The sequence below is a fragment of the Rattus norvegicus genome, chromosome 14 (genome assembly GCF_036323735.1).
Source record: "Rattus norvegicus strain BN/NHsdMcwi chromosome 14, GRCr8, whole genome shotgun sequence".
NCBI classification, from domain to species: domain Eukaryota; kingdom Metazoa; phylum Chordata; class Mammalia; order Rodentia; family Muridae; genus Rattus; species Rattus norvegicus.
This window is the reverse complement of record NC_086032.1, coordinates 31,320,975-31,464,051: the sequence shown is the minus strand read 5'-3', so window position 1 is coordinate 31,464,051 and position 143,077 is coordinate 31,320,975. Positions and strand designations below refer to the sequence as shown.

The following is a 143,077-nucleotide window of genomic DNA, read 5'->3' as shown; positions in this document are numbered from 1 at the left end:
CAAACATTGAGTGGGACTAACTGATTGCACAGTGAACAGCCAGGGATTCCATAGAGTGGACATGTGTGTTTCAGAGATGCATTTGATTTCCTGGCCATCCTGCCATGCTTTGCTTCCCTTTGGAGAGCATCTCCCATTTTCTTTCAATGACTTACCTTCATGTCACTCAAGCTTTACGTGGGTGGATAACACATAGCTTGGGGCCGGGGGCAGCACTTGTCTCACATTTGTGAGGCCCTGAGTGCAAACCCCATTACACCTCAGGGAATGCATGCAGTGGAATGGTTCCCTATGTTACTGGCAAAGCACCCACATGTTTGAAATCAAAGTAAATCTTCAAAACAAAAACATACAAACAAACAAAACAACAAAGTTTGGGGGGGGGGACTAGGTGAGCTAGCCTTTAATTCCACCACTTGGGCGGTAGAAGCAAAAAGATCTCTCTGAGTTGGAGGCCCACCTGGTATAAATAAGTCCTAGTTTACCAGGGCTATACAAGAGACTGTTCCAAAAATGAAAACAAACAGAAACAACAAACAAAAAAGTGACTTTTTTTTTCAAGGTGGCCTAGTAAAAGGATGAGTATGTAACTAAGCTGTCTGGGCTAGTGGCCGTTGTCTGAAACTTTGGGTCTTGAGTAGAAGGGTGTAAGGGTAGGACTCCCTTTCTAGGTACTCTGATGTGTTTCCCACCTGTCATGATAGAGCGTCCCTTAGTCTCCTGGCCTTCAACTATTCCTCTGATTCAGGAACTCCTCATAACATTCTAGTAAATCCTTCATAGCAGATGGGAGAGCTGAAAAGAGTCCACGTGGCTCTAACCTTCATAGAGGAAGTGGGAGGGGGGATGGGATAGGGGGTTTATAGACAGGAAACCAGGAAAGGGGATAACATTTAAAATGTAAATTTAAAAAATCCATTAAGAAAAAGAACAAGGAACTGGAGAGATGGCTCAGAGGTTAAGAGCACTGACTGCTCTTCCAGAGGTCCTGAGTTCAATTCCCAGCAACCACATGGTGGCTCACAACCATCTGTAATGAGATCTGGTGCCCTCTTCTGGTGTGTCTGACAGCTACAGTGCACTCATATTAAATAAATAAATCTTAAAAAGAAAAAGAAAAAACAAAGTAACTGAAATTGAAAGAACAAGGAGTCCCCATGTACTCCATGCGCAGGCAGTTATAGTTAATAATTTACATTTTGTTGAAAATTGTATGAGAAAAAAACAAGTTATTTTGACATTATTACATGAAATATGCATAAGTGGGACCAAAGAAAAAGCAAATATCTAACAACATCTGGGGAAAAAAAGAACAAGAGAAAGGTCTGTAGGATGCCAGAGGAAGTTGGGGGACAAAGCCAAGCACTTGGAGCACCAGAGGTCAGGTTCACTATTTTAGTCTCCATCATAAAGGCAATGGAAAGCTACTGAGTTAATTAAAGAAGGGGACAGAACATCTTTGTCCTTTTAAGGCATTTCCTGGACTGTGGACAGAGTACCAAACTTTCTTGCATTGTTTATTAGTTTCCGCTCAACCAGTTATAAAAGTAACATCCTATTGTCCTTGCGTGGTACATTCCAAGGCTGGGAACATTTGAAACTAAGGAGAGTTCCAAACCATTTATGTTTTTTCTATACATGAATAGATATTGTCCGGGTCCAGCCTCGACAGGATCAGAGTTCTTAACTGGAAACAGGGATATCTGGAAGGCACATAATAAATATACACAGACTACTTTTCAGGTACAAACTGGCAGGCAACTTTTTAAGCCTTAAAGTTACTGTCTCTGTCTCTCTCTGCTCTCTTTCCTGCTCGCTCACTCGCAGCCTGAGGCTGCACACACACTGCATTCTCTTGGGAACTCTGCTTTTCTCTTGTGCACTTTTCTCAAACTCCCACAGTCCTACACCTCTGTGGGGTCCCCTTTCACTCTCACACACACTCTTCATACACACCTCACACATATCTCACACACACCACATGCACTCTCACTCACACTCACACACTCTCCATACACACCTCACATTCTCTTTTCACTCACTCTTCACATGCTCTTCTCTCTCTCTCTCTCTCTCTCTCACACACACACACACACACACACACACACACACATATGCATATGCACACAATCTCATGTGTGCCTCACTCTCCACTTGTTCTCCACTTGCTCTTCATGTGCTTATACATGCTCTCACATGCTCACACATGCTCTCACATGCTCACACATGCTTTCACATGCTCACACATGCTCTTACATGCTCACACATGCTCTCACATGCTCACACATGCTCACACATGCTCTCACATGCTCACACATGCTCTCACATGCTCACACATGCTCACACATGCTCACACATGCTCTCACATGCTCTCACACGCTCACACATGCTTTCACATGCTCACACATGCTCACATATGCTCTCACATACTCACACATGCTCTCACATGCTCACACATGCTCTCACATGCTCACACATGCTTTCACATGCTCACACATGCTTTTACATGCTCACACATGCTCTCACATGCTCTCACATGCTCACACATGCTTTCACATGCTCACACATGCTCACATATGCTCTCACATACTCACACATGCTCTCACATGCTCACACATGCTCTCACATGCTCACACATGCTCACACATGCTTTCTAGCCTTTCTCTTGCCCCAGTCTTTTATTGATACTCCAGAAGCAGGTAGGAAAAAAAGACATTGTTTAATCATTGCCACATCAAATTCAAAAGAATAACCACATCCCGCAAAGAAGTAAGAATTACAATTGTTTCCCAAAGTTTCAAGCTTCCCCTAATCCCAGGTCTGTAGCCAAAATAATAATTGCAAACTTACCATTATTTAAACTTTAACTTTTGACTTATTATACTTCAGAGCTCAGAGCTCTGAGGTCAGCTACTTGCATTTCCCCGTGAAGCTCTAGTGATAAATGACATGGGCAAAACTGCCAGGCAGTGGCCAGAAAGAATCAAGTTAACCCTTAACGCAACAGTTCTGCTAGCTTTCTGCTTCTGCACATTGCATACAATGACTCTCCTCAGAGTCCCAGTGTTTTGAGTAAGTTTTACTAGTATATATTTTTATGTATTCTATATTTATCCAGAAACCACTCTCAACTGTTGTGCAAAACTTATTTCATAACTTCAATAACTTTTTCCTTTCTTGGAATTCCAATGTTGGCTAATAATCTCTTTAAACTTTCTTTGCAAGTCAAGCATTAATCTGGAACTACCTTTGTTCAGTTATTACATTGTTTCCAAGGTGAGAACACACAGCATGCACCTGGGCCATTAGGGCTGTGCTGTGCTGAGCCCCTATGCCTCAATTTTTAATTGTTTAAAAATTGTTACATCAAGGAACATCTAGTTTCACAGAATTCACCAGAGTAGAAGGAGAAAGAAATAGGAAAGTCAGATACAATAGAATAATTATGCACACCGAAGCCAACTTTTCAGTCACACACAAATGAAATCTATATAGCCATCGTTCAGGGCTAAGGTTAGGAGAAATGGGAACCACTGGTTTTTACAAAGTGCTGTTCTCACCTACTGCAGTCAGCCTCTTATTTCAGATGGTGGGTCCCCTGGAGGGATGGGTCTCTTGTGTCTCAGAATTCCAGATGCCATCATTTTTTTTAAAAAGGAGCTGCTGCAGGCTTCTGAGATGTCTTCATCCTGGCCTACTGCTGGCAGTCCCTGTCATGGTATGTTGTCCCCAGCAAGATATAAAATAGTTTAATTTATGATCATTATTGTTTTTATTTTTGTGTTGACAGGTTGTCCTGGAACTCACTATGTAGATAAAACTGACCTCATATGCACAATAGCTATCATTGCCACAGAACATTACATCACAAACTGTTAGTGTGACTCCAATATCTTCATGTAGAGTCAGTCATTCTTCTTGTGATGATGTGAGACAGCCCACTGCCTGCATGACAAGATGGAGCTATAATAATGATAGGCATGTGGCAAAGCATTTGCTGTGTCAAAAAAGGCATAAACTTAGATCATCCTGCATGGGTAGTGACAATTTGGTTTCTTCTAAAAAAAAAACTACAGAAATATAAGAATATGTCATCATTTTAATCCCAGGTGTGGCATATGGGCTGCTTCACATTGTCCATAGCACCTGACTGTGATTTGCTTCATGCTCTAGCAGGGGCGTGATTTACCAGCGGTAGATAGTTTCTGCGATTGTGTGACATTTAGAATTCTGAGGACTTTTTCAGAGGGGATGTGTGTGTGTGTGTGTGTGTGTGTGTGTGTGTGTGTGTGTATACATATATACATATGCATGCATGCTAGGGTCCTAAAAGGCAGTGTGGGTTGGTGGTTGGTTGCTATGGGTCAAGGTTTGTTAAGTAGTCATGCACAAAGAAGAAAGAAGAAGAAATCAGTATATTGATGGCAAAGATCAAACTTGTCCCAAGGAACTCAGTATCCCTACTGATCAGGAAATAATCTATAATGCGCCCCCCTCCATTTCTCCTTATCCTTTTTTTCTCTCCTATCTACTGTTAGGGGCTTGAGAGGGTGGGAAAAGAAAGGAAGAAGAACCCACCGGCTACATGCATGGGTTTTCTTATTAAGTTAAAGATGTTTATCTTTTTGTTTAGAGGGAGCATATCCCATATTCTCCTTAGCACCTTTAAATCACCTACATCACTCTTGTATGTTGGGGAAATGATTAAATAAGATAAGAGTTTTCTGAAGACAAATACTCTGATACCACAAAGATATTGTTAACCAACATCCTATCAGTGACTTACAGCTGTGTAGCTTATGTGATTTACAAAAGTAAATCCTGTTCCAGGTTGGAGGAGAGGGGGATTAGGAGAGGTTATTTCCATACTCAGAACAGAAGACAATAGACTGCAGACTGGTTACCTCAGGGACACCCTATTTGATAGCTTCAAAATATGCCTGAATGCAGGCAACTGAAACTTTGCAAAATGAAATCACAGATTACGGAGCTAGAATAAGCTAATGGAAAGGAAGCAGACTGGCTTTGGCTCATGAAATAGGGAAACTGTCGTGGTTTGCCAGCGGTTGGCTGCTTTCCATGGGCTTGTGGACAGGTTTTTTACTTTGGTAAAAAGAGCAGGTAACAGTTCTTCATCCAGCCCCCTCTCGGTTTACATATACCCACTCACAGTAAGAACCTGCGTGGTTTGAGTAGGGAAGCATGTGGGTCACGGCAGGTCCAACTCCCCCACCTCTGCTAGCTCTTCTTTCCTCCTTCAGAAGGCTGTGAATTCTAAAGGGCCCATCTGAGGAGGTCCTGGCCCCTGGCAGTCCTGGCAACAGCTATCCCAGAGGCTGTAAGGAGAAGGCCTAGAGACACCCACTCTTTCAGACTTTGTGAGACTTTTCCCTTTCCATGTGGGAGGTATTCCCAAAGGAAAGAATGTTTCTACTCAACAGTAGCTTGTGTCTGCCTGCCTATCTGGTTCCTATGGCCAAGGTGTGTCCTGCTAGGACTTCCAGATGATGGGTATCCCGAGAGGGATTGCAAGATAGGGTAGGCATGCAGCCAGGGGGAGAGAAAGCTGGCTGTAGGGAGTAGAGATCAGGGAGAAAGAGCCTTCAGGGTTAGAGGGCAGTGAGACACACCCAGATGCCAAGAACACCATGCAAAGGGTAGGCAGCTTTGTGGAATGAACTGTAACATGTAAGCTTGCAGACATTCGGTGTTACCTGAAGGCTTTGGCAGACTTAAAACATGGTCAATGCCAGGGAGCCATTTTAAGGCTTCTCTGGGATGATTACCGTGTAGTTGGTTGGTTGTAGGTTAAAATATAAATGACTATATCACGTAACTTCAAATGTTAGGGGGAAGCAACATAGATAGATGACTAGAACTGTACATTTTGGGCACTGTGTCTTTAACTTCTCTGAGGTAGGGTAGTACTGTTATCAAGTTCGGCTCCCAGAGACCATCAGGTAGCTTTGGAACGAAGCTGAGCTAATAGGTGGGTGAGCGAAGTGCATCAAAGCTGCATTAAAGAACACAAAGATTTTCCCTCCTGGAGCAGTTTAGACCAAAAGGAAGCCCAAATTTGAATTCTCCTTTTATTGTCTCTTTTGTATGTTCCCTGTGGTTTATGCATTATCTGTCTGTTGTATGTGTCTGGTGTCCGTGTTGTTTACTTGTCTCAAACAGCAGGTTTTGCTCTGTATGCATTGAACAACACAGAAAACATAATATGGGAAAGAAATAAAGGTTACTTTATTGTCTTAGAATTCTACTGCTGTGAACAAACAGCATGACCAAGGCAACTTCTGTAAACAAAAACGTTTAATTGGGGCCGGCTTACGGGTTCAGAGGTTCAGTCCATTATCATCATGGCAGGAAGCACGGTGTTACACAGGCAAACATGGTGCTGGAGAAGCAACTGAGAGTTCTACACCTGACTCTGGCAGGCAGCAGGCAGAGAAAGTGACACTGTGCCTTGCTTAAGCTTCTGAAACAAAGCCCACCCCTGATGACACCCTTCTTCTAATAAGACTACACCTCCAATAATGCCTCACCCTGAGACTATGGGGGCCATTTTCATTCAAACCATTCAAATTCAAACCACTCAATTAAAAGATTTTGCTGATTATTAGTATTAATATTATTATTGCCATTATTTATCATCATCATCATCATCATCATCATCATCATCATCATCATCATCATTTTGGATCCTGGGTGTCTCTATGTAGTCCTGTCTGACTGGAATTCACCATGTAGACCAGGCTGGCTTTCAACTTATTGATCTCTCTTCTTCTGCCTCCTGAGTAGTGGAATTAAAAATGTGCACAAGCTCAGAAAGATACTTTTTAACAGAACTCTTAACAGAGTTTTACAAGGAAAGAGACTGATTTACTGGTTACCCAGAATAACACAGTTTCTTTAACAGCTGAGTAGTTTAACAGATTGAGTAGTTTTAAATGGTCTTAAAGAATATTATCAATATCCAGAGGTTGGGCAAAGGTACATGTTTCTGAAAGCAGGACATTTTCAGGAAAAGTTAATCCCAAAATACGGCAGCTTGCTTTTGTAGCATCTACCAAGGGGAGGGCAGAATGTGATATTTAAGAGATTCGAGGGGTCTGGTCTAAAGCACATCTTTCAGGAGGAAGAGCTAATGTTAGACAGAGGGCGAGATGCTGCAAGGCGGCACCAGGGGAGCCTTCAAGAGCTTTTTTTTTTTTTTTTTTTTTTTTTGTTCTTTTTTTCGGAGCTGGGGACTGAACCCAGGGCCTTGCGCTTCCTAGGTAAGCACTCTAACCACTGAGCTAAATCCCCAGCCCCAAGAGCTTTTGTTACTCTCCTATATTTTAGGAGAGTAACAAAAAAAGGTTATCGACAGGGTCATCTTTGTGGGCAAGCTTCCTGGAGTCATTTTCCTGAAGGGAAAAGTGGAAACCACGCTCACGGAGACAGTAAGCTGTGGATGTAGGTGGTTTGAGCTCACATTCTCTCTCCATCTACCCTCAGCACTCCTGAGAAGATGAAGCAAGACAATGAGGATGCGGTAGGTCCAGGGATTGTGCACGGTAAAGCCTCATGTTTATTCATACTGCTACGGTCCTATCCAAATTCCATCTCTCTTACCAACTTCCTAACGTGTGAAGCTCCACCTCCAGGGCTACTTTCCCATGACCTAAGGATTTACCTCTTTCAAGAATGCAAACACATTCAGAAAAAGGTGCCTTATTACGTGTTAAAAACATTTGCACCTCAATAGGGTCTACAAAACCCCAAGTGGAGAGTCTAGAAGTGTAGGATATAAGCCTGCCTAAGCCAGTAGGAAAGACAGCACCAACAGTCCTTAAACCATCCTGGAGGATACTTGTCCACGCCCACTCCCAGGCAAGACAAAAGGACAATAGCACCAGATCCAGATCCTCTGACTCTTACTTCTTAACATTTATTTTTACTGGGGCTGGAGGTTTGGCTAAACAGAGGACTCACGTTCAGTTCCCAGCACCCGCATGACAGCTTACAACCTCTGTAACTTGGGTTCTAGCAGCTCCAACATCCTCTTCTGGCTTCCACAGGCACTGCACACATGTAGTGCACAAAAACACATGAAGACAAAATACCCATAAACATAAAATAAAAATAAACAAATCTTTAAAGCTAAGATTTATTCTCCTTACTTTCTGTATATGTATGGACCTATGGTGGTTTGAATGAGTGGCCCCCATTGAGAAGGATTAGAAGGATTAGGAGGTGTGGCCTTGATGGAGTAGGTGTGGCCTTGTTGGAGTAGGTGTGGCCTTGTTGGAGTAGGGTGCATCATTAGGGGCGGTCTTTGAGGTTCCAAAGCCAATGGCACCATGTTCCCTGCCCTGATGAGAATGGACTTAGCCTCCGAAACTGTAAGGCAACCCCCAGTTAAATACTTTCATTTTTAAGAGTTGCCACGGTCATGGTGTCTCCTTGAAGTAATAGAACACTAAGGTGTATGACTCATGTATGCAGTTACCCACAGAGAAAGTGGACATCAGAACCCCTGACAAGTATGAATGGTTTTATACCATGTCATTTAGTTCTTCAGGAAACACACTTTTATTTTTCCTCAAAAACATTTTCAAACTGTGGTTGACTGAATGCATGAATAGGGGATCCAGGATCCAGGGGACTGACTGTATTTGCAAACCATGTAAGGTGACCTCTTAAACTACGTGAGAGACTGCTTGCTATAACTGGCTTGTTAAAAAACGAAACGGCTCATGTCATAGCCTTGGTATCTAGGAAGCGGCTGCTGCAGGCTTCTCATGAGGGAAACTGTTTGCAGTGCTAGTGGGCTCTGCAGAGCCACAGCTCAGACTGCATAACTAGCTTTCCGCAGCCTCTATAAGTTTCCCTCCAGCCTGGAGGCTCTAAGTCCTACATGGGAAGTGGCTGGACAGGGCCTCAGCATTGCCAGTCATGTAGGCAAAGGAAAATCTCCCAAATAAGGGCATAGACCCTGAGAACCAGGCTGATTCTCTCACGGCTCAGAGGGAACCCCGTTTAATTGCTGCTGCCCAACCCCTTGGGCCTTTCCATAAAGGGCGGGGGAGAGAAAACATCAAGCTTACTTACATTCCAAAGGAGATTTTTTTAAAATTATCATTATTATCTTTAAGATAAGGTCATAACTTAAAGGAGCAAAGCATTCTCACGGTGTTTTTTTAGATATTTGCATTTCGGGTGGGCTGGCTGGGGACTACTGTCTGCTATGGACAGACATTCTAAGTAGATATAACCTGCTCATTTAAAGTGATATAAAACTGCCCTGCAGTGCAAGCTCCTACCCATTCCTGCTGGCATCCAAGAGGCCCCCCTTAGCTTGTAAACTGTGATAGTCTTCTTCACGCTCCAGGTCAGGGCTCTGGTATTTGAAAATGACTGAAATTTTCTTAGTTTAGTGTTCACTCTGCTGTTTGTTCTATTTGCTCTTACTCCGTTGGAAAGATCATATAAATCCTAAAAAGGTAGCATTCCAATGATGATGTGGACAAAACTTTTGATGAAAAGTGGGATTGTGAAGGGGAAAAATTCCAGAGTAAAAGTCTGATGTCATCAAATGTTTTGCACAACGGGAACTAAGACTGAGCTCCTGGCTGAATGGAGGGTGGTTTAGTCCCAGCACTCAGGATGCAAAGGCAGACAAATCTCTGAGTCTGAGGACAGCCTGCTCTACAGAGGAAGTTCCAAGACAGCTAGGGCTACACAGAGAAACACTGTCTCAAAAGCAACACTGAACACGTTTAGTTCACAAGAGGGAAAAATAAATCGAGTGTTGATTGCTTCTGTTGAAGAGCTAGGTCATTTCATGCTGTCAGAATTCATCCTTACACATCGTGGGAGAATGCGTGTGTGGACTCTGCTCTGACCTAGAAACAGGGCTAAGATGGGCCCAAGCCACTAGACAGCAAAATAACACACATGGTCGGGGAAGTGCATCCCCTGGGCTGCTGGTAAGGACCAGAGCGTGAGGGGCTGCAGAGATGGCTCACAAGTTAAGAGGTCCTGAGTTCAATTCCCAGCAACCACATGGTGGCTCACATCCATCTGTAATAGAGTACTCATACACATAAAATGAATAAATCTTTAAAAATAAAACTGAGCATGACTGAAAGTGATCCAATGAAAGACTGGGGGTGTGGCTCAGGAGTGGAGCCTGGCTTCCCAGTGCCACTAAATGATGTAATCCACAAAGGATGCCGGGAGTCATTGGATTCCTATGATCTCTGGAGTAGTGTGATTAATAAAACCAAGTTGGTTTTCAGGCTGGAGGGATGAGGGGAAGTGGGACGAGGGAAGGAGGCATGAGTAGGGGGACCCCAATGACCGCTCACCGTGATTCTGATAGACACTTGGCTACAAAATGTACAACACTGAGAATGAAAACCACAACTATGAACTTTAAGAATAATCTAGCCATTTTGGCACATCAATTCCTTACCAATTGTATCCTGCTAATGTAAGATGTGGTAAGTTTCGCCCAGTTCTTTTTTTTTTTTTCCTCTGTTAACTTAAAACTCCTAAAACAAAAACAAAACAAACACAAAAACTTAAAACTTCTTCAAAAAAACAATTTTTTTTAAGTAAATGGGTGGCAGAGAACACTGGCTACATTATTGCATTTCTGGGGAAATCCTGAATCATCCAATCAGGCTGAAACAGGCCTATTTGCAAGGCGTGAAGATTAAGAACCAGATGAGAAAGAGACTTTGTATCTGTTGCCAAAAACCAGCGCACTCCTTTAAGTGACTCCCATGAGTATCCATGCATAGGCAGATGAATCAGTTTTACCTTTTAGAAAAAGTTCCAACCTCTCTCAGCTTGTTTGTTAAATAAACACCGTGTCTTAGCAATGCTCACTGTAGGATCCATCCCATTAACAAACATATGTGAAGCTACTTAGGGAGCTGCTTTAAGTGATGGCAACTGTAAGGTGATTCATGCTTTTGAAGGCAGCGGCAAGATTAGCAGCGAGAAGCAGGCATCCTTTTGATCTGAAGCAACTCGTTTTGCACATGTACCTGACCTTGCTTAGACAGAGAAATGGCTAAGTCTACAGGTCCTTCTCTGTGGTGCTAGTTTGGTCAATCCAGGAGACTTCAGACTGGCTCTCCACTATCAGATCCCAACCCCCTGCAGCCCTGGGCCACCTGCATCCTGTTCCCTCAGGCCGCTAGACAATTTCTGGGTAGTGAAACCTGGGCACAAACTCAAACCTATGAAAAACAGGACTTTAGAATTCTCCATGCTTTCTGACTTTGAGCGTTTCTCCATCCAGCTAGTGGGAAAACAGTTTTCTAGGGTTCCAGAAGTTTCCTCAATGCCAAGATAACGTGTGATGGGAACCGGGGCGCGGGGTGGGGAGAAGGGGGGAAGGCCTATGGAATTAGGAAGACCTTTAGTCAGGGTCCACACTGGTTACTGTGGTGACATGCTGTCCCCTTCCTGTGTTCTTGTCACGTCCTCTAGCTTTCTCGAATTCTCTGCCCTGCCTGATAAATGGGATGTGTGCCAGGCTGCCGCCAACCCTACCAGCTTACACACAACTGCTTCTCTCTGGGGCTTTCTGCCCTTCTTGGTGACTGGGTTGCCAAGCCAGACTCATCCTTCCTGTTCTTAGAACCCACAGCCTCTCAGCTCCCCCTTTTACTCCTGCTGTGGATGTCTCTTCCCAGTCTGGAAACGCTTCTTTTGGTCTCCTTCACAACACCTCAACCCCAGAATACTCTGAATATTTCAATTTTTGGAGTCAGGAGCAAAACTAAGCTGCACCCATTCTCTCTTGCCTCGTTCTTTCCCTGAGAGTTGAAGCTGAGCTTGGTGGGCATAGAAGGGATGGAAAAGTGAGAAAAAGGAAGAAACTCATATTTCAAAGGATCACTTAGCCACATATTTATTTTTTTTATTTTTTATTTTTTATTTTTTGGTTCTTTTTTTTTCGGAGCTGGGAACCGAACCCAGGGCCTTGCGCTTCCTAGGCAAGCGCTCTGCCACTGAGCCAAATCCCCAACCCCTAGCCACATATTTATAATTGGTCCCTCTGTATCCATAGATTCTGTAACTACAAATTCAACCAAAACAGGTAAACCCATGTGGTAAAGCCAGGAGTCTGCATGCATAGCCAGTATCTGCTGGACACACACAGACCCCTTTTTGTGATTATTTCCTAGACAACTAAGTATCACATTCACATTGTATCAAGAGTTGTAAGTAACCTAGAGGAGGTTTCAAGAATATGGGAGGATGTATACTGGTTATATGCAAATATCTCAGCATCCATTGGCTCAAATATCCACATGGGTCTTTGAAACCTAGCCCTGTGGATGCTAAGAGGCAATAATGTCATCGGTAGTTCTTTTTCTTTTTCCTTGCTTGATATATTTAAGCCGTCTAATAGTCGTTGTTGTTGTTATTGTTGTTGTTGTTGGTGGTGGTGATGGTGGTGGTGATGGTGGTGATGGTGGTGGTGGTGGTGGTGGTGATGGTGGTGGTGATGGTGGTGATGGTGGTGGTGGTGGTGGTGGTGATGGTGGTGGTGGTGGTGGTGATGGTGGTGATGGTGGTGATGGTGGTGGTGGTGGTGGTGGTGGTTTTCACAGCAGGGTAGAGTTTGAGGCATGTCCTCTGACAGTCTTGGTGTGTCCCTCCCCGAAGCCTTGGTCCGTTCAGAAGGAAGTGTGGGGTCACCCCATGGGTCCTAACAGTCACACACCTGCTGCTCAATCCTAAGAGTTTCCATCCCTGTCTCTGCCAACTGCTGCATTCCTGGTCACCTCTGGAGACACTGGGTACCTCGGAACAAAAGTTCACCAGACCGGATGGAATTTTAAAATTGTTTTTCATGAAACGGAAAGATTCTAGTCCAAGTCATTAAAAAGGGTGGCAGATATTAAAGCTCACAGGACCACAAGGCGGGAATTCCAAAGTTCGCATAGCATGTACCTCTGAGCACAGGCACCAGATGCTCCTCTTAAAGTCCAAGTGCTCTGCTTGCTGATGTCCTTGTGTGAACTTGGGGACTGCTAAACAAGTGAAAACCCCTTAAGGGATGGGATGTGGGGCAGGTAAGTTTCGATGGGAGGAAATGAGAACGGAGGGAGGAAAGGCAGCAGGACTCCCAATGGATGGGGGATGGGATATGATTCTTAGGAACTCATCCTGAAGCTCAACTTTGCCCAGTTCAGCTCTGCTTCTGCAGAAAGGCAATACTCTGGAAACTACCGCAATCTTTTTTGAGGGCATTAGTCATTCCTTGCTCGATTGGGCATGGGGCCCAAGGCTGCATATTTATACTGGCATGCAGTTCCCTGGGGTTTCTGCTCACTCCGTGGGACAGAATCTCATAGCCCAGGCTGTGGCCCATGACTGGGAGGAAAGACCATCTGCTCTTTGCCCAGTCTTTTTGCCCCTGCCCACCCGGGGCTGCCGGTGTTCTCCAGCCCTTCAGCACCAAGCCTTTGAAGGGCATTAATGCTTTCCTTCTAAAGCGTCTAGCACCTTCCAAGGGAAGCACGATATGTAATCTTAACTTCACCTAGACAAACTTGCACTGCCTGCTGGAAATGAAAACCAGTTGTGCCATAGCCACGGCCCCTGCACCGTCTAGTTGAGAGGCTCTGGGATATACGGTGAGACCTGCTTAGGAGACTCAGCACACGTGAGATAATGCTCTTCTGTTCTTGTACCTTTCAGAGAAAAAGGCTGAGGCCCTAACTCAAGAGTTCTGCATTACACTTTGTTCCATTCTGACGCCGAGTGCACACCAGAGGAGCAATTGTACTGTTCAAGGCACGGAATACGGGCCTTACATATTCAACTTCAATACAAAGGCCAGACACATGAGTGTGTGCAGTCCTACATCTCAGTGTCCAGCTCTGAGTCTGCCACATTGAAGCTATTCCGTCAATGCTTGCAGGAATGAAAAGGAACTACATTCAATCTGTTTGTGGCCTTTGGGTATCACTTACAATGACCCCAAATAAGTCTCAGGCTCCAAAGAGATAAACTAGCGTTATTAAACTGCAGTCCCTGGTGTTCTGCAGTTGGATCTCTCCTGTTCTTTCTTCTCCAAGGGCACAATAAGAGTGCAGAAGGCAGATTAGACGTTAGAGGGAGAAGTCCTTAATGTCAGATGCTCCTGTGCCTTTTAAGGGATAACTATTTCACACCAGGCCTGACAGTGCAGTAGATGGCTCGAGAGAGAGGATGAAGGGACGAGCAGGAACGGCTCGATTCCACAGACAGCTGCTCCAGTGCTGGCAGAGAGTCAGCTCCATCTGGGGCTGTGTTAGAGCCATCCCTGCTGGGGCTTTTCCTCTAGCAGTGCAAGTCAAAAGAGCTCTGAATCAGTTTCCGGACTAGAGTTCGCCACACCCAGCTGCGGGAGCTCATAGGTTGCTTCTAGTGTTTTCGAACTCCCTTCAGGGATGATCTATGACTTCTTTGACCAATGGCAGAGTCTCCGATTATAAATAGAGTTTCCATTCATTAATGCTGGTGCTCCCAATTATTGATGTATGACAAAAGTCAGGCTGACGGCAAGTTTAATTTAAAGATTTATTTTGGTGGTTGCTGTGCATTGTATTATCATTCTGCAAACAGAAACACGCATCTGTGGTCATCAAGCATCAACCTGAGTCAGCACAGTAGGGAAATTCCCTCTTCTTTCAGTTTTGTTAAGAGAAGCCAGGGCTTGGGGGTGGGGCTGAGGCTCAGGGAAGAGGGGAATGGAGACAACAAAGAAAAACACATAAATTGGATTTAAAGACTTTTGTGCTTCTAAGGGCAGTAGCAAAAAAGTGGTTTGAGGCTGGAGCGATGGCTCAGCAGTTAGGGGTACTCACTGATCTTCCAGAGGACCTGGGCTTGACTGCCAGAACCCACATGGTGGCTCACAACCACCCCCAACTCCAGTTCCAAAGAATCCAATGCCTTCTTTTGGCCTCCACAAGCACCAGGCATGTACACGATGTACAAAAATACATATAGGTAAAACCTCATATACATAAAATTAATAATTTTTAAAACGGTGGTTGGGCCGAGAGTGGGGGAACGTAGTTTGCCAATGATACATGGGATGAGGAAAACTAGCCAAAATATAGAAAGCATTCTTACAACTCAGCAAGCAGACAAATGATTGAATTTTAAAATGAGCAAAGAAAACTCATGGCTTGGTCAGAGCCCATTTTGGATTCCAGAGCTTGGTGTAGGATAGGAGGAGAGTTAGTGAATTCAAGGCCAACCTGGGCTACTCTAATGAAACCCCATCTCAAAATTAGAAGAAGAAAAAAAAAAGGTAAAGAATTTAAGTTGGTTTTTCTCCAAAGAAAGTAGGCAAATGGTCAACCAGCACATGAAGCAATACCCCTCAGCGTTCGTCATTAGAGAAACGCCAGTCCGTGAGTGCCACACTGCGGCTGCCAGAATGGCTTTGTTGCATTTTTTTAAACAGAGAAGACCGACCCTCTCCAGGTACAGAAGGATGCGGCTGAACGTACCTGGCCAGCTCCCCAGAAAGCTACACGAAATTACCAGGGTCTCCAACAAGGCCACTCATTGTTATGTATCGGAGAGTGGGAAATAAAACACTCGGGTGTGGACCTTGGATGCGGAAGTTCACCACAGTGCAAGTCATAGCCATGGAAGCAACACGGATGGCTTTCAGAGGCCGAGCAGGTAAAACACTACAAATGCCACACACCACACAGTGAAAGAAAACTGTACAAAGAAATCACTTTTAATTTTTGTTGCTTTGTTATTTTATTGTGGCATTTAGGATTTCGTCCTGGGGTTTTTGTTTGGGACATGGGGTTTTACTATGCAAGACTAGCTGGCCCCAAACTCACACTCCTTCTGCCTCGGCCTCTCACGTGCTGTGACTACAGGTGTATACCATCCTGCCCAGCCCCGGAATAAGACACTGATCTATGTACAACATAAAGGATATACCTTGAAAACATATACCAGGAAGGGAAAAAGACCTCCTACCACGTCTCTAAGATGTTCAGACTAGGCTGGGCACAGTGGCTCACACATCCACCTAGAACTCCAGACAGTCGAAGCAGGAAATCCTCGTGAGCTCAGGAGGCCAACTGGGCTGCAGATTAAGATCCTGGCTCAAGGGCTGGGGATTTAGCTCAGTGGTAGAGCGCTTACCTAGGAAGCGCAAGGCCCTGGGTTCGGTCCCCAGCTCCGGAAAAAAAAGAACCAAAAAAAAAAAAAAAAACAAAAGATCCTGGCTCAAGGGGCTGGGGATTTAGCTCAGTGGTAGAGCGCTTACCTAGGAAGTGCAAGGCCCTGGGTTCGGTCCCCAGCTCCGAAAAAAAAGAACCAAAAAAAAAGATCCTGGCTCAAGAAAGAAAGAAGCAGAAGGGAAGGTGGAGGAGGAAGGGAGAATGGAATGTAGACGCAACGTTCCTGATGGGCAGTTCAACAGAGCTTGGCAGTTTCCAGGAGCTGAAGGATCGATAACAAGAATGGAGACCGACTACCACGGCCCTTGATTTCTCTGGGAGGGTCTGTTAGCTGAGGTGTGTGGTGGATTATTATAAACAAGATGGCTTCTGTAGGTGATTGTTCCTCAGCTCTGGAGGGGAGGAAGCCTGTAGTCAAGGTACTAACAGGTCCCATGGCTCCAGAGACCACTCTTTGTTTTCAGATAGCTGTCTTCATTTTAGCATGGTGCAGAGCAGGGAGCTTTCATGGCACTAATTCTCTTCTGTTCTAGTTGCAAAGGCTCTAACTACTGTCATGACCTAGGTCACCTTTAGGACACCACCTCCATCCCCCCACAATGAAGACTGGGGTTTGAACATATAAGGATCAGGAGGATGAAGTAGAAGCTTCTGGTTGTGTCATGTGATGCAGACTCACGTGGTGCTTTGCTAAGGCGAGACCTGTAAGAGGACACGTGAAGTTTGGAGGGAATATAAATAGGACTCAGGGGCCAGTGACTGGGCGCTTGCATAGCTAGCCTTGCAATGTTTCGTTGGCCTTGTGTCTTCACTGATCTTCACTTGGTTGAGAGAGGCACAGCAGAGAACTTCTCCTGGAGTCCTGGCTGGTTCTGGTTGCTCCCACTGACTCTTGTCCATTTGGCAGAGGCTTGGAGGTTTCTGCTGGATTGTGCCACAGCTGCCGATTTCATGTTTGGTATTCTGACACTATTGAACTGAACTGCTGGTATCCTGCTAAGTGGAGATTGTAATTGCTCCAAAGAACTCCTTCTAAACAGGTCCACATCCCCTTGTCCTATTTATCATCCTTTCTCCCCTACCTTTGGACCGTGGGCTAGAAGTGGTGTTGAAGTGTTTGAAACCCCTTATTAAAGTAGGTTTTGAAAAATCTAAGCCCACAAGAGGACACAAATATTCAGTCCTTCCCTGGTGCCCTGGAAGTAGAAAACATTGATCGAAATTGATGATTAATAGAAGAGAAGCCACTAACTTATGCCTTTAAATGGTGAATTTTATGTGAGTTACATCTTAGCTAGAATATTAAATTACCATTACATGTGCAAGAGATAACTTGTTGCATACTTAGTAACTTGCTGAATACACTTCTGGATCTAGCTTCTAGAAGTGAGAGCCCTAGTTCTTAACTTCCTTTACACATTAACAATCACAAGCCAGCTTTAAAAAAGAAAAGAAATCCTGATCCCGACCCCAGTGGAACTTGAATCGCTACAGTGGGGTCCAGACCAAGAGTGGCTTTGAACGCATCCTTGTGGTTCTGTTCTGCAGCAAAGTTGCACGTCACAGACCTGGAGCATCACAGCCTGCAGGTTGTAACCATTATGGAAGTGACTTCTCGGTTTTGTTTATTTCACTGTGGTCGTTATTTTAGACAGGGTCTCATTATGTAGCCCGAGCTGGTCCTAACCCTCCTACATAGCCCAGACAGGCCTGGAATGTGTGAGCCTTCTGACCAAACTCTGAGTGCTGCTACTACAGATGTGTGCCACTTCATCTGATGAAATGACCACTTCTGCTTCCTGTCTACTACTTCCTGTCCTCTCCCAGCAGTGCAGCACTCACAGCTCAGAGTCAGAATGGGTCCCTTCAGTCCTGCTCATTCGAGTTCTAACTTTTGTGGGGACCTGGGGATTTTCAATTATTTTGGAGGAGCTGAATTTTAGGCTTTCCCTTGCCTCTTTGGATTCAGTTACTGTGATCCAACTGTGGGCCAACATTCATTTGTTCCACCTTAGAGCAAAAGTCGGAGTCCGTCCAAGTGGTCTGGAACCCTCTGCTCTGCAAACCCCGGATTTTATAGTTTGTGAAATTCTAGGCAGAAACTCAAGATCTAAAGAGCCAGGAACATGCTAGTGCAAACGCATGCCTGCCTGTGCGTCCTCTTTAATGCTCTGACTCAGACACCCTGGTGTGTTTAATAAGACCTAACCTTGGCCTCTGTGGTCTTGGCCTCCCGTGTGCTACATCCTCCCTTGCTAGCTTCTTGACAAGCCTGTTGGCTGCCATGTCTATAGTTTGGCAAATGTGGCTAGGCTACTCTTCCAAACCACAGGGTCCTAACCAAATCCACCCACTAAACAAGGAACTTTTCTTATTCATTGTTCCCCAGAAGCCAAAGCCAATTGGTGGGAAAGATTTGACGGAATAAAAAAAAAAAAAAAAGAAATCAGGAGGTCAAGGAACAACATGGAGAACAGAATAGGGGCGGCTTCCACTATGAGGAGGTTTAGGGAGCTGTGCTTACAGATGTTGGGGAACCTTTGTAACAAAACACCTCATTCTCAGCAGCTTAAAAAACATACTCTTGCATTTCATCTCGGTTGGGTTTGGACTGGTGGGAGGACAGATGCTCTGTTCATGTGATCATCCCAGGGTGCCTTGGCAGTCCTCTAGATCCACGGCATTCTCCATTTTGCTGGCAGACTAAAGACAGACAGGAGATTGGTCTTTGTATGCAGGAGTAGGAACTAGGGTTTGTTAAGCCTTCTATCATTTGAGGAAATAAACAAGGGTTTATAAGCCAGCATGGTAAATATTGTAGTACTCAGAGGAAGGGCTCAAAACACACAGGAATGATGTCTACTGTATGTTGACTACCAATCCAGAAGAGATGGATATCTAAGGTGGGGTTCCAAAGCATCCTTGTATCTCTCTTTTTTTTTTTTTTTTTTTTTTTGCTAATGGGATAATCTTGCATGAATAGCTTCTCCAGACTTCCATTATTTTAGGTTTATTTTATTATTTTATGCGTTGGACTGTGTACCTCCCTTGTGGGATAGGAATTGGACCTCTGTCTCTGGAGAACAGCCAATGATCTTAACCACTGAGCCATTTCTGCATGACTTCCTTTAATCTTAAGCATTTTATTAACCTTTAGGAAACAGTAACCTTTTTCCCTGAGTCACTCCCTGCTTTAAGAAACAACAATGTTGCAAATGACTGTAGTCTCATTCTTTTATTCCTCCTTGGGAAGAAAAAGCCAGTTTTCTCCAGTTATCAAGCAATTGAATATCTTAGGAAGATGGGCCCCAGGAACATGCTGTCTAAGCCAACCATGTGATCCCACGTGCTTTTTGTCTATTTATTAAATATTTAATAAGTTCCTGCTATTAATACCAATATTCTGATTTGCCAGTGTAAGCATGGAGAGCGGCACGTAGCCTGGTGCCTAACAATGAGACAGAAGGAGGAGACTGCTAGGGAGATGCTGGGAAAGGCTCGCCTTCTCTAGTAAGATAAGTGAAGAGACATCTACGGAGAAAGCTGGGCTTTTCCTTCAGTGTTTGGACACTAACTCTGGGATTTGGGATGCCATGCTTGGAATGAAAGTTGTTATTTTGTGACCATGAGGAGAAAAGAAGAGTCTCAGGAACATGAGTTGAGGGGCCTGCTCTAGTCGCCTAACTAAATCTGGAGTCACCTGCCTCTGCTGTAAAGGAAGTAGGCGTGGGATTTGCCATTCTCAGCTAGACATCCAGCCACTTGTAGTCAACAGCAGGTCTGACAGACATGTACTGTTTGTCTTCATTATCTATTTTGGGTAAGAATGAGTAAATCTGTAAAGGAAAAGAAAAGTTGACATTTGATTCCATCTCCTTCCTAGCTTTACTGTTTGATCATGTAGGGATTTCTGTTCCAAGATCAATTTGTGGACAAATCATATCTGAGCCCTACTCTTTGTGGCTATGGTGACTGGTTGACTGTCCGTTTTATACAATGTAGAATAGACTTGGAATGGAGTCTCAGTGAGGAATTATCTGGACGACGTTGGCCTGTAGGGCATATCTTTGAGGGAATGTATTGGTCACATTAATTGAGGTAAGATGACACCCCTCATTCTGGGCGGCACCATTCTCTAGTTAGAGGTTCCTGGGTGGCATAAGAATTGAGTGAGAGCTGAACACCAGATTGCATGAATTCATTCTGTTTCTGCTCTTGACTGTAGCTGTGATCAGCTGCTTCAAGTTCCTGCCTTAACTTTCCTGAAATGAATTGCAACTTGGAATTGTGATCCAGTAAACCTTTCTCCCTAAAGTTGCTTTGATGAGATTCAAGCACAAATGTATGTTGGCCCTGAATGGTTAACCCAGAAGATTTTTATCTCTTCCCATTTCTCATATAACTGGTTGTTTTTACTAATACTGAGATATGGCTGTTTGCCTCACTTTGGCCAATGAGATGTTGAGCCCAACATGTATGTCATGGAAATGACTGGTTGCTGATCCAGGCCACTCACTTTTTCCCATCCAGGAAACTTTGTGAAAGTTAGAGGAAGATATACTAAAAGTTACTAAAGAGGGCAAAGGGTTTGTGGGAGCAGGGAATATAGTGCATAAGCCACTAAGAACTGAGGTTGGGGGTTAATGCAGCTAACACTGGTGTTTCCTGAATACAGAGCCTGGGTTCTTTATGCATGGTTATCCTCCAACCCTGAAATGTCACTGTCATCCACGTGCTCTCAGATGACTCATTTTGACTTAATATGACTGTATTCTAGCTTAGGACATAGGAACGAAAAAGAAGAATCCATTCTAGACTAAGTGTGGGAGCAGAGCTCCTGTAAGCCCAGTACTTGAGGAGTTGAGGTTCCCTTATTAGAGGCTGTCATGGTTTGTATAATCTTAGCCCAGGGAGTGGCACCATTAGGAGGTGTGGCCCTGTTGGAGTGGGTGTGGCACTGTAAGTGTGGGATTTAAGACCCTCATCCTAGCTGCCTAGAAGCCAGTATTCTGCTAGCAGACTTCAGATGAAGATGTAGAACTCTCAGCTCCTCCTGCACCATGCCTGCATGGATGCTGCCATGTTCCTGCCTTGATGATAATGGACTGAACCTTTGAACCCATAAGCTAGCCCCAATTAACCGTCCTATTTTGCTTCTCTGTTTTTGTAATAAAATTCTGACCCAAACCAACATGGCGAATAAAAGGCTTGTCTTACAGTGTAAATCATTAAACTAAGGCAAGAACTCAAGCCAGAAACCTGGAGCTGGGAACTGAAGCAAAGACAGGCCATGAAGCTGCATACAGGGCGGCTCAGCCTGCTTTCGTATTCAATCCAGGACCACATGCCCAGGAGTGACACTGCCCCCACAGTGCCTTCCCACATTAATCATTAATCAATACAATGGCTCCACAGGACAGTCTGATGATGGCAACTCCTCAACCAAGGTTTCCTCTTCCCAGATGACTCTAGTTTGTGTCAAGTCATTATGAAACTAACCAGTACAGCCTAGTACAAGTTGAGAGGCAACTCTGCCAAAGTGTGACTAGGAAGTAGATGTCATTAGAAGCATCTTGGGGCTGCTAGAACCTCTAATGGAATAGAGTGTGAGCATGTAGTCTCCAGATGGGTGGCCAACTCCTAGGCAAAGATCAAGGTGGGAGAAGGGCCAGGGACCAACCAGAATTCTCAGCCTCCACTCTCTCTACTGGACACATAAATACTTCTCATATATTGTGTATTCTGATTTTTGGATCATAGTACCTATACCTGCCCCTAAAGATTTAAGAGCATAGTACCTATAATCCCAAGTATTCTAGATCATTGTACCTGTATATCCCCAAGGGTTCTTCCTCTTAGGGGAAGTGTCAAATTCCCATACAGAAAGATTAAAGGAAAAAAAGGAAAGGAAGGGAGGGAGGGAGGAAGGGAAGAAGGAAGGAAGACAGGAAGGAAAGGGAAGAAGAAGAAGGAGAAGGAGAAGGAGAAGGAGGAGAAGGAGAAGGAGAAGGAGAAGGAGAAGGAGAAGGAGAAGAAGAAGAAGAAGAAGAAGAAGAAGAAGAAGAAGAAGAAGAAGAAGAAGAAGAAGAAAGAGAAGAGAAGAAGAAGGAGGAGGAGGAAGAGGAAGAGGAAGAAAAGGAGGAGGAGGAGGAAGAAGAAGAGGAAGAAAAGGAGGAAGAGGAGGAGGAGGAGGAGGAGGAGGAGGAGGAGGAGGAGAATCTTCTCTGTCGCTGCTCTGAACTCTACGGATGACTCATGAAGTAGAGCCAGCTCATGGCTGCTTGGCGTACTTCTGAGAAGTGCTAGCTAAGTCGAGATTCAAATCTATGCTTCTTATGTTTTTCCAAGCTTAGGCAGCGGACTCTGACCAGAAGCACGGGTGACCTGAGACTAAAGGAGCAGTCTCTTCAGTCAGGGCCTCTGTGTTTGGTGCAACCCAGATGATGAGAGGAAGGAAGCGGGTCTTAGGAACTGGTGTCTTCGTTCGAATGCTTGTTTATAGAGAGCAACACATCACAGCTCCAGGCATCGTAACATCTGTCTGGCCAATATAAGCAGCGGTTACTCTCCTAAAATCCTGGTCCGACGTGTTCCCAGGCCAATTCCTCTTACCACTCCCATCCCAGGAAGAAAACGCAAAGCTTCCCTGTATTTCTGTTACTCTCAGGGTTATGCATCGTTTGGCACTGAGTTTAGGCAGGGGTGATGTGAAACAGTTGGTGTAAGGGTTGTTTCTTGTTGTTGGGATTGGTTCTAATGCTTGGTCTTAATGTATGGGAATCTGCGTGTCCAGACACTGAGGGTCCCTGCCCCCAATTGGGTTTTGATTGATCAATAAAGCTACTAACAGCCAACGGTTGGGCAGGGGGATAGAGGCGGAACTTTTAGGATTCCTGGGCAAGAAACACAGAGGAGGAGGTAGGAGTAGGATCACCATGATGGGGGAGAAGAAAGATCAGACTTAAAGACTGGCTGACATGTAAGAATTCGGGAAAGTGGCCCCAGGGGCCACTCCCCCAATTGGGTCTGGGGTAGCAGAGATGAAATATAGATTTAGCAAAGTATTAATTCAAGAATACTAGAGGGGAGTGTGTGCTAGCCACAGGGGGGTTTAGAAGTATCTAGCCATTGAGCTAGTCAAGGCATATCCAAATATAAAGGTTGTATGTGTGCACAAGTGTTTACAACACTTTTTAAAGATTTATTTATTTTATTGTATATGAGTACACTGTAGCTGTCTCCAGACACACCAGAAGAGGGCATCAGATCCCATTATAGATGGTTGTGAACCACCATGTGGTTGCTGGGAATTGAACTCAGGACCTCTGGAAGAGCAGTCAGTGCTCTTAATCATCTCTCCAGTCAACTACAACATTTTTAAATTCATTTTTATCTATGTGCATGTGTGTGCCTGTATAAATTTGTGTAGGCCACATGCATGCAGGTGCTCTTGGAGGGCACTGGATTTCCTGAAATGGGAGGGAATTGAACCCTGGTCCTCTGGAGGGATATATATATATATATATATATATATATATATATATATATAGAGAGAGAGAGAGAGAGAGAGAGAGATGTATACAAACACACACACACATTCCTAAATATATAAATACCACCTGTTCAGTCCATGTAATGCTACTTGTATGTGTATTTTGTATGTGTATGATGGGTATGTATGACCACCTAACATTGAGTAATCAATTTGGGGTGTGGCTCTTCCTTGGGGAAGACCATTTCTCCAGCTCTCAGTATCCTTAGTTGCATGTAATTCTTTGTCAAGGGTTGAGGCCTTGTGAGCTTTTCTCCTTCCCCCTGGCTCAGGTCTCATTTAGGCGACCATGTTGATGAGACTCCATGGGTCTTAGGTTCCCTAATATTTCTCAGAGACAAAATATCACAGCAGGTTCCCTATTCCTCTGGCTCTTATAATCTTTCTGCACCCATTTCCTTGACTTTATGTTCCCTGAACCTGGGTGCAGTTGTGGGTCAGTAGGAGCTCTAACCAGGAACTCTTGAGGTACAAGAGTTCCTAAAGTCTAGTGGATGCTGAAGCCAAAGAGAGCCAAGAGAAAGGCAGTGTGAAGTCCCTGGATTCTCTCTGGTTCCCTTTGGTGGGGGGTTGGGGGGTGGGGTGGGGAGAGAAGTTGCTGAGTCAGCATTCCTTCTTTTCCGACTCTCACCTTTCTTAAACCGTTCAAGTAGCCTAAAGTTCCCAGGACCAACACTATAGCCATTCAGCATCTTCCTCCTCTCTGCCTCCCTCTCCTCACTCCTTCCTCCTCCCCACAGTTCCCCCACTACATCGAACTGTTTCCTCTAAACAAGAGCCAATCCCCCACACCCCCAATTAGGAAGAATCTTTTCAGTCTCTCAGGACAAAGGAAGGGTTTGAACTGCATAGCTTCTAGTACAGCTCCATGTATGTTATCAGCTCATGCCCCATGCCCCATACATGGTACTAAAACACTAAGGTTAATAAGAGGTTCCCTCTGGATGGTGAGATCCTGGGTTGTATTGCTGCTTTTCCGGTTTTGTGGGTGTTTTTTTTTTTTTTTTGTTTTTTTTTGTTTTTTTTTTGTTTTTTTTTTTTTTGTTTTTTTTTTTTTTTTTTTTTTTTTTTGCTCTCTTTGTTTCTGAAGTCAATGTTATAAGGCAAAGGACAGGGCGGTCCCCATGTGACTCTTTTAATCAAGAAACGTGAAGTTGTTCTTCCAACACCCCCAATACCCCCCACCCCCACCCCCACTGCCCCACACACTGGCTTCCACACTCTGACTTCTCATCAAACCTCATGTAGCAAAACAAGCCATCCCCAGTCTTCTCTAGGATGATAATTGTTGCTTATTCACACAACGTTTTTAAAAATGCATATTGTTTTTACATTTTGCAGTTGAAAGGGGGGATAAAAAGACAACTCAAGTTGAATGGAACTTGCAACAAATTTACTTCTGAGAGGATCTTGTTACCTGCCAGCATATACTGTTCAGGGACTCTGCCTGCTTGGGTCCCAGAAGCCGTGGTCCTTCCACCTAGCAAGACATACTCTGATTAACATTTCTGGTCCTGAATTGTTATTGTTTGCAGTGAGGCTCAGGCGTACTTGAAAGATTTCTGACCTTCCACTGGGCACTGCTTGGAAGGTAAAGGTGACTGCATTCAAACCAGTGACCTGAGTTCATTCTATGGTGGAAGAAGAAAGCCTGAAAGTTTCCTTGTGAGGGTCCCAAGAGCATGGTGACCACCCTACCCACCCCCACCCCTGCCCGGAATACATAAACACAAACTGGTTTCTGGCCTGAATCTTAGACCTTACTGAAGTCCTTCTCACAGCCCACGGGCAGATCTGAGCAATGTCTGCTCCCCCGCTGTCCTCGGGGCAGTCTGACTCCTCCCTTCGTGCACAGACAGCATCTAGGAGAATGCTTTGAAAAAGGAAACTTGTTCTCAGACGCTCTCTGTCATGTGTCTGCTCCTGCTTTGTCCCCGCTTTTGCCCTTCTTGTTTTCCAATAAGATGTCAGAATTTAGCCTGGGTGCTTGCTGATGGCTGTTCAGAGCATAGGTTACAGGGCGGTGCGCCAGATGCCAGGCCGTTCTGCTCAGGCTCATGGTGTATTTGGGGCTCGCGGTGTGTTTGTTTACAGAGGGACTGTTTTAAGGTAGAGGAAGAGGAAGCTGGCTGAGGATGTTTAATGGGATGTTGTAAACATTTGTGTTAGCAATGAGTCTTGGTGTTCTACTCATGGGCTCTGTTTTAAAGAAATGGAAAGGCAGAGCCGGCACGGTAGGTAAGAGTTCAGAAGCGTGCCCAGCGTCACTCTTGGATGGTCTAGCATGAATTTCAGAGGACCTTACGAATCTCCATCCTTTCTTATTTTCTTACCTTTACCTTCACAACCCTGATTCTGCTGGCCATGTGACCCACTTCAGCCAATGAGGTATAGGAGGAAGTTGCCGGAAAGTCTAGCTCTTGGGGGTGGAGGCCAGGAGGACCTTAGTTCAAGGCCAACCTTGGCTATATAGTGAGCCTCTGTCTCAAAACCAATCAATCAATCAACCAACCATAGCAAAGTATGTAGACAGAATGAACTTATATTCCCAGTGACTCCAAGGAGCTACTCTAACAGCCCAGAATTTCCAACCAGCTGGTGAGCCGATGCCTTCGTTTGTTTTGTTTTTTTCAAGACAAGGTTTCTGCGTAGCCCTGGCTGTCATGGGCCTCACCTCGAACTCAGAGCTCCACCTGCCTCTGCCTCCCGGAGGGCTGGGATTAAAGGTGCAGTGTGCATCGCCGCACTGGGCTCAGTGCGGCACCTTCGTCCCCTATGTGTCTAATCCACGGCAACCAACTTACTCTTCTTACTCTTACACGATCGCTGCGAAGGCATTCATATGCTGAGACCGTAAGCAGACAGTAAGGGGGGCGGGGCTCGAAACTGTGTGGCTCATGGGGGAGAGAGGACCTTGTGAGAAATGCAGACTCTTGAGTCTGCAGGTCAGGCCTGTGACCTGAGATCCTGCGTGTCTCAGAACACGCCCTATCCTGGACCACACTTGGAGATTTGGAAAATGGAGGCGCTTTCAGCCCTCATTTCTTCATAAACAGCCTATTCAGCTACAGAAAGAAAAAAATAAAGACTCCATGGATTCTCAAAGTTTTTTATTTAGAATATAATTTTTGAGACAAAAAAAAGCGGTTCATGTTATTCAGCAAAATAAATGTAACAAGTTCATTTAAATAAGGTAGATTCTAGACTCTGTAACTTTTTTTCCCTAGCTACCTGCTTTTCTGCCCCTTGGAATCTGTCGCTGCTAAACGAGGGTGTTTTCCAAGGTAACGCAGCTGTAAGAGAAGGAACTGTTTTATATATCTATATTTCAAATATATAAAAATTGAATGACTCAAATACACCCGTGTTCTCATCCAACCACCAGAGTGTTAAGTGAAGCGGAGGAAAGAGGCACAGGAAGGTGGACTGAGGTGTCTCCCCTGCCTGCCCGTTCCTTTAACTTCTCAACAGAAGCCAGGCAGCTCTGGAATGCTCTGAAACGGATGGTGGTACATACGGATTGGAAAGTGGCGGTCAAGGGCAAACAAAAACTGCTCCCACATCATCTTTCATTAAAATCCAAAGAGAAACGTAAGCCACACCCCTCTCCCGGCCAAGCCATCGCTTTACACAGAACTGCATTTAGCTTCCTGTTATTTTGTTTCTTTAGTTATATACATTCAAAAAACACATTGTGTTAAACAGCAGGACAGCAAACAATGAGACATTCAACACTGCACTGAAACATCAAAACAGCCTGGGTAAACTGAGGCACGGAAGTTCCGGGAGCAAGCTCAAGGGCCTGGCTCCCTAGTCCGTGACCGATCTGCATTCCGAAGGCAGGCCTTCTGACCGCCGCCACTCCGCCAGGCGCTGCTTAAACCATTTCTGAAAGAGAGATGCGAACAATTATCTGTCGCATACCGAAAAGCCAAAATGTCTATTTCATCCCGGGGTGGGGGAGTCTGTGTGGCCCAACTGAGGAGAGACGCAAAGGATGCTGGGATGGTTCTCGCACCTTTACGCCAACCTTCCTTCCCCCGGGAACTCTGTGCATGCCGTATATTCATTTGATCCCCTCTCCTTTCGGTCTCAGCTTAAATGGCACCACTCTATTAGAAGCAGGCTCACCTTATTCTCTGTTCTAGTACTTTGCCAAGTTCACACGACTTTCTCTATCACTGCTTTAATTGCACACATGCTCGAACTTATGGAATGGAAGGTCCAAAGAACACCCAGGCTGTCCTCATCTCACCGCCATTGCATCTTACTCCTTGACAGAGCATCTCACAATCATTAATCAATGTTTGTTGACTGAATAAAAGAAGCCGAAGTAACTCTTTGATACCCCTGATGATTTCTAGTCTCTGGGTTTGATATTTTATGACCGGTGCTGATGTCGGCGTGGGCTTTGCTCATTAGCAATATCCTGGTAAAACATTGTTCAATAAAGGACTCAATAAAGCTCAATAAACGGACTCAATAAAACGTTGTTCAATAAAGCTAAGCACTAAGTGACTTTGGACCACGACTCCTTAGGAATCCACAGGGTGAAGTGTTGAGCAGAAACAGAAGGTGGGCAGTGGGTTTTACCCGTGAGTCAGATTCTCTAGCTCAGTATCAATATTTACCCACTCACCAATGTCAACACCGATTTTGGGGAGACCTCATTGAGACGTTTCAATGAGATGCTCCTAGAATGGTGCTAAGGGAGGTACCAGACATTTCTATAAACTGCAAAGCAGGGTGGCACACACGATACAACCAGGCTGCCCTTACAAGATTACTTCTGGTTGAGGGCCTCGGGGTGATAAGATTAGGAGAACTATGCTAGGGGACTAGACTAACTCTGAACCAGGTCAGAAGGAAACTGGGGTTTGAAGAAACCAGCTTGGAAGAGGCACTGTTGTAGAAACAGAAGCAGCAGGCTTCTGTTCTCCTGGAGAATGGGATGGACAGTTTCCCCTGGAGCTGGCACCTCACATGTCGTGGAGTACACCCATAACAGTGAGGCTTTTGTAGCCATGGTCTAACTGACCAAGCTGCTAGGAGAGGTGAGCAGTCTAGGCACAGGCAACAGTCAGTCACCTCTATTGTCACTGACTAGCTACAAGAAGCCCCTAAGAATAAATCAGTCACTCAGCTCATCTGTAGAAGAAGAAATAAGCTTTGGCAGTCTCTGTTGTCCTTTGTGTGTGTCCTAAGGTTTGCCTAGTCTAGGGATAAGGGGGCGGAAGGTCTGGCAGAGAGGAACAAGAGACAGTAGTGCTGTGACCGCCACTCTGGGGGTGTGCTGTACTACTTGGGGGTGTAGTACAGATGGAGGTGGTCCAGTGGGAAAAGCTATTCAACATTCACTTTCAGCCTCACAACAGCAGGCTGGGCCCTGCTGGAGGAGAGCTTGGTCTCTCCTGAGAGCTAAGGAGCTGGAGGGGAGTTGAGAATATGCCCAAGAAAGTATGTGAACCACAGGACAGAGAGCCTCTAAAAAGCAAGCGCTGGCTGTCACTCAGGAAAGGGACTGAGGTCCTGGGACTGAGAAAGTCTCCCATCAATGCCTAGTGGGCTGAGCGTGGGCAGTGTGAGGACACCCTCCCCACTGCAGACCGGCATGCTGAGCCTCACCCTGGCCAGGAGCAGCTGTCTTTCCACCCTTATCCTGGGGGTGGCAGCAAAGCAAAACAAGCCCAGCAAAACACAGAAAACCAAGGGGTCTGCCCACCAGAGGAAAACCGGTGGGACTTGATCCCTAGATCACGTCCCATTTCACTCTTGGAATCATCGTCATCGTCATCGTCATCGTCATCGTCATCGTCATCGTCATCATCATCATCATCATCATCATCATCATCATCATCATCATCATCATTTATGTCTCCTCTCTTTTCCTGTTATTGCTTTTTAAAACAGACCCAAGTAGCACAGGCTAGTCTTGAATTCTTTATGCATCTGGAAGAGCTTGAACCTCTGGTCCTCCTGTTTCTACCTCCCAGACACTGGTGTTACAGCTGCTCACAGTGTCTGGGTTATGCAGGGCTGAATCCATATGGGCATCACTCATTTTAAGGAGAAGGAAGAGAAGGCTTATGTTATGGTGACCTCAACTAGACTCTGATTGTGAAGACCGGGCACATTTTCTTCTTTTCTTCTGTATGTGTGGGTTCAGTCAAGCCTGGGTCTGGCTTGAGAGCACGGCGCCAACTTCATTAATGAGGTAACTGTAGGGGTTTTGAAGCTGCAAGTGCTGATTAAGTAGGATTTCCAGGGACCAGAGCAGAATAAATGGCAGCATTTAAAGACTAATTAAAACCTCGAAGAGGGAAAAAAACCTTCACTTTCTATTAGGACTCATGTAGGACAAAGTGGTTAAAGTTGGCCTCATTCAGAAGAGCCACCTGCATCTTCACATGCAGAATATTCACGGGTCATTACCCAAAATAGCTTCGACCTAGGCCACATTTGTGAATTTGTGAGGTACAATCTAAATGCTTAATAAATTGAGTCCTGGCACTGGGGGTTGGGAAGAGGTGTGAGAACAGCTCAGCTGTTTTCTGGGAGAATAAAATGTACATCTGTATATATAGATATAGATATAGATATAGATATATGTCTATCTATCTATATATCTATATATATCTACATATATGATATATATAATTCATAATTCATCAGACTAGGTAGCTGCTGGTGACAAAATGCACACTTGCTAGCTTCTTTCCCTGGATCCTGTAGCTCCTGGCTCACTAATTTTCCACCTGGCTTTGTCTCTCCCTTCGTGGCAGCCGTCCCCCGGGAAAGGTATTCATCCTTCCTTGCTGATGGATCAGCGCTCTCATTACTCCTGCTCACTGACAGACACGCATTTACTCTGAGTGAACACATAATAATTGGACACTGGGGTTGGGAGGGGTTGGGGCAAAACAACATTGTTCCTGTCCCCCTTTCTCTTAACAACTAGCACTTCATTCTTTTCATGGGGAGAACTTTAGAGGTCTTATCCCACTGATAAAACATCCAACAGCTGAAAACATTGGACTCTGGGAACAAGTCCAGAACACCAAAAAGAGATAAAAATACTGGGAACTTCTTCAAGAACCAATGCCAGCTACACTGTGTGTGTGTGTGTGTGTGTGTGTGTGTGTGTGTGTGTGTGTGTGTGTTCCTGAGGGTATATGAAGAATACTGTATTATCCCAGACTCTCAGGATGAAAAGGAGGGAGTGTTTCCAGCCCCCTTTACCACTTACAATGATTTCCAGACAGTAAAAGTCACAGGCAGTGGGATTTTGTAGAATTTCATCTAAAACTGATGTAGGAGACAGACTGAATACTAGTAATGAGGGAAAATCCTTTGGGGATCAAATAAATGCAAGTCAAGTTCTCTGCCTGAGAGGCTCTCGCTGCACTGAGTTGCCGCAGGCGCCTCCCCTCCCCCTAGCAGAGACATTAGTTGAACAGTAAGACAGTTACAAGGAGCTCTACGGATTCACCCGTGACTCATAAACAGGGTGACTGGCTTTTCACACCAGTCTGAGATGCGCCTCCCTCAAACCTTATTAGGATGTTGGTGTATCAGCTATTTCGTGGACAGTGACAGTGCAGAACACTTCTGCCTCCAGTGTTTCTCAGCTTTGCGCCAGTGTCAACGGTGTGAATTAGTAACGGTCTCTCAAGAGTGAATCGTGAATGTCTCTTTTAGCAACATGATACCTGTTTTAGGGAAAGAATGTGATGCCATGTGTTCAGTTATCATCTGCCTGTAATCTCAACAGTAGGCAGGCTGAGGCAGAAGGATTGTGAGCTTGGACTACATAGGAAGACCCTGTCTGTCTCATGTCTAAGAAAGGGGAGGGGGTGTGGTTCTATCCCTGGAGGTGGCTGGTGGTCAGGATGGGAAGGGGATTCTGGCGTATGTGATAAATATCATTTTGGCTGGAAAAGGGCCACACTAGTAAGGAAGAGAGACAGGGGGCTGTGATGACGGTAGACATCACAGATAGGTAAGAACTCAGCCTCCACAGAGTTCTAATTAAACATCCTTAAAGACCTACTTCTACAGATGAAAGCAATTGTCTCATGATCTCGTTACTGGACTTTGTATCTGCAGGCCTTTCTGTTTGTGGAAGACATCTTTAAAAATGTGAGTGTTAAGTGTAGATTACGAATCACTTTCATATACCAGTGCACATGAAGGTAGCACATGGGGTTAGAAAGGATGGGGAGATGGGACCCGGTCCACCAAGAAATGACGGGGCAAGCAGAAGCCTCGTTCCTGAAACTTGCTCTGCTGAGACTTTGCGCTCTGGGTTCCAGGTACTTTCCTACAGGTCTGGACAGGAAGGTGAGGGTACTGAGCTGCAGCAGGCCTCTGGAGGAAGAAGGTGTGGGCCTATGGCAGGAAGAGGAAGCCAGGCCCTCCCAGGAGGCTGACTCACCCATACCCACTCTTGTCAGGCTTGCTACCTCACTTGTTCATTTGAGGATGGCGGATAGCCCTGTCACACAGATTTCTGCACCCATTGATCCTGACCACTAAAAGGTAGATGTCCTTTCTTCCAGCTGTGCTAAAGTGACATTTCAATTCTCTGATAGAGGGTAAATTCAGAGGAAAGATTTGCAACAGCCTGAAATGACTATTGATTAATGCTTGGGTAAACTGCTCTTTCTGCCCTTCCTTCCCCTATCTCCCCATACAGTCGTTTCCACCTTCCTCTGTGGGGGAACAGCTAGAGGATAGGCTAGAGACTAGGATAGAGGCCCAGAGTCGAAAATACAGAGGCAGGCTGTGCCCCTGCTGCAGACTTAGTAATTCGAGCTCTCTGGTCCTTTGTTGAACTGACGGTGCTTTCTCTCTAAGAGAGTGACAAAATGAGCAAAGATTCGGCAAGTATCTGAAACAATAAATGGCATTTATCTCTCCCTCCAGAGGTCAGCATGGAGCCGGTGGCACAGCTCAGTGGCACTGTGTGCTTAGCACGCTCAAGACGCTAGCTTTGATCTCCAACACCACAGGACAGAGACAAGCGCGACTACTCTGCTTTACAGGTAGAAGAGTCTTGGAGGCTGCATTACGGTTAGATTCCCTAGCTGGTACGCCATCCATGATATCCAATAGCCTCGTTCTCAAAACATGACACATCTCTACATCATTAAATATAGCATGGGTTTTAAAATGCTAATACTCCAACAGCTTGCCTTTTGATGAGTTGCAAGACTTGGGTTACCATAAATCGTCTTCTACTGGGTTCTGGTTCTGGTTAGATGGCCTTTCTATTTGATCTGGGACCGGGAGGATTATCTGTGGTAATTTCTCCAAGTTGTCCTGGCTTAGCAAGGATCATCTAGGACTTAGGGCTCAGGATTTTGGTTGCAGGATCCCAGGGAGCACTCGTTACAAGGTTTTAAGCTTTAACTGAGCAGGGTGAAGAGAGGACAAAGCCCCTCCTCCTCCTCCTCCTCCAGGCTCTTAATTGGAGGGATAAGAATACCCCAGCTTGGGGCTGGGGATTTAGCTCTGGGTTCCGTCCCCAGCTCCGAAAAAAAGAACCAAAAAAAAAAAAAAAAAAAAAAAGAATATCCCAGCTTCAGAATAGAATCGAAAGGTGTGAAATGCTCTGGGAGAAGCAGGATGAGCTCTCAAATAGTTTAGCATGCATGCAGAGCAAATCATCTTTCCACGACACTGAAGGGAACAAGAAAGAAGTCAGAGGTTAGGCTGGACTAGAGGAAGAGTTGGCTAAAAGCGCAAACCCTGCACCAGGCGGCACTGCGATCTAAGCAAATTTTCGGGATAATGGGATAGGGAGGGAACCTTTTACGAACAGACAAATTATCATCGTACTAGGGGGACTCGTGCTTCGGCCATAGTGACAGAGGGCTGGCTACTTTCTTGGAAAACTCCAGAGAACGACTCTAAGGCAGCTCAGAATCAGGGGTTAATCATAAAAACAGCAACAAGACCTGAATCACCAAAACATGGCAACGCGGGGAGGTTAGGTGCAGCACCGAGATGTGGTGATGTGGAGGGAAGAGCAATTTAACGTCCCTGTCAGATCCAGTCCCGGACCCCCATCCCCACGCCTGTACAGCACTAGCCCTGCCTTAGTTTCGCCTTTTCAGGAACTCGAGGATCGAATGTATAGCTGATCGCTAACGTCCCTTTAAGCCGTGACAACCCTGATGAGAATAATAAACCTTCCTGAAACTCTCCAGCACAGCGGCGAGAGTTAATGAGCTCGGAAACCGAAAGGAAAGCAGATGCTCCCACCACAGGAGGAGAAAGCAAGGGGCCAGCTCTGGGGAGTGGTGGAAACTCAGAAAGAGGGTGGTGGTGGGATAGGGTAGGGTGGAGACGGACTGGGCGCCCAGGGAGCTGCGGGGTGATTTAGGGACTGGGATACCTGTGACGGAGGCCCGCGGGAGGCATGGGGACCTGCCAGTCCCGGAGGATGCTATAGGCTTGGGTTCTCACCTGCGTCTGCTCCTCCGTGAGGCCCGCCTCGGCTGCGATGAGGCACAGCGTGGTGGGGTCGGGGTGCTTGTTGACCTTGTTGAAGTTGTACTCCAGGATCTCCACCTGGTCCTCCGTGGGGCCGCTCGCAGTCTGCGCCGACATGGTCCGTGAGCGTCTGTAGGGGAAGCAGATGCACAGGGTGAGCGAGGCCCGCCTGTGCCCTTCCACCGTCCCACCGAGGCGCCCCGAGCTGCAGGCTGCGGGAGTTTGGGGGCCCCCTTCTCCGGGACTGTCCCCAACCTGGCTAAGGATGGAGAGCCTCTCGCCTGCCTCTCTGAGGGGACAGTGGAGGAAGCTCCTCAAGAGCTGCCTCCGGAGGTCCGGAGCTGCCCTAAGGACTGAGGACACACGCAGGGCTGGACTCCGGACGCCGTGGACACGCCTCCCGGGTCGCCACACCCCGCCTCCGCCACGGGCTAGCACGTGGGGGACCTTGTCAGGGAGCACTGGGTGCCGCACACTTTGGGGAAAGTCGCCTACTGCCCAAGTTGGGGAAATGGAAACCCATTGTTGTTAAAAACAACAACGATACCACCAGTAGATATTTACTCCCCACCCCCATTACAAAATAGCACGTACTGTAGAAAATCTGAAGTACATTAAAATCACAGAGGTAAAAATTAAATTGTCCGCTTAGTCACAAATAACGGCTATACATTTTTAGGTGGTATTTTAAAGATCTTTCCAATGTACATGTACAGAGATGGAAATGTAAACACAGCGATAACGATTTACAGCCGGGAGGTGGAGTGGAGGAGGCTGAGCCACCAGCATGCGGAAGGCGGCTGAACCCCAGATTCCAGACCTCCACCCCAAGAGCCCACCTACCTCTCACTGTGTTCTCCTGTGTGGGGGTGATACCTTTCTTTTTTTTTTTTTTTTTTTTTTTTTTTTTGGTTCTTTTTTTCCGGAGCTGGGGATCGAACCCAGGGCCTTGCGCTTCCTAGGCAAGCGCTCTACCACTGAGCTAAATCCCCAACCCCAATACCTTTCAAAACCTACCCAATTAAGTAGGGTCAACATCAACTGTCGTTTAAAACCTCAGACTTCAGCAAAGAAAACTAGGTCCACCTCCAGTTTCAAGTTCCCTAGCACGCCTTCACTTTAAAGACAAATGGTGTTGGCCTATTGAAGCAACGGCCTTCCGCCGGGTCTGATCGTGCCACACCTATGCAGCTTCAGACTGGGGCTAAGAAAACTAGCGGGTGTGTTCCCCTTCTCCTGTGCTCCCTGTTGAAAACTGGGAGGTAAAGAAAGTTGGTCTTGGGCTGGAGAGATGGCTTAGTGGTTAAGAGCACTGACTGCTCTTCCAGAGGTTCTGAGTTCAAATCCCAGCAACCACATGGTGGCTCACAGCCATCTGTAATGAGATCTGATGCCCTCTTCTGGTGTGTCTGAAGACAGCTACAGTGTACTTATATATAAGAAATAAATCTTTAAAAAAAAAAAAAAAAGAAGGTTGGTCTTCAAGATATTCTTGGCTGTAGACTTCCTGCAGGTTTAGCCTTTGCTGAGGGTAAGAGCCAAGCAGAAGTGTGGGAATCACCCTGGCTTGTTGCATTAATAAACAATTGCAGAAAGTCTGGAGCAGGTTTTGATGTGGTTTGTGCCTGGGGGGTGAACTATTTGCTCTGCACTTACAACATTTTCACCTGTGACTTACACCTCCTACTTCCTAAAGATTTTACCTCTCCTCTAGTTCCCTTGAAGAGATTTCAGACAGGAGGAGCTTTTTGACTACATGGGACTGAGGTTCAAAGCATCTGCCAAGTCACCAGCAAATCATTTTCAGGGAACTAGATGTCCCTCTAGTTAAATTTGTACCAAAGGATCCTTGTCTCTGTACCAAGATGGTAGTGGTGGGAGTGTGGGGTCCATCAGGTCAGAAATACCTTTCTGTTAGCACTTATCCCCCATGCCCTCTATGACAAGCACTCTCTTGAAAGTCATCTCACAGCCAGGGACATTGAGACAGAGGACCCAAAGATTTGCTGATTTCCAACAATGGCCAGAACTCTAGAGTGGAAACACTGAGTATTGGTTCCAGGCCAGTGGTCTGCTAGCCCCCTTACAGTAAGGCAGTCTGTTTTCAGTTTAGTGGGAGAAACTTAGGAGGGTAAAAGCGTGAGTGCAGGGAGGGACTTGTTGCCATTTTCAAAGGGTGTGGTGTCTCTAGTTAGACCCTAATCCCAGCCTAAACTGTTCACCAAGGCCACCACCGTTCAAGCTGTCAACAGAAAGAACATAGCAGGAGTGACAGCTGCCTCTGGTTTCACTTCTTGCCCGGGGAAATGTTGCTACCCATTCCATTTTATATCGTCCTGCTGGTTCTCCCACCAGAACCTTTGTTGATGCCTTGTGGAATCATCAGGCCTTCAGAAATATTACACTGTAGGAATGTGACCCAGACGTGTGCACTAAGCTTTCCCATTTTTGTTTGTTTCTTTTGTTTGTTTTTGTTTTTGTTTTGTTTTTTGTAAGTGCAGGTATACAACTTATGGGTTGCTAATGTTGCCATGTGGAATCAAATGCATTTTATTTTATTAGATTTCTGTGGCTTTCTGTTACCAGAGTGAGTGGGGATTATATAGAGGAGGTCCTGGTTGATTTTAAAGGACTGGTGAAGTGAGTTGGCAGAGGACCATTGGCCTTGGTTGGCTGCTAAGGAGACTGTGGGAGTGTCCTCTAACAGCGCCTAGCTTTTCAAGGTACACTAAACAAGTACATTTGGCTTCTAGTATGGGGATGCAAGAGCTCTACCATCGTTTTTTTCATTACTGCTTTGCAGAATTCAGGCACTATTATTTCAACCTTTCCTGGTAGGCCAATGTTTGCTGTTGGTTTGTTTCTTTCTCTCTTGCTGTATGAATCAAACGGCCCTGGTTACAGTTGACCTTGTAAAGGTCCTTAACTGTTTCCAGTAAGGAAATAAAGTCGCCACTGGGAAGTTTCTCTGAAGGTAGTTTAAACAATTTCAGATACAAAGAACTAAGAACTATTTTGAAGCCTTGTAAACTTTAATCTTAACACCAGTGTTAACTGCTGCGGTTGTTCACATCTTGTGAAACACCTCGAAGACAATGTGTCCTGTCATTGCCTTCTTCTTTTGTGGTTGGGGAAGTCATTGCACAAGCCCTTTTGAGAGGTTAAATGAAAACAGCTTGCTTTTCTTCTAAATCAGTTCCAAAGCCTGGTCTGCCCGTTGTGTGGCTCAAACAGCTTTCTGCCCATGAATGAGCCCATGGTCCTTTGCTTTGAACAGATCTACCTATATTAACTAGCTCATACAAAGGGCTATGAACTCTGTAAGCTTTGGCTATCTTTTAAAACATCTTCTCCCTCTCCCAGAATTATGACTTCTCTGTAATGCCACCAACATCCAATCAAGAAAAATATTCCACTCCATTCCACCCCAATAGACCTACTCCAGTACTTTGGAGTTGGCCAGAGGGGTAAAGCAGATGGACTTTTTTTTCCCTGAGACCAGGTCTCAAACTTGCTATATAGTTGGTTAAGATTTTGAACTTCTGAGCCTACTTCCCTCTCCCTCTCCCCCATCTCTCTCTCTCTCTCTCTCTCTCTCTCTCTCTCTCTCTCTCTCTCTCTCTCTCCCCCTTCCTCCCTCCCTCCCTCCCTCGTGTGTGTGTGTGTGTGTGTGTGTGTGTGTGTGTGTGTGTGTGTCTGCACCTGCGCCCATGTGTGCATCCTGGGAGTGTACCCAGGGTTGCATGCATTTTTGGACAAGCATGCTACCTTTCCTTTTTCTTTTTCTTTTTCTTTTTCTTTTTTTTTTTTTTTTTCGGAGCTGGGGACCGAACCCAGGGCCTTGCGCTTGCTAGGCAAGCGCTCTACCACTGAGCTAAATCCCCAACCCCGCATGCTACCAACTGTGAACCCTGTGAACCGCATTGACAATCCAGGTGAGTCATTGCTTAGAAACATCTCCCAGTTTTCTTTGCCTGTATTTTTCTTGTGTTCACCGAGAGCTGCCTGCAAGCAATTGACTCTGTAAACATTTTGTATTTTCCCAAGTGAGAAAATGGTGTGTGGCATTTTCCAAGAGAAGTGATGGGTTGGAAGATGGGGATCTTCCTCTTCACAGACTTTACAGAAGATGAAGGGACTCACCCAAACTTGCAGTGTCTCTTAGACACTAACAAAAAGGAGGACTGTGCTGGTTTGAATGAGAATGCCCCACTATGGGCTCATACAAATGCATACTTGGTTCCCCATTGGTGGGTGGCTTAGGAAGTGTGGCCTTATCAGAGAAAATATAGCACTGTGCAGTGGTTTTTGAGGATTCAAAAGCTCACACCAGGCCCAGTCTGTCTCTGTCTCCCTCCCTTTTCCTCTCCATCCCTCGCTGCCTTCTGCCTGCTGCCAGGATTTAAGCTCTCAGCTGCTGCTCCAGTGCCACGCCTACTGCCACATTCCCAACTAGGATGTTCATGGGAAAACCCTCTGAAACTGTAAGCAAGTCATCAATTAAATGCTTTCTTCTATAAGTTAGGTCGTGGTGTCTCCTCACAGCAATAGAACAATAACTAAAATATTTGGGGTATAGCTCAGTGGGTAGGACACTTACCTAGCATGCACAAGGTCCTAGGTTCTATCCCTAACCCTAAATGGAACAATTGAAAAGAAGAGCCAGGGGGTTGGAGAGATGGCTCAGAGGTTAAGAGCACTGACTACTCTTCCAGGGGTCCTGAGTTCAAATCCCAGCAACCACATGGTGGCTCACAACCATCTGTAATGGGATCTGATGCCCTCTTCTGGTGTGTCTAAAGACAGCAGCAGTGTTCTTATGTATAATAAGTTTTTTTTAAGGCAGACTATTTACCTGCCTCTATATTCTAGTACCCATGATAGAAATGCCAGAAGAGCCTTGTTATTACTGCCCTTAAGAGAAGGACAGTCATTGTCAAGCCTTGCAAAGTCTCAGGATCATCTGTGGCTATGTCTAGGACTATTCCACATCTCCTGAATGAGAGCCACACTTTACGGACCCAGTGTGGGAGATTCAAGGGTAGCGTTCCAACTACGGTCATACCTTGCAACTTAATTACCAAAATCTACTGTGAGCGTTTAGAAGCTCTTACTGCTTATCTACCTGTTCTTGGCTGTGTATCCTCTCAACATCTGAGTAGGTGGTCAGCTGAGATAATTTTAAGAAGAGGTGAGTTTCAACTTTTTTAAATAATTTTATTTCTTTGGCGGTGCCAGGGGTTCTGAAACCCCACTAAGGGAGTTCTCTAGCGTACTTATGAGGGCTGGACCTGTTGGCCTACAGGATGCACGGTCGTTTCTCGTTACAGGGCATTTGCAGCAACACTTTCCTCCAAAGTTCTCTAGTAAAACTCGCCTGTGAGCAGCAGCGTCCTGCCCCCCGCCTCCTCGTCAGCACTTGTACTGTCGACCTTAATTCTTGCCAGCGTTGTGTGCTCTTGTCGTCCTCGTGTACTATCTAAACATCTCTAGGCTATTCTTATCCACAGCCTCTGTGACCCCGTCGGGTTAAAGGCTCCATCTGATGGCTATTTACTGTGCTAAGGCACATCCTGTTCCAGCCCAGCAGGGGATTTGAAGTATTTTCCTTTCCAGAGTTTGGACTTCGTCTCCAGGCTCTGTCACTTCCATCAGTCCCCAGAACAAGGATGAACAGTGGCTGGAAAGCTAATTACCAGGAACTGTCATCCCTGGCATGCTACGTGTGACTATCGTGTTTCTCCGGAGCTCTTGGAAGTCAGACCCCGATTCTGCGATTTAAAATGGGTTGGCGAATTATGCAAGCATGCGAGCCACAGATGTGCATTCATGTGAGCCGGAGTCGTGCATGCATTCGAGCACACCCACACACTCCACCACAACGAGCAAATATCAGTCCCCAGATGGACGCTCCAAGTCGGATGGAAAGAGTCAGGACAGGAAGTGGGCAAGGTTATCAGACCATGGAATATGCAGTGGTGATCACGGTGTCCTGAGATCTGGTTTTCCTTTGTTGTTATAGTTTCTCTCAAAGCCCTCTTTTTGAAACCATAGTGGAACTGATCTTGTTTTGCAGACAAGAAACGTTAACTAACTTGTCTGTGGGGTCAGGGGAGGGCCGAACACTCTGCCTCTTATTCTAGCTACAGGAAGGAGTAGGGGCATCAGGGTCAGTCTATGCCTCTAAGTATATTCTCCGTATACTGTGTGGACATCACACGTTACAGGCCATCACTGGATCATCCATTTGAGTGTTTGACTCCAACGTAATCATCCATCTCCTTTGGTGAATTAGTGTAGGGAGAACTGAAGGTCCTTGTTTAAGTGACCGGGGTCATTGCTGACCTCCTCTGGCCTCATTCCCTTGGCTTCTGGGATGACGTTCACACAGACTTCTATGCCTTTCTTTTTAAAACCCTTGTGTTTACTTGACATTAATCAACGGAGGTAAAGGAATGTAGCCATTTAAAGCTTTGTTCAGACACCATTTGACTAAAGCTAAAGTTCTTACCCAACTATATTCTGTAAGACAGGAGATCCTCTTCACCCTTGACCAGTATGACAGCTACAACACAGGCAGAACCACTAGTTCACAATGACAGGAATGCATGCACACTATTCTAAAACATGCATTAGATGACTCAAGGCAGAAAGACTGAGACCTAGGGACCAGATCAAGAGCCTCATGCCTGCAAGGGCAGAGATGACATCGTGCTGGGACTCTGATATATTGGACTTGCCACAGAATTGGGCATATCATTGAGTAAGCCAAGTCTTAAAAAATATGTGAGGTGCTGCCTTTTTCTTTGTTAGTTCTCCATTTTCTGGGCCTTCATAAAGGTCCTGGGCTGTTCTGGATTCAGTTTGCTGCTTCTCAATATTTTCCCCTTAGGTTTGCTTTCTTCTGCCTTAGAAATCCCACTGCTCTCAGAAACGTAGCAGAATTAAGAACAAAATGGGGAGATGACTCTGTTGGAAATGTGCTTGCTGCAGGTTTGAGGATCTGGGTTCGAATCCCCAGAACCCATGTAGAAAGCTGGATGTTGTGGCTAACACTTGTGATCCTGGTAATGTCAAGGAGGGAAGAGGAGACAAGGAAATCGCTCGATGCTTGCTGTGAGCTACTCTTGTCTACTTGGTGAGGTTCCAGGCCTGTGAGCAACACTGTTGCAAACAGGAGATGCGAAGTTCCTGAAGAATGTAACCTGAGATTGTTCTCCAACCTCCACATGTACACACAGGCACACTCGTGCACAGACACACACACAGAGAACATGTACATACACATGCGTGCAAATGCACAAGCACACCTAATTTCAAAATGAAACTTGAGTTAAAATAGTAAAAAACAAAAAAAACAAAAAAAACAAATACTATGAAATCTCAAGTGCTACTCAGTGGAAATTACTCTGTCCACTCCCAGAAAGAGGAGACGCAGCAGCGCACAGCTTACCCAAGTCAGTGTTGGGCTAACCTCCCATGCCATGTTCAAAGGCATTGCTCACAACTGTAAAGCGTTTCCTGTGTGGTGTGCAGCTGCTTTTTAAAAGGACGGGAACTAAGGAGTCAGCAAGCATCTCCTGATTGGACACCTGGAAAGAATCATTTATAGTTTTCACTCTCTCTGGGCTACAATCTCTCTTTGTCAGTGTCTCGGGAATGGTAAGGCCCAATGCCTTTCCTCAAAACTCAGATGCTGTGGCTGTAGCTTCTGTGTGAGAAGATGGTGATGGAAGGTGGCTGCCTTCAGGTTACCTCCTGCCCCTTACACATCGGTTGTTTGCTGGACAGCTGTTCTAGTCTACTTAGTGAAGAATAAAGAACGGATTTCCACTCATTCCTCCCCACCATTTCTCTTTTTCCCTATTACTAACGAGGCTCCATTCATAGGATAGAGAAGAAGTCGGGGGAGGGGAGATGGATGAAAGTGCTGTCTGACCTAAATTCTATCCCCACTCCCCACTTTTTACCCCAAAGGTTGATGTGGCGACATACATCTGTAATTGCAACAATTCTACGGCAAGATAGGAAACAGAGATGGGGAAATTACTTGGGTGCTTCAAATCTCAAGTCTTTTAACTGACAGAGTGGAGCCTCAAACCCACTTACACCCATAACTACCACACCATCTTTCCTCCATGCTGAGTAGCGGAGTGAACAGATGACCATTGCTGGGAAATTGTGGAAAAGGCAAAGTAGGGCTGTGAGATGCCCACAGGATCACGTGCGAGGCCGCGCCCTGTCTGCCTGTGACATGTTTCTTAGCGAGCAGACACAGCTTTGACCCAGCCTGTTGGACGAGCCAGGAAAATCAGCTCACACCATCAGGTTCTCCTACCTCACATGCTCTTCTCTCATTGGTGAAGAGACAGCTGAAAGATGCCATTGGTGAAGAACATGACGTACAAATGAGAACACGTTGCAGAGTGGAACGTACCCTCGGCAAGAGCAGCTGGGTGTGTTTGTCACCGCCATGTCATAGATTGGGCATTTGGGCGGAATCAACTGCAGACGCTCCTGCAACTTATGTTGCAAGGGTTTAGATTTTTCTATATTCTCTTCAGAAAACAGGAAGAGGTTATGAAAAAACTACCAGAGGGTGTCTGGGAACGACTTCCAGCCGTGAGCTGATCATTAGTTGACCCTTAACATACAATCCTTCTCACAGACACCAAGTTCTTTTCACTGAGAGCCTGCTGCCTGCCTGGCTGTTTCAGTCTCCTGTGTGGAGCATGGGGTCCTGTGAAAGATCATAGGAAAGCTTTAGGCTCCCCTGAGCCTGCTGGGAAGCAAGTGATGAGTTCAGCCAATCTTTTTTGGAAATAAGTGGGCAAAAGAGGGTGGTGTGCGTGTGTAAGCAGTCTGCTTTTTATAGTGATGTTCATGAATTCAGAAACGTTTTTCTCCAGAAAGAATATGAACTGTGGATAGACGCCCCCAAGGCTGACTCACAACAGGAGAACAGCTAAAATTCAACTCTAGCTATCCTTACAGCTAGCAAAGAAAAGGATCCTGCTAAAATAACACCCAGGGAAGCCGTTTACTTATTTGGAAAGCAAATGTTTTTCTAAAAGACCACTTTAATTAGAACTGGCTTGGGAAAGGAGGCTTTGGTTCAGATTATCAGTGGGACTTGCAAGAAACTTCTGAAGACTTGGGGGTTTAGCGCACAGTTCTGATTACGCCGATGTCTAGACTAGTCCCTGACACGTTGTCAGGTGTTTTGTGAATTCTTGCTGGGATTTATTTGCACTTTGAGAAGTATGACGTTCCTTCATTCTGACATGGAGGCATAATTGTTAAGGCTATGTTGCATCGCCAGTGGAATAGAGGGGCAGAGGAGGAGGAGAGTAGACACAGGCTGCCTGGGACCAGATTAATGATGCTGTTAATAACAGGTGATAATGAAAAGGCCAGCAGGTATGCCAGGTCCAGAATGGCCTGGTAGGAACAGAAGGACATGGTTCCTGCCTCTGGGACAGGGCCAGCAGAGATGGGCCTCCACGAGTGTCCATGGCTGCTATAGGCATAAGGCTTGTTTATATAATAATGTGCGTATATTTTATGTTCCTCCTTCAAAGAATGTCCTCCCTGTTAATATTAATGACTCCACAATGATCAAAGACAGCAGGAGTCAGGGAGGCGCAGTTGTGGCAATGTCTCAGCAAAATGGTAAATGCTGGGACCTTCAGGACAGCTCTTAAGGCTGTGGAGAAGAACTCTAAAAACATGAGTTCAAAAATATATAATTTCTCAACTATGCAAAATATAAGGATGCAATATGGATTGTAAGGGGCTTCACAGAGCTAAAGGACCAGAGGCAGAGGATGAGACGTTTTGTCTTTTAGGCTGGCAAGGGAGAGCTGTGTGGGAGAACTTGCTGCTTTAAACTGCAAGTAGCAAGAGAGAGCTGCAGAGAGAGCTGTTTGGAGACCTCCAGAGAAAGCAGGAGAGAGAGGAGGCAGTCCAGAAAGCTATCTCCAGCAGAACATGGGCCGCCGGTTTGGACCCACAATTTGTCATTTGTTTTCACCTTTCCCAGACACCCCTTCTCCCAGAACCCCTCTCCAATCCTTCGCAAGGAATTTTCATATTTTTCCTTTCCTTTTCATCCTACCCAAGACATCCAGAAGAAAGGCACACACTACCATTTTGTGTCACATCCTCTTAGCAAGCGGCCAAGTGGCACTATCAGATTAGGACAGTTTAGTTTCCGTGTGGGTTCGAGGCAACTAGAGCAAAGCAGAAATTAGGGGCTTTTGATCCGTAGCATGCGTTACAGAGAGAATGTTTAAGGATTTGGACTGGATACACTGTAGAGGATACATTTAAATCCTCCTTGCTAAATGAAAGAGTAGCTACTGTGGAGTAGTGGGCAGGATGCTGACAGGGATCCAGAGATCGAGTCCATTTTAAACTCTCCTTCCGGTCCCCACAGGACCTTGCCTGGGTCCCTTCACTTATTTGGAACTTGGTTCTCTTCGCAGTAAAGTGTGTCTAAAAACTCCTTGAGGGTATGCTCCAGCGACCAATGGTGATCAGCTGCCCATGAAACCATTCAGAATAGTGTACACACATTTCCACGGGATTGGAATTATGTCCTCATCCACAAAGGCAAGGTTTGGGGCCAGAGGATTCTGGGATGATCTCTATTCTAAATTCCTCGTGATCGGCGTAGTATAGCCTTGGAATGGCCATGGTCTTCCTCAATAATAGTTTCCTGGTGCCAATCTTGGGAGAAAGAGGCCTAGTGTGAGGCCTACAGAGGCTTTAATTTGATGACTTATGCTGTGCAAAGAACTGCTCAGTGTTAATGGCCCATGGAATGCCCTAATACCTGGTGATTTTTAATATTCCGCCTGTGAAATTAAGGCAGCCATATAATTTGTCATGTAAGCTAGAACACGTGTGTGAAAGGGATGCTTTTAATAAGCACAGCTATACAATAGGCCACAGCAAACTGGCGTCTGACCCTCTTATTATCTGTCAGATGTGTCACTTAGGTGTGGGGCAGGAGCTCCCATGAGACTTCATTGTCTCTGTTCCTTTGGGGATTAGAAAGATGCAGGCCACAGTATTAAGGATGAGGCTTGCTTTAACCCTTAAAGGAATGTAAGACTGAAGATCTGTTAAAGCTAAGTTGATATTCCATGGCTACACACCTCCAGAGGGTTTGCCTCTTTTGCAGTTTATAGGCATTTGTCTGGGAGGAAGAGCACGACTGGCTCAGGGGCTCAGCTTGCTGTGGGAAGAAGAGCATGGTGTGCTAAATCCATTATATCGCAGAGAGTTAGTCCTGCCACCAAGTATAAACAAAGGGCCTTCATCTAGGATTCTTCATCCTAGAGAATCTTACAGGCATCCAGGTGGTCAGGGAACTACAGACCAGAGAATTTGAAAAGGAGATATTTGTGAAATACGCAGAATGATCAAATTTTGTCTTTACAAATATTTGATGTTTAATGCATCAATCAGAGATTTTTCATGGAACGAAATTCTCGTATCTCCTAAAGAGAACTATTAAAGCTAAAAATATTTGTATGACCAAGGTTGGAAACAAAGAACAAACACATCAACTTTCTGTAGTTTGTAATAAAAGAAAATTGTTCCCCATACAACAAAAGGGCAGTTAAACGAATTTCTTTATATGTTTTAGAGTATATTACCAAATTCGGTTGCTTGTTTAATTCTCAAATTAAATTGGTTTAGAAAAGTATTAACTAGCTTCATTAGATCACTAGCTTTGAAGTAGGGTGGTGTATTTGTCAACTGAACGTGTAAGGATGGTCAAAGAGTAAATGTAAATGACAGAGGTCAGTCTAGTAATTAAAGATACATAATAAAGGTGAGTTATATGTGAGCTGTGCAGAAGGAAGTTGATGCGCCTGTCTTGTGTCCTGCACCTGTTCAGTCACTGTTTTTCACTTTCAAATATTAAAATTAGAGCACGTTTCTGAAAATGTTCTCAGTCTCATTGCTTGACCCTGGAAATTGTTGTGCATTTGTTATTCTGGGGATGTGGCGCCGTGACTTATTGATCTGTCCTGAGAATCTATATAGTGGTTCTACGTATTTTTTACTCAACCCACATTACATGGTAAGAAGCAGTAGTTAGGGAACTGTAATGCTGCACGGGGTGATTATCAGGTGGTTAGGCCATTGCGGTCAGCCTGAAGGAAGCAGGGACGCTTCCTCAGATGGTTCGTGCGCTTTAAAAAGTCCATGGAAGACTCTTTGACAAAACCGAGTTATCACTTAGTTCAAACACACTTTAATCAATTATTACTCTTTATGATCCAACTACCATGCTTATTTTATGACCAGGATTAGGCAACAAAGAAACCGGCACACCGCCGGCACTTTGTACGATGCCAAATTGTGCCGAAGTCCAACCACCCATGCTGCCTGTTGCCAGGACACTCAGTTATAGGGGACTTACATTTTTCCACGGTTGAGCTGCTTTTACGAACAGGTGTTCAGCTACTGGGACAAACAGCAGACGTAAAACTCTAGCCTGGTCCTTAGCATCACCGAGAAACCTAAGAGGACAGGCACACTGGAAAGGCCTGCTTGGGACAGAACGCTGAACCTGGACTATTTCTCTAACCCTCAGACATGTTGCAGAAAGATACTAGATGGAGCACCAGGAAATCTGAACTTTGAGCTCTGTGACTTAATCTCCATGTGACTTTGGACAGCATACACTTGGCGTGGCCCTCCATACCTCTAACTGCCATTGCTACCATTGCTACAGTGGTCTCACGTCATTTTTGTAGGATTCAGTGACTATCTATGAACTACAAACAACAAACACTATATAAAATCAAAATACTGATCCAACTTTCCCAAAAGACTCAAGATGCTGGGTAACTGAATGAGATCAAAATTTGAAATCATTAAATAATTTTTTTTACTCAAAACTAAAAAATAACGACTTTTTATAATACATTTTTTTTTGTCTAGAAAACCTCTGCCCCATCTGGAAATATGAAATGTTTCTAGACTCTATCAGGATGACTGTCACTCAGCTTCTTATTAGAACACTAGATGTTTGAAATACTAGACCAAATGTATTACATCATGTTCCTCTTTCTTCTAGTGGGGTCCACATTTGACACTACTCTAAGGAAACATGGGAATCTAACGTTCCCTAGTCTCCCAACTGCGGGAAACTTGAGCGTGCTTGAACATATCTGCCAGAACATACACGGGAGGGTCATTACAGAGTCCTCCGTGAGAACAAGTGTCAGGAGAGATGGCCGTGCATGCTGTAAACATGAACTACGAATAAGCAGTTACAAATCTATATTGAAAATAGAAGCAGCAGACATAGTGCCTATCAAGAATACCATTTGGGAGGCTGAGACAGGAAGATCCTGAAACCGAGGTTAGCCTCTGCTATGGAATGAGACCCTGGCTCACAGAGGGGTTGGGGAAGGAACAAAAGATAATCATCAGAAATAAGGATTTTAACAATACAGTTATGAGTTAAATACAAGAAAAACAGGAAACATAAGATATATGACCTAAGGAAGGGCTTCGTGTGCACGAGTCAATGGATGGCTGATTTTTATTATTTTATTTTGTGTGTATGAATGTTTTGCCTGCAAGTCTCTCTGTGCACCATGTATGGATCTTGGGGCGCCCGAAGAGGCCCCAAGAATGAGTTGGATCGCTTAAAACTGGAGTTATAAACAGTTGTAAGCTCCTGTGTGTGTTCTGGGGATTGAACTTGAGTTCTTTGGGAGAGCAGCCAGTGCCCTTAACTGCCTGCCTCTCCAGCCCCTAGCTAACAGATGTATTACCTCTTAATATAAGACCAGATTAAACAAGCAAATGAAGGAAGACATAAGAAGTGAAAGACTGGTGGTCAGTCTGTCTTCCAGAGCTCGCCTGTGCATCTCACTATACCTTTGTATTTATCCAGGTCCTTCATGGCATACAAAGTAATGTGCTTTGTGCTGCGGCCTGCAGCGGTCCCTGACACTTTTTCCCTTGAAGGTCAGAGTGGGTAACTGGCCACTGGCCCCCATGCCTTCCTGCAGCAAATAATTAAATGCAGTTTAGTCTCCTCTTAGCCAAGTTACATAGCATCAGGTCCTCTTGCAGCTTCTTACGGATCTGTCCCTGGGGCTGTCTGGTCATCCAGAAGCTCTTTGGAGTCTGAACCAGCCCAGATTGAGCGTGCAAATGAAAGAGGGCCTCTTGCCCCTTCCCTCCTACATCAAGATTCCTGGAGTTCTCAGCTCACCTGCAAAGGATGAGGACTAAGAGGATTGCTTAATGAAGTGACCGGTGCTTCCAGAATTACTTCTTTTTTTATACAGCAAATTTCACTCCCAGCCACCCGTAGACTAGGAAGTTGGACACTAAGGAGGGCTGCTTATGTAAATTTCCTTAGGGAGGAGCCACACACATGCAGGAAATGGCACTACATCAACAAAGACTACATTATGTAAGCGAATCTGTGATGACCTTAAGAATTCCAGGAAATTTCTATCTAGATCCAATGGTCAGAAGGACTATCTTTAGTTTCCTGCTTAGTAGTCTAAAATAAGAGCTGACTCCCGGGCCTATCCTAGAGTTTGTTAGTTTGTTTCCACCGTGTGGGACAGACTGGTTCAACTGTAAACAAACCAACAGGGTTTTCATGTTTGGTCACATTTTCTGAGAACCACTGGAGTGAAGTCTAAGAAATGTGGAGATGGGGAAGCCTAACTTCCTTGTGTTGGAGAGCGCTCACCTGAAACAGACTACCTCAACCTTCTGAGGAACAACCCTGTAAGCCCCCTATGTTTATTCTGAACTCCTTTTGTTAGGGTGATGCATATAGCAGTTCTCTTCCTCTCGGTGTTAAGTACAACACTTTCTTCGGGGAACCTGTGTTTAGTCTCCTCTTAGCCAAGTATCAGGTCCTCTTGCAGCTTCTTACGGATCTGTCCCTGGGGCTGTCTGGTCATCCAGAAGCTCTTTGGAGTCTGAACTCTGACCCAGATTGAGCGTGCAAATGAATGAGAGCCTCTTCTTGGATTTAAGTGCATAGACAGTTGGGGGTGGGGGTGGGGAGCTGGGGGTGAGTGGGATGGGTCCCTGAGCATGCTTGGCGGAATGCTAAAATCGCAGGGAAATTAGTTTGCTCTCTTGAACTCTTGTGGGTTTTATTCAACGACAACGATGATCAGATCATTTATTGCTCCAGTCAGGCATTTTCAACAGGGAAGGAAGAGGCAGATATTTATAATCCCCTGTAAGCCTTCGAGATGGCCCAGGCAGCGCTTGCTGACAAGTCTGACTGTGTGAATTGAGTCTTCAGAACTCCATACTAAGGCTAGAGAGAAGCAGTTTCAAGGTGTCTTCCGACCTCCACACTCATGTTGTGGCATATGCACCCCCCCCCGTAAATACATGTTAAAAAAATGTAAAAAACCCAATTAAGACTTCTAATCTTCGGGTCTCACTCCTACCTTACTGTAGTTGAGAAAGTAGGTCCCTGTGCCTCCGTGTTCTGCTCTGCTCTGTAGTCTGCAGTGCCTTCTGCCAGGGCTAGTCTGTGCTGGTAATCTGTAGAAGACTAGCTGGCGTCTTGATGAGGACAGATGCAGGAACTTTCTGGACAACTGAAAGGGATGGGCAAACCTACAGCTGCTTGGTCAGACCTCACTCATTCCAAATCTCACATATGCCTGGGATCAAAAGCATTAGAATAGCAAACCTACCTAGGTTCTAACTGAAATCCAGGGGCTGTGAGGCAGGAGCCTGTGGCACCTCCACCAGGACACACACCTTCCATTTGCACAGTGGGGCTCATTGTATCCTTAGGGAGCCTGTTCCCCACCAGCATGTCTTGGATAAGCAGGTAGGAAGGTGGTCCTTCCATGCTGGTTTTAACCGGATGGGCTAATACTCTGTGTATCCCGCCAGGCCACAGGTCACATTTCTACTACCCACTGCCCTGTTCCCTCAGCATTTTGGAAGTCTGAAAAATTCTTCAGTGTTCAAATAACTTAACCCAGCTTGCACAGCATAGCCATTAAGAGCGAAAACCCAAGTGGCCTTTGAAGTAAGCCGTTCTACACAGTATTTGGAGATAACGGTAAAGGAGATGTGTTCAAAGAAAGGTCACCTAAGGAAGAGATTCTGTCACGTCTACAGACAGGTTCTGCTGCCGTGTGAACTCACTGCTTGTCTAAAAACATTTTTCATGAACCGTAAATGGCAGGAAGTGGTTCTGCCTGCAGATCAGCAGTGGTACCCAGAGTTGGTCTACCGCCCTGATGCTCACAGCCTAGTCTTTTCTGAGAGGCTGTTTTCTGGGGTTCAGCATGTATGTGGAGGTTGGAAGACACCTTGAAACTGCTTCTCTCCAGCCTTAAGGAGTTCAGCTTCACCTCCGTTCAGAAAAGGCAACTTAGCAAGACCCAGTCTTAGACGGCGACTTAGCCTGAAAACCTATAATCTTGACATTCTTTCAGCTGTTCGGAATAAATTCTGACGAATGGGGATTATATATTCTTACCCGAAAGTGAGTTTCCTAATTGCTAGCTTTAAATTAAAGCGATAATTATATTAATATAGCATTTCGAAGCTGGCATAATGGCACAAGCCTATAATCTCAAGACTCATGAGGCAGGGGCAGGAGGATCAGGAGTTCAAGGGCAGCCCCAGCGACATTGGGCTACTACGCAAGACTCGGACTCAAGCAAACAACAAGACAACAACAGCAGCGAAAACAAGGAAAGAAAGAAAGAGTTCAAAGAACTCCCAGATAGGTTATCTCGTTAGAACGCATTTAATAACCCAGGGTTCATTAAGCAATTACTGTCTATTAAAATCATAACTTTAATTAGTGTACGAAAGATAGGTAAACAAATCGCTGAGAGAATGAGACCTTGGAAACGGCACAGATGGTGGAACTCTAAAACACAGGCAGCTGGCCAGGGCAGGCTCAGTAGCCAGGGCAGGCTCAGTGGGGCCCTGTGGCCCCATCCCCACCCCCACACAAGCACCTGAATCCACACAAGTGGGAGGAGGAGAGGGAGGATAGAAGGGATGGCAGAAGTCAGGAAGACAAATGTCACCCACTCATGCTTTTGCCTGGGGCTGGTAGAAAACTCGGTGTTTGGGGGGGGGGGGCGCTAGAGGATGGTGCAGGAGGATTGCTGTGAGTTTGAAGCCAGTCTGGGTTTGAAAAACACCAAGAGGAAGGGAAGTGAAAATATCCATCACTCAGATGGATCTCATCCATCTCTTGGTAACACCCACATCCCAAGCCTCTTCTCCAGGCCAACACTGACCAGCTTTCTCCCACTCCAGATGGGTTCACATATAATAACCTCTGCTATCTCTCACTTCTCTTCCCCTTACACACCCTTGTAACTTGAATCTTTCCTCATTCCCAGGCCCCAAATCTTTGCTCAGAGAACCCCTCTTGACTGGAACACAACCTTTACAAACATGGAACGCAGCTTCAGTGTGGTGGTTAGACAGTGCCTGCTGTGGAAAGGGTAAGCCCGTCACCCTGCCTAACAAACCTGTTAGCTCCTTATTAGTGGCTTTAAGCTCCTTAAACACAAAAGAAAGGAAAACAAATAACCATACACGTATATACACAACAAACACATGGCACAACTCTGATTTAGCATTCATGGATTTCCCAGGGGTTGAGAAAACTCGATTCACAATGTGTGTTGGAGACTGAGTCCCATTCATGGTACAGAGGTCAGCCTTGAAACCACATACACACCACCAACCAAAAAGGACTCCGCTGTGTGTGTGTGTGTGTGTGTGTGTGTGTGTGTGTGTGTGTGTGTGTGTATCATACATATGGCAATAATAAGCAAAGAAAAAGAGGCTATCAACTTGAGTGGCATGGGAAGTGCTGAAGGGAGGGTAGCTAGGAAAGGATAGAGGGAGGAAAGAGAGGAAAAATGTGATAAAATTCTATTTCAAGTAAAAACATATTTTTTTTTAAAAAAAGACCTTTTTAGAAAAATGTGTTGGAGTTGAGCATTAGCTTGGCACTCAAGGGAACCTGGGCTTGCAGGTCAGCCAGGTGACGTATCCAGGCCAACCCAAGCTACATATTGAAACATGGTCTCAAAAAAGAATCCTTGGGGTGGCGATGGTTGATGGTTTAATGGCAAGTACCTGGGAAAGGAAACTCCTGTGATTGCATCGCACTCTAAAGCTTGGTTTGTTTTGTTTATTTGAAGCAGGATCTTGCTCTGAAGCCTTAAACTCAGGGTGATTCTCCTGCCTCAGCCTACCAAATGCTGAGATCACAGGTATGAGCTATCACATAGCCCCCATCACCGAACTCTCCACTTAAACAGACAGACTGGGTAGTTGGTAATTTACTAAGTAAATTGTCACTTTACTTCCTTACTGTGTTTTGTGCATTTTTTTTTTTTTTTTTTTTTTTTTTGCAACACGGCGTTTAGTCCTCTACGAGCGACTTTCCTTCTCTCTCACCTCCCCAGCCTGCATGTTTTCCTCAGTACCTGCCCTGGATATAAAACCCCTGTGCTTAGACAAGGTGCAGGGAACTGGCACCTCTCTTCAAGGCCTTTTTATCTAAAATAAGCGGTACCGGGTTCCTTTTATTCAACGACTCTTCCCCCACCTAAAAATTGACCTTGCAAACCTGGACACCATTTGAATTAAAAAAAAAATCACAAAATTCTACCTTCTGGAAATGCATGCCAGAGGGCAGCGCCGTCTCTTTACCTGACTGCTGTTTTCATTATTGTAAATAATGAAATGGGAGAAGGAGAAGGAGGAGCATGTAAGCAAGCGCAAAGTCCAGACGCCTCTCCTCAATGCAGACATCGAGTTCCCAAACGCATACCAACCAAAAATACAGATTTTACTGTGTTTGATTTTTAAATAGAAATCTGAGATATAGGGTGACAGTTATTGGTATTTAAATGATGAAATGATAAATAAGTTCCCCCGGTGATGAAAATAGCAACAGAATCAGTAAAACAATTACAAGCATCTCCCTGCTTCCCTGCTCCAAGTTCACCACAATCTGGCACACACACCTTTTGCAAAAGACCTGGCCCCCAGCAGCACTCTGACTCCACGCCACAGGGGGCAGGCAAATGGATAAAAATTAATTTTTCTTTTAATTTTCCCTTTCATTTCCACCGTTTTCCAACAGAAAAGCAAAAAAGCAAATGTTTTAACTCTAGCACTTTAAGCTCCTCTCTAGACAAGTTCATTCTCCGCATTCAAGGCCGACCGTAGAGAGCTACTTACATGAAGACTGGGCGAGCGCTGGGCTGGGGAGCAGCAGATGCTGGTGCCTGCTTAAATAGCCTGCTGGCTGACACGGCTGCTGATCGCACGTTTATTTACGCCTGGGAGTGACGGTCAAGCAGGGACCTGAAAAACCTGCAGCGTGGGCAGGCGGGAACCACTGAAAGTCGCCCGACCTTACGTCTGTCCCGGTTATTCAGGTTTGCTGTTCAGGCGGTGACTTCTGAGAGTCTTGCGGAACTTTTCATTCAACCCTGTCCCCTTAGCCACCAAGATCCCATGCGCCCAAGGTGCTGCTGAGAGACGTGGAGCAGCAGCAGGCCCCTGGCTCTGTCCCCAGCTTCCTTATTTGGACTCGGGTTAGATGTTGCCGCCTCTCAAAGCTTTCATCTGCCAGGCTGAATTCACAGCTCTGTGGGCAACGCGCCCAACAAACCTCAGCGCCTGGACCAATGCCCAATTCATGAAAAGCTGTTTTCTTTCGGACACAGAATGTACAAACAAAGAACAACTAAAGCGGAGGGCCAGGCCGGTATGAGACAATTTTAGGTTCCCTTCGAACACTCTTCATGTTTCTTTCTGCATCTGCCCTTTGTTACTGAAATTCCTATCTCAGGGTTGAAAGATGCCCGGCTGAAGTTCACTCTAAAAGGCAGGCGTGTGAGCAAGGAAGGCTGTGCGAGGACGGACACGGGTGACAGTGTCCAAGGGCTCCTGTGACGGGAGATACTGGAGTGTGGATGTGGGTGTAAGGACCCCACGGGTCCCGGTTTATTTTTGTTTTATTAGCTAGGTAGGCTGTTGGCAGTTGCAGCAATGAACCCACGAGGTTGTGATTCGGAGGGGAAGGAGGAGGCGACTCTGGGCGACTGAGATCATCTATGGGAGTATCTGTGTATGTAGCACAAAGTTGATCCACCCCAGGTACCCGCCCTCTCTGTGCCTCACCTGCCTGCAGAAAGTAAAGCCCACGGATGCTCCTGGGAACTGGAATCACATTGAAAGAATAGCAGAGACTCTTTGAGACCACGGGACATAATGGCTGCAAACCGTGTGTAGGAGACAGCAGAGACCCAGCCAGCCCGGTTCCCGGAGGAATTCTCGTGCTTCCTGTCTCTTGGTTCCATAACTTCTAATTCTTCTATGACTACATCTGGACTCTTCCTTCCAGGTTTCTTTACGACATGGTCTATGTCTCCTAACAACCAGAGCTATAGTAATGGTCATGTAGGTGTGGGGGGGGGGGCGTGTATAGCCCAGCATGTCTAAGGCTCCATGTTTGATCCCCAACAGGGCAAGGAACAAACAGACAAAACAAGTCTTCCTGGGTGATGACGTCAATCCGGATCTAGACTGACTGTGTGTCAGCCTCTGTGTGCATCGCTTCACAGAGTTTTCCTCATTAGTCAAATCCTCGAAACCACACTGTGAACTGAGTCCTTTCATTATTTAACCTGTTGATGAGAAAACTGATACCAGAAAGATTAAATAGCCTTCTCGGGGCCGCAGGACGTGGTGGCGATGAAATCTGAATCCAGACCTGATTTCAGAGTCTAGGTCTACATTTAGGAATGGCTCAAACCTGATATTTAGAAAAGTTGCCAGAGAAACTTTTCACTTAGCTCTCATTTGACTGTTCATCATGGATCTTCCAGAGTGTGACTCCCATGACCACAATGACCTTGTCTGCTTTGTCCGTCCTTGTACTCTTAGCACCGACATTGTACGCAGCACATAGTAGGTCTTCAGATATGTATTATTTGCTCCATTTCTTAATTCTTTTGGGAACCATCCAACCCAATAGATAAGGGGTGGGCAAGAGCAAAGACTCATCTTGGGCCAGGCCTGCTTGTTTTGGTCTTGTGTAATATAAAAATAGCATCAAGCTGTTTCTCTTGATCTGACTGTACACCATGGAGGTGAACCTAGACATGGCCGAGAGCACAAAGCAGTTTTTATATCACCTGAGAATTCTGAAGGCATGTGGTTTCAGTGTGGTTCAGAAGCCCTCGACTTTTTTCCTCTTTGGGATGCCCAGTGCAATGGTGTCATCTCCTGTCACAGTGGCAAAGTGGCTACCATACCTCTGTGCATTGTGACTCTGAGGAAAAGCCATGGGCATTTTTTTTCCCGGAGCTGGGGACCGAACTCAGGGCCTTGTGCTTGCTAGGCAAGCGCTCTACCATTGAGCTAAACCCCCAACCCTGGGCATATTTTTTTTTAATTCTATGTATTCCTTTGTTGGCTTAGAGGAGAAAATTTTCCAGAGACCATGTGCAGACTTCTACTTAGGGCACCTGGGTCAAATGGTTGCCACACTAACTCTATCACTTGCAGGGAGGAATGCAGGCAGGCAGACCGTGACTCATCGCCCATGGCCAAGGAAAGGATCCATGTTATCTAGGCATGCTTTTCTGACCGCTTAACACAATAAGGACTCCAGGGATCATGGCTACCAACAATTCTGTCAACCTAGGAGATGGTTTAAGTGATAATCCAAGCTCTATTCCTGCTTCAGCACCAGCTCAGGCAAAGGAGAACAGTTCTCTCTGTCAGCTCTCTTTGGGATTTATTTTATATCATTTTATATTATTCTCTAGTGAGAAAAGCCTTCCAACAACTTAAGACTATTTCAACAGCTCCCAGCCAGGGAAGATGCTGGCCACAGTGGTCCTTCAAATGCACATTTGGATCTAGGTCTTTGTATGACCACTGGATCCCAGAGACCAGCACACAATCATCCAGTATTCTTGTGGACCAGATGGGAATCTGGTGCTGCTGCTGGTGTCTTAGAATGGTTCCAATACTCAACAGACTGTAAGAAGATGGGGAAGCAGGCTCTGGTGCTTTGCGATGCATTTACCTATTCCTCCTCCTTCGTTGTTTCAGGGGAATTTCATCGTCAAGACTTTGCCTCTGCCTGTGAGCTCCAGCCACCACTCGGGACACACGATTCTGCTCCCCTGGTAGCTGAGGTGTACAAGGGAACACAGGCAAATAGGCTCTTCTTTTTCTTCTATTTACTGGGCAGTTTTTTCCTTGCTGTAAACATTGGGAACCCCTTTCTTCATGACCACAGAGAAAAGAGAGGGGGAAGAGTGAGAATCAGGGCTGCAAAGAAGAGGAAGGACATCTGGGAAATGGTCAGTATTGATACTTATTTGCTGAGCTACCAGACAGGTGGTTTCTGGGAAGGAACAAGTCAGGACTTTTGAATCACACAAGATTTGAGCTCAAGTCCTACCATTTCTATTTATCAATTCTGTGATATAGGAAAACTTATGAAACTTCTCTCTTCCATTTCCTTATAGATAAAATATGAGTGATGATATTTGTTGCATAGATTTATTATGAATACTAATGGCTATATGTTAGTATTATTGTATATTAGTATATATACTAATTGTATATATACTAATATACAATTATATACTAATTATATATATAATAATATATTAGTATATAATTGTATATTAGTATATATACAATTAGTATATATAAGTATATACTATTGTATATTAGTATTACAAGTATATTGGTACTTAGCAATGATGCTAGAACATAATATAAGAGGTGGCAACAATAAATATTTACGACCTGCCTATAGTTGTTTCCATGAACTCATGCAAGGTAGATGTCTCGTGCCTAGGTGCCACAGCAAACATAGTGACGGAGGGGAACAGCTCCGCTCATCTTCCCAGAAGCTCGGGGACCCTGATTGTCAAGAAGCTAGTTGACAAATGGAGAACTTTTAGAACCAAGGAGGCGTGGTGGCAGAGTATTGGTTCTTGGAGGAAGACTTCAGACAACCCAGGGAAGAATGTAACCCTCTAGATGCTCAGTACTGACCCACACTAGGAAGCACTTCTGTCTAGGAACGGAAGCACACATCCTCAGTGTTCTACCCCCAAGCTATAAACCTGAGCATGGAACGGCCGGCAGCCCTCCTGCCGTGTGCTTATTTTCTGAGGGGAAGGCCCTTCTGGGACTGGAACAGTGTGAGGAACAGAAGAGGAACTGGCAGTTGACTCTGTATCTGTACAAGGAGGATGGAGACTGGCCAAGGGGAAGACATTTCCCTTGGCTCCTGGGAGAAGAATTTTCCAGTTCCCTGGGGGAAAGAAGGGGGGTTCTAGCAGTGCCCCATATTGGTTCTTGATGGCTTGTGGCAGTCACACGAACAGTAAGTCATCCTTTCAGTGAGCCTCCTGTGCTTTATCCCAGGCTTGGGTTTCATCATTTTATCCCTACTTATGACCTTCTTGCTGTCCTATAATATTCTAAGTCAGCTGATGCCTGGGAGTTGTGGAAAGTGCCTGGGTGAGGCTGCTCCACCCAGGGTGGCCCATGGCTCTCCTAGGTGGGAACCAATGTTCCCTCAATCCCTGCCCCATTGTCTAATGAACGAGGGGGTCTTTGTCATACTATTCACGAGGTTGGTTGGAGGTAGCAACTGAGTGAGGAGGCCTTACCCCACTGGTGAGGAAGGTACAAGGAGACCTCACTCTGGGTACCCAAAGCTTGGCTTGTCTTCTCCCTTCCAAGGTTTGCCTGCTGCCCGTAGGAGCTGCTTAAGAAGCAGTATGGTAACATTCTCAAAAAGGGTGGGAGTGGTGCCTTATCCAGAGACCTCTTTCTCCATGAATGATGGGAAGATACAGCAGGTAGAGGCCACCCAGCCTGACTATAATCTCCAAATGCAGAAGGGCAAGGAGAGTGTCCCACACCCACTTCTGAAATGTCAGGGATGGGACCTGCATTCTCAGAAAGCAGTGGGTTGGGAGTTGAGGAGAAATAAACTGGGCACTCAACCTGGACATTCTGGTTCCACTGCCCTGTGGAGACCAATACTCTTAAAGCATTCAGGCTGGACAGACAGTGTGTAGAGCCTCCTGCAACAGGTCCTACTTGCTTAGGACATTTGATGTCTGTGAGTGGTTTTAGTTGGTGGCAAAGAGGAAACTGAGCTAACAAAAAAGCGTGAAGTTTGAAAGACTAATCTAAAGAAACATTAAAGTGTTTGACGATGCAATAGAAAAAGGTAGAAAAATTATTTGAGCTAAAATTGTAGATTAGTTGACAGCGGTCCTGATTCAAAGCAAGACCCTCTTTTATTCCACCCTCTTTCTCCAACCCAGAGGCACTAAGGTTGACTCTGGTATGACTTTCAGAGACTTTCTTCTGTCCTTTGTGCCTTGGGACTTTGTCTGAAACTCCTGTCCTCTAAGGTGAGCTTGTCAGACAAGCATTAGTGAGGAAGAAGCACGGTCTCTCTGACAAGGGAGGACTGAGCTAGAGCAGGACTCAGAGAGTGGTGGTTCTCTGACTTAGGGCAGAGGGAGAAAGGATCAATGTGTAGGCGTGGTCTTGCCTCTCAACCATACTCTCCTTCCAGACTCCTGGGAGGAACTGCTCCCAAACTCCCATTTCTTCCAACAACCTGGCCCTCCTCTGGGGCTTCCTGTACTCCCTAGCATGCAGTGACAGACACTAAGACGTGGTCTGGGTGAGAGAGACTGGGGGGGGGGTGTCTGGGGGCGGGGGCACCTCTTAAACAGGACTCTGTCCCAACTCCTTCCTTCTATCACAAGTTTGATTAGTGCCTGGCTTTCCACAGTGTCCAGAGAGGCCCTGGGGAAATAGGGAACCCTTGGGGTTAAGAAGAGTGGGGATGGAAGAGAGGAAAGGAAAGTAGAAGAAAGGAAGGAGGGAACATGATCTCTGGTTTGGGAAGGATAGTCTATGGTCAGATGCTGTTCAGTAATCCAGTTCAGTTCTGCTCCATGCTTTCTAGCAGAAGCTAGCCTCCTCCACACTCGTGTCCCTCCCTCCCCCCTTTATAATAATGAGGGTTTTTTTTTAAAAAAGATTTATTTTTTATTTTATGTGCATTGGTGTTTTGACTGCAAGTATGCCTGTGTGAGGGTACCAGATCCCCTGGAACTGGAGTTATAGACAGTTGTGAGCTGCCATGTGGGTGCCAGGAATTGAACCTGGGTCCTCTGGAAGAGCAGTCAGTGCTCTTAACCGCTGAGCCATTTCTCCAGCTCACTCTTATTTCTTGAGTCCTTGGCACTGGCATCGCTATTGGTAAGGATTTATAGTCTCTTCTAGGATGGCTTTGTGGTATGACATGTCATATAAGTGGTGATGCTAGTACACTGAACTCCCACATCTCTTAAGAGTCAGCTCCTAGACTAGCCTTTCCAGTGGTCTCTGAGGAGCCAGCAGCTTGCTGTCCCGAGCTGATCTTGCAAAGCTGACACATCTAGCTTTGCCCTCTGACTCAGAGAGGACTCTGAATTCTTCAGGGTGCTCCAGTAGATGCCCCCATCTATCCCTGAGCCAAGAGCAATTTACGGCGGTGCTTGGGTTCCAGAAAAGGGTTTGGAAATAGTCTGGGTTTCAGTTAAGCCTAGGGTGACCACATTCTGGCTTTTTCCTACATCTATTCTGATTCAAGCACTGTAAGTCCTGTGTTAAAAGAACCCTCATCTGGCAACACAACTCTTTGAGCCTTAGCTTGGCCATCTGTGAAATGACTACAAAGATAACCTCAGTATTTGGGGACTACATTAGCCAGGATTCTCTAGAGTAATGGAATTTATTTACAGGCCGCAGGCTAAGTAATTCAACAAAGTCTAGCTGTGAGCGGAAAATCCCAGGATCCAGTAGTGGCTCAGTCCACAAGGCTGGATGTCTCAGCTGGTCTTCAGTATCTGCCGGGATCCGGAAGAAGCAGGCTCTAATGCCAGTGAAGGAATGGACTGGTTAGTGGACAGCAGCCAGGCAAAGGGCAAACGCTTCCTTCTTCCAACAGAAGGCGTGGCCCAAATTAGAGGTGGGTTTACCCAGATCAAATGATCTACATTAAAGCTGTGTCTTCTCAAATCAAAGATCTGGATTAGGAGCGGATTTTTCTACTTCAAATTAAGCAAAAACCCCTTACATTAGCATTTCTTCTAGGTTCCGTCCCACAGCTACCTGGCAACAGCCAGGCATACTTGACTCAGTATAAAAGGAGCTGCTTGGCTCCTCACTCACACTTTCTTCCTCTCTTCCCCCTCTGTCCCTCCTTCCCCTCCTCCTCCTCCTCTTCCTCTTCTTCTTCCTCCTCTTCCTTGTCCTCTCTCTCTCCCTCTCTCTCCCCCCCCATCCCCTCCCCATGACCAAACCCTATTCTGTACTATACTTGTGGCTGGTACGTCAGGGGGAAGAAGGGATATTTCAGCGTGGGCCGCAGAGAAACCTCTTTACCCACCTCCACACCATACCTTGCCTCCACCAAACATATCCCTGGCTTCTTCTGTTTTATAAAACACAAGGTATGCCCTTCATTTTAAATTCCAGATGTAGTCAGGTTGACAAGCAAGAATAGCAGTCATAGGGACTAAGGTTGATATTTCACCAGATTGTTTAGGAAGGAAACCAGAGGAACACACACACACACACACACACACACACACACACACACACACACACACACACACGCTTTCTGTCTCTATTGGAAGGACTTGATGACGCCTCCTATCCCAAGTGCATTTTTGAGTTCCCAACAAATGCAGGAGAGTGGATTAGGGGCCCTGCCGGCCCTGTGATGATCTGATTAGGTGTAAATGACAGGAACAGCTGCCTGCTAGCAGAAGTCACTTCTAATAGCGACAACTAAGGAGTCTCAAACAGGAGATTATCAACCCCCTTCTTCTCGGCTTCTTTGTTGCCCCTCTGCTGTCGTCTGCGGAGGCTCTTAGCTAATGGCCCCGTTCTAAAAGACTGTTTCCCAGTGACTACTGCTTAGTGGCTGAACAAGAAAAAGAAGTTAGTGTTTTCTAAGAACTCCCTTACAAGGCATTCAGCACAAGGGTGGACTTCACAGGCATCTTAATTCCTGGCTGGAAATGCGGGGAGCTGTCTTGGAGACCAGAAACAGCAGGCAAACACTCTAAACAAAAGAGGAGCAAGGGGATTATTTATTCAAATGTCCTGATAGAAGGAGGCCTAATCGAAGATGCCATAGAAAACAAGCCGCGGGCAGCCAGGGAGTGTGTCAAAGGGATCTGGGCCTTTTCTAAATGGAAGGAAATGACCCGGTGAGGGGTGAGGGGCACCGGTCTTCAATTTTTAAGCTGAGTTCGGAGCTGTGTGCCAAGGACTGGGGAATTATTCAAATTGCAAACACCTTTACCATCACGGTCCTCCCGCCCCACCACAAATCATTAGAATTAGTGCCCGATTCCCATTGAAACTTGAAGCCTTTGAAAGTTGGGAAGCTCGAGATACAAGACTCTTGGCGCCTCTGCCGATAATGAACTTATCCTCATCCACCACAGTGGATGACGTAATCTTGCATAATTAGAGCACCTTTGGAAAGAGCTAGAGGAAAGGGACTCTCTAATATGTAAATTTGCTGATTTGCATAAACAACGTTGTTAGGAGTTTTCACTCCTAAGGTGCCCACCCCATTGATGGTTGCATTTGGAATGAACAGTATGGCTGGAAGCCATTGGGAGTAACATTGACAGCTTCAGCCAGCACCAAATCGTTCACCAAACTCTGGGAGGATTCTACAAAATAGATGTTCCTAGGTTACCAAATCACCTTTTGATTTCTCATGCTTCCTTCCCACCCCTTTCCCAGGGAAAATTAAATTCTGAAACAGTTGATTTATAAGTCAAGGAATTTAATTATCGGAGCAATGCATTAAGGCATGCCTTGTTACTGCTTCCTGCAAACGAGACTTCAGTAAACAACGGTCACTTTATTACTTCTGGTCTCAGTGTGTTAAGAATTCAGAGAGGTCTCAAGTAGGAAGATTTTAGATCTAGGGTCACATAAATGGCTGTAATGAGACATTGGCTAGAGACAGAGTTCCAGAGGGGCCCAGGGGAATGCAGCCTTGCAGGGCACCTCTGCCTGCCCCAGGTCTTTCCCATGAGGTTTTTCTTAGACACTGTTTGAGCTTCTGCATACTGTGGTGAGCTGGGGTAGTTAAATGCTTCAGTGCTTAAATGCTCCCGGTTCCATCCAGGCATCAGCTGCATCAACATTTAGGGCCTAGGCAGCCTTAGAAGTCATCTGACATGAAGCCTACAGCATTCTATTGGTTACCAGTCATGGCCAAATTACCTCCCAATAGAAAGACGGTTCTGGAAGGTGAGGTTCTAAAAGGCAGCTCTAAAAGAATTCAAGCTGTTGTGGCCCTCTCTGGAAAACGCAATGTAATATGCCATAGGTGTAAATGAACACAACGTTCTCCTAGAATATTTGTATCTGAAGAAATTATGTCAACCTCTAAGTTCAAGGCCAACCTGATCTACATAGTGAGTTCCAAGGCAACCAGAGCTACATAGAGAAACCTTATCTCAGAAAGAGAGAGAAAAAGAAAGGAACAAAGAGAGAAAGAGACAAAGAAAAGATAAAAATAAAGAAAGGAAACGCACAGTTGTACACACTTGGGTACTTCTCAAGAGGGAAAGAATCTCCCAGACATTATATCAAATCCATTTCCTTTGAATATTTACAGTGAGAAGGAGAAAGGGCCGACACATCCAGCTGCCTCTTAGGGAAGCCACAAATCTTTGGTTTCCTGTCCCAGCACTTGTGCTTGGCATTTTCAAATTGCCAACCAACCATCAAACAGTCAGTTCCTGTTACGTCTTGTGAGATATGAGATTTTTTTCTTTTCTTTTCTTTTTGCCATTTTTAGCAAAGAAAAATAAAGCAAAAGGCATCAAAGTGACCCTGGGTGGTGGAAAGGGGGCAGATCCAAGTGGCAGGCACTTCCTGACTGAAAGCTGCCCTAGAACAGGCTGTCATGGCCACTCTCCTTCTAGAAGCCACATGTTCATAGTCGTCTTTGCTTATGTCCTGAGGGAACAGAAGCAAAAGGGCATGGTCCCGCTGACACCCCTGGGAGCAGGCTTGGATTTCAGGGCTGCTGACACCCTACTGAGTCCTAGAACTTTAAGGGGAGAACCTCTGAGGTTCAACCTCCAGTCAGCAGATGGGCATTCTGGTCTATGTGGGGTGCTGAGATCTGGGTGATTTAGGTCACAGGCACAGCAGAGGAAGGGAGGCAGAAGCCGTTCCCTCTAGTGCATCAGAAATGAACTGTCTGGGAGTCTCTGTTAACGGTGACCTTTCCAGACTGTCCTTAGTGTTGCAAGGTGCTTTAGGAAAGAATTTCACACCATTTAAGTGGCTGCCTCTCCCCCAAAAAGTTGGAAAGCCTCACACATCTCTCTAGTACTTACAAAGTTTTTTTCCAAGGAACTCTAATTGCCACGCTCTACCAATGCTTGAGGGCAGGCACTGGCATGCAAATTATGTTAGGTAAAATGAGTGCCTGTGCAGACTACTTGAGGCAAAAAGCATGGTCCAAACACATTCCCCTCCTCTAAGGTCATGCTTGTCCTGTTCAACTGTTCTCTGACAGTCAAAGCCCGTTGGTTTCCCACTCTGCAGAAGCAAGCCAGAGAGGTGTGTTTCCCTTTGATCGTAGAGTGCTCCCATGGAGTGGCACGCCGGACCACCCTCTTTCTGAACAAGAATGCCTGCTGGTTTCATATCAAAAATGCCATCCCGATGCTGGCACTTAAATTGTAAGTATAGGGACTTAAGCATTTAGGTCAACTATAGAACCCACTTAAGGCTTAGGGATCATTTCAGAAGGGGATCCAGAAGGAGTGTAAGAGAAACACGGTGTCTGCTGTGAGTCTGTATCTCCTAGAAGTGTCAGAACTTGTACCCATGGTACCTCACCAACATGAATGCCTAAACATGACCTGAACAAGGGCACCAATACACATGTTAACATGTATATGGGAAATGAGGGGTTTATGGGGCCTCAATCCTAGACTGTGATGAAACACCTGGCCTTCATCTTAGGCATAAAAACCATTTTATAGTAAAGACAGACTCGGTTCACGCTTGTTTATGATGACATCTCTGGGTTTCTGTTTGCTTGCTTGCTGTTTGTTTGAAATAGAGCCTCTCTAACAACCCTGGTTTTCTTAAAACTCACTCCATAGACCAGGCTGGCTTTGACACCCTCCAGCCTCTCTGCCTTTCACATGCTAGGATTAAAGGTGTGTGCCACCACCCTGCCTGGTTTTTAAGTTTCTATTTCTCAAGGATTGGGCTATGCCCCACTTGTAACTTCAATTACAAATGGTCCTCTACTGCCTGCTCCAGAATATGGCAACCATGTCTCCGTTTCAAAACCTTGTTTGTAGCCATCTTGCCATCCAGCCTTTGTTTAGAGGGTTGTTGTGAGTATCTGTTGTTATGACTACCTTGTTAGAACCACCTTGATCATGTCTTTGTTTCAGGAGGTCATTATGACCAACTTCTTACGCTTATGTTCAACTCCTGTAACCCTGACAGATCCCCCATTTGGAAACTCCCTACCCCTGAGCTCAAAAAACCTTGTCTTCCTCACATCCAAGGCTGACCTCATGAATCCCACCTTAGAGGAAGGCAGTTTATATGTACAAATAAAAAAAAGCTTGCTTTAATTAATTAATTTGTCCATGATGATTTGGATCAGTGGTCTCTCTCCTTACATCTTTGGCATTAATAAAAGAAGTAAATATAGGCAACTAAGAAATACTGTGAACAAAAGAAACAGTCTTCTCTAGGGAAGAACACACTGATTGGTTATTCAATACCAAGTGGTCATCCCTGAAAACAAATATACAAGTGCACATTACACAGACTGAGCAGGATGTACTTATGTGGGGTTGGGGATTTAGCTCAGCGGTAGAGCGCTTGCCTAGCAAGCGCAAGGCCCTGGGTTCGGTCCCCAGCTCCGGAAAAAAGAAGAGAAAAAAAAAAAAGAGGATGTACTTATGTATGTGGTTTTATATATACATATATTACATTTAATTTGTGTGTGTTTGATATATATATGTATATGTATACATATATATATATAGTTACAGAATTAAGATAGGCCATGAATTTGTAAAGAGAGCAAGGTCTCTTTTGTAAAGAGAGCATGGGAGAGTCTGGATGGAGGAAAGTGAAGGGATGAGTGATATAATATCTCAAAGAGTAAAAATCATTTAAAAATCTTTTGAAGAGTTTAGATCAGCCTTCATAATAAGGAAATTCATCCTGTTTCTTGTTTTGTCTTGGACAGTAGGAGTCTCAGAGTCAAATTTGGAGCTCACTTTTGCTGTGCATTCAAATGATGTTTTCAAATACAAAACTGTCTTATCTGGTTCCAGATTTCTTACCAGAATCCTGTAGGCAAGCATATTTCTCTCAGTATGGAGACTGGAAAATCCAAGATCAAGGTTCTGCAGATGTCAAAGGAGGGTTCATGGACAGTTCTTCCATTATCCTCCCTATGACTAAGGAGATTTGAGAGTTCTCCGGGGTCTTTTTCATACGGATGCTCCACCCTTACGACGTCATTATCTTCCAAAGGCCACATCTCCTGGCACCATCACATTGTAAGTTAGAATATCAGCATAGGAATTTTGCATAAACACAAAACATCCAGGACACCACAAACACTTGTACACCTACAACTTTTGTGACTTACCCATATTGCCAAGTCCTGCATGGCTGTGGAAGGGACAGCATGACACAGTTCCTGCCCCCAGAGCACAAGTGTTGATGATTGCTAGGAGTAAAGCTTGTTTGTATAATAATGTACATATTTTCATGTTTTTCCTTCAGGGAATGCTCTCCCCGTTAAGGTTAATAATTCCATGATAACTAGAAACAGCATGAGTCCAGAAGGCTAGAATGTGTTTCTCAGCAAAATGGTGAATACTGTGACCTTCAGGACAGCCCTTAAAGCTGTGGGAAAGAACTCTGAAAACATGAATTCAAGAATATATCATTTCTCAGCTATGCAAAATATAAGGATGCACTATGAATTGTATGAGGGGTCTTATGGACCTAAAAGAACAAAGGCAGCTGCTCTATGAGCCAGCTTGTCAGAAAGATATTAAGGAAAGGGATAAGAGATTCAGGGAATGATGATTTCAGGGCAAGATCCCAACAAGCTAAGTTTATTCAGATCTCTGAATTCATTTGCTATGTTTAAAAAAATGTACTTGCTGTCTCTAAAAATCAAGGGGCTAAAGTCATAAAATGCTGATTCATGGGAAAATCAAAAGGGAACCTGGGGTGATGACTGAATTGATATATAAATAAAAGATGGGATTTGATCTGTAAGAGCTGAGCTATCTACACAGCTGTCTGGTGAGCCAACTCAAGCAGAAGCCACAGCTGTCAGCTTGCGCCCATCACTGATTTTGAGTCTTTTCTTCTGTGGCTCTCAAACACACCTTCCTCAGGACCTCCTCTCCAAGCTGAGGCTGGTCCTTGGCACCATAGTGTGTGTGTGTGTGTGTGTGTGTCTGTCTGTCTGTCTGTCTGTCTGTCTGAATGTATATATGTGTGATTGTACGTCAGTGTGAATATGTGTGTGTGTGTGTGTGTGTGTGTGTGGATGTGGTATGTGTGGTTGTATGTCTATATGTGTGAATGTGTGTTTGTGTGATTGTGTGTCAGTGTGTGAATATGTGTATGTATGAGTGTGTGTGTGTAAATGAATGTATGTGTGAATGTGTGTATGTGTGGTTGTGTGTCAGTGTGTGAATATGTGTATGTGTGTGTCTGCATGTGTAAATGAGTGTATGTGTCTATGTGTGTGAATGTATATATGTGTGATTGTCTTTGTGTGTGTGTGTGTGTGTGTGTGTGTGTGTGTGTGTGTGTGTGTGTTTTACTGGAGACCAAACCCAGGGCTTTATTCCATCTAGGCAAATACTACATCAACTGAGCTATATCCTAGCCCTACTTCCCCATATCTTAATTCTTTTATTTTTTTAAGGACTTATCACAAGCTGCCTCAAATTTTTTAAAAAACAATTTAATCATAGCTTTTTATAATAAGATATACCTACAAACCAGTACCACGGGCAACCTGAGAACGTCCTTAAAACTCCAAAGTTTGTTTTACCCAGAAGCTGTCCAGAGAACACTGATAAGTAACCTGTTCTGGTATTTAGAGAGAACAAACTTCATCTTGGTGCTCAAAGTTAAGATAATGAAATAATTCTTTACTGATTGTTGAAAGCCACTCTTCTGGGCCTCCAGAAAACACCCTGTACAGCCACTTAACCTCACCTGACTTCTGGGTCTGCTCCCTCCCATGTTCTTCCCAGATCCAACGACCAAGAGGAATGGACAAGACCACTTCTGGGCTGGAGGCTTGGTGTCATGAGCCATTATCAACAATGAAGGGTCTGTTGTTGTTGTTGTTGTTGTTGCTGTTGTTGTTGTTGTTGTTGTTGTTGTTGTTAGGATGGTTTAAGATGGAGAGTGGTAGCACTCACCTTTAATCCTGGCAGTTGGGAGGCAGAGATAGGCAGATCTCTTGAGTTCAAGGCCAGCTTGGTCTGCAGAGGGAGCTCTGCCCTGTGAGCATGGCCACTAGCTTTGCTCACTGATTCAATACAGGGTAGTGGAAGAGAGTTGCAGGCTATGATGATAAAGCTTAGGCTCTACCTTCAGCCCAGCCTATGTATATCCTGTGTCCTTTATTCTTTCCCACAGCTGCCTCATTTCTTCACGCATTGGGGTAAGACTGATACTCTTGCAGGATGCTTGTAAGGAATATATGAATGAGTGTCATAGACCTCTATATCCAGAGGGTCTACATCTTCAAATTTAACTTGTGACAAATCAAAACATCTTTTTATTTTAAACATTTGTTTATATTATTTTTATTACATGTTTATATTATATTATTGAGAACTCATTTCATATTATATTTTTGAAAATTTATGTATTCTCCCTCCTCTGTATGTGTCTGTGTTTGTGTATGTGTATCTGTGTTTGTGTGTTTGTGTATCTATGTTTGTGTGTGTATGTATATCTGTGTGTGTGTGTGTGTGTGTGTGTGTGTGTGTCCAAGCATACGTGAGGAACAGAGGACAACTTGTAGGAGTTGGTTCTCTCCTTTCACCTGTGGGTCCTGAAGTCAAACTCAGGTTGTTGGACTTAGTGGCAAGCATCTTTACCTACTGAGTTATCTCTCTTGTCTTCAAAACCTTTAGTTCCCCTGAACGTGAATATTCTCCTTGCTGCTATTCCTTAAACAATACAGCAACTGTTTACAGAGGGTTCACATTGAATTAGGTAGTACAACTAATCCAGAAACGGTTTGAAATGTGCAGAATGATGAGCTCACATCATATTCAAGTACAATCCCAGTTTACTTTGGAAACGTGAGCATACTCAGATTCCGGAACCTGTGAAAGTCATAGGACCACCCTCACTACCACGGATAGGTCGGTGACAGTATAAGTGTATACACTTAGCTAAGTATATACAGTGCGCGTGCGAGACCAAATCTTTTAAGTTCAGTCTCCATTTTAGAGAACTTGACCTCAGGTAAACTAACAGGCCCATACCAATTACCACCCCCCCCCCCAAACAAAACCGTGAGCACAGCTCCAGTTTCTAGGCTAACCCCAACAAGACCTGCTTCTCCAGGTTAATCTCCCCAACAAATCCTGAGTTTCCAGGTTAATCCCCAACAAGCCCGCCCCTGCCTAACACCCACCAATGCAGAGGGAAGCAGAAGTTTAAGGTTTGACTCCCAGCACCAGCCAATTATGCTAATGGCCCATAGTAGCTCTCCAATGAGATGCCTGCTAGAAACACTCACCACCACCACCATCACCACCCCCACTCCCCCATTGCTGTCTATGAAACCTTACCCCATAGATGTTCAGGCTCCTCTCCACCAAAATCGTCCTGCGTGTGGGAGTTGGACTGAGGGGCCCGAGCTAGCTCAAATAAAGGCCATGGTGTGATTGCACCGAATCAGTTCCTATCTGGTCTTTGGGGTTCATTAACACACCCCTGGCACTACAGGCACAACTCATTAGTCCTCATTACTGAGCATCTGCTATGCGTCAGGCACCGAGCCAAATGTCAACAAAGAGTAGGTTGCACTTAAATTAAAAAAAAAAAATGCCTTTGGATACAGTGCTAGTCATGGGCAGAGCAGACTTCGTTTGATTTAGACAAAGACGATGTTTTCCCTCAAATGAGCCGTCTCCAATAGAAGCAGAACTTTGTGTCAGAGAAGAAAGCAACACTGGACTTTCTAGGTACCTCTGGAGGACACTGAGGGGCTCCGTGGATACAGAGACCTTGCAGAAGGTTGGGGGAAATGGAGGTTCCCCTGGGCTCCTCTGTTCCAAACAATCGCCTCCTGCTGTCTGGGCTTACCCACATCCTGGTAGCCGGCAGCCATCCCTGGCGACTCCCAGCTCCCGTGACATCTCTCACATGCCTGTCACTCCATCCGCACCTCGTGCTAATGCTTGACTCCAGATTCTCAATTACCTCATGTCCAGATCCATGCCAACAGCCTCTAGTCTCCCACCGACCGTCCTGCCTGCCACACCTCCCGCAAGCACCACTGTATCTCTAACCAGATCCTGCTTGCGTCTCTGGCGTTCGCTGCTCAGAGCGGGCAAGGGACGGCCCACTGTCAGTTGAATACATTGCAGCTTCATGTGCCAGCATCCACATTCCTACTTCATCTGATGCAATTTCTTTGCTGTCCCCTCAGGATTCCCTGTGAACTTCCCACGATGCAAGGATGCTTGCTATTTCGTAACCCTGGTGCTTCTTTTCCTCACCCACTCGACACCACTCACCCGCGCCCACCCCACCCCACCCCCAGCCCCTGCGCCGGGCACATTGCCTGTTCTCCAGTCTTCTAATTCTTGCCCATCTGTCATCACCCTGCTTGGCCCCATCTCCACCGACCCTGAAAACTCCAGGGAACTGTCCTTATCTGAGCGAACCACTCATGGGTCACCTTCTCCACTGCCTGCTATCATGAATGAGCCTCTTGCTCAAGTGTGCGATTAGCTTTCCTGGTGCACTATGAATGCCTTGTAGCCAGAGGATTAAAGACCAGTGGCTCAAGGGCTGGGATAAGGGGAGGTATGGGGACAGCTTGGCATTGGGGCTCAGAAATCAAACAAGCTGTATTTTAACTGCCAACTCTGTGACCTGGTGAGATCCCTGATCTTGAGACAGGATGACTCCACGACAGATTTCAAATTGGCAGTTCAGGAGACTAAGCCTAAATCTCTGTTTCCAAGAACTGGGAAAATCCAGGCAAGTCCAGGCCTCAGAAGCTGCCCTAACACCTGACCTGTGTGTGACAAGGACAATTTCCAGTAGCAGCAGTTTCCAGACTTCCTCAGCAACAGTTTCTAGCCTCCCACCACACACACACACCCCAGTGATGGTTCTACAATGTCTCTACAGATAGAACAAACCGATTAAAATAGAGGTCACCTACCCCTCCCTAGATTCCCCTTATGTGCTTTAAATCAGGCCTTTGAGCTCACTTTGGGGACTCCATCTTTGTAGATGGTAGACCCCAGCATGCTGGACTTCTGCAGAATAAAACACTCTTTGCATTTACATACTGCTTAAGTCTGGGGTATCATTCTTCTGCAAATCATGGACCCTCACAATCTTTCCATGACCTTATCAGAAAACGGGGACAATGACCAAGCCCACCTCGGAGGGCAATTATGAGGATTATGAATTAGTATGCAGAGGGCCCTCAGACTGGCATGCATACAAAGTTCACTTAATTTATTATTTCTTTCATTATCAAGCAAGGTGAGAGGGCTTGTCATGGGCTAGGTAACATAAACGACCTTGTTTATTTCCTGGAACAACCCAGTGACAAAATGGGACTCTGCTCACAATACAGATGGGGAATCTGAAGTTCTGAGAAGTTGAGCCACATGGCTGGTAATTAGTTCATCCTCAGCCGCTGTGAGTTCAAGGACCGTTGCTTCATCCTAATCCTACAATGGGACAATCCTCATGCAGAGAAAATGGCTTCTGCTCCTTGATACCCTTCGGTATCGCTTACGCTGCTCAAACACGTTTGTTGTGGAATGACCGACAGACTCTTCCAACACCAGATCAACAAGCCCTTTATGCTCCTCTGTGCTGAGATCACCATTTGCTCATCATCGACTTCCTCCTGCACCCTTTTCAGACGCCAGTGTTTAGCTAGGCAACCAGCCACTGGCAGCAAAGGTCATAACTGGGTATGGTGGCACAAGCCTGGAATCCCAGGGCTCAGGAGGTAGTGGAGGCAGGAAGATTATGAGTTCAAGGCCATCTGGAGTACAGAGTGATACTGTGTCAAACCAAAACAAAAATAGAGGTCAGCCAACTTTTCCAGAAAGGCCAGAGACAGAACGTATTTTAGGTTTGGCAGATGGCCTGGCTGTGTTTACTGAGCTCTGCCATGACAGTACATATGGAGTTGAGGACAGTGCGTGAATGAGGTGACTGTGCTCCCAGAACAGGAAGCTAGTCAGATCTGACTATTGGCTGCAGGTTGTTGCCACTTGGCCTAATATGAACGCGCCATTGGCTGACTTGATTAAAGATGTAAGGAGGGTTAATTTTGTGTGTCAACTTGGCCGGCCCATAACGGGCCAGGATATTTGACCAACCTTATTCTAGGAATTTCTATGTAGATGTTTTTCAATGAATTTGATTCAGCTGATTTTGAACATAGTGGGAAGGCCTCCTTACCTCATCCAACCCACAGAAAGCTTGCTTAGCAAAAACAAGACTGGCTTTGTAGTTAAGAAGAGAACTCTCCAGAAGACTGCTTCAGGCTTACCCACAGCACTGGATCTTTCCAAATGTAGAACAGACATTGGTTGATATCAATATACAGGTGAGAGCTGACAACAGTTAGGTCAAGGCCATGATTGAACAGTAAAAAAAAATAAGGTGGGGACAAAGTTTTTGTAAAACGGGAGAGAAGGAGAAAGAAAGAGAACCAAGGTGGAGACAGAGAAGGACGACCCAGATCCGCGTGGTCTTGAATTGCCAAGGTAGCTGGGATGGATTTCTGATGGCAAATTTATCTTATCTAGGTGGGCGGTTTATATCCTTATCAATTGGTTATAAGTTTATTGTGTGGATGTGTTGCGGATTGAGAATTTAACATGCAAATCTGATCGTTGGGTTACAGTTTGTTGAGTCTTGATTTTACCTGGTAGTTGGGAGTTTGTACTTTAACTACCAGGGGGGCGGTTGCTGGGAGTGTGGGCAGAGCCATGATTTTACAGGGTAGCTGGAGCCAGAGAGTGGAGGCTAGCAGAGAGCTGCCAGGAGAGATACTAATCTGAGATAAATTAGCTCTACTTCCAATGGCCTGTTGGAGCCAGAACTAGCGACTGCCACGGTATGTGGGAACCAGTCCCACCGTGTTTTAATTTTTACCGCAGCAGACTATCTTTAGACTGGTCTGTGTGTGCGTTCTTCAGGTTTGGACTCAGCCTCCGCAGCCGTGAGAGTCGATTTCTATGCACACCCACAGCCACTGGTTTTGTTTCTCTGGAGAACCCTGTGACATCGTGCTCCGTCTTCCTTTGTGGCAAGATGTGCCAGGGAGATTAAGGCCTGGCCAATGGAACGCTCTGAGGCAGCGTCAGGAAACGGTGGCCTTTGCCCTTTGGCCTGTCACCTCCCCTTTACTCTTCCTGCTGTTTGGAAGGCAGATGTCATGGCTGAAGGGCCACTATGGACTACAATATAGCAACAAAGTAGAAATCCAAAGCAGTCTAGGGTCCATGGAGCCTTCTAACCCCTCTCAGTACCTTGAATTCCTCGTTCTAGGAGAGAGTGGCTCATGAGGTTGGACTTGAACTCCATATGTAGCCAAGGATGATGACCTTAAACTCCTGACTCTCCTGCTCCCATAGCACAACTGCATACTTCTTAGCTTCTTATCAGGGCTTTTGTAGGAGATAAAAATGTTGGGGGTTGGGGATTTAGCTCAGTGGTAGAGCGCTTGCTTAGCAAGCGCAAGGCCCTGGGTTCGGTCCCCAGCTCCGAAAAAAAGAAAGAAAAAAAAAAGAAGAAAAAAAAAGAGATAAAAATGTTGGAGAATGCTGCCTGCTAAGTTCACCAACCCCCTTGTCCAGACAGCTCTCTGAGCTCAGTGCAAAATAGAGGACTCTCTTTCTCAGCGGGGCTTCCCTTTCTCTCCGGGACCCTGCCTGAAGCGGGTCCTGTAAGCACGGGTGCCTGGTTTTGTCTTGTGCAAATGACCTTGTGCAGGACTCCCTGCCAGTGCTGCACAACTCAGCACTCAAGTCCCACTCTGGCTTCCTGGTCACATGATAATTTGATGCTCTGTTATGACCAATCGGTCCTTCCCAGCCTTATGATAAATACTTTGCCATGATCAATTAGCCCTTTCTCTGGAACTATAAAGTGGACCTGTCTCACTGCAGAGGTCTCTAGAAGTTCTTCTGCTATACTCACAGACTTCGGAATCCTGCCTGATGCCTCTGCTACCTTTGTCCTCACAGGCTGGCGGTCAATTACCCCTCAGGGAGAAGAGGGGCTCACATAAAAATACAGCCCAGTTTTTTTTCTTAGATTTATTTATTTATTATATATAAGTACACTGTAGCTGTCTTCAGACACAGCAGAAGAGGGCATCAGATCTCATTCCAGAGGGTTGTGAGCCACCATGTGGTTGCTGGGATTTGAACTCAGGATGTCTAGAAGAGCAGTCAGTGCTCTTTACCACTGAGCCATCTCTCCAGCCCCAGCGCAGCTTTATTTAAGCTACATTTAGTGTCCCTGCCCAGCCTATGTGAACCCTAATGGATGCAATGCTGTCTCTCTGGAGATGGGACACTGCTAGCCTTCTCTCTGGTGATTGTGAGCGGCCTCAATGCTGGTATTTCCCAAAACTTCTTTTGATAGGGAACAGCCCAATCTAAGTCTTTTCCACATTGAGAAATCTCTTTTCATAAGAAAGCATCGAGAGGGGCTGGGGATTTAGCTCAGTGGTAGAGTGCTTACCTAGGAAGCGCAAGGCCCTGGGTTCGGTTAAAAAAAAAAAAAAAGCAGCGAGAAATGAGGCTGAAGAGTAGGAAAGAAATAGCAGTGATCACGCCGTGGGGCAGAATGGGAAGTCACTGCTCCCACATTCCCTCCAGGGAATCATGTATTCTGTGTCAGGACCGTATGTTTCCAGCTGTGTGGATCTGAATCCCTGCCTCAGATTAGAAATACATCTGGAGCTGGCTGTGGATGGTTTTGTCATGACTCAGCAATTTGTATCCAGTCCTGATCAGCTTTTTGTGGACCCACAGCTTAGAGGCATGGACATGAGAAGAGAAGGCTGGAGAGATGGCTTAGCAGGTGCCTTAGTCGCCTTTCTCCTGCTGTGCTAAAACACCATGACGAAGGCAATTTATAAAAGAAAGGGCGCGTGGTTTCCTGATGTCAGAGTAAAGGAACAGGGTTAATCCCAGGGGTCAAGAACAAGTACTACCACAGTTTTTGAGCCAAATCTGAAGCAATCTTTATTAAATAAATACTGGCCAAGACCATGGGTAAGGCCAGGTCCGTACCCGGGATTTTCAGAATATGGTGCCACATTACATCAGTCAGGGACTTATAAAAGCAAAAGCCAGGAGGCTGCATACTTCCTACCTTTGTCCAATCAGAGCCCAGCATATACCCTGACGTACTTCCTGCCAACATGTGATCAAGCACACATACTGGGCAGTTGGTGCAACCAAGCTTGATTGCAGAAGTGAAAATACTGTTACCTTACTGGAACAGCCCCCAGCATTCCAGGATCTGTCCTTAGGTAAGTGGAGCTTACAGATTAGAGGTGTACAGGTGGTTTTGTCTTCTAGACCTTGTTTTAAAGATTTTTTTTTGTTTTGTTTTGAGTTTCCTAAAGCTAGGTCAAAAATAGGAGTCCTGCTTTTTGTCTCATTGACCTGTAAAATCTGTCAAGTGACTCATAGCAAAATCTCTCACTAGTGAGAGATAGGATGACATAGGATTCCTGGAAGACCTGTGACCATCTTGTTTGTAAAGGGGTACCATAGTTAACACAAGACGGGGACTGGTGGATCCCCATGAGTTTGAGGCTATCCTGGTCTACACAGTGAGTTCCAGGTTAGCCAGGGCTGCATAGTGAGGCCCCCGTCTTTGCTGTGGGAAAGAAGTACCTATTTATAAGCACTTTCTGTTTGTTTTTCTGTCCCTTCCAGAGGAAGCTTCCAACCCCCAATCCTTCCTGATGCATGTTCTGAACTGTATTGCTCTCTGGTCTATGGTCAAAGCTGTCCACATCAAAACGAACCTGCGTCACTTTTGCCGACATGATCCTGTCCCATTTCCTAGTTGAGGACAAGTTGGAGACAGTATTATTTCTAGTTCATGGAAGAGTACACAGCTGGGAAGTATGAATTTGAAACCTGGCTCTCGATGGACCTTGGGCAGATTACGTAACTTCTCTTTGCATAGACGTCTTCGTTCATTGAGTAGGAGTAAGGTTAAAGAACTTAGTACCTACGAAATGCAAAGGACAGTGTCTCCCCTACCACAACAATCACTAAACATACATTATAGTTTTATCATCCTCCTGCCCAGAAACAGACCCTTCTGCAAGACAGTTTATTACCATGCTTTCTACCCATGTTTTCCTTTGCTGAGTATCCCTGGGAGTAGCTGAAATGTGAGACAAGTGTATTCAGTCTGGACTCTTGATAATGTACTACAGGGTCATCAGAAAATAAGTCTGATGAACAGAATTTGATGATTTTTTTTGAGACAGGATCTAATTATGTAGCTCTGGCTACATGACCTAGAACTCACTATGTAGACCAGGCTGGCCTCAAACTCATAGAGACCCACCTACCTGTGCCTCCCTGTGCTGGGATTAAAGGTGTGCACCACTATACCCCAAATGGACATGGTCTCTTATTCATGGGAGTTTCAAGAACCCTATAGGATAGCAGAAGCGTAGAAAGAACTACACTGTATACACTATGTGTTTTCCTATGGGTGTGCAATAAGAATAAGTTTAATTCATAAATTAAGCCCAGCTCAAGACCAACAACATAAACTTAATGTAGATCTAAATTACTGTGCCACCACAGCGGGCCTGAGAGTGAAATGGCTGGGAAGGAAACCAGGGCTAATGTGCAGGGATGGGGTAGACTGCTTGAGGGAACAGTTCACATGCAGGGGCCAGAGGGAGCTGATGGGACCAGAGTTCCCGACACAGGCTGCAATTTAAAGACCATGGGTTATTTATTTTTAGAGTTTTCCATTTAATACTTTTGGACTGTGGTTTACTGTGGGTACATAACTGCAAGCACCACACAGCTGTGGGTTAGAGCTTTTGTTCCAGAACAAGGCTCTGGATGTTCTGCAGATCCTACACCTCCTCTACTCAAAGGCATAGGTGGAAGAACTCCTGTAGGCTATGTCAGTAACCAGGGGCAGAAACCCTTCAGAACAGCTCGCAGCTCTGATACTGTCCAAGTTCCTGCCTTGTGTTCTTGCCATCTTTAGTTTTTTCATGGAGCCAGGAGTCTCTTCTGGCCCTCCTCTCTGGGAGACTCTGTTCTGTTCCAATACCTTACACTGTGCTGGGATATCTCCTTCCTAGTGTAAGGGTCCATGATTCACTGAAGAATGATACCCGGACTTAAATAGTATATAACCACAAAGTGTTTTATTCTGTAGAAGTCCAGCGTGCTGCGGTTTCCCGTTACCAGAATAGAGAGTCACCAAGAGAGCTTGCAGGCCTGAATTAAAGCACGTTAGGGAATTCCAGGGTAGATGACGTCTATGTTAATCTGTTGGGTCCATCTCTACCGACATCCATTACTGAAGTGTGGGGGCTGGAAACTTGCTGGGGAGGTCTGGAAACTGCCGCTGAGGAAGTAGCTGAGGAAGTCTGGAAATGGCTGCTGACCCCATTGTCCTTGCCTCAGGCCAGATGGCAGGGAAGCTTCTGAGGCCTGAACTAGCCTGGAATTGTCCAGTTCTTGGAAAAAGAGATTTAGGCCTAGTCTCCTGAACTGCCAGTTTGAAGCCTGTCATGGAGTCAGCCAAGGCTTCTCACTAGGACTACAGAGACTTCTCTCTTTTCTCATCTGCAAACGCTTGTCAACTACACAGGCTTTCACCCATGAATCTGCCTGACTAAGCTTAGATGCTGCTGACTTCCGAAATGCTTTAGCCAAAGTTAATTTTTACAAAAATCGTGTACACCGCTTGTGTTTTTATTCCAAACCAGACTGCCCAGGCCTATTTTGTTTGCTTGTTTTTTTCTTTCCTATGGGGCTAAAGATAGATGAGGGTAAACAAAAATCTTTCATTTATTTTTATGTGCAAGCTCCTAAGGACCCATGTGCTGTTATCTAAGCAAGGGAAGGAAACGCAGACCCGGCAGGAATCGTCTGAGGTTCCTTTGGCATCAAGGACCCGGCTCTCACCTTCTGGAACTTGTCTGAGTAGAGTCGTCTGCTTCTGACTGCTAATTGCTCATCCAAGCTAGAATTGACAGAAGAGAGAGAAGGTTCTAGAAATTTGTCATCTCTTAGCATCCGAATGAGACCCCCCTTTTTCTGCTCCCCTCAGAGTGAAGATGAACCGTCAATGGACATTGGCAATGACTAGGCCAGAGCTGAAGCATCAATGCTGTTCTCCCAAGATGGAGATCCCATATCCTGTGTGAGTCTGATGTGCAGGCTACCTGGCTTGAGATGCAGGTCTAAGGACCCTGCTGCTCTGGGACTGGATGGTAAGCAATAGGACTGGTACCTCTCTCCCTTCAGAGTCTGTTGGAGCTGCTGAAGTCATGAAAAAATTCTTTCTACTTCTTATGTGTTGCTCAGTGCCAACTTTGGTTTGCCAATCTAAGGGCCAACTCTGAGCCAAGTTATGGAAGTCCTGGAAAGGGGTCAGGGACTACTATCACAACCAGGCAGTAAAAGTGACAAATGCTGTTATTACCCCCCTACACACACACACACACACACACACACACACACACACACATCCCTTCCAGGAATAACAATAACAAAGCCAAACTCCCTGCTTTCTAGTTCAGGTTTCTTCACAAGGAGACAGCAGACCACAGTTGTTCATAAAGTCTCTTTTCAGCCCTGCTTGCTTGTCCTTGTCCAGGGTTCAGCTAATGAGTTCCCACAGAGCACAGGCCAGCAGGGGAGGCGGAGATCACAGAAGAGAAAGAGTCAGCTTCCAGGTCTCCTGTGGATTCTAGAATGTGATGGAAAACCACAAGTGTTTCTGGATGGATGCTGTCAAACACAGCAGTGACTGTTCACTGTTGCTCTGGTCAGGGCTGGCACACATGTTCCTGCCTGTGGGTGTCCCCCTCTGAATGGGGCTCAAATGAGAGAAGGGTCTCTTGTCACTTGAGCCTGCTCTCCCAAAGGCCTTTGTGTCAGAGCCATTTCTAGAAGCCTCGGAAGGAGACAAGTTAGCCATCCTGAGACTTTGCAACAAACCCTCCGCTCTTCTCTTCACATGACTTTCAGCCTGCTAGGTGATCCTGCCCACACCATGTTCAAGATCAGTTTGGGATCTGCACCTATCAGATTCAGAGAACCAGAATTGGCGTCAGACATGGGCTACCAGATTATGGAGAACTGCCTGATGTAACACCGAGTCTGCACTCCGTGAGGCCCCTGCAAATGTGGAACATGAGTGCCTACAGGATGAACTTCCCGACCAGGGACCCTCCACTCTGCTCTTAAGACCTTCCAACTGGTTGATTCAAACTCGCCCTGGATCTAGGATGCTCCCTTAACTAAAATGCATGTGATTAGGGAATCCTTTTTCATGTGCATGTGTGTGCGTGCATATATGCACGTCTGCGTTCATGTGGGAGTGATATGTGTGTGCAGTGTCCCTGCGTTACGTGAGCTTTCATATGAAGGTACAAAGTTGATGTGGGGGGCAGTCTGCCTAGATTTCAAGTAGGGTCTCTTGCTTAACCCAGAGCTCAACATTCCAGCTTTTTCTTGCAATCCCCTGTCTCTGCTTCTCAAGTGCTGGGATACCTTACCTGGACCTGCCTGGCTGTGTAGATGCTAGGGATCTGAACTCTTGCACTCACGTTAAACCAAAAGTGATTCATCCACTAATCTGTCTTCCTACCCCGACTAGAGATTTAATCGCCCACATAAAACATCTTCATTGTAACCCCCAGACTACTGCTTGAGTAACAGTGTGATTTAGTGGAGCTAATGCATACCACTCGGTGGCATCAGCACAACTCTGTCCTCTATAGCTGCCCTTGGCTGGGGCTTTTGCATTTTGCTCCAAATTATAGCTAGAGCCTCTTCACTTGTCCCCTGCTTCTTCTCCTGTCCCCTCTGTCCCATCCACTGCCTCTAGCTGTTTTCAGCTGAGCAGAGTGAACAGTTGTCAGGTAGAGTGCAAGCCATCTGCCATTGCTCAATCCCTTTGTGGTGGGCAGAACGACAGTTCCCTAGAGATGCCTGAGTCCTAATCCGTGCAGCTCATGGCTGTGTTACCTTCCCTGGTAACAAAGGAACTTTGTAGGGGTCATTGGGGGCCAGTTTTAACTTGAGATTGTCCTGCTTTATTTAAATGGCCCACTCTGTTCTGGTCCTTAGAAGCAGTTCAGGGGACTAGGGAGACAGCTCACAAGCCTGGGGACCCAAATTCAATAGGCAGAAGCCATGTAAGGGTGGACAGAGTGAAACAATTTCACGAAGTTGTCCTCTGACTTCCATACACGCTGTGGCATCCGAACCCCACCCCTCGGCCATCACGAGGGAGGAAAGTGGATTGCAGAAGCAGATGTGGGAAAGACTTGCCACTCTATGCTGACCTTGAATATGGGGGAAGAGTGTTGGAAGCCAACAGCAAGGGGAAGGCAACCTCAGTCCTCTAAGCACTGTCCCCAAATGTCACTAGCAAGACAAACAAGTAGCAGCCGGATTCTGGAAGCCTGTTGAGAAGATCTTGAGAAAGCCTCCAAAACATCATATTTAGTAATTCCTGGAGATTTTCTTCTCCTCGAGTTCCCCCTTAACAATCAAGAGTTTTATTTTCTTACATTTCTTTAGTACAGATGTTCTAATAAAGCCACTAGTGAGAGTGAGTGACGTCACATATCAGATTAGAATTTTCTGCACTGTATCAGGAAGTGTCATCCTAGATGCCTTTGGAATTGGTTAAGAATCTTCTAGTGAGAGATGCAGTCACATCAATGGCTTCACGTTGTCGGGGAGGCCATGTTGGACTACCAGTCTGCAGAACGACAGCAAGTTTGCGTTGTGTCAGTCACAGCCTTGTACTATGGCAGCTTCAGAAAACATACAGCACTCCGATGACTTCCCATTAGCTGTAGAGTTGAGATCCAGCTCCCTTCAGTCCCTCCTTGCCCTGACTTCCGCAGTGGTTTCCTAGCCACCCTCCCCTTCCCTCACACCTGCCCCACTCAACCACATCAGGAGACCACACCAGGAGGAAGTCACATCAGTTCCAATCAGGAGTCAAAATAAATAGCACTTTAATGTAGCATCAAAGTTAATGCAACTATATGTGGCAAACAAATATTGAAAGAAGGACGAGATCCAGTCGCAGGATTTGCTGGGCTGGTCTTTGCCGCCTATTGGCTCTGACCATTGCAGCTCTCAAACTTCCAGCCCCACTCCCATAATTCCTTGCCCCCCCCCATGCCTACAAGGCTTTCTCTCTCAGTAGCTTCATCGTAGTTTTATTGTTGTTACTGTTTTCTTTCTTTTTTTCTTCCTTCCTTTCTTTCTTTTTTGTTTTTTTATTGAATCTTTCTATTGTGGCCCAGGCTGGCCTCAAACTTTCCATCCCCCTGCCTCTGGCTTCCAAGTACTGGGATGATGGGTGCGCACCGTCGAACCCAGCCTCAGCTACTTACTGAACCTTTCCTGACTATTTGTTTAAAATCATATTGCCCCTCACCATCATTCTGTGACTGTTTTCCCAGAAAGATGGAGATGACTAATATTTCATTTCATTTAATCACTGTTCTTCATTTCCAGATATGTCACCTAACAATCGTGCAACACGCATAAAGGCTCAGTAAGTTTGCATGGTAGGAAGGAAGGAGGGACAGATGGAGGGAGGGAGGAAGGGTAGAGAAAAAAGGGCAGAATGTAAAGCAACAGCTCTTTGTCAAAGCATGTGTGTTCATGTGTGGGTGTCTATACTTATTCTTGTATGTATATGTGTGAGTGAGAGAACATGTGTGTCTGGGTATTGTGTAATTATGTGTGTGTATCTGTATGTGAGTATGTGTATGTGTGTGAATGTATGTGTGTGTGAGTGTGTGAGTGTGTGTTTAGTGTATGTACGTACGTGAGATTTATGTGAGTGTGCATGTATCTGTATGTGAGTGTGTATGTGTATGTATGTGTGAACATATGTGTGTCTGTATGTGAGTGTGTATGTGTATGTATGTGTGAACATATGTGTGTTTGTATGTGAGTGTGTGTGAGGGGGTGAGTATATATGAGTGAGAGCATATATATGTGAGTGTGAGTATGTGTGAGTGTATACATGTGAGTGTATGTGTGTGTGTTGTGTGTGCATGTGTGTGCATGTGTGTATATGTGTAAAGAAGGACTTTCTCACTGCATTACTGAAGGCAGGACTCCCTGAAGAACAGCAGTAAATTTTAGTTTGCTTGCAGAAACATTAATTTATGAGCAAGCTTCATTTTTCTTCTCCCTGGGGGGTTAGGCAGCCCCGGGAGCCAGTGTGTTCTCTTAGATAACTGGCAGATGTGGACTGTGGGCTGGCTCTCTGCTTTCTTTTCTAGGAATTAAGCTAAATGTGGTTTCCACTGAAGCTCCAGGAAAGTTTGAATCCTTTGCAGCTTGGTGATCTGGTGAGACTTAGTCTTTGTCACGTTGGATTTAGTGATGCCTAGAGATTATATTCTATTCAAGTCGCCCCTCAACCCGATCAACCTGATTTTCTCTCTCTCTCTCTCTCTCTCTCTCTCTCTCTCTCTCTCATCTACTTCTCTCACTCTCTCCCTTTCTCTCTCCCTCTCTCTCTCTCATCTACTTCTCTCACTCTCTCCCTTTCTCTCTCCCTCTTAATGAGGAAATTTTAGCAAAGACACTATTTAAAAGTCAGTGATATTTTATACTGTAGAAAATCTTGTTTCTCCTACTTAGAAGAGACAGTGAGATTGTGTATTCTTGTGAGAGGTTATTGAAGAAGCAAAAGTTTCTGAGCAGATTCAGAAAACCACGGCCAACTTGTGCAGTGTTCCCCCTGGTGTTAAAAAGCCTGTCTCCAAGTCTTTAGTTACTTAGAAGGGAACTGTGAGTATCTTGGATCAGACCCTGGGAGATGGGGGGAAGATACTGACAGAAAGGTGGTGAAATATGAACGGCCTGGGGTATAGTTGTACTGTAACTTCACACAAGCTGGAGTTATCACAGAGACAGGAGCCTCCCTTGAGGAAATGCCTCCATGAGATCCAGCTGTAAGGCATTTTCTCAATCAGTGATCAAGGGTGGAAGGGCCCATTGTGGGTGGTACCATCCCTGGGCTGGTAATCCGGGGTTCTATAAGAAAGCAAGCTGAGCAAGCCAGGGGGAAGCAAGCCAAAAAGCAGCACTCCTCCATGGCCTCTGCATCAGCTCCTGCCTCCAGGTTCCTACCCTGTGTGAGTTCCTGTCCTGACTTCCTTTGGTGATGAAGAGCAATGTGGAAGTGTAAGCTGAATAAACCCTTTCCTCCCCAACTTGCTTCTTGGTCATGATGTTTGTGCAGGAATAGAAACCCTGACTAAGACAATAGTGAATGGGGATGATAGTAATTTCTAAATCGTGATTAATGTACCGTGGTCATGACAGATCTCAACATCAAGGGACACTCAGAGTCCTCATTCTCCCTGCAGGCTTTGTGTAGGCTTAAAATTACTGTAGAGTAAAAAACTTAGGACTGAGCTGGAGAGGTGGCTCAGCGATGAACACTGGCTGCCCTGCAGAGGGTCCTGGCTCATTCCCAGCACCCACATGGCAGTTCCCAGCTATCTGTAATTCCAGTTACAGGGGATCCAAAGTCCTCTTTACCAAAGCATCTGAGGCCACCAGGCATGAACATGGTACACATACCTGCAGGCAAAAATTCATATGAATAAAATAAAAATAAATAAATCACTTAGATAAAAAGTTTAAGCTAAAAATATAGACTTCAATTCCTAGTGGAGAGGAAAGTAGAAACAGCAAGTATGGAAGGGGTCAGGAAAACTGGAGTCAGCTTGGAAACCCTCAGGCTCACGTCCATCCTTGCTATTTTTAGCTGTGCGGAGCTGGCCTGGACACTCACTTCTCTGAGTCCCAGTTCCCTGGGACTCCATGGTGCTATCTGGGAGGCAAACCAGGACACTGCTGATGTTGCCATGGGTAATGAGCAGGGATGGTGGTGGTACTGACAGAAAGGGACCCAATCCTGCCCCTGAGCACTGAATCCCTAATAGAGTAAGTTCAAATCTCAGCATGTGATTAGTACCTTTAAAATAAAAGTGTGTGCATGTATGTGATTGTGTGTTCATGTGTGTGCACATATGTGTGAGAGTGTGTTTGAGTGTGTGTGTACATATGTGTATGAGCATGTGTGATTGTGTGCACAGGTGTGTGAGTATATGCACATGTGTGTGAATGTGTGTTTGAGTGTGTGTACATATGTACATGAGAGTGTGTCTGAGTGTGTGTACACATATGTGTATGATCGTATGTGTGTATGCACATGTATGTGCATGTGTTTGAGTGTATGTGACGTTTGTGTGCACATATGTGTATGAGCACGTGAGGGTGTGTAAAGGTCAGAGGTGATGTTAGGTGTTTTTATCTTCCCCACATGGTTTTTTGAGAGAGTCTTTTATTGAACCTGGTTCTCACCAAATCATCTAGGGCCATACTTCCTCCAGCTCAAACCTACCGAGACAGCACCATCAACTGGGAGCTGGTGTTCAAACATCTGTGTCTCTGGGAGCTATCTCGGCCCACCACTGAAATCTTCAGCAGTTTCAAGAAAGAAGATTTCACCTGTGGGCATGTCTTATCTAACCCTTCCTATAGTGACCGGTACTGGCTAACTGCAGTTTGTTCCACTAACAGAAAACTACACAGAGTGCGGGTGACGTAGGTCAATGGCAGAGTGCTATGTAACATGAGCAAGGCCCCGGGCTTGACCTCTAGCACCCTTAAGAAAAATGACTCTGGAGTATGAAGTGTGTAAATTATCACTGATTTTTAACGGTGTTTCTGATATTTGCATATCAACAGTGGGGCAAAAGATGTGACTATTTAACCCCTATATGGGATTACGTTTCCCCTGAAAGCTAATACAGCGTTTCAAACTCCCATCAACCCTGGATACGAATACGTTTAAAACAGGTTTAGCTCTGTTGATTTTTTCTGTTGCTGTGATGAATTACCCTAACAAAAGCAACTTAAGAAAGATGTCTCCTGGCTCACAGGCGGTCAGGATGTCAAGGTGGCAGGAGCTGAAGCTTCCAGCCTTGTGGTATCCACTGCCAGGAAAAAGTGTAGTGCACAGTAGTAATCTGTGTTGGGAGACACTCAGCCCAGGCAACCTCAATAACCGACCAGGAAAACCCAGGGCAGGCCTGGCAGGCCCACCTCATCTAGACAACCCCACACCTTTTCCAGGTGACTCTAGATCTCAAGTGGAAATCAGCCATCCGCCCCACATGCTGGGCGAACAATGATTTTTAGTGTTGCTTTACATTTTTTTCTCTATAAAAAGTTAATTTTCTAACAATTAAACATCCATGTTCGGCGACCGCTCTGCCACTGAGCTGAGCTGGACCCCTAACACCTCTTACTTTCAGTTCTGAGACAGCAACTTGCTATGTTGCTGTGTATCCCCTGGTTGACTGGAGCCGGTAGGACTCCTAAAAGGCCTCAGTATCAAGTCTAGTTTGCGTTCTCAGGGTACGTGCTAAAACGGAGGTTCTCAACCTGTGGGTCACAGGGGTTACATATCAGATGTTTACACTGTGATTCCCAACAGTGGCAAAATGACAGTTAAGAAGCAGCAGCGAAAATAATTGTCACCACAACCTGAGGAACCGTATTAACGGGTGGCAGCACCAGGAAGGTTGAGAACCACTGCTCTAAAACCACAAGGTGGAGGGAAACAAGCCTTCGCAGAAGCATACATGTGAGCTAGCTGTGAAGGGCAGCTCATTGTTCTCCTTACTTCTCCAGGTCATTCAGCTCCACTTAGCAAGGGAAGTCATGCTTGGCAAGTGGGCGGTACAATCGCTACATGAATATCCAGTAATCGCTCTTTTCTACCTTATTTGACTTGGGCAGCCTTATCCGAGCATACACAGGTAGAATCGTTTGTGTGAACCCATGACTGTACAGGTTGAGGCTCCGTTCCAGGCCTGAGTTTCTACTTCACGTCTAAGATGGGTTCTGCCCTCTAGGTGACTGACATCGAGAAATCTCCTTCTTACTGACTTGACAGCAGCACAAAGAAAGAGGTGACCACACCCTTGTGGGACATCAAAACCCTATCTTTGTCAAACAAGTTTCAAATCCAGCAAGAGACACGGGTGGTGGCTATGTGGGTCAGGTATGGGGGTGCGTGCCTATAATCCAAGCTCCCGAAAGCCATGGTAGGAGGACTGAGAACTTAAATCTGGCTGTGATCTCTCCAAAATTCTGTACTTCTAATTATTTGTGAAGAAGAAACATCTTTTACATATTTATTCTATTGAGGTATTTGCATTTTTATGACTTCCATTTCTGCCTTTTACTGGTTTCTCATTTGGGGTCTGTGGTTTTCTTTGTGTGGATTTTTCTTATGTTACCTTTGCTAATTTTTATCTCACATCTGCGGAACATTTTCTTCAATCCATCGCTTTTTTTATTTGGCTTTGTTTTCATCATTGGCTTGTGCACCACAACCATGTTGTGATTTCAGAGTGAATGAGGACAGGATGTTTTACTGAGATTTTTGTCTCCATTGCCACTCAATTTCCTTTTCTTGACTTTGCAGGGAGGGTTGAAGATGGATGCTCAAAGTCACCATGAGATCGTCTTCATCATGGTGGAGCACCTTTACCCTACTTTAAAGTTCACTTGGGACATAGCTGCAGGCTCTTTCTCCCAGCCCTAAGGTCAGGTTCACTGTCCAACTTCCCTGACCACATAGATGGTTCTAACCACACTGCAGGCTTCTGACAGAAGCTCCGGGCTGTGAGCAACCTGGGGGCCAACCAAGCTGTCTCTGTCCATGTTGACCACACACCATTTTCCTTCAACTTTCCTGTACAAGGCTGAGCCTTGGGGGTCTCTGGAGGCCTAAGTAGGCCCCTCCCATTCTGTGGTTGTCTTCCGAGGAGGGATAGAACCTTCAGGAGATGGATGTTTGTGGGGGGCGGTGTGTCAGTGGGAGTGAGAAGTGAGGAGACCCTCAAGAACAATAGCTGTCATGGACAGAAAGACTGAACTTCGTATAGCTGCCACAAGGGCCTCTGTCTCCTCCTTGGGTAGTAGTTCTGGGGCTGGTGGAGACAAGGGGGTAAGCCTCTGCTTTTTCACACTCACATTTTTTCTACTGGCTGTCTCTAGGAAAGGCAGACAGTCTCGGTGGAGACCACCCATGACAGATGTGTGAGTGAAATGCATCAGCAGGAGACACCCACAGAAGTTGGAGGGAATGACCAAAGGCTGACCAGTGTGGCCTACTCACCTCTGGCCAGCCTTGTGCCCCAGATACCACGAAAATGCTTTTTACTCATCCTGGCTGAGAGATTTGCCTGACTTGTATTCTCTCTCCCAATTCATTGTGTTTGTCAGTGGGCCAGGGATCATTAGGCTAAAACTTCTTTGTCACCCAAATTCTGCAGTGTCATCCTGTTCCAGAAACAATGAAACAAATGCCGGCCTAAATGAGGGACAAAGGGGCAACAGGAAGCTCCAGAACAAAGCTTCCACACACACTACCCTCTGTGGAAGCCACAGGCAGTGGAAAACATCCACAGAACGCCAACTATCCAATGGGATGCTCCACTGACGCCTGGTAAGGACATGGGGAAGACAGAATAATTCTCAAAAGAGCTCCAAATCACACATTGCTGACGGGGAAACACTTAGAATTACCAGAAAGTGAAGTCAAAAGAGAATGGTGACATCTTTATACCCAGTAAAAGGGAGTATGGATTTCATAGATGGGATTTGGTCTTCTTTCTTACTACGTGAGGACAAAGTATTTATTTGTCCCTCCTTTTGCACTTCATCCATTATGTGGGGGTTTAGATGTTCTATCCATAAGCAGCAGGCCTTTAGCAGACATAAAGTCTGACAGGTGTATGATTATAAAAATTACTTTATTTGTAAATTATCAAGTCATGGGTCTTAAGAACTCAAACAAACTAAGATAAATCCTGGCTCCAAATAAGGTCATGGTAATTTTCTGACAGACGTGAATTTGAATGATGATAGCTCCCATTGGGCTTGGAACTTAAGAGGAAAGCTTTATTTTGAATCATAGTGGAGGGGATAGTCCATCACAGAGGGGAAAGCAAATCAAGGGGCAGCAAGCACCACGGTGCTTGGCTGAGGGATGAGCAGGTGGGACTCCTCACTCCATATTTGAATACTTGGTCCCTAGTTGGTGGTACTCAATCTGCCTCATGGTTCTAGGTCAAGATGTGAGCTCTCAGCTGTTTCTTTACTCTGCCACCCTAGACTTTAATCCTCTAAAATCATAAGCCAAATTAATCACTTGGTTTGATACATCGCCCTGGTCATTGTGTTTTATCACAGCGATAAAAAAGTAGCCAAGACAAGGGAGATGCCGTTCAACTACGTACTGTCCCTTTTTTATCTATATAATCAGTGGATCCAAGTCCAATTTTCATTTGTTTTTATTCATGTGTTTGACTAACAATGCAGTGAGAGGTGAACTAGCAAGGACGCTAGCAGCATAAGCAAAGAAGTGTTGGCGTTTCTGGGGTGCAGTGATCGTGCTCAATGCTGTGACAAAATAGATACCAAAAGGAACTTAAGAGGAAAGCTTTATTTTGGATCGTAGTGGAGGGGATAGTCCATCACAGAGGGGAAAGCAAACCAAGGGGCAGCAAGCACCACGGTGCTTGACTGAGGGATGAGCAGATGGGACTCCATATCTTAGTGGAACAGGAAACAGAGAGAGTAGACAGGAAGTAGGGTCAGGCTGTAAAACCTCCAAGTCTTTCCCCAGTGACCTAGTTCCTCTAGTGAGGCTCTTTTTCTAAAGGGTTCCCTAAACAGCAGCAGCAGCTGGGGGACCAGGTGCACACATGCTCGAGCCTGTGGGGACATCTCGTGTTGAAATGACTATAGTCGGGAAGATGGAGAGCTGGGATGGAACCCAGGGTTTCACACATGCTAGGCAAGCACTTTACCGACCAAGCGAAATCTCCAGTCCTCAACGTAGATAAAAGCAATGAGTGTAAGTCTGACCTTGAGAGAGGAGAAAAGCAACTGGACTCTGGTCTCCTAGAGCTCTTGATTTATTCTGTTTATATAGACTCGACCTTGCACTGTTTGTCTCGTCATGTATTTACCCATTCACTTACTCCTTCAGTGAACTTTCTTTGCATGCACGGTAATGGATAATCACTGGAACTAAAGATTAAAAAGTCTCAGCCCAGCATGGTGACTTACGCCTGTAATTCCAACACTCAAGAGGCTGAGGCAGAAGGACTACCACAAGTTCAAAGCCAGCCTAGATACATAATGGATTCTAGGTCACCGTATCTGCAAAATAAGGCATTGTCTCAACAAGCAAACACTGGAGTCACAGGAATATGCCTCCATGGAGTCCATATTCTTTCTATAATGATGGTAAAACAAAGGACATGAGAGACACCAGTTCTGAGTAGGCCTACAAAATGCTTAGGCAAAGTCTTATAGTTTGACTTAGAGTTCACCTGGTTACAAGGTCAAGTTCCAAGCCAAAGTGAAAAGCCAGAGCATAGCAGGAAAAACTAAAGATCATGTGACAACTAAAGATCATGTTGTCAGAGCAAGCATTTGCAAGCACAAGTAGGTAGAGAGGCTGGGATGGATGGAGCCAGGGCCTTTCTCGAAGGGCTAGGCATTTACCAGTATGGACGCTTTCCCCTGGGCAGTGAAAGCCAGGGCTACATCCATCATCCTCGAGAAACACCACCTGAGGTTAACTGGTGAGGTTGGTGCAGAAAAGTGAATGCTATGACTGGAAAGTCAGATTCAAGGTCACAGAGAGCATGGACAGGCACCCAGAGAGCCAGCCTATAACACTCGGCGAGACAGAAGGACGTTGGGGAAGGCCAAGAGGGAAGCCAGTGGAAGTCAGCCACATTCCATCCAGGCAGATGATGGTATTGTTTCTCAGGAGAGCAGATTATGGTTGTCTGTCCCCATGGACTCAGCACATGGGAGGTTGAGGTAAGAAGATCTTAAGTTTTAAGGCAGCCATCAAGACTCCTTCCTGAAATAACAGCCTATAACCCGGATATAGTAGGGGTGACGAAAAACGGTTTGGAAAGGCAGGAGAGAAGGAGCAAAGAAAACGAGTTTCCTCTTGGTGGTTGGTAACTTGAGTGTCCGGAGCGTTATAAGAGACACATGGGCAGGCAGGCGGAGGTATGGCCAAGAATCCAGTGCATTCTGAGCTATATATACATGGGGATTTCACATCATTGGTGGTGACAAAGAGGTCACTAAGCCTAAAATCACTCAGAGGAACAAGGCCTATGCCTTGAAGAACATGAGTCCTTAAAGAATGTGTAGTGAAAGTTACCTCAGTTGAGAAGTTAGAGGAACAATGGAAAAGATAACAGCAAAGCCAAAATAAAGCGTGTGGGGGCCATTTCTAATTAGTGGCATATCTACACACTACAGATTGAGCATGCTTAATTTGAAAAATCTGAAGTCCCAAATGTTCCAAAACCTGGAACCTTTTTCAGCACAAGATAGCACAACAACTTTCCTGTACAAATTACTAAAACATATTACATAAAATTACCTTTAGACTGTCTGTACAGAGTATGTGAAGTTAATAGGCAGCACATGTAGACTTGAATTCCAACCCTTAAACATCTCTTTGGCTGCGCAAATATTCTAAAATGCATAGGCTAATAAATCTAAAACACTTCTAGCTCTACGCATTCCTAAGAAATGCACAACTCGTACACACAAGTGTCCAGCTCCCAGTTGTTACGTGAATGAATAAACAGACAAGCATCACAAAGATAAGCAGGCATTTCCAGAAGGTCCACATTCACGTGCTGTGAGGAGGTCAGTGACACAAGGAGAACTGAGTGTTCCAGGCCAACCCACACTGGGACAGGAAGAACTAGGGCAGCCTCTGCCTGAGTCACCATCCTCCCCACACAGACCTGGGGTTTGCACAGTGCCAACTGGAGGAGGTCCCTTCCATAGTGGCTCTCAAGTGCAGCCCTTGCCACCTCCATGTCCTAAGGTCCTCTGCCCTCACTCAGCTCTCACATTCTCAAGTAGGGCTCTTGGTTGTGCTAGGGGGACAACATCCTTCTAGTTATTGGCTTAAAACAATGCACCTTTAAAGTTATATTTCTCTATGTGATATTAAAATGAGGTCTTGGAAGTAATAAGGAAAGGTGATGGTTTGATAGTGATGTGTTTGTGTGTGGGTCGACAAGGAGTGGATTGTGCTAGTTAGCTTTTCATCAAGGTGACAAAAAGATAGGGACTTTAGGAAGTGAAAACCTCAATTGAGAAAATGCCTCCATCAGACTGCCCTGTAGGCAAGTCTGTAGTGACCATTTCCTGATTAATTCTTCAATATAGGCGGGCCCAGCCCACCAGGGCAATACCAAACCATGGGCAGGTGGTTCTGGGCTGTCTAAGAAAGCAGTTTGAGCAAGCCAACCATGAGCATCTTCCTGGTCTCCCTGCCCTGCCGCCCTCAGTGATGAGGTATTACCTGGAACAGTGAGATAAAACAACCCTCCAGCCACAGACGCCTTCAGTTCTTGAGGTGGTTTGAATAAGAATGGTCCATCCCCATAGTCTCAGATATTTAAATGTTTTATTGCCTAGTTGGTAGAAATGTTTTGGGAGGAATTAAGAGGTGTGGCCTGTTTAGATGTGTGTGTCACGGGGGTGAGCTTTTGAGGTTTTCCTGTGCTGGGCCTAGTATCTTTCCCTCTCCCTCCCTCTCCTCCCTCTCCTTTCTTTGCCTCCATTTTGTGGATAAAATGTAAACTCTCAGCTACTGCTCTAGCACCATGCCTTTCTGCTACCATGCTTTCTAACGTGAGGGGCACGAATTAACCTTCTGGAACGGTAAGCTTTAAATTACATGTTTTCTTCTACAAATTTCCCTGGTTAAGATTCCTCATCACAGCAATAGAACAGCAACTGAAACAATTGTGTTGTGGCCTTTATCACAGCCATAGACACAGAACTGGAGCAGGCAGGATCCCCTTCTACCAAGTGGTTGTTGGAAAGACTCAGTTCCTCACTGAGGCCTGTGGTGCTGTATGAGGCACTGGCCACAAGCTATCTTTAGTGCCTTGGCATGTGATCTTTTCTAGCATGGCCAGTAGAGAGAGGGGGGTTGGGGGGAGATGGAGAGACAGAGACAGAGAGACACAAAGAGAGACAGAGACAGAGAGAAAGAGAGACAGAGACAGACAGGGAGAGTCTGCTAACAGGACTGAGACCATAGCCTTTGTCACTTAATCATGAAGTGACACCCTATCATCACTGGAGAATCTGACTTGTAGACAAGTACAGCCCATATTCGTTGAGGAAGGCTCATGTAAAAGTGTGAGGTCCAGAGGTGGTAACCATTCTCCGGCCACACCACAGCAACACATTTCAGATCTCAGAGCCCTTCAACTGCTCACCTTCCTTTACGAATATGCCCTAAACCTAGCTCGGGATAGTTTTTCTTCTAAGTCCCTTCTTGGCTCCTATTGTATGGGTTGACTTTGTCTTCTGGACTCACTCTCAACTTACTGTTTAGCTCTTTGCCTGAGTGTAAGAAACAAAAACTAATCCTGGAATTTCCCCCAAACAATTAAGAGAGATATTTTAGTGGTTATTACCATCATGTATGTATGTCTGTGTGTGTGTGTGAGTGTGTATGAGAGTGTGTATGAGTGTGTGTGTATGCGTGTGTGAGTATATGAGTATGTGTGTATGAGTGTGTGAGTGTATGTGTGTGGGTATGAGTGTGTGAGTGTATGAGTAAGTGAGTGTGTATGAGTGTGTGTTATGTGTGTGATGTGCATATGATGTGTGGGGGCATTTACAAGCCACAGCATACAAATGAAGGTCCAGAGGACAACCTTATGAAGGTTCCGGGGATTGAACTCAGGTTGCTAAACTTACTGGCAAGTGCTTTTACCCATGAGCCACTTTGATGGCCTCTAATCAGGAATTTTGCCCTTTCCTTCCTACCTCTGTCTCAGTAGGAAAACACGGAAGTAGCGAAGCCAAAACCCTCTCTGACGAGTTGAAGAGAGGGGGAGGATGAACAGAGAAACCCTCTGTGTTGGTGGGGGTGGGGAGTGGAGTGTGGAGGAGAGGAAGGAAAATTGATACAGAGTTACTGATCTTTCTCTATCATATTCCTGACAGAGTCCTGACCTAGGTGCTACATCCCAGTATGCTCAAGGTTGCTAAGGACAGTGCCTGCCTCCGAGCTGAGGACCGGGTGTGGCTGACACCTTTCCCGTCCTTCCCTGCCTCATGCAGGTCTTTATTCTGAGACAGTGAGTTAGAGTTGAGCACGGGAGCACCAGTGACCAGCAAGGATGCTCCTGGGTCTGTATTCCCAGCCGCCATCTTAGGGCCCTCCCTGGCCTCCCAGCCTAGAGCCATCTTCTAAGTCCCACGGTAAGTGTGAGCAGAGCCTCTTCTCAGGCTTCCTGTCTATTTCCTACACCCAGCATCCTCTTTATAAACCCTGCCGTTTTCAACTGTCCCTTTCGTTTGTCCCCCGCTTCTGCTCTTGCACCACAGTCCTTTTCACACGCCCATTAGCCCTGTATCATCCAAACTGTCATCAAGCTTTAAGGGTCAAATCTGGACCTTGGTAGCCCTTACACACTAGCCTTTGGCGTCCATCTTCAGTATGCCAATTAAAGAGATGCAAATTAAATAGTGAGAAACAGAGAAGAGATTTGTTCCGTGTGGCTGCCTGGAAGGAGAAACAGATTCAGTGACTTGAGGTTTATTACAGGGTAAGAGTGTGAAGAGGTCAGCAGGACTAGGCACTCCTGGTCAGGGTGTGGTCCCACTTATCATTGACCCTGCAAAGTGGTTTCAGTCATCATACAGGCGAAAACTCTTCCTGGGTGACAAACCTTTTCCTGAAAGACAAGCACCCCATCTAGATGGCCCCACCCCCAACGCCTACCACCACTGCCAGGGAGACTCTTAAGAAATCAATTCCAAGCCCTTGGAGTCCGTTTCCTCAGTTCTGAGAGATGAAGTGAGCGGCACAAGGGTCCGTCTCTAGCATACCTGCACCTCTGCCATGGTGGTTGTATAACTACCAGCCTGACCACACACTGTCCTACTCAACACAGCCCCATCTCAAACTGGAGACTCACTGCCCACCGAGCACTCGCCGCTTCTTTTCTACCCCTTCACGCCTACTTCAGTTCTTCCTCTGCCTCCCAAATCTCCCATTTCCTTCTGCTTGCCTGCTAAATCCCAAGCCCACATGACACCACACACACACACACACACACACACACACACACACGCACGCACGCACGCACGCACGCAACGCAACGCATGCACACAAAGTATGCAATGCACGAAATGCACGCATGCACACGCCACCCCGCCCTCACTCCTCCGATGAGGGCAGACGGTATAGCGTCCCATCCGTTTATTCTCTTTGGGCAATGTTTTTCCTGCACTGGAATAGCCACCAACCACTCATTTACTTAAAAAATAGGATCCTTGAGAACAGAGGTGTCTTCTCGCTCAGCTTTGAATTTCTCTTGTCCAGCAAAGAACCTTGAACTTGTAACATTCAACAGCCAAGAAACAGTTGTTGTTCTAAAATGAACTTTTCAAGGTGAATGTCGCTCGCATCCTAATTTGTCATTTTATATCCTTTCTGTTTTCTTTTAAACTTTTCCCTTATTTGATCAATGTGGTGGTGTATGATATAAGCTATTTTACTGCTTTTTCTTTCTTTTTTTAAAATTTTCAACAGATTTTTACAAAACATAAAATTAAGTATATCCATGACTACCATGAAATACATGTGTATGTTGTACAATGGTTAAATCAAGTTAAAGACGTCTATTCTATAACTTTATCATTTCTTCGTGAGAAATGATCCCAAATCCTTCTTACTTAGGATAAATCCTTCTTGCTTTACACAGACCATGTGTGATCTACATGCTATGCAGTCATACCCCAGAGCCTCCTGCCTCTAACTGTGACCTCGTAGTCTAACTCTCCCATTCCTCCCCCATCACTTCACATGTTTTTCTGGAATACAGAGAAATGGTGTAAGACACATTCCTTTGTGGAGAGAGAAGGCAAGAGCAAAGCATGGGAGAGGCTCTTGACTGAGAGAGTCATGGTCAACTACATTCCACAGCTTGAGTTTCATCGAGCTCTTGAGCATGCCGTCTCTGGGTGTTACCTAGCGAGGAACGCCTTCAACCAGCCTGGCTTCATGTTTCTCATCTTTGTCACCCATCACCATGAGAGAGTGTGTGGCACAGGGCATCGCCAACAGGAAAGACAGTTACATAATCCATGTTGAAAAATATAATCAACTCCTTCTAGGAGCCAGGCACTCGGCTAGAGGCTGGGGATAGAGATGACCGAGACCGATGTGGCATGAACACTTCCAGAATTATTCCAGAAAGAGCAGCTGCTGATGCCTCGAGATTGCTAACCGTACCAGGACCTGGATTAAGCATCTTAGCGTCACGAGCTCATTTCATTCTCAGTATAGTTTCTACCACTGCCCTTATTGTACAGATGGAACACGGAAGCCCAAGGAGCCCATGTATTCTCCCCTCCGTTAGCAAATGGTGAACCTAGCACTTGATCCTAGGGTTTGTGACTTGAGAACACTCTGAGATCCACAGACTCTGCCCTCCCAATGGGCTTCCTTTCTGATCAAGGGAGAGGTTTAGCTCCCTTTCTTGTTCCCATAGGGAGACTGTAGGTGAAGGTACATATGACGTAAGCAATCTCCTTCTCCTCCTCCGCGGCTGGAGATTTCGTACGTGAATGGGGTAATCTCCCCTGCATTCCTCCATTCGCAACACACTCAGGCTGAAAGAGCCCGAGGGCAGAAGCTGTGTCATACTGCACATGTGCACAGAGTGAGCGCCCCTGCATCCCTGCAACATTCCTCTACCATGCAATCCTCAAAGGCCGAAAGAACCTGTAGGCAGAGGCAGGGTCAGCTTGTTCATGTGACTTACAGGCACCCTTCATACTTCCTCTGCCTGATACTCTGATGTAAGCCTCATGCTCTGCTGTGAGCGTTCATAAGACAGAAGAGGCAAAGTGTAGGCCAGTAAGCCTGCCTTGAGCCTACCACATGCTCAACCCGGTGGACAGACTAGAATGATAGAGGCTCGTATGATACTTGTTAGTAGTCTGTCTAAGCTCCACCCCTACAGCTACCTGGCAATAGCCAGGTATGCTCCGCTCCACAGTTGCCTGGCAACAGTCAGGTATGTCTGTCTATAAAGGGGGCTGCTTGCCCCTCCTCATTCTCTCTTACTCTTTTCTGCTCTAATGCCCTCTTTGTCCCTGTCACTTCTCTCCATGTGCTCATGGCCGGCCTTTACATATCCTCCCCCCTTCTATTCTTCTTCTCTCATTAAACCTCTCCACATGGAACCATGTTGGTTTGGTGTGCTTTGTCCGGATGCGGGCCGAGATTTCTACCCCAACAATACTGACTTAGAGAAGGACCTCATCAGCTTGCCAAAGACCTCATCCCACTTTCATTTTGTCCCCCCAGATGCTAGTTGGGTATCCGTTCTCCCACGTGACTGGGATTAGCGCCCCCTAAGGACCAGCGTTCTTTTAAACATATTTTTATTATTTATTTTATGAGTACACTGTCGCTGTCTTCAACACACAAGGAGAGGATTCCATTACAGATGGTTGTGAGTCACCATGTGGTTGCTGGGATTTGAACTCAGGACATCTGGAAGAGCAGTCAGTGTTCTTAACCACTGAGCCATCTCTCTAGCCCAGGACCAGCGTTCTTATTTGTGTTCAAAATTCAGCTTCTTGGACGGTGCCCCTTACAGAACAGAGCCTCTTGCTAACAGAAGTTCACTATCTCATTGGAGTCCTTGTGCGTTGCTGATAAAATATGATCTGGTGTAGACACTGGAGAAATGGTGTGCGGCTCCTCAAGAAGTTAAACAGAGTTGGGTGTGGTGGTGCATGCTTTTAGTCCCAGCATAGACGCAGAGTCTCTCTGAGTTCAAGACCAGCCTGGTCTACATAGTGAGGTCCAGGCCAGCCAGGACTACACGAAAAGACCCTGACCCCTTCCCCCAAAAAAAAACAATAAAAAAGTTGAACCGGGAGCCACACGTGGTGGTGCGTGCCTATAATTCCAGCCGTTTGGGGCTGAAGCAGGATGCTTCCAAGTTTGATTTCAGACTGGACTTTGTAGTACGACCTTCTCTTTGAAAACTGTGTTACATTTGTTTGTTTGTTTGTGTATGTGAGTGTGAGCGCACACCAGGAACATGTGTGGACATCAGAAGACAACTTGCAGAAGTCACTTCTCTCCATCTGCTGTGTGGGTACCAGGAATTGAATGCAGGTCATCAGGTTTGCTGACAAGTACTTTGCCTGCTGAACATCTCGCCTCTCCCTGGCCACCATGACTAAAGTCTTATATTTCATGAAAATAGAGTGTGAGTTTCAAACTGAGGTGGCTGGTCCAAGGTCACTTGGCAACGTGAGGACTTGGGGCAAGAGCTGAGGGCTTTAGGCCATCCTCCTTTGGACATGCTGAGCTCATCACCTTTCAGAATTAGGTGACACGATAATCTTTGATCCTTGTCTGTTGGTTTGCCATCTTCAGTCCTCCTTCCCTTCCTGACTTGACGCTTTCTCATTTTGTTCTGTTCTTTTAAGATGGGGTCCCATTTTGTAGTCCAGGCTGGCCTAGAAGTCCTTATCTGCCAACCTCAACTTCCAAGTGCTGGGAATTGGGGAAGCACCTTCACTCCCTGTCTACCTGGATTTTCTTGTGGTCAAAGCAGGCAAGTTCTTCCTGGCAATGCTCCAGGGAACTAAAACCCATTGGAGAGGGCTCCAGTGGGAAGTACACCTTCTCCAGTGTGGATGGAACTTCCTCGGTCTCCTCCAATTGGCTCTCAAATGTTTGAGATTTCATTCGAAGTTGACATCCCAGGCCTGGGTTGGCTGCTCACATTAAACTGATGTTTTCCCACGTGTATCTCTCCTAAACTTGCTGTTTGTTGCCATTGGATGTTCCTGGCTGCAATCCACCCAAGGCTCTGCCCATCCAGCTTGAACAGTGCCTCCATTATAAAAGAAGCAAGCCCCAGCAAGCTCCAGAGGCTTGTCCTGACCAACCAGAGGGAGGGGCACAGCTTGGGAAACAGGTGGTTTCTCGAGCTGTGGGAATACCTAGTCCCTCACCATGATGGCACACTGGAGGAGAGACTCAAGTCTTTCTTCATTTACTCTTCCCATGCTGCCAGACGTAAGAAAGCAGAGAAAGGTACCAAGCTCTAGGAAACCCCTCTGACATCTGAGACGGACCTTCTGCAGCTTGGCCTGAAGAAGAAACCCCTCACAGAAGTGGTCTTACTTAACTGTCAAACAGGAACCTTCACAATCCTATTATCTTCATAGATCTACAGAAGTGTGATAGGACAAGACAGAGCAATAAGTGGGGGGTGAACCTGATCGAAGTACAGAGCGTACATAGGGAAATGCCATAAAACTCATTATTGTGTGTAATTAGTACATAATAATAAATGTCAGAAATTAAGTCAAACCCTTAAGATGGCGATAAAAGTAGAACAAACATAAGAAAGAGCAACTACGTTCTTGTCTGTTTTCTTTGAGACCCATTATTTTGTGCGATGAGTACATGCTAATAAAATGTTTTATCTGCTTGATAAAATAATAATCCCTTCTCAGGATAGACAGGGATAGACACCTCAGAGCATCCAGCCCCTTGTCTGTTTGCTGAACTGGAGCTGGGGGTTACTACAGCACAGAAGAGAAACCTGAGAGCTCCCCTCGCCTCCTTCACATCTGCAGCAAAGATCAGGCCGGGGGACCTTTGAGTTAAAATCCAGACTTCCTTTTCTGTCTCCTCCCACGAAACGTGGAAAGTAGCAGGTTTCAACTGGGAGAATATCTACCAGGCTCTAAAGAAATCTACCAGGCACATTTTCCTCCTTTTGCCAAAGCCTCAATTAACCTAATTAAGGCTCACCCATAACTCTCCATTGCCCAAACTCCACCTACAGATGAAAACCCAGCTCACTGCCCAACTGTAACCCAGAAAAACAAACTTTTATGAGAACACAGACCTCAGGTCCTGTACAGTTACCACCTTTTACAATGGAAAAGAAAAGAGGAACTGCTACAAGAGATGCAAATGTATCCCGGCAGGCAGGGCTGGATTCCGGCCCCTCCTACCTCACTGAAGGATTCTCATCCTTGCCCCTTAACTCAGTCCCGGCTCCTGGTCCATTTCTTCCCTTCTTTCCATGGTACGTATTGAGACCTTATTTTGCAAGCGGTTCTCTTATTCTTTCCTGGAGATGCAGGATGGAGACAGGTTGGATACTAAACTCAGAAGGCCTCAATTTTTAAAGCCGGGAGTTTTCTCTGGCTTGGAACAAATTGTTTTGCTTTCCCCAAATTTTGGTATCTGCTTTGGTGACATGCAGGCTGCTCTTAAGGTCAAATATGATAATGCCGGTGAAAGTTTTGACTGTTGGGTGTTTGAGGACAGTACACTGTTTTTTAGGAGCATGTGTGTGGATGACTGAGCAGAAGCTAAAACAGATGAGAGTTACTTGTCCATGCCTCATCTAGTACTCTTAGAAGCCCTAATGAGGTGGTCCTACTGCTGTCTCCTGGGATACAATTTGGAAAATGAGATACGCATCGACAGCACTTGGTGATCACTCTTTTGACTGTCTATCTGTTGAGTAGTGATGAATCAGAAACGGGCATTCTGGGTAAGGAGAAGGGGGGACAGGGATAGGTTGAGAATGGACTGAGTGGCTGAAATGCTTGTGTCTCCAAGTCACTACTGTGTCTGGTTAGGTTAGCACCAGGCATCCAGGAACCTTACAAACCAAGGCAACCAGCGTCAGATCGTGAAGGTACAGGACAAAGGGAGGACCAGAACTGCAGTACAGTACGGACTTGGTCTGGGAGAAACAGGATTTGAAAGGACAGTGCTGAAAGCTAATCTTAGAAAGTTCTACTCATCCTTCACATTCCACTAATAACATTATAGTAACATGATGATTGCATTTATTTTTTGATAGGAAATTCACAGAATGAATGTGATAGACCCTCAGCTGCACCCCATGACCCTGTTGCAATGTTCCAAACAGCTAGCTTGGCTGTGGGTGCAGGGTCAAGTTCTCTGCATCGGGTTAGACTATGCAAGCTCTTAACATGACAGATTGGTCGATAACAGGCATAGGATGTCGCTCCTCGAACCGGCCAGAAGGGCAATTTGGGCTGGAGAGATGGCTCAGGGGTTAAGAGCACTGACTGCTCTTCCAGAGGTCCTGAGTTCAATTCCCAGCAACCACATGGTGGCTCACAACCATCTGTAATGAGATCTGATGCCCTCTTCTGGTGTGTCTGAAGACAGCGACAGTGTACTTATATACAATAAATAAATGAATGAAAGAAAGAAAGGAAGGAAGGAAGGAAGGAAGGAAGGAAGGAAGGAAGAGAGAAAGAAAGAAGGAAGGAAGGAAGGAAAGAAGGAAGGAAGGAAGGAAGGAAGGAAGGAAGGAAGGAAGGAAGGAAGACAGGGCATTGCCTCAGAGGAAGACACACAGCTGAAGAAGAAGCAAGGAAATGTGGAAAAACCAACGTAATAATGTAGTTGTGACTTTATGACACATCCAATACAAAAAGCGATTTTAAGTCTTTTTTGTTTTTGTTTTTGGTTTTTTGGTTTGGTGGTTTTTTTTTTTTTTTTTTTGGTTTTTGGTTTTTTGTGTTTTTTTTTTTTTTTTTGTACAACTTAAGACTGAATTTCGTATATTTTTTTTAGAATTATTAACTCTCAGGATTTCTAAAAATAGTTAGCAGGATAGTGAATGAGTACAAAATAGTGTTTTTAAAAAGTTGGTAATTGTTTTATCCTTGCTATTACTCTTATTTATTTTGGTTTGTTTGGTTTGTTTTGTTCTTTAAACCGAACATGGATATGTGACTCTGACTGGCCTGGAACTCACTTTGTAAACCAAACTGGCCTTGACTCACCCTACCTCTGCCTTCTGAGACCTGGAATCTTAATCCCAGCCACCACTCCTGGCCAGCATTTGTACATTTGAACATTAGAATAACTTTTTTTCTTCAAGCAATCAGACGTACCTACTTTCATTTCCCTCTTTCTTTCCTTTTTTTTTTTTTTTTTTTTTTTTTTTAAGCTAGGGTATCACCCTGGAGAAATGGGATATAGTTTTGTGGTAAAGTGCTTTCTGTACATAAGATTCTAGATTCAGTACCCGGCATCGATAAGATCTAGGAGAGCTGGAGAGATAGACAGCAGGTAAGACACCCTGGTTCAACAGCCCCATCATAGCTCAGCTGTGATGGCACCCAAGTTTCAGAAGATCTGATGCCTCTTCTGGCCTCCAAGGGCATCTACCAAGCATGCTCCTGGTGTGCAGACATACAGACAGACAAAACATCCAAATAGATGAAAAAAAGAATAACTCCACAGAAACAGAACCTCACTATGTGGTCTAGGCTGGCTTTGAACTTGCACTCTACTCTGATTACGTTGCCATGTCTGGCTCTGTTTCTTTCTTTCTAGCTCCCCTTTAGAACTCTGTTTCTTAAAGGGGAAGGAAACTCCACTATATAAAACTCAGGGGATTGAGGATTTAGCTCAGTGGTAGGCCCTAGGTTTGGTCCTCAGCTCGGAGGGGGGTGGGGGGCTCGAGGGTCAGGGGGAGGGGACAAAAACAAAACAACAACAAAAACCCCTCAGGCTTGTCGAAGCCTGGACCACCCCTGCCAGTATTTGGTCCAGTGTGTTCATCGTGTTCTTCTGCCTGGTGATAAACACGGCCCAGCACCCTGCCCTACTTAGAGCTGCCACTTCGCCAAGCGCCCTAAACCCACAGATGCTACTACAGAGCCCAACAGCTGCCACCTAAGACAAAAAAAAAAGAAGCTCAGACTCTGCCAATGAAGGGCCTCTCATTAATGGGTTCCTGGCAGTTAGGAACAGCTAAGGATGCCAAGAAGGGAGGGGAAGGGACGGGAACTGCAGATAGGGATCAAAGTAATTGCCTCTTAGGTAAAAGCTACAAAAAGACAGCTCACAGAGAAGATATTAAAAGATTCATCTAAAGCTGATTGTTACACAGTAAAAAAAAAAAAAAAAAAAAAAAAAAAAGATTCATCAAGCCCGCATGTAGGAGACTAAGAGAGAAGCTGGAAGCTAACCTGGGCTACATAAGTCAACCATTAACTCTTTTAAAGGAGAGGAAAGAAAGATTCATTCGTTACACATCTCACAACAGAAACCTCAGTTGCCGACATTAGTGGGGTAGAAGGTGATAACTTGTGTATCATGTGTGGTGATGGGATGGGAGCGGCTGGCACATCATCTCCTTAAACATTTATCACGCCTTTGTGTTGGGAGCCTTTGAACTCCTGCGTCTTTGTGAAACATACACCGTGTTATTTTACGCTACAGACACCCTACTGCCCCAGCGCCGTCTCCAGCAGAATGACTAGATAGCCCTGGAGAAGAACGACATGGTCCACCAAGACCTACCTCTGCTTCTCCCATCAACGTAGATTAAAGCCAGTCGTGTGGTCACTCAAAGACAGGCACTGCTTTCTCGCTCTAGGAGTAACTGGTGGGCCTGAGGATAAACAGCTGAGAACAAGGAAACTGAATGACCCCAGACTCGCCCATCCTGTAACTGATGGTTGTGGTGGGGTGAATATGCTTGGCCCAGGGAGTGGCACTATCAGGAGTGGGTGTGGCCTTGTTGAAGGAAGTCACTGTGGGGGTGGGCTTTGAGACTCTCCCCTTAGCTGCCTGGACACCAGTCTTCTCTTGTTTGCCTTCAGAACGAGATGTAGAACTCTGAGCTCCTCCAACAACGTGCTTGACTGGACACTGCCAAGCTTTCCACCATGACGATAACAGGCTAAAATATCAAAATCAGTACAGCCAGCCCCAATTAAACCCTGTCCTTTATAAGAGTTGCCTCAGTCATGGTGTCTCTTGACAGCAGTAAAACCCTAAGACAGCATGCAAACAGCATTAAACTGAATGGACTCCATACTCTCCCATCCCTGCAATTGTTTGCTTCCCAAGTTTGAGGCAAGGCTCCTGTCTTCCTAGCTGTGACACAAGTTCCCTGCTGGGATGTAGCCTCCTCTCGCTATGCTCATTTCCCCCAGTGACATTAATGACACTTAAGTGTCAATAGCACCAGTTGACACTTGTCTTAGTTAGGGTTCTACTGCTGTGAACATACACCATGACCAAGGCAACTCTTATAAAGGACAACATTTAATTGGAGCTGGCTTACAGGTTCAGAGGTTCAGACCGTTATCATCAAGGCAGGGGCATGGCAGCATCTGGGCAGGCATGGTGCAGGAGGAGCTGAGAGTTCTACATCTTCATCTGAAGGCTGCTAGCAGAAGACTGGCTTCCAGGCACCTAGGACAAGGGTCTTAAAGCCCACGCCCACAGTGACACACCTACTCCAACAAGGTCATACCTACTAATAGTGCCACTCCCTGGACTGAGTATATACAAACCCTCACAACAGTCAAGCATTTGTGCCAAGGGTTTTCAGTCGTTCTTATTACCGTGGCTTCTCTGATTCTCCTGGTTCCAATACAAGTTTACCATACGGCTTGGAACTACTAATTAAGCTGCTGTGTGGAATGGCAGCCCTTGAGGGCTGGGTGAGTCGCCCACCTTGTTGTGAAATATCACAGTCCCTTCGGACATCTACTGCTTCTGGATATGCCCAGCATTAACACCTGAACCACCAAGCTCAGCCCTTCCTCTCCTGTCTGCTGACTATCGTCTATTTCTGTCATGTTCTTAGATTCTCAGTGAAAATATACACAAATGCATTTTTTATTAATTTTTCTTGGATGTCATTCCACAGGACATTACTTTTTTTTGTTTTGTTTTGTTTTTTGTTTTGTTTTTTTGACAAGGTTTGATCACTGACCTGGAATTGACCAAGCAGTTCTAGATTGTCAGGTGATCAAGTCCCAGAGAACATCACTCTGCCTCCCTAACGTGAGCATTATAAGCTTGTTCTAAAATGCCCAGTGACTGATTTATTGATGGGGGTTCTGGGATGCAACTCAGATCTTCATGCTTTCAAGGTAAGCACTGTCCTGACTGATTGGTCTCCAATGGCCACCGCCTTTGTTGTCCTCACTGATGGTTTTTTTTTTGGGGGGGGGGTTGTTTGCTTGCTTGCTTAATTAGTTTTGATCTTGAGATGCATAGGAAAGTTTTGTCCAGTATACACTTATGCCTACAATGTGCATTGTCTAGTGTGAGTCCAGGTCCCAGGAGACCTCAAGGAATTTTTAGGAAAAGGCTGTCCGAAATGGGTAAGAACCAAACAGAACTGTTTTACGCTTACGGGAGGCGTGATCTCAACTGGTTCTGTGGTCATAATTCAGCTTGATTGAGACCTGCATATAATATTAGAGATGAAAAGGGACAATTATCTGAAAAAACTAACTCAGGTAATGAGTTATCTTTGTCTGCTTTCTATTGTTACGACAGAGCACCCAGGATGGTGTAATTTCTTAAAGAATAAAGGTGTATTTGGGTTCCTGGGTTTGGAAGCAGGTAAGACAAAGGTTGGGCAGTGACATCTGATGAAGGCCTTTGTGCTAAACTCATAGTTGAAAGTGGAGAAGCAAGTGCGTAAGAGAGAGCCAAGCCTTGGGGGTGGACTTGCTTTATAACGACAGTATTCGAGGCAACTCAGCCTGGGAGAGTCACAGCTTACAATTTGAAGAAAAGCACTGATTCTTTCATGTGGGCCCCACCCCATGACCAAACATCTCCCACTGCCGGACACCTCCCAACACTGCCACACTGAAGAGCGAAGCTTCACCGCGAATTTTGGTGGGAACAAGCTATATTCACACTATAACGAGAACACTCACCCAATTAAAACACAAATAAACAGGTCAGACTCGGTAGCACATGCCTGTAAACCAGGGACTCAGGAGCATCAGGAGATTGAGACCGGCTTGGGCAATATAACAAGACCCGGCCTCAAACAATAATTGCATAAGAAAACCCGGCAGAGCACAGAGGGAATCCCTCAGTACATCCTGCGTGCATTCTCCAAGGCTGCTCCAACATGTAACTGCAAACTAGAGGGCCCAGCGAAGAAGTGTGTGGTCTCGCAGTTCCAGAGGCCAGAGGCCAGAGTCAAGGCATTACAACAGAGCTCCTAGGTGGCCTTGGACAGAAGCCGTGCTTGCCTCTTGATCGTCTCGTGCTTGGCCAGGCACCGCTTTCGTTTTATGTTCATGTCCTTACCACCCTGCCTTTACATAGCCTTCTCCTTTGTGTGGGAACCTTCTCCACGTCTATCTAATAAAGAGGCATACAAGATGCCCCTGGACAGCGTAGAGCAAGCACGTCGTGCAGATCCTCATGTCTGTCACATCTGCCAAGGCTTTTCTTGTTCCCTAATAAGGTAACATGCACAGATTCTGTGATTTTTATGGGGCCATCTCTTGGCCCACGACCCATTGATGGGAACCCGGGGATGACGTGCTCCCACCACCGCTTTGCTCTGTGCTTTACCAACGCAGGGTGACAATGACACAGGTCCTGACAGCAGAGCTCAGTGACATTGTAACTGAGCTGATTGAACTACACAGATACAAGTGGGGGCTGGAAGATGTCTCAGTAGTCAAGAGCTCACACCGCTCTTCAGAGGATCCAGTTTGGGTGCCAGCTCCTATATCTAGTTCTAGTTATGACATCTCTGGTCCAGCATCCACTCCAGCTGTGGTAGTATGTGCACCCCTGTTCACATATCCCTACACACACACACACACACACACACACACACACCCATAATGAAAAATAAGAGTGAAATTTTATGATGCAAGAGAAACTCCTTTGAGCATCTAGAAAGATTTAAGATGAGGTCCTGTCATTTGGAAGCGATAGAAAGAGATTCCCAGAATCCTCTGGTGGTGGCTGTGAATCTGATGGTTCAGCATAACCCGGCAGCTTCAGTTGCAGCATCTTAGGGTGCATTGTGCTATGCCTCCTGGGGAACAGCCAGAGTAGTGTCTGCCAAGGCCACACAGCCCAAGCCCAGGCAATTTGATCGATTGGGCTGGATAAGAAGAGCATGTTCCATGCCCGGCCGGCACCAGTTTCAAAGTCAACCCTGCAGAATCTCACGCTAACTTGAGCTCTGGAAATACAAGACTGAAATGGGAAAATAACAAAACAGAATGTAACTAAGCAAAACTGCTTGTGCCAGGCCTTTGGGGTGGGGGAGAGTGACATAGGCAGACACCGAGGTGAGAGCCCACAGGGCAGCAGGAAGCACAGTTGTGGGCAGGCGAGGGATACGGGCAAGGCGGGACAGGTTTCGGGAAGTGTTAGCAAAGCTGAGACTTTGGAGTCAACCGCTGAGGTCTCTTCAAGCAGAGTCTGGGCTTTGTTTTTAGCTTGGACCCAGGGCAAGGCAGCAAGTACAAGGACAGATTATTACATTGCCTTCGCCCTGCCTGGCTGCTACTGCATGGGATCCATTTGCACCTCCCACCAGCACCGAGGTGGTTCCTGTCACACTAAACGCTGCTTGTGGGGCTCACTCCGCCCGCCCTCGCTGGCTGAGCGTCTGCAGCTGTGGGTTTGGCTTTGAAGGCACTGAGGAGCAGGTAGCTGGGGCACTGGGATGGGGAGGACTGTGGAGGGAGAAGGTAAAATTCTCACTAGAGACAGAACCTGCACCTGCTCATTCTCGGTATCTGCAACCGTTTCCAACTGGAATACGGCTACTTCTCTGTGTGAGAGACAGCCTCCAGCAGAGGCCAGCAGAGGGATAGCCTCCTCCAGAGGCCAGCTGTTTAGTTCTTTGACTCTTGCATCAAATGGCCCTTTTTTTTTTTTTTTTTTTTGCTTTTCTTTCTTTCTTCTTTTCTTTCTTTCTGGTGTGTGTGTGCGCGTGCGTGCGTGTGCGTGCGTGCATGTATGTGTGTGTGTGTGTGTGTGTGTGTGTGTGTTTGTTTTGGGCTCCGGCTTCCTGCTACTACAGTTTCTGTCAGACCAGTTTGTTTGAAAAGCACTTTAAATAAATACCAGAGAACAGGACGAAAGTGACACTTTAAAAAAGTATTTTTATATTGCTTGAATTTTACTTCCTACTTGGGAGTTAAACAAAGTCCTCCTCTGAATAAACATGTGGTGAGGAGCACCTCAGGTGGCTTGGCAGGTGAGGGGCTGCTGTCAGATGAGTTCAATCCCACATAGTAGGAGGCTAGAACCCATTCCTGAGAGTTGCCTCTGATGTCTACGTGCACTGTGGTACAGGAGCAATACCCAAGATCATACACATGTGTACGCAAGCACATGCGCACACACACATACACACACACACAACACATACACACTCTCACATACACATCACACATGTATACACACTCTCACATACACAAACTCACACAAACACACAACACATACACACTGTCACATACACACCAAACATGCACACTCTCTCTCTCTCTCACACACACACACACACACACACACACAAACTCATTCACACATACAACACATATACACTCACATACACACAATAAATAAATGAATAAATAAATAAATACCTAATACAACAATGTAAAAAACAGAATAAAAGGAGAGGAAGAACATCTGTGGTTGAGAGATGGCCTCCAAGCAAAGGAGGCTCAGGTTAGAGGCTAAAGTTTATGAAAAGTTTTTAACTGGTTTCCTATTCAAAATGTTTTAAGTTCTGGTCCTTTAATCCCAGCACTTGGGAAGCAGAGGCAAAGGGATCTTTGAGAGCTTGAGGCCAGTCTGGTTTACATGGCGAGTTCCAGGCTAGCCAAAGCTACATAGTGAGACCTTGTCTCAAAGACAAAAACGGATAAAACCAAAAAGGCAGTAAGTGTGCTCCCCAAAGGGCTCTGACCACAGTGTTCATAAACCAAGGCCTCGGGGGCTGGGGATTTAGCTCAGTGGTAGAGCGCTTACTTAGGAAGCGCAAGGCCCTGGGTTCGGTCCCCAGCTCCGAAAAAAAGAACCAAAAAATAAATAAATAAATAAATAAATAAAATAAACCAAGGCCTCTACAGGATCGTCACGAGGCTAAGCAAAGTAGGGAAGCAAGGAAACATTTGAGATTCGAAGATGAGCCGGATTTTTTAAAAAGATTTTAAAATAATGTATTAAATTTTAATTATGTATATATTTGTGTCTGCCCATAGAAATGTGTGAGCGCAGGTGCCCTCTGAGGTCAGAAAAGGCTGTCTGAGGCCTGGGAGCTGAGGTTACAGGTAGCTGTGAGCCACAGGGTGTGGGTGCTAGGGACCAGAGGCAGCGATCTCTCTGTCCTCTCATCTGCTTTTTCTGAACTTCATTACCAACCCCTTACCCTTTCAGAACTAGGGTGACATCCTGGCTCTGGGGTGGTTCGGGATCCCCCACTGGCTTCCCTCAACCCCACCACCACTCGTTTGTAAAGAGCCTTTCAGGAAAACTTCCTCTTTGCCCTCTGAACATGTGACATCTCTTGCCAGGGCTCTGGCACTGCCCTTGTAAGTGCCGTTACAGAGCAAAGGGACTGACGGTTGTGTTTCTACTGTGTAACTAAAGCCACCTAGCCTGCTCTTCCTGGATGGAGACCCTGTGCACCTGCGAGGGCACGCAGGAAGTTGAAATAGATCATTCCTATCCGCGGCATCTCCACCTCTTAGGATTTTAAATATTTATTCGAGAAAGAGAAACTTGATCTCATCCCTAAGACTCTCCAATCACTCGCTGCCAAGAGGAGAAAGCCGGTAGTCAGCCCAATAAACACCGGTCTGACAATCGCCCTAATGTTTCAAATCTCTGAAAGGAGCGGCGGGTGGAGGCGGGGCAGGTGAGCCGCTCTGTACCTCTGCAGTTGAGGCCTTGCCTAGCGAGCCTGGATGTCCACAGAGCCTCGCCAAAGGCGCAGAGACACCATCTTCACCCATCTGCGCCTTGGTATCTCCTCCTAGAATGGTTCCCGCGAGAGTCCCACGATTTCCCTGCTAGTTAAGGAAGTTTTCTGCACTGCTTGTGATCGTGAGACTCAGGCCAACGTGGAAAAGAACAGAACCAACTGCTTTGTGTGAAGACAGGAGTGTAGTCGGTACTGGGCCTCAGAAGCTGCCTCATCAGCTGACGGTGACCCGACCCGAGAGGGAGTGAGCGAAGGAAAAACCTACAGCAAGAGGACCTGGGGTGTGCGGTGCTGTGTGCCTGCGATGTCCTCTATTTACATACAGCAGCCATCGTTTGCTGTAATATAGATCTTACACATCCTACGAACTAAATGCACCGGCCAAAGCCTTTTCCATCCAGAAGCTACAATAACTCCATTTCCCCCCTCATCACCAAATGATATAAGCTGGTCTTCAGGTAGGTTTCCTTGTCCCCTGGAAACTCCTGGAAAATATTTACCAAAATCCACCCCAGCTACCTATCCCTCTTCAGCACGGTCCGTCATATCTTTACAGTGTTTCTAAAATTAATTTATTTATTTCATGTATATGAGTGCACTGTCACTGTCTTCAGACACACCAGAAGAGAGCATCTGATCCCATTACAGATGGTTGTGAGCCACCATGTGGTTGCTGGGAATTGAACTCAGGACCTCTGGAAGAGCAGTCAGTGCTCTTAACCGCTGAGCCGTCTCTCCAGCCCCGGGTGCCCCATTTTTGATGTTTCATCTTACTTTCCATCTAACTTACCCCAGAATGAAGAAAAACAGGAATGGCTGCACCTACCCAGCAGGACTCACTTTGCCCCAACCAGGCAAACAGTTTCCCAAGAAGTCCTGCGGCTCCGGGCCTCACTGTGTCATCTTGCACCACTCCAGCCAGAGCAAAGCCAGACAAGGTTGATTCAAGAGGACCATCCTCGAGCTTTTCTCAAGGTCTGTGACTGACCTCTTATGGACAACTGTTTGCACAGCAATACATGCTCACAGCCACCCAAACTAGGAATGATATAATTACACCAAACACGTTTGGTTCTTAGATCACAAATTTCTAATCCATTCATTCTACAAACAGAGGTAGTAACTAGTCTCTGAAGGTGCCCTCGCAAGAACCCTACCTCATGGTATAAAACCCTTTGAAGTCCTTTCTCACAGGAAATCTAGAGGACCTTCATGACACACACTGTACAGTAGAATTCTGTGACATGGCATTCTTCCAGCTCTAAGTCCAAGCCTAAAGAAGGAGTCTAATTTTCAGTTTCTAAAATCTCTTAGCTAACTGATCAGCGGCCTCTTGGCTAAGATCGAGTGTAGACTCTCCTAGCTGACAAGGAAGAAGTCAGGCCACAGACTTAAAGAGACCACACAGAGAAGAGATCACACAGAGAGTGACTCCTGCCCTGCAGACAAGCCCCAGAGGTAAGCAATGCTTTTATGGGGAGAGAACAAGTGAGGAGACAAGAGTCTTGCTCCATAGCACAGGCTGGCCTCAAACTCATGGTATCAGCAAGCCAGCCTGGAACTACCTAGTGAGCTCCAGACCTACCTGAGCTACATTGATGTGAGACTGTTATATATACATTTATGTCATATTTATATTCTAACATGTATAATTTATATCATATTATACAGTATATATAACATGTATGCAATTTTTAGAATCTTTACAGGAGAAGTGAATCCTGGAATGAAGCCAAGAAGAGTTTACTTTCACTTGTGACTTTTAGCTAGTCCACTACCTAACCCAACAGGTCAAGTGTACTGTGTAACCTCAGGACCATGGCAGTGTTGTCTTACATGAAATGCACAGAGAAAAGGACAATTTGTACACCAAGAGGGAACTTCCACCTCTCCCTTTTTGTTTTAAAATAGTAAAATTGCATTTCTTTCCCTTTTCATAATTCAAATATGTTAGGACTAGCTAGAATTAAGGCCCAAGGTCAGAGAGTAGGCTCTGGGGTTAAGAACACTTAATACTCCTGCAGAGGACCTGTGTTTCAGTTCCTAGTGCGAGTACGCACACACACACACACACACACACACACACACACACATATACACACACACATACACACACACATACACACATACATACACACATAAACACACACATACACACACATACACACATAAACACACACATACACACACATACACACATACATACACACAAACACACACATACACACATACACACATAAACACACACATACACACACATGCACACACATACACACACATAAACACACACATACACACACACACACACACACACACACACACATCAGCTTGCTATTACTCAGTTCCAAGGAATCCCACATGTACTTCTGGTTTCTGCGGGCTCCTGAATTCCTGTGGTGCACAGACATACACTCAGCCACGCACATGTATACATAAAATATTTTTTAAATTAAGGTTCAAGTCAAAGTATCGCCATTTTTTAAACTTTTAGCAACCTCAGTAGTTCAAAGCCTTTGTGAGGAAAGAGCAGTTGGGGAGATAGGGTCTTGCTATGTAGCGTAGGCTGGCCTCAAATTTGTGTCACTATCATGCCAGGTCGGATGACATAGTGAGCTCCAGGCCAGCCTGAGCTTCAATGTGAGACTGTCTCAATATGTATAAAATTTATAAAGTCTTCACGAGAGAGGTTTAGCCTGGAGTAAATCCAAGGAGAGCCCTCTTACTTCCTTGTATTTCTAACTCCAAGGTGTGTGTGTGTGTGTGTGTGTGTGTGTGTGTGTGTCTGTGTGTGTGTGTGTACCCACCCGTGGAATCCCAGAACTTGGAAAGTGGACGCATGAGAATCAGGAGTTCAAGTTCTCACTCATTTGGCTACATAAAGACTTCGAGACCAGTCTGGGATGCATGAGACCTAGTCCCTCAAAATAAGACAAAACCAAGACAATGAAACAAGTATTAAACAAGAAAGCAAAAGAAATCACATGAATATGGAAATTGAAAGCATTAGGCTAGTCAGGTAGAGCGGTGTGACTGCTACACTGAGAGCCAGCATTCGGGAATATAATGAATATGCATTAGCAGTGTAGTTGCTGCTCTCACTGCTACACTGTGACCTAACACTTAGACGCAACTTAAAGGAGCATGAGTTTATTTTGCTCACAGTTTGAGAGTTACAGTTTACAGGCATGGTAGCAAGAGCATGTAAGACAGCGGGTCACAGTGTATCTGCCATCAGGAAGCTGAGAACAAACAGAAGTCTCTACTAGGAAGTCTCTAAGGCTGTAAAACCCTGAGTCCCCCTCACCCTCAGGCACCAGAAGAATGCCACCTCCTAAATATCGTATAACCGTCCCAAACAACACTACCAAACTGAGACCACATAGTCAAACGCTTGATCTTGTTAGGGACTGTGATGGCCAATCTTGGACATCAGTGTGACTACATCTGAAATGAACTAAATCCCAGCAGCTGGTCATGCCTGTGAAGGATTTTCTTGACTGGATTATTTGAAGTTAGAAAAGGTACCTTAGATCTAAACCACACCTTCTGGTAACCGCTCAGGATTTGGAAGAAGGAAGCTTTTGCTCTTTGCCTGCTTGCCCTCACTCTCATTGGCAAGTTCATCTATCCTGCTGTGGAGGCATTCCTTTGCTGATGCTAGAATTATTTGAGATTCCAATGTAGACTGAAGACCAGCTGAGACATCCAGCCTCATGGACTGAAGAACTACCAGATTCTTGGCCTTTCTACCAGGAGACAGTCATTGTTGGACTAGCCAGACCTTAGCCTGTAAGCCAATAAATTCCTTTCATACATATGTATGTACATGTGTGCGTGTGTGTGCATGTGTTTGTGTGTGTATGGGTCCATTCTATCCACTATCCATTCCATTCTTCTAAAGAACCCTGTCTAATAAATACATGGACTGGACATTGTAGATTCAAATCACAGCAAATAATAAAAAAGGAAATAAAAATAAAGTTAGCAAATTGTGTTCTCTCAATACCTCCTCAGCCTTAGCGACTTCATCATGAACTTCTTATGCCCATAGTTCATGAGCTGATAGGATGCTAACTTGTATCTATTCATTCAATCATACATTCGTTGAACAAATATTTTGTAACCAACTACTATGGGACAGTACGCTTCACCACACTTAAAACAGAGTGGAAATGATTCTCATTGCCCTAACTGCAGTTACATTGAATTTGTTTCACACTGTTTTAGCTGCAGCCAAAGAGCTTCTTGTAGTCTGACAGCCTATTCAGATACCACTTTTTCTGTTACATTAGTCTTCAAATGTCAGACACTCTCAAGGCAGATAAAGCTAGCTCCCCACCCCCCGTCCTTCTCTAGATAGCTCCAATTTCTTTCTATGACATCAGTACCATTTACTGAAGAATTACTGAATCACTCCAAACCAAAGGAACAAAAGTGGCACTTCTGTAAGGAAGATGGCTAAGAGAGGTTTCTTTCTTATTGATCAATGGTCAGGAATATAGGTAATGATACATTATAAAACATTTATAAATAATACAGCGCACTTGAAAACGCAGAGTACTTCTCAGCAACAGAACCAAAGCAAGCAAGCGTGGACAAGCAGCCCGTGCAGTGTAATAACAACTACTCTAAAATACCTATTCAGATAACATTAAACTTGGGTGTGAAATGAGGGGAGATAGCTACAGTCGCATGTGTCCCTTTCTTTTTTTTTTTAAGATTTATTTATTTTATTTATATGAGTACACTGTCACTGTGTTCACACACACCAGAAGAGGGCATCAGATCTCATTACAGATGATTGTGAGCCACCATGTGGTTGCTGGGAATTGAACTCAGGACCTCTGGAAGAGTGGTCAGTGCTCTTAACCCCTGAGCAATCTCCCCAACCCATGTGTCCCTTTCTGGGACCTGAGCACTTCTCAGAATTTTCCTCCCAAGGTCATTAGATGATTTTGACTTGGACACTGTACAAACTCCCTTAGGTTGACCTACTAAATTAATGACTAGGCCTGGGCAAATAATAATACTATTAAATATTTTATCTGTATCAACAAAAGACTTTCAAATGTGTAGCATTTCCCTAATTTAACAAAGAAAAGGATGAATTCTAAAAGCTGCAGGCTTCAAAACAAAACCAAAATTCAGAAAATAATGTAAATTTTGCACATATAATATGTGATAGTTAACTTCATATTCCCCAGCTAGCATGTGGCTATCTATCTCACCGTGAGAAAAATCACGCAAATACCCTGATGTGGGTGGTTCTGAGATGGAGATCATTTGAAACTCGTTGCACACAGGTTGAGAAATTTAGGATGTAGTTTTATTTTTCAGTCTCAAATGAAGCTTACACATGCTGAAAGCTATTAATTTTAGAGATGATGGAAAGGTATTGAGAAAGAAAAAGAGTTCCCTATGCTCTAGTGGCTTCAAAGCCTTCTATTGATATAACTGCATTCATCTAAGAAAACAGCCCTGCTAATGATGTCCTTACACATTATATGTAATTACACTATTATATATAATAAACTAACCTCTCAGTTACCTGTTTTATGGGAAAGGAGTTCAGGCCTTAGGAGAATTATGCAAACACGATAAACCGGAAAGGAACTCCCAGATAGATGTTCTGTTCTGTTTGGATTATACCTTCCTTGGAACTTGAGATAAATTCCCCTCTTACTGTAATTGATTCAGTCAACTGCGAGCGCCTGCATAGCAGGAATGTCACTTTCTCTTCTCTCCCATGTCTGTGCGTCTATTTCCTTCCCACCTACCCAAGCGTTTCTCATCTCCGAATACCATCCTGTCTACTCCATGTCTTTTAAGTTCAGCAGTCCTTCCTTGACCGGCCATGTGACACTGTCCCTCCTGCGTCTTCACCTTCCAGACCCTCGAAGGTGAGTTGTCACTTCGGTAATTTGTGGCATCAGCCCCTCTCCTGAACTACAGGCCTACGCAGCTAACTGCCTACTTACTGGTTGTTCCCAAACGGGTGTGTGTGAGCACCTTGAGTTCAAAATTCCCGTCTTCATCTTCCCCTGGAGAGCTGCTCCTTCCTCCACGAGCAGAACTTACCCAGTACACCCTGGCTGGAATACAGAGATATGGACACCCGCAGCATCCAGAGCACATTCTCAGAGTGATGGGGCAGGAGCTTTGGAGAATTCCAGAAGGCGTCCCTGGTTAGTCATCACTAAGGATTATAAGGTTATACAGTCACAGATAAATCCTTTCAGGACTGAACGATTAGCATGGGATATAATCTGAGATCCCCAAATAAGCCAATTTTTGACCCAAGCCTGAAGACAGAGCTGCTTTTAACTCGGGTGAGTTTTTTCAATGTTTCCATGATGCGATCTTAGAGACCCAAGCCACTCCTGCCCACCTTCCTCACCTGCTGCTGTGTGGAGACCTGGTACTCCAGCGTCACGGCACCATCCTGTCCTTTAATCTGGGGTTGCATTCCCTGTAAAAATAGAGATGTGGACAAAAAAATAAAATAAAATATGTCAAGTCACCATTCCTTGGACTGACAAAAAGAACTCAAGAGATTTTTTTTTAAATAAGAAGTAGGTGGATGGAGGGCTGGAGAGATGGCTCAGTGGTTAGGGGCACTGACTGCTCTCCCAGAGGTCCTGAGTTCAATTCCCAGCAACCACATGGTGGCTCACAACCATCTGTCATGGGATCTGATGCCCTCTTCTGGTGTGTCAGAAGACAGCGACAGTGTGCTCATATAGAATAAATAAATGAACGAATGAAATTAAGAAAGAAAGAAAGGAAGGAAGGAAGAAAGAAAGAAGACAGGGCATTGCCTCAGAGGAAGACACACAGCTGAAGAAGAAGCAAGGAAATATGGAAAAACCAATGTGTGTCTGAACACAGCAATGGCGTTCTCATATACATTAAAAAGCAGGTGGATGAAGAGGTTGAGGGCAGCACACATCTGCAGGCTGGGAAGTGGGCTGCCTGTATTGGGTTCTTCATGGACCTGGCAGGTCCGCATGGGCCTTTTGAATCCACTCAAGAACAGGATGTGAATCTGGATGTGGGAAGGATTTGAGAGGGAGAACAGCGCACACCCATCCACCCACCCACGATGCACACAGAGTCACTGTGATGTGGGACTGTCCCAGCTCGTTCGCAGCGGTCTCCTGAACCTGAGGAGTCTTTTTAAAAGAAGAAGAAAGTTGAAACGGGCCCCAGCAGAAGTAAAGCCTGGGGCATCAACTCACCAAAGTGTTTCCCTGCCTTGGGAAGCAGGGGAACTATATAATGACGAAAGCTGTAATTCTTCTAAGTTGGCTTACAGAAATCAGACACGTAAGCCCAGCCGCCCGGAGCCAGGAGATAAGACTGATTTGTTGGAGCCAAACGGTGCGTGGCGGCAAGCAACTGGGAGGCTTGGGTTTCTGATGAGAAGACACTGCCGAGCTAGTTAATTATGGCAGGAAGCAACTCTCTCCGAAGAGAGAAACCGGAATGGCTCTGCCAAGCTGTGACAGGCAGGATCTGAAGGAGTGTCTGGGAATTCTCTGGAAAGGCTGTCTACAGCACAGGCCCTTCTCATTCAGTCAAGTCCTCTCCTGAGGGATGAACAGAGCTGTCTCGGGTTTCTCTCAGCATCTGTCTTGTCTGTATTCTGCCAAGTTGCTGATAAAGTCATAGACACGGTTGTATAGCTTAGAATCAACCATGGAGGCTCGAATTACTCCATTCGGATAACCATCACTAAATCACAAACTGAGCAGCTCGGAATCAACGGGGATTCACTCCTCACATCTCTGGCTGTTGGAAAGTTCAGCCTGAGGTGAATTCAAGCCTATTGTTGGTCCATATCCCTGAAATCTGGCTGGTGTGTGTGTGTGTGTGTGTGTGTGTGTGTGTGTGTGTGTGTGTGTGTGTGTTTGTGTGTGGCCACCATGTGGTGGAAAGGGTCAGCTAGCTCCCTGGGATGTCCCTTTTATGAGAGTTTTGTGCTCTCAGTCTAACCACCTCTTAATCCCATCTCCCAGAGGTTAAGACTTCAACATACGGAATGTGAGTAGGAGAAAGACATTCAGATTTCAGTGGTCACTAACTCTAACCTAAGCATCTTTGGAAAGTTAGCTTTTAAAAATGGAATGGACCGAGAGAGAGAGAGAGAGAGAGAGAGAGAGAGAGAGCTTCCTACTTCTGCTTCCTGTTTGATCTTCATTCTTCCGGCCCATGGCTCTGACAACTTGTGAGCCGCTCCCTTGCCAAGACCTGTGCGTGTGCCAAGAGCTGCCAAAGCACATGTTGATTCATATCAGGACACGGCATCACTCATTGCATCCCAGTCGAGAGTCAGCAGCACCCTAGGACCAGAGCTTTAAAAGTAGTGAGTAAACAGGCCCTGGCGAGAAGTAGGCTGCACTGAATGTCCATTTGCTGCACTCGAGAGACCTCTGTAGAGGGCTGGAGAGATGGCTCAGTAGTTAAGAGTGCTGGCTGCTCTTCCAGAGGTCCAGAGTTCAATTCCCAGCAACCACATGGTGGCTCACAACCATCTGTAATGAGATCTGTTGCCCTCTTCTGGCATGCGGGTGCACATGCAGATAGAGCACTCATACACATAAAAATAAATAAATGAGTCATTAAGAACAAAGAGAGAGACCTCTGTAGATACAAGCATAAATGGGCGTAGGAGGATAGTTCTACATTTATATCTAAACTGAAGAACACTGAGAAGAAATGAAAAGACTCTCACATGCTAAACATGCTTGCCTGTCATCTTAGTACTTAGGAGGTTAAGGCAAAAGGATCTTGAATTGAAATGCCAGCCTGAGCTACATGGAGACACCAGGACTCCGAATGGAAAGGGCATTTGTAGTGCCGTAATAGGCATCCTAGAACTGAGATCATCCACAGTTGGGCAGCAATTGCAATGTTTAAGTCTGTTGTGTGCATATTTCTGCCCATCTTTTGTTACTTAGGACTTTGAAATGCTTTGCGGTTTCCTTTTGTTCTCTAGAAAGTCATTGTCTTAAAAATTTAAATATAATTTATGAACATGTTGCTTTAAACAAGAGGATAGGACTCTTTTCATGTGCAGGTGAGACATTACAGGATGTCCTCGTAACGAAGGTAGAAAGAATTAAATATGGACAGTCTCCCACTTTACCGACAGCCCATGATCACCATGGTCCCATCCTTTCTTGGTTATAATTAAACCAAGGTCATCTGGCCACACTCCCACCAGGGAGAAAGATTGTCTGTAGTGATGGTGTGTCCCCAAGTGGCCATTCCTTTTGGTCTCTGCTCTTAGGAATGCAGGGGATGAAGCCAGGTGGCCCCCTTTTTCGTCTTCCTTGTCTTGCCTCTGCTCTTGCTGGCACAGATACCACAGAGACACAGGACAGGATCAGCCTGTCCTTCCTCGTTCCTGCAAGTGTCTGGGGTAGCTCTATCCCAGTTCCAGACTGAATTTCTCCAAAGTTCCAAATACTGAAATCTTTTTTTTTCTTTTTCTTTTTTTCGGAGCTGGGGACCGAACCCAGGGCCTTGCGCTTCCTAGGCAAGCACTCTACCACTGAGCTAAATCCCCAACCCCCTGAAGTCTTTTTTTAAAAGATTTATTTATTCATTATATATGAGTACATTGTAGCTGTCTTCAGACACACCAGAAGAGGGCATCGGATCTCATTACAGGTGGTTGTGAGCCACCCTGTGGTTGCTTGGAATTGAACTCAGGACCTCTGGAAGAGCAGTCCGTGCTCTTAACTGCTGAGCCATCTCTCCAGTTCCCAAATATTGAACTCTTAACCCACCTTGTGAGTGTATTTGGGGCTAAGTAGCTAGGAAGCTGTTAAAGTCAGATGGTGCCAAGCAGGTGGAGCGTTAATAATGGAATGTGTGTCCTTCTAAAAAGAGGTGCATACACAGGCTTGCTCTCTGTGCTCTTTACCACATGAGAACACAACCAAACGCTGTCTGCAAACACTGGATTTCGGATCTGCCCTGACATTGAACTTGGCCTTCCCAACCTTCAAAATTTAACCATTGGCCTCTGATTATAATTTTACATAGCAGCTCAAATGGACTAAAGCTTCTTCCTCTAGGGCTGGAGAGATGGCCTAGCAGTTAAGAGGATGCAATGTTCTTGTAGAGAGTAGGTTTGGTTTAAAACACCTACATGGCCACTCACAACTCTCCTTAACTCCAGTGCCAGGAGATTAACACCCCTTTCTGGCCTCCTTGGACACTGGGCATGAACATCACACACACACACACACACACACACACACACACACACACACACACACACAGCATTTGGGAACATAAAATAGGGGAATTATTTTGAGTTTGAGAGCAACCTGGGCTACTTGGTGAATTGACGGTCAACCTAGAATATCTAGAGAAATCTCGAAAGAATAAGTACCTGATAGACCAGTGTTTGAGAGGTAAAGATAGATGTTGAAGATCACCTTCCACTAAATAGCAAATGAGTGCAAGGCTAACCTGGATGACATGAAACTGTCTCAAAATACCAAAATATAAAATAAGCAGAAAGCAAGCTGGGAAAACCACGCAAGCACGCAGGCACGCACACACACGCATGCGCGTGAGCACACACACTGTGCCGCATCTTTTCTAAGAGAAAGGGGGAGAGGAAGAGCACCTCTACACTGACTGTTGATGAGGATGTGATCTGAATGGTGTGTTTTAATTCAGCTCCCCCATACTTTATACTGTTGAAGTGAAAAGCAGAGGCCAGGAGTGGGTGGGAACAGTGGGTTGGGGGAAAAGAAGTCTCAAAGCGAAGGTATTACCAATAGTCATGTGAAAGTCTGCGGTATGCGCTTGGGGAGAATTCATCTGGCGTCAGCTAACTCTTGGAACCAGGACGACACTCGGATCTCCAACTCTTCCGGTCTGGCTGGGTCCACCCTCACTCCTGGGAGTTCCCGGGAGAGTGTAGAACAGCTAGCATGCTGGATGACTCAGATGCGCTCTCTGCTTCCGTTGCTGTCCTGGAAGGTGTGTGCCTCTCTGCCAGAAAGAGCTGAGCAGCTCTTGTAGCTCAGATCCAAAGCCCACTTTCCTTCACCAGAGTCTGTGTAAACTTTGGGCTTCACCCAGCTTCAGGGTCCGGATCTGTCTACACAACTGTCCCTTTGGAGACCTAACTTCCTATTTGGGTTCTGTTTTCCAGCAGAGGCGATTGCTTGCCGCCTGCTTCCTCTAATCAGGGTTATGTAAAATCCAGCAGAAGCCCGAAGGAAGAGTATGTAGACTGCCATATCCAAGACCCAAATGAGCTGCCATATCCAAGACCCAAATGTGGTCCCTTATGTCTGCCCCTCCCTTATATTCTCAATGACTTAAATCAATAGGGTAAGGCAGAGGTGGCCCAGCACCACTAGAGAGGTAGGATTAGGAAGACCTGGAAGCATCCATGGCTGCACTGAGGGAGCCAGCCAGCATCCACTAAACTGTAAAAAACTCATATTAGACTGGTTCCCCATCAGCTTGTTGGAGGTATTTCCTGCTGTTGTTGTAAGTTCGTTTGAGTGGAGGGGTGGGTTTTTCGGTTGGGAGTGTGGGAGCAGGGCCTTGTTATATATTATCTAATCCAGTTTGAACTTGAAATAATCCTACCTTAGGCTCTATGGTGGTATGACTAGGAAGGGCCCCTATAGACTCATGTATTTGAATGTGTGGTCCATAGAACATGGCACTTTTAGGAAGTATGGCCTTGTTGGAGTAACTGTCACCTTGGAGGAGATGTGTTGCTGTGAGGGTGGGGTTTGAGGTCTCCTGTGCTTGATTTATGCCCACTGTGATTTACAGTCACTTTTGCTGCCCTCAGATCAAGGCCTCAGGTCCTTCTCCAGCACCAAGTCTACATGCATGCCACCGTACTTCCACCACGATGATAATGGACTAAATCTCTGAACGATAAGTCAGGCCCAGTTAAATGTTTTCTTTTATAAAAGTTGCCTTGGTCATGGTGTCTCTTCATAGCCATGGAAACCCTAAGACAGACTCCCAAGTGGAGAAGCTATTATAGGTATACCACCTATATACCTAGACTTACAACCAGTTTTGTAGAGATTGGTTTTAGAACTAGATAAATAAAACTAAGAGCTGTGACACTGTCTTAGTCAGTGTTCTACTGCTGTGAAGAACCAACTATGACCAAGGAAACTCTTATAAAGGAAATCATGTAATTGGGGATGGTTTATAATTTCAGGGGCGGAATCATTATTATCATCTTAAGGAACACGGCAGCGTACAGGCAGGCACAGTGCTGGAGAAGTAGCTGGTCCTAAGTCAGGAGAGAGAGGGGGGGGGGGAGAAAGGGAGAGTGACAAAGAAAAGAGAGAAGAAAGAGAAACAGAGTGACAGAAAAGAGAGAAGAGAGAAACAGACAGAAAAAAACAGAAGAGAGAGACAAAAAGAGAGAAACAGAAGAGAGAAAAGAGAGAAACAGAGTGACAGAAGAGACAGAGAAGAGAGAAGAGAGGAGGGAGGGAGGGAGAGAAAGAGAGAGAGGAAGAGAGAGAGAAAGAGAGAGAGAAAGAGAGAGAGAGAGAGAGAGAGAGAGAGGAGACTAGACCAGGCTTAGGCCTTTGAAACCTCAAAGTTCACCTCCAGTGACACACTTCCTCCAATAAGGCCAACAAGGACACTAATCCTAATCTTTTCACACAGACCCCCCATCCCCCTCCCCGTGGCTAAGCATTCAAATATGTGAGCCTATGGGGCGGGTTGGGCGGGGTTCTCATTCAAACCACCACACCATGTTATACTTAGGGTTTGAAAATAGAAATATCGAGGAGAATATTTCTTCACACTTATGGTTGTCAGACATCTACCCCATGGTGTAAGAATTTGCAGAGTAACAAGGGGACCTCTAGTGCCTGCACTTCTCCGTCTCTTCTCAGTATTCTTGCCACATTCTTTTTCTATTTTATTTTTGCGGTGCTGGGAATAAAGCACTTGCCTCATATCTGCCAGGCAAGCATCCCCCACTGAGCCATATCCCCAACCTCCTTTTCCTTCTTTTGGTGTCCATCCATACCTGCTCCTGGTTCTGCCTTCTGCCTCCTTCCTGACCTATGGCTTTGCCTACTGTGCCATCATCCACCTAGAACATCTCTCTCCTCCCCTCTCAGTTTCCAACTGCTCCGGTTTCTCTAGGCAACTGTAAAGTTCAGTCATTTTCTAATGTTTCCCATGACTCCTCCAGTCCTGGTGAGGATTCCTCCTCCCCTCCAGTCCCACAGCAACCTGGCATGGAAAACTGATGTGGCCTTTATCCACTTGCAATAGATACTTTTCGGTTTCGGTGTTAGAGCACCATGACCAAGACAAAGGGGTAGAAGAGTTTATCTGACCTCACAGTTCTGGAGGGTAAGAGGGCATAATGGCGGAGTGGAGACATGAAAACAAATAACACTTCTTCTTTTTTTTTTTAAAGATTTATTTATTTTATTTATATGAGTGCACTGTAGCTGTCTTCAGACACACCAGAAGAGGGTATCAGTTCTCATTACAGATGGTTGTGAGCCACCATGTGGTTGCTGGAATTTGAACTCGGGTCCTCTGGAAGAGCAGTCAGTGCTCTTAACCACTGAGCCATCTCTCCAGCCCATAACACTTCTTCTTTTTCGGGAAAACACCAAATGGCAGATGACACCGGTGCAGCGGGAGGGCCCGGAGGACCCGGGGGCCCAGGATTAGGAGGCCGCGGTGGCTTCCGTGGAGGATTCGGCAGCCGCCTTAGGGGCCGAGGTCGTGGTCGAGGCTGTGGCCGCGGTTGAGGCCGCGGGGCTCGTGGAGGTAAAGCTGAAGACAAGGAGTGGATCCCGGTCACCAAGCTGGGTCGCCTGGTTAAGGACATGAAGTCCTTGGAGATCTACCTATTCTCTCTGCCCATTAAGGAGTCTGAGATTATTGACTTTTTCCTGGGTGCATCTCTAAAGGATGAGGTTCTGAAAATCATGCCAGTGCAGAAGCAGACTCGGGCTGGCCAGCGGACCTAGATGGGTAGAGAGATTGCAACCAGGATCAGAGAGAAGCCTTCGGCAGTGTGATATGGGATGGAGCAAAGAGGGTGAGACACTTTGATAACTGAGATTAAGATATCTATCAGATATCTTAGGGCACTGCGGTGTTGGATCTAGTGGGGGGGGGGGAACAGCCTTTTATTTTTTTATAATTTTACAACAACAGATGGCACCCAGAAACTTTTTATACCAGCCACATTGCTGAGTAACTTAAGTAATGTCACACATGTATGATAGCTATACTACAAAGTACTAAGAGCTAAGGGAGTATTAGTCTCACATGTAATTAGAGGACAGAATGGATAGTTGTTTTTCTGTTTCCCTGAGTACTTACTGGTTGTATTACCAACACAAGGTTGTCCTAAAGCAGAGCTGATGGCTTCTACTAACATGCATGCCAACATGCAGGCAGGCAGGCAGACAGATAGACAGACTGATACACATTCATGCATTGGGTGGGTGGAGCAAAGCTCTAACAAGCTGGCTCCAAACATTTTACATATGTTCATGTACACACAGTTGGTGGATAGATTAAAACTCTAAGGAGCAAGCTCTAACAACTTTTTTTCCCTTTAGGCCTTTTTATAGCCCCTAAGACAAAGTTTTCTATGTAAGAAGAATAATTATCTCATTCAAAAACAGATAAAATATTACACAAGAGGAAGTTACATCAGGATTGCATGTTTTTCTACTACATGTTTTTCTATTAAAATTTGTACCTAACTAAAAACAGTTCCACAAGTTCATTATAAATTAAGAGCAGCAGTTCTTATAAATTAAGATAGTTATCTATCTTTTATTTCACAAGTTCGTTATTAGTTCAAAGCAATAGTTTTTTATGTCATAGGTTAACAATGTTTTTTTACCATGAAACAAGTCATTTATCTTATATCCTTACTTTTGAAGTCTTGTATAAGCTAATCGTTCACTCTCTATTCTTAACCTCATAATAGAATTACCCACTCCCTGTTCATGACCTTACCTTTATCATGGTTCACACCGAGATCTTTGGCCTCATCCCTGAACCTAATCTAGAATGAATGTTTTTCTTGATCATTAACTTGTTCCAAGCCTATTTTTTTCCAAGTGCAATTTGTGTGCTTGTAACACATGAGAGATCATTGAACTCCTCTTCTAACCTGGGCAGCCTCTACTATTTTGCAGGAGAAGTCACATTCTACATTTAATTTTAACCTTAAACTATCAACTATCTTAACTTCTTAAAGTTATTTGAATCAAATTAGGAATTCTGTAAAGTCATTATCAGGAATTATCAAGTCATCTAGACAGCATTATTTCATGAAAGTTCCTCTTCATGTTGCTCTGCAAGAAATTTGCCCAACAGAGTGGGTTACCATCTAGGAAGCAATCACACCAGGTTATAAACAGTGATGGTCTTTCCATGCCCAATCACAGGTTTAAGAAGAATATAGCAATGAAAATCATGAGATGAGAAGGCACACTGGTAGCAAGAAGCAAGCCTGGGACAAAACCTCTGAGGTCGTTCCTCTCCAAGGTACACCCATAGCAGCCATGCACCCATAGCAGCCATGCACCCATAGCAGCCATGCACCCATAGCAGCCATGCACCCATAGCAGCCATGCACCCATAGCAGCCATGCACCCATAGCAGCCATGCACCCATAGCAGCCATGCACCCATAGCAGCCATGCACCCATAGCAGCCATGCACCCATAGCAGCCATGCACCCATAGCAGCCATGCACCCATAGCAGCCATGCACCCATAGCAGCCATGCACCCATAGCAGCCATGCACCCATAGCAGCCATGCACCCATAGCAGCCATGCACCCATAGCAGCCATGCACCCATAGCAGCCATGCACCCATAGCAGCCATGCACCCATAGCAGCCATGCAGAACAGTGAACTGTCTCCAGGAAGCTTACCTGCCCAGGGCTCTCCTCCTGCACGTCATCCACCAGGTGTTGCCTAAACTCAAATAACCTGGGTTTTATGAGCTGACCTAAGTGACTTCAGATCCAGTAGGTTACCAGAAACAACAGGTGGAAACTTCGTGAAACTGCTGTACTAGACCACTCCATGGGTAGAAAGAAAGGTTTATTGGGGATCGAACTGCCAAGGCTATCTCCTTGGGGATCAGAGAGAAGCAAGTTAGATTTTATTTGACAGTCAGGAGGGTGGAGATCTTTGAGCTGATGCAGGCTGTACAGGTTGACAGAACTCAGTGCCCTTCCCTGAGGTAGTTGACCTTTGGGGAAAGATTAAGCAAAGTTCCTGGTTTCAGAAACCACATTAGAGATCTGCTTTCCTGGTAACCCACCTTTAGGTTTCTGTTTATCTGAGCAAAGTCCCTCTATTTAGGACTTTATCACCAGCACTGCATTTTCTGGGAGTCACGTGTGTCAACCCTAACAACAAAAGAATGAAGTTATAATAGCCACCTTTATATGGCAGTGGTTTTCAACCTTTCTAATCCTGTGACCCTTTAATACAGCTCCTCATGATATGGCGGCTCCAACCGTAAAACTATTTTCATTACTTCGTAACTGTCATTTTGCTATGTTTACAAATCACAACATAAATATCTGTGTTTTCTTATGGTCTTAGGCAACCCCTGTGAAAGGGTCGGTTGACCACAGGCTAACTGTTAAAGAGGAAGGATTCTTGTGCCTGGTGTCGAGATAGTAATTATTTCAAAAGACTCTGAAAAACCACAAGCCTCGTGGAGGACACCCAACCTTGTACAGAAGCCCTTTTGCAAGTGTGTCTGTCCAGCAACTGTCTGCTCAGCCTTGTTAATCACTGTGGCCAGGAATGATTGCTTCAAAATGTCTGATGTAATCTCTTCATTTTTGCTACTAAAACATCCCCTCTCCTCCCTTCCCCCATCCCTTTAGACATGCTCATGGTTTACGACAGCAGGAATATCTGCACTGCACTGATCTACAAATAAATATCTTCATCCTTAGAGAATCTGATAGGTTGCTTTCTTTCTTTTTGGAAAAAAAAAGGGGGGACACTCTTTGAACATACCTGCAGGGAAAGAACTGGCCTTGCTTGGGGCGCCTGAAATTGTCATGAGCCCACCTAGGCTAAGACTACACCCTCTCACCATGGAACCCCTCAGGTCTCCCCATCCTCCACTGCCAATTTGCCCAGCTTTTCACACAGACGTTGTTGCCTAGTGTAGAGCCTCCTCCTCCTACACTAGATGCAAGATCTATTTTCACTTCTCTTTGGATTTCCTTGCCCGCCTCTACCCAATCCCCACCCAAGACACTCTTCCTCAAAAAAACAGAGACTTCTGCATCCTGAAATGATGGCTGGTGAGATGACTCAGTGGATAAAGGTGCTTGCTGAGTTCAAATCCAGAGACCCGCACAGAAGAAGGAAAAAATTAATTCCTTCAAGTTGTTCTCTGGTTTCCATATATACATCATAGCACCTGTGACACACACACATTCACACACACACACACACACACACACACACACACACACACACTAAGATTCTAAAATGTGATTTATTCTTAAAGAATCCGGAAAAGATGACTGTGCTCCCTCAGACCAGGAACCTTATGAATCACCGACTGTCTCTGCCTCCCTGGTCCTAAGAGTCTTCCCTCTCCCTCCACTGTCAGCACCAATAAAGTCCTCCTGGCTTTGGTTATAGGAGTAGGAGAGGGTGGATAGACGTGGTTGTACTTCACAGACACTGTTGTTGCTATTCTTCCATGCTGTCCTTTAGCCCTTTCAAAGCCCTCTTGTGTGCCAGCAGTGCTGCCCTCCCTCTGTGAAGGGCCTCTCAGTGCGGATTTCTGCTCTGCCTTCTATCACAGAAGTCACGGTAGTCCCACCTGAGTAGGAAGAGAACAAATTCTAGGTTATTCTTTAAGCAACGTCAAAGTATTTGGTGTGGGGAACAGATGGATGTTACAGGGTATGTGATTTCAGTTCATAGAAAACCTAATTGCTAGCAAAACATGAAGGCCTAGAAAGATATTGCATTTGTCAGATGCAGTTAGGTATGTCCTGTAGAGGTGCAGTTCGGATCTGCCTCTAAGGCTTCCTTAGATAAGAAGGCTAAAAAAATAGAAAGTTCCTGCCTATTTTAAGGCACACTGCTTGGGAGAGGCCTTGTGGTCTTTGCTCTATGACCCAAGGCAGAGTCAGCTGGATGGCCTTGTGCTGCCCCACCATAAAGGTGAAATGGTTCAGCCCTCATTGACTTGGAATCCCCTACCATGACAGTAACAGGCGTAGGAGAAGAGTTAGAGACTTCATTTATAGAAGTTGGACTCTTGAGGGGCACCTTCTGGGGGCTCAGCCTCTTGAGCTGGCTCTCCTTTTAGACTCTCGCTCGTTTGGCTTGGAAGAACTTCATGGAAGGAGCTCCAGGTAAGAGATGGGGAGTTCTCTCTCCGGGCTTACTGTAGGAACCACAGAGAAGCAGCTGGCAGCACACAGGTGAGACAGGAACCTAGGAAAGTGAGCTAAGAGCCCTAATGGGTTTGGAGGAGCTCAAGAGAAAGGTAGACGAGCTTGGTAAAAGGACAGCTAAAAAGATATTTCGGAAGAGCTAGCAGTTCCGTTGCAGAATCTGGGGGTGTGTGAGTAGACATTTTGTAAGTGGTTAAGAAAGTAAAATTGCCTGACTGAGCTAGCAGGTTCTCCGATGTCTTTGTGGGTACAAATGTCAGATAAATTTAAAAGGCTAAATATTACAGACGCAGTCCTCGGTGGGCGTTTGCTGTTGACATGTCTACAGTAGAGTCAATGCTGGATCAACGCTTCAGACCCGTGAGAGTGGCAGAGCCCTCCCCAAGTCAGACTCAGAGAAATAGCAAAGCGTCCCCTGGTCCAAGTGTGAGTGTTTAGGAACAATCGACAGGAAGCACAGCGTCTGTAGCTTCCTCCTCCCTGAAGACTGCAGCCTGAGACCACCCCCTAGCAGAAACTTCCTACCAAGACTAGCTAACCGCCCTTTCTTGTGCTTTACTTAATAAACCCCAGCCAGCCTCAAGGCTTGGTTACAGGTGCCCTGCATCTCACTGAGTACAATCCACCTCCGAAACCCCAGCTTTTCTATCAGTGTGTCTGTCGTGACTTCAGTGTCTGTCATCTCTTCATTCCCAAGGCGCCCTAAGTCAAGTTTCCAGGACCAACCGGATTCCAGGTGCGGCAACCTAAAGCACCCAAAATGATTGGAAGACGTTTGCTGTTCGTGACGTCATGAAGCCCTGGGGCATTTCCCCACTCTCACGCCAGCTGCGCCGGGACTTCACTTGTCCTTGTGGGCTCAAGAGCGTCTGTGCGAAACCTGCTGGGTGTCTGTGAGGTGAGAGGCCACCCACTTAGGATGATCTCAGAGTATTCCTCGCTTAAAAATGTTTTTAAAGATTTTATTTACTTGTAGTGTATGTTTGTGTGTAAACGGGTATGCCTGTGTGAATGTTAGTGCACCGCATTCATGCAGCGCCCTCAGAAACCAGAAGAGGGCATAAGATCCCCTCAAAGTAAAGTTAATGATGCCTGTGAGCCTCCTTAGAGACGCGGGAAACCAAACCTGGGTCCTCTGTAAGAGCAGCAAGAGTCCTTAATGGACTGAGCCCTCCCTCTATTCCCAGCATTTCTTTTAATACATTATTTTAAAGGTATTTTGTAGGTCAGTCATCCTGGTTCTTTTCTTTATCCATTCATTCATTTATTTTTATTTTTGCTATTAAAATAAAAGCAGGCAAAAAGTCTTGGGTGAAAACAATCCCAGCTCAGAGATGAGGGTGTGGACACAAAGTTCTACCCGTAACCATGACTTTATTTGAAATTGATACCTGCTAGGAAAGGGAAAATCAGTTTGCCCCAGTGGGGCTCTCCTGGGCGTACCAACCACAGTCCAGAGCAGGTCCCGTGCCCAGGAATAATTGGCCAACACAAACACACTCTGTGATTTTTGTGTGCTTTTATGTTTTGATTTGGCTTGGGTTTTTCTTTGGTTTGTTGTTGTCATGGCCTTAACTAGTTTGTTTCTTTGTTTGCTGCCTGTTTTTATTTTTGTTTTGAGAGGGAAAGAAAGAACATGTGGGGTGGGGAGTAGGGAGAATCGGGAAGGAGTTGGGGAGGGGAAAGGATATGATCAAAATATGTTGTGTAAAAAATTTTTTTAAAATAAGATTTTGTCTCATCATTTTGTTGTCGTTTGAGGCAGGATCTTTCTGTGTAACAGCCCTTAACTGTCCTAGAACTCACTTTGTAGGCCAGACTGACCTTGAACTCACAGAGTTCCACCTGACTCTCTGCCTCCTGCGTGCAGGGGTTTAAAGGTGTGTGCTACCACACAGCTAAGAATTTTGTGCGTGTGTCTTTAAGCAGTAAAATTGTGAAACAGGCCAAACGCAGTTTCCCCCTTGTGCTTGTCATCCAGTTTCCAGTTCCTAAAGTCCTCTGCTGGCTAGTGTTATGACAACCTGACCCAGAGTCATCTTGGAAGAGAACATGTCCCTATTAGATGGGACTGTGGGCAAGTGCATTTTCTTTATTGGTGATTGATCCTGATGGGACCAACTCATCGTGAGCTATTCCACTTCTGGGCTTGTGGTTCTAGAAGCTACAAGAAAGCAGGCTGGCCAGGCGGTACTGGCCCAGGTTTGGGAAGGAAAGAAGGAAGGAAGGAAAGAAAGAAGGAAGGAAAGAAAGAAGGAAAGAAGGAAAGAAGGAAGGAAAGAAAGAAGGAAAGAAGGAAAGAAGGAAAAAAGGAAAGAAGGAAGCCGAGCAAATCTTGAGGAGCAAGCCAACAAACAACATCCTTCTATGGCTTCTCTGCATCAGTTCCTGCCTCTGTGTTCTTACCCTGACCTCTGAGTAATAGACTACAGGCTGCAAGATGAAATAAACCTCTCCAGGTTGCTTTTGGTCATTGTGTTTTGTCACAGCAATAGAAACTCCAACTTAGACAAACCCAAACCAAGGAGAAAATATAGTATCCACTCATTTGGGTTAAATCACAAAGCAGGCTTCAACTCATGTCTACTTGATTATAGGCAACAGCACTGTCTCCAGTATTCTTAGACTAAGTCTAGGCTGCAAAACATCTGCCATGCTAGGAACACCTGTCGTCCTAGGAACACCTGCCGTGCTGGGAACATCTGCCAAGCTGGAACACCTGCTATGTTGGGAACACCTGCCGTGCTAGGAACACCTGCCGTGCTAGGAACACCTGCCAAGCTGGAACACCTGCCATGCTGGGAACACCTGCCATGCTAGGAACACCTGCCGTGCTAGGAACACCTGCCATGCTAGGAACACCTGCCGTGCTAGGAACACCTGCCAAGCTGGAACACCTGCCATGCTAGGAACACCTGCCAAGCTGGAACACCTGCCATGCTGGGAACACCTGTCATGCTGGGAACACCTGCCAAGCTGGAACACCTGCTATGTTGGGAACACCTGCCATGCTAGGAACACCTGCCATGGGTCAGGACTGTGCAGTCTCCCCTGGAATTTGCCATTCCTGTAATGATAGATTGCCTTTCTATGGAATAGCTGCAGATTAAAAGGAGACCATGAAGAGATCACAGCTTATTAAGGGACTGGTGGATCTGGGGCAAAGTCCTTACCTTACATGCATGAAGGAACCTGGGTTTGATCCCTGGCACTGAAAAACAATGACAACATCATAAACCCACTGGTGTCAGAGGAGACATGTTGGGGAAGCCATAAGAGAGAGCTTAGTCTGTGGAAGGACATATGTCCCAAAAATAAAGATTAGTGTGGTGGTTTAAATAGCTATGGCCCCCATAGACTCGAGTATTTGAATCTTTGGCCCATAGGGAAGGGTGCTCTTATGAGGTGTGGCCTTACTATAGTAGATGTGGCCTTGTTGGAGAAGTGTGTCACTGTGAGGGCAGGCTTCAAGAGGTATTATACATATGCTCAAGCAATACCCAGTGTGACAGACAGTCTTCTGTGGCCTGAGGATCGAGATGGAGAACTCTCGGCTCCTCTAGCACCAGTCTGCCATGCCTCCTGTCATGATGATGTACTGAACCTCTGAAACTGTAAGCCAGCCCCAATTAAATGTTTTCCTTATAAGAGTTGCCTTGGTTATGGTGTCTCCACACAGCAATGTTAACACAATTAGTTCGATTATTATTTTGTTTTGTTTGTTTATAGAGTTTTTGTTGTTGTTCTTTTCAGTTTATTTTTCTTTGGGGGGGGCAGGAGGGATCTCATGCTACCGAGGCTGTCCTCAAGTTGCCATGTGGCTGAGGGATAGTCTTCAATTACTGCCTGCTGCCTCTACCTTCACGGGCTGGGGTTCAGGTTTGTACACAGAACCCCTAATTCCTTCCTGTCCCTCCCACCCACTTTTCTTTTCCCAACTTCAGGAGCTCTTCCTCTTTAAAACAAACAAAGTGGACTCGGGGCTGCCTGTAATGTGCTCGAGGAGATTCTCAGGATTCCCATCCCTGAAGAAAGCTGGTTTCCCTCCCACTGCAGGCATCAGTGGCTGATGGTTCCTCAGCCAGGGTGGGCCATCCTGCAACATTCTACGTTGTCCCGGCTAGCCTTAAATCCCCAAATGTCCTCCTGCCCCAGCTTCCCTAGTGCCACCAAATCTGAATGGAATCAATATGGAAGTAAATTGCAAATCCCTGCCTTACTATCTACTGAAAGACCCCCGGAGAGGACCTTTCCCTCAGGAGGAGTCCCAAGCGCCCAATGACCGAGCCGAGTCCACTCGGATGCAATCAGCAAGAGGGTTTATTGGAAAACACAGGTACCTGCGGGCACACAGTCTCTTCGGAGGACTTGCGCGCCCAGCAGCTCCAGCATGGGGCTTTTATAGGGATTGGGGAAGCAGAAGCGGGCGTACAGAAGCAGATGCATAGTTACGGGGACTGGTGGATTCAAACGAGGCACATAGACATGTTCACATATGATTGGCTATTTCACATGATGAGGTAATAAGGTATAGCTACACACATTGGCAGGTTTTGGGGCGTCCTGGATGTCGGGGGCTGGGGGCTTATCTCTTCCTGCCAGGTGGCCTGTGAGTCAGATCCGGTACTCCTGGTCTGTTCTGCATTCCTTTCCTTTTATGGTCTGTTAGTTCTAGCGGCAGGGCGGGGCTGCCTGGACTTGCTTTTCACAGTGTTTAGCCCTGAGTCTGAATTTAAAACTTATTCTTTTAACTTCATATTTTTAAACCTCAAATCTGTATAATTTTCCTTTCACTACTTCTTTATGGATCTAATATCAACTTAAAATGATGCTTAAAGGGTGGAGAGCCCTTGATGCCGCTTCAAGGATATTGGCAAGAGCATTTACATTGGGCTAGGACAAGGCTCAAGATGAATACAGCAGAGGGTTGTATTGTATTCCTTGTATCTTGGTCGTCCTGATAAACCCCTAGACACAGTGACCATGGGACTTTGTTTATTGCCTTGACTACTACTACTACTACTACTACTACTACTACTACTACTACTACTACTACTACTGTTTGTTCCCTGACTACTTTGTCTTTGGGAGCTGACCCTATTCTTTGCATGTACCTGGAGTGATAAAAAAAAGCAGCCTGGGAAAAAACAAACCTGATTCAGCACTGGCTGGAGTCATGTTATAATGTTGTCTAATTGTCTCTTTTTATTTTCATCCTCATTCCCTCCCTCGAGACCCTGTTGACTGGTTGAGCTGGCTTGGTCATTAAAGCTGTAACATACATCCAAGATACTGTGGTTCATGTTATCGGTAACATTGTTTCTGCTCAATGTTTTCCACGCTCCGGGCATTCCCACTGCTTTCATTTCCTGTTGTCAAGGACGTAAGCTCAGAGATCTAAGCAGGTAACATTGAAGGATATGGGCCTTGATTTCCTGTAAGCACAATATTATTTCTTATCATAAAAAGTACAAAATAAATCACAAAAAGTAACATAAAGCCAATCCCAAACACTTACGGTGTATGTAGAAGTGTACAGCTCTCCACGCTACACAGAAAATTCTTGCCAGGTGGTGGTGGTGCACCTTTAATCCCAGCACTCCGGAGGCAGAGGCAGGTGGATCTCTGAGTTGGAGGATAGCCTGCTCTAAAAAGTGAATTCCAGGACATCTAGGACTACACAGAGAAACCCTGTTTCAAAAGAACAAAATTTTTCTAAGGAGATATTTTATGTAGTTTAGACTTGCAGTTATTTATAAAAATATTTATTTTTTAAAGATTTATTTATTTATCATATGAGTACACTGTAGCTGTCTTTAAACATGAGAAGAGGGCATCAGATCCCAGCAACCACATGGTGGCTCTCAACCATCTGTAATGAGATCTGATGCCCTCTTCTGGTGTGTCTGAAGACAGCTACAGTGTACTTATACATAAAAAAATAAATAAATCTTTTTAAAAACATTCTTAAGGAAGATATTACTGGTGATAAAGAGACAGCTAATTCCTTGAATGAATATACATTGGATAATCAAACCATAATAATTAGTGATAGAGGGAAAAAAATTTTTGTCTTTTCTGGAAAAATGGAAATTAAAACAGTGCCACCAGGGCTGGATAGATGGTTCAGTGGTTAAGAGCACTGACTGCTCTTCCAGAGGTCCTGAGTTCAATTACCAGCAACCACATGGTGGCCCACAACCATCTATAGTGGGATCCAATGCCATCTTCTGATGTGTCTGATGACAGCTACAGTGCAGTCATATATATATATATATATATATATATATATATATATATATATATACATATATATATTAATCTTTTTAAAATAAATAAATAAAAACAGTGCCAGGTGGTGGTAACAGCTCCCTGGCTCTCCTTATCACAGCCTCCTTTAGACACGGAGCCTCCATTGCCTGAAAATGACCCTCAAGCATAGGGTGAGGGATTTGAAATCAACCAATCTTATATTTCCTCCATTTCCTGATGAGAACCCATGACCACCCAGGCAAGCCAGGGAACAGAAGGAAAAGAAATCAATTCCCCAGTTCCTCCCTGGCTTGGTGTTTTCAGCCAAATCAAAATGTTTATATGCACTAGCCAATCTATTCAAAACTCTAGGAGGGACAGCATTGAACAGTCCTCTCATCTAATCTTGAGAGGCAAAGAAAGAACTACAGCTATTTGAATCCAGAGTAAAATGAAGCATTTGTGTATATGTGGAGCCTACACTGCCTTTAAACTTACTTATTCCACTAACTTGTGTCCTAACTTGTCGGGTATTATAGCACACGATGATACACCTCTGGATGATACACACTATCTACAGCATGAGGGCCATAAAATACCAAGTGCTTACCTTATTCTCTTTGCTCAATTAATAATTGGGAGGGTCCTCAGGGGAGGACCCAGTGTTGTCAACAATTACATGGATTTGATACTCGCTCTATTATATTGCCCATAACCAACAATTAATTTTTAAGAGTGTTACAAACTCTATGGGTTTTTAACTTTCATTCACAGATTACGATGAAAAGATAGGAAATCATTAGCCATTATAATATCCACCTTCAGCTGTGCTGTTTCCTCACATAAACTGAATGTCATTACAAACTCTCTCTCTCTCTCTCTCTCTCTCTCTCTCTCTCTCTCTCTGTGTGTGTGTGTGTGTGTGTGTGTGTGTGTGTGTGTGTGTGTCCCCTCTCAATGCCTTGAATCAGGGTTCTAAGACCCTGAGGTACATGGCTTTTCCGGGGCTGAGGATATGGCTCAGTTGGTAGAGTGCTGACCTAGGCAGGCACGAGGAGGGCCTTCTGTTCAGCATCTCCTGAGAGTGGCTGGAGGGTGCCTGTTTCCTCAGCTCTTAGCACTTGGGAAGTAGAGGTAGAAGAATCAGGAAACATGACAACCTGTTTCAAAAGATAGGGTGGATTTTTTTTTTGAGGAATATTCCTAGTAGAGAAAGAAATATTTAAGAATAACAATTGAGGATAGACGTAGTCTATATTTATGAACGACTTAATTAGAATAATTTCTGTGTTCCTGATCACTTCTCCACCCCACCACCTAGCTACTACTTTGTCTAATTCACGTGTATCCAGTTCTCATGTCATGTCTCTGTGCATTTCCTCCTTTGACTCCTTTAAAAACATTTAAGTTACTACATAAAGTATTAGGTAGATAACATTATGGTATGTTCAAATAAAGGTTTAGATTTTCCTTTACCTTCACCCTGACCCCACCCCACCCCACCCAACTCCCCCTAACCCCCCTGAGAACCACCTACTGGCTTCTTTCCTACTTGGAGTCTTCCTTTTACCCCAGACCCCATCTTTCCACATCATTTATCTTTACCTTCTCTTGGTTTCCCTTTTACTTTTCTCAGGTTTTACCCACATCTTGCACCCTTTGATGTTTCCTGTGCAAGCCTTTCTTTCTCCCACTAATCTCTCTGCGCCACTTAATTCTCAGGCTCAGTGCGAAAACCCGGAAACAAGGCAGGTTACACTTCCCATCAGGTCGAAATAGCACTTTCAGCAGATCAGACGAGTGATTGAATTCAATGCTCATTTTATTCCAATGAAATTAAGGAGGCAAAAGTTGCCTGGGTCGTATAAACTGTAGGCTGGAAGCCCAAGACAGGAGTTTTAAGTTTATGAAGCACTTCCAGCCTCTACCCATGGAAGTTTTGTCAACAAGTATCATGCAAAGAAACGGGGAAAACAGAAAAAGGAGTGGGATTCTAGCAAGGAGCACTGGAGAGGTAGGGGGGTTCTCCATCTGCTCTCCTGCAAGCTGCCCATCAGCATGGCTCGTCCTTGATGATGTTAATATGGCTACCATCCTCCCTGCAAAGTGAGAAACCACGAACATGGTATTAGTGCCTATGGTGCTGAAACCCGGACACTGTTTGCATTTTAAAGGCCTATGTCCATCATGCATTCAGTTCCTTTTTTTTTTTTTCCGGAGCTGGGGACCGAACCCAGGGCCTTGCGCTTGCTAGCTTGCTAGGCAAGCGCTCTACCACTGAGCTAAATCCCCAACCCCCATACATTCAGTTCCTGTCGGGACTGTATTTACTTGGTCACTTTTAAAAGTTAATCCAGAAAACATAAAGGGTAAAGACCTTATTTCCCCATTTAGCCATTCCCACCACACACACACACACACACACACACACACACACATATACACACACTAAACCTAAGGTAGAGGGTTCTAATCATACAAAATGTCCCATGAAGGCTCGGATTGTGCAGTGGAATCTCAGATACAGAAATGAACTCTGCTATACATACCCCCGGGCGCTATGGCCATGTCATCAGTGTGTTGCATGTAGGGAGTCAAAAGTCATACACTGACCACTTATAGCATTTTACTAAGTATATATAGTAAGTCTTACCTCCAACAGGTAAATACAGAGTGTACCTGCATGCCCTGTAAATCTAAAAGGAAATATAACATTCTGTAGGCCTTAACTATAAAATATAGACTTTTTGTGGGTCCTATAGTCCTGAGACTTGAACTCAGGGACTTACGTATGCTAGGCCAGTTCTCTACCACTGTGCTACATCTCAGCCCCTAAATATGCGATATGCTCCTGTCTTTCCCTTCAGTGGTGAAGACTGGTCCCAGGGCCTCTTGTATTCTAGGCAAACTCCTGAGCTACCCTTTGTCTCAACTACACTCTTCGTTTGGGAAAACTGCACACGGAGATAGTGACACAGCTCGACTGTCTGCTGCTTTGGAGTTGGCCAATCACACGCTTTACTCTCTAGCTTTGATCTAAAAATAGACTGCAGGTCTTACAGCTTTTAAATGTCTGTACAAAAAGCAAAAATAGTTGAAGTCACATTCGACTTCTCCATCTGAGAAAGGAGTTACTACCTCCACCAATCAGAATTCAAGAAAAGGAAAGAGGCTCTTCCGGTCTCTTTGGCCTCGCCGGTAGAAGCAAGACGATGAAAAGAATGTCATCCATTGGAATGTGTCCCGATAGGAGGCGCGCGCGCGCGCGCGCACACACACACACACACACACACACACACACACACACACACACACACACACACACACACGCTGTGCCGCCGCTGTGGCTCCAGGGCCTATCCCCTTCAGAAGTCGACCTGTGGCAAATGGGGCTACCCTGCCAAGCGCAAGAGAAAGTATAACTGGAGTGCCAAGGCTAAGAGACGAAACACTACCGGGACTGGTCCGATGGGGCACCTAAAGATTGTCTACCGAAGGGGTTGGGGATTTAGCTCAGTGGTAGAGCGCTTGCCTAGGAAGCTCAAGGCCCTGGGTTCGGTCCCCAGCTCCAAAAAAAAAAAAAAAAAAGAACCAAAAAAAAAAAATTGTCTACCGAAGATTCAGACATGGATTCCGTGAAGGAGCAACACCTAAACCCAAGAGGGCAGCTGTTGCAGCATCCAGTTCATCTTGAGGATTTCAATCGGTCATAAAATAAATGTTCTGGTTTCATAAAAAAATAAAAGGGAAGAGAGCTGAGTGGGGGAAAAGGGAAGACAGCTGTGAATGTGTGTGACCTGGGGCTGGTCGGTAAGAGCGCTTGCTGCTCTTGCAGAGGACCCCAGGTTTGATCCCAGTCACAACCATGTGGGAGTTCTGTTCCAGGGTCTTCAACTCTCTCTTCTGACCCCTGTGGGTACCAGATATACACATTGTGCACATACATACATGTAGGCAAAGCACTCACACACATAAAATAAAATGATCTTTTTTTAAAGATTTTTTTTAAATACTCAACCTGATTTTCATGCACAGAGTGCATTCATTCCCATAAGTGTTCATATCCGTTCCGCACACAGGGCTGAGGTGCTTGGAGCATACTGGGTAGTCAAAACGATGACAGTCTGGCTACAAAAGAGAAAAGCAGAGAAGTAAGAGAATGACCTGAGACACAACCATTATACTGTCCCCAATGTTCCCTAAATGTCATAGAAATATCCTACATAACTACTTATGCTTTCTCTCCGCCCTCCAAAAATGAGTTTGTAATGTAAAATTCATATGTGAGAGTTCAAATACAATTACAAAAAGAATAAAGAAAAAAATGAGCTCAGAGTAGGTGTGGTTCAAACCTGTCATTCCAGTACTTGGGAAGCTGAAGAAAGAGGACTGCCTCCAGTTTGAGGCCAGCCTGGGAGACATAGCAACTTCTAGGCTAGCCTAAGGAACACATCTAGACTTTGTGCCCTCCAAAAAAAAACAAAAAACAAAAAAACAAAAAAAAAAAACAAAAAAAAAAACAAAAAAACAAAAAAAACCCAAAAACCCACAACTCAGAGCCCAGCCTCGTTGGTACCATTTGGACAATAATCCCAGTACTTGGATGGCAGAAGCAGGAAGATCATTGTTCCAGGTCATACTCAGCTATACATCCAGTTTGAGACCAGCCTGGACCTTGTCTCAGACAAAAAAAGAAAAGAAGGAAAGAAGGAAGTAAGCACAATACTGTTAAACACAGTGAGAGTTTGCACACTTAGTAAGCCTCATTTCTAAATCCTCTCTGGCCCATTTCTTACCTAAATCAACAGTGGTTTGGAGGGAGGGTTATCTATTTTGAGGCAGAATCCCACTCTTGGCCTGTCGCTTGCTATGTAACCGGGCTGGCCTCAAAGATATCTCTGCCCTCTGAAGCTCACATTACACCCAGAAGCTACAGTATGTTTTTTTAAATCTGTCTTCAAACACACCAGAAGAGGGCATCAGATCCCATTACAGATGGTTGTGAGCCACCATGTGGTTGCTGGGAATTGAACTCAGGACCTCTGGAAGAGCAGTCAGTTCCCTTAACTGCTGAGCCATCTCTCCGGCCCCAGTATTTTTTTTTTTTTTTAAGCAATGCCTTTTACCGGGTGTTTTTTTTTTTTTTTAAGTATTTTAGATATTGCTCCCCCACACATAATTTTCCTTCATTACACTCATGTTTCCATTAGACCCTCGAGTGTTATAAAGTCTCTAACTCCAGCTAGGGACACACAGTAATACATGCTAGCCACATGCTCAACCTCCGTGGCTATACCCGTATAGGAAATATACTCTTAATTTGGAAAAGTGACAGCCTAGCCTTCACTCACTCTCCATCCCAGAGTCTAGAACGCTAAGCCTGGGGTGGTCCTGCACACCTGTGATCCCAGCACTCTGTCTCTAGCATGGCAAAGCCTCCCAGCTCAGGGGACGGTCGAAGGTTCTATTACATGCAAGTGATCAGTCTCAGTCAGGCAACAAGGGACAAATACGCTGTGGAAACTGTTTAGAGACGAAGATTGGATCTTGTACCTTCAAGTTCTTTACATAGAGAATGGCTGTAAACATTTTCACTGTCAAATACCGAAAGGAATCCATCCTCCTTACATCTGACTTGTTAGAAGTCGGGCTGCTGCCCCTAAAGCCAGTCCAAGAAGCCAAATAACCCATTTAAGTGGCCAGGTCTTGATTAACAACTGTCAGTTGTTACTTTTGTCCTAGACCCCCAATGAGGACCAACCGAGTGAAGCTGTCTGTGCACCCCTAGCCAGTCTTGTAGGCTGCCTACCTAAAGTTTCTTTTGCCAAGAGCTTGCACCAGGCCATACCCAATGCCTCTTTCTGCACCTTGACACTTTCCCGAGCCTCTGTCAACCAGGGAGTCTCTACCCAGATGAAAATGTTGCTGAAAGACCCTTGACACTGCAGTTCTCAATGAACTGTCTCATTTTATTTTTATTTATGCCCACAGAATTTAATAGGATGAAATACGTGAAATGCCTAATATACAGAGTAACTATCATGCCTCAGTAAATTTGAATTATTAAAGGAAATGTTAGAACAAAGCATCCAGGGGGCCTTCGAAGACTGAGCCATTCTTGATTGAAAGGTACACTTTTAGCTGATGTGGTGGCTCATCCCTGTCATCCCAGGGCTCAGGAGGCTCTTGAGAAAAGAAACGTGTATACTCATTTTCCAGATCAAGGAAACTGCGTGAGATGCTGGCTTTACAAAGCCGTGCGTGGTTTCTGAAGTGACAAGTCTAGCTTGAAACCGGTTCAACACTTACTTCGCTGCATGAGAAGAGACGGTACACGGGCTTCATACTTACTGTTCTGAATTGTGACCTCTTTATGAGTTGAGAATCGGAAGAGTCCAGAGAGTCATCAGAAGCTGTAAGGAGAAAATGCTGGCATTGTAGGATGACTAAGGTAAGTCGTCCACAAAGATCCTTAAATCCCAGTGCGTAAATAAGATGGGAGGGTGGTTACAGAGGAAGTACCCTGAGCCAATCAGAGAGAAGCACACACACACACACACAGAGAGAGAGAGAGAGAGAGAGAGACAGACAGACAGACAGACAGACAGACAGAGAGAGAGAGACAGAGTGAGACAGAGAGAGAGACAGAGACAGAGAGAGACAGAGACAGAGAGAGACAGAGAGACACAGAGAGAGACAGAGAGAGAAAGAGAGAGACAGAGAGAGGCAGAGAGAGACAGAGAGACAGAGAGAGAGACAGAGAGAAAGAGACAGAGAGAAAGAGACAGAGAGAAAGAGACAGAGAGAGACAGAGAGAGAGACAGAGAGAGAGACAGAGAGAGACAGAGACAGAGAGAGAGACAGAGAGAGAGACAGAGAGAGATAGAGAGAGACAGAGAGAGATAGAGAGAGACAGAGAGAGAGAGAGACAGAGAGAGACAGAGACAGAGAGAGACACAGAGAGAGAGAGTAGAGAAAAACAGTTGGCGGGAGATGGCTCAATGAGTGAAGAACTTGCTGTGAACTGAGTTCTGATCTTCAAAACCCAGAGCTGGGCTTGGGTCTGAACACCTAGTCCTTGGAAGGAGCTGAGACAAGTGCATACCAAGAATTACCGGCCAGCCAGCCTAGCAGAAATGGCAAGCTATAGATTCAGCAAGAGACTCGGTCTCAAAAATACTGTGGAGAGCAATCAAAGACACCGAGCCTTCACATGCCTTCAAACAGACACACACACACACTTAAGACACAAAGACCGGGGTTGGGGATTTAGCTCAGTGGTAGAGCGCTTGCCTAGCAAACGCAAGGCCCTGGGTTCGGTCCCCAGCTCCAAAAAAAAGAAAAAGAAAAAAAAAAAAAGGGGAAAAAAAAAAGACACAAAGACCAAAACCAAAGTGGTTTGTGGTTTATCCCTACATGACAGTCTCTCTGGTGCCCCTCTCCATGCCTCTTTAAAAAGACCTTCCATCATTTCTTTCTGGAACTTCTAAGAAATGCACAGAAACATCTGATTCTGTTTCCATCAAGTTTCTTGAAAACTGACTTAGAAGTTACACGGGTCAGGGAAGTAACTAACAGTGCTTTTTGTCTGTGTGTCCAAGATTTTTTTTTTTTTCAAATAAACACAAAACTCGGATTTAACTTTTAAGAGTGTGAGGGAGGGGCTGGGGATTTAGCTCAGTGGTAGAGCGCTTACCTAGGAAGCGCAAGGCCCTGGGTTCAGTCCCCAGCTCCGGAAAAAAAAGAACCAAAAAAAAAAAAAAAAGAGTGTGAGGGAGCCCAGGCTGGTGTTGAACCGGCTGTTATGTTGCAAACAGGGGCATGGCTCTCCTGCCTCTACTTCCCAAATGCTGGGATTACAGGAGTGAGCCAGTACATCAAACTAAATAAACACAAAATTTAGTATAGGTGTTAGGATCTCAACTCTGCTTCCCCATAGATGTCAAGTCCATTCGGAAGAAGGTCTCGTAGGATTCCCACGTCTAGCACACCCCCAGGCTCGGTAGAGCTGTGGACACAACTCAAGTGTGTACATGGGTTCAGAATAATCTGCTTAAGAAAGGTAGAGATGGTGGTTGGAGCTAGGATGGAAGTCCCAACTGGAACGACAGAGGATACTTGACCCACAGCTTCCATGCCCACCACTCTCCACCGGGCACAACCGCCAGTAACGGTGAGAATCTGTCGCCTAACTATCCAAGCCCAGCAGGCCAGCGCTCTCAGATCCAAGCTGAGATTCTTCCTTGACACCAGACCCAGTTGAGCTTCACCTGCAAAGTCTGTGGCCAGGAGCAACAGCACCAGTCTCAGCATCACTAAAGGAGTTCTTCCTGCTCTGCTGGAAAGCTCTCCCGCACCGCGGTGGTCAAGGAGCCACCCGCCGGCGCCACGTGGGAGTGCGAAGGGGGAGGGGCGAGCGGCAGGCTAGAGGCTTGGCAGGAGGCAGGATCAAGAACGGAAGTTACAGGAGAGGGGATGATGGGAAAGAGGAAAATGGAGGGTTGGCCAGGGGGGAAGGGGAGACACACACACAGACACACAGACACACAGACACACAGACACACAGACACACAGACACACAGACACAGACACACACACACACACACACACACACACACACACACACACACACACACACCCCTTCCAGATTTCTAAGCAGTAAACCTCTCTACAAAGTTCATAAAAGCGACCCATGCCCTCACCCTTTCACACGGCCCTCACACGATACCATGCCTGAACTCTCCACAAGCCCCATACACATCCCCACAGGATCCCTCCACACCTCCACCACTTAAACACACAAGACACAAGCACATCACACCCTGCGCTCACAACCCAGCCTTTCTGGACACCCCTCCCATCTTTACCTCCCCTCAAGTGCTTCAAACACCCTTATCCCAACCCGTCTTGACCACACACTCCACCACAACCTAACCCCTCCTCCTCAAAAGTAACACATGCCTCCACCACACAACCCATCTTTCTTTCACACACCCAAACACATCCCCCACTACGTACCCCACCATTCTTTCTATGCTCCAGATACCCCACATCTTACATACCCAGCCCATTACAGAACCCAGCACCCCTCCTCCCCATACCCCAAATGGCCCCTAGCACTCTTTCAAACCATCAGACGCCTCTTTCCCCACACCTTCCATACCCACTACACAATGTGACATTTCTCCATCCTCCAAACACCCACCTCGCCCCATCTACACACCCCACACACTTGGACCACAACTAAGACCCTTTCTTCATCACTTTTCCACACACTTCAAACACACATCACCATCACTCCAACCCTCCAGCCCTTCACATATCCCACCTACCACCCCACCACAAAATTACAGGAAGTGAGATGACAGTGTGCAGCCCTGTTACCTCCAGGTCACCTCCTATTCCCCAGGTTCACTGGCTTCCTCAGTCCTGCCTTGCAGCTTGTGCTCCAG

General features: G+C 45.5%; 2 protein-coding genes and 6 long non-coding RNA genes across 15 annotated transcripts; 4 read left to right on the top strand and 4 right to left on the bottom strand.

The window, feature by feature from the left end:
* Positions 1-26,862: 26,862 nt before the first annotated feature.
* On the bottom strand, positions 26,863-53,817 carry Hopx (HOP homeobox). Of its 5 annotated transcripts, none has more exons than XM_039091595.2 (3): positions 53,527-53,817; positions 34,240-34,396; positions 26,863-27,657 (listed from the first exon to the last, which is right to left on the bottom strand). In XM_039091595.2, exons 2-3 carry the CDS (start codon positions 34,381-34,383, stop codon positions 27,580-27,582), a joined length of 222 nt encoding a protein of 73 aa, XP_038947523.1. In that variant the 5' UTR covers positions 34,384-34,396; positions 53,527-53,817; the 3' UTR covers positions 26,863-27,579. The 5 variants fall into 5 exon arrangements, with proteins under 5 accessions (XP_038947523.1, XP_038947524.1, XP_038947525.1 ...); XM_039091596.1 differs by lacking the exon at positions 53,527-53,817 and adding an exon at positions 49,731-49,883; XM_039091597.2 differs by lacking the exon at positions 53,527-53,817 and adding an exon at positions 35,284-35,306.
* On the top strand, positions 32,175-33,342 carry LOC120096733 (uncharacterized). Its single transcript, XR_005493566.2, has 2 exons — positions 32,175-32,307; positions 32,695-33,342. It is a non-coding gene; the product is annotated as an uncharacterized LOC120096733 (long non-coding RNA).
* LOC120096732 (uncharacterized) lies at positions 48,799-53,532 on the top strand. The gene is made up of 3 exons (XR_005493565.2): positions 48,799-49,047; positions 51,666-51,770; positions 52,482-53,532. It is a non-coding gene; the product is annotated as an uncharacterized LOC120096732 (long non-coding RNA).
* A 23,312-nt stretch (positions 53,818-77,129) lies between the features above and the next one.
* On the top strand, positions 77,130-93,889 carry LOC102551595 (uncharacterized). Its single transcript, XR_005493564.2, has 3 exons — positions 77,130-86,599; positions 87,332-87,504; positions 93,081-93,889. It is a non-coding gene; the product is annotated as an uncharacterized LOC102551595 (long non-coding RNA).
* Positions 93,890-113,800: 19,911 nt separating this feature from the next.
* On the bottom strand, positions 113,801-120,084 carry LOC120096731 (uncharacterized). Its single transcript, XR_005493563.1, has 3 exons — positions 119,710-120,084; positions 115,311-115,382; positions 113,801-115,109 (listed from the first exon to the last, which is right to left on the bottom strand). It is a non-coding gene; the product is annotated as an uncharacterized LOC120096731 (long non-coding RNA).
* A 6,957-nt stretch (positions 120,085-127,041) lies between these two features.
* Positions 127,042-132,661, top strand: LOC108352735 (uncharacterized). Of its 2 annotated transcripts, XR_005493562.2 has the most exons (3): positions 127,042-127,331; positions 128,071-128,271; positions 129,355-132,661. It is a non-coding gene; the product is annotated as an uncharacterized LOC108352735 (long non-coding RNA). The 2 variants fall into 2 exon arrangements; XR_010057500.1 differs by lacking the exon at positions 127,042-127,331 and having other exon boundaries at positions 127,394-128,271.
* LOC134481739 (uncharacterized) lies at positions 132,089-135,095 on the bottom strand. 2 transcript variants are annotated; one of them, XR_010057501.1, is made up of 3 exons: positions 134,666-135,095; positions 132,892-133,064; positions 132,089-132,808 (listed from the first exon to the last, which is right to left on the bottom strand). It is a non-coding gene; the product is annotated as an uncharacterized LOC134481739 (long non-coding RNA). The 2 variants fall into 2 exon arrangements; XR_010057502.1 differs by having other exon boundaries at positions 132,089-133,064.
* A 334-nt stretch (positions 135,096-135,429) lies between these two features.
* Spink2 (serine peptidase inhibitor, Kazal type 2) lies at positions 135,430-142,076 on the bottom strand. 2 transcript variants are annotated; one of them, NM_001008870.2, is made up of 4 exons: positions 141,896-141,938; positions 139,977-140,038; positions 137,644-137,753; positions 135,430-135,724 (listed from the first exon to the last, which is right to left on the bottom strand). In NM_001008870.2, exons 1-4 carry the CDS (start codon positions 141,936-141,938, stop codon positions 135,679-135,681), a joined length of 261 nt encoding a protein of 86 aa, NP_001008870.1. In that variant the 3' UTR covers positions 135,430-135,678. The 2 variants fall into 2 exon arrangements, with proteins under 2 accessions (NP_001008870.1, XP_017454815.1); XM_017599326.3 differs by lacking the exon at positions 135,430-135,724 and having other exon boundaries at positions 137,684-137,749; positions 141,896-142,076.
* Between the last annotated feature and the right edge of the window lie 1,001 nt (positions 142,077-143,077).

Excerpts from the sequence above, each read along its gene's own strand:
- Spink2 (NM_001008870.2), bottom strand. The coding sequence starts at position 141,938 with ATGCTGAGACTGGTGCTGTTGCTCCTGGCCACAGACTTTGCAG. Across the intron at positions 140,039-141,895 it reads CCTGGCCACAGACTTTGCAG|CTTCTGATGACTCTCTGGAC; the intron begins GTGAAGCTCAAC and ends TTCTCCTTACAG. Across the intron at positions 135,725-137,643 it reads ACTCTGTGCATGAAAATCAG|GGAGGATGGTAGCCATATTA; the intron begins GTTGAGTATTTA and ends CTCACTTTGCAG.
- Hopx (XM_039091595.2), bottom strand. The coding sequence starts at position 34,383 with ATGTCGGCGCAGACTGCGAGCGGCCCCACGGAGGACCAGGTGGAGATC. Across the intron at positions 27,658-34,239 it reads TCACGGAGGAGCAGACGCAG|AAATGGTTTAAGCAGCGCCT; the intron begins GTGAGAACCCAA and ends TCTCTCTTTCAG.